Source organism: Asterias rubens, chromosome 22 (genome assembly GCF_902459465.1).
Source record: "Asterias rubens chromosome 22, eAstRub1.3, whole genome shotgun sequence".
Lineage (NCBI taxonomy): Eukaryota > Metazoa > Echinodermata > Asteroidea > Forcipulatida > Asteriidae > Asterias > Asterias rubens.
The window spans coordinates 180,257-324,435 of NC_047083.1; the positions used below are offsets into that span (position 1 = coordinate 180,257).

Consider the following 144,179-nt stretch of genomic DNA (forward strand, 5'->3'; position numbering starts at 1 on the left):
CACTGTACAACCTATCACAGGCTACACAAGGCATAGGGTAAAGGTCAACATATAAAAGTCAAATGTTTCTGAAACATCATCTATTTCAGCAGCAACTTGTTTTAAAAAGACTAAAGAATACTGGTATTTCTTGAGCCCAAAAGCCTTAAATCTACCAGCATGTTGAGGTTGAATCAGTCAATGTACAAATATTGAAGACAAGTCAAATGACCAAGACATGATAGGAGCAACTTGCCCAATTAAGAATATTGCCCAGATGAGAACATTCTTCTCAACTATGAGAAAATTAAGTACAATTTGAAACTTTCAGGGTGGAAGAATATAACTAAAAGAGGTTGGATGTAACACTATATGTGAATACAGTATCTATTTGGAGAAAAGTATTGATTCCTAATCAAGAAAGCCTTCTTCTAGGATGCATTGATGTTGCAGCCTTGTGAGGTGTTGAGGGTGGGGCAACAGGTAGTTGGGCTAGGGTGGGGAGCGAGGTAGTTCTTAAGGAGTGCCAACTGTCCTACGTTGAAGTGTGATCCACATCTATTTTGTCCCCCTACTTTACTTCTCCCAAGCTCCACTCCAGAATAACCCCATCCCTGTCAAACCATTCGCCCAATGACATAGAAAAAAAACAATACGTAAGATTTCCTGCAGTGATCATCACAATGAACTCAATCGATATCAGATCGATCGTAGGCGCAGTGGAAGATAAGACACATGGAGTTTTTTTGACCTTTGAAAGTCAGATAAGATGCGTCTTATTTGCTGGAAGTCACAGTCATCACAATCATACAAGTCAAGATTTAAAAAAAATACTTTAAAAATGGTACTCTGTCATCTAGAGATGGGTTTTTGTTTTCTTTTTTACAAATAAAGACAAATAAATGCAGTGGAAGACTTCTTTATATGCACATTTTGAAAATACAGTAAACTAGTTACTATGTATAAACGGAGAAAAAAAAAAAAAAGGCTATAAATAACATGAGGGTCGCACATAGTAACAATGAGCTGTATATATTTGCATTTCTTTTTAAATGTCATCAGTTAACACACTACATTATTCTAATACACTGATAAATATTCATAAGTCATGAATATGTAAAAATGCTAATATATTCTACAATTAATAACTAAACCTGTACACACCTATTAATAAACCAACATATAAAAGGACAACCCACTCTTACAGGGGGTATATGAATATTCATTTATAAATAGTGACTTTCAGTAAGTTATTCAATGCCCAAAAATAGCATTCTTTGAAATTGTGACCATGGCAACAAGATTTAAAAAAGAGAGAGAAAAATCTACATAAAAGACTGGAAGGAACGATTGGATTCTTCCTCCTCCAGGTTTGGGGCGGGGGGGGGGGGGGAGGGGGTCTACGGCAAGCTTTGAATTGAATCAATTATCTACTAAGCTACTGTAGAGTCTGGCGTGTAACAATGTGAAGTACAGCACACTCCTGTAAAAACAATCAAAACAAAAAAAGATTCATTATTTTATCATACAGTTTAATATTTTGTGCATTTATCAGAATTCATCAAATAATACAACAATTTTTTTTTTATAGATTGTATGGTATTTCCCATCAAAATTCAAATACATGGTATGGTTTTATGTACTTTTTGAAAATGCTGCACAGTGGAAAACAAAGTTCATGTGTTTTCATACGATGAACAAAAAAATTGAATTGAATTGAACGATGATGAGAAGAAACAATGCAGTAACAAGTAAATAATCTCATTGTTGCAATTTGGTTTAAAACTTTTGTTGTTATTGATTGTTTTCATACTGTCAATGTTTTCTTTATAAACAAAATCCTGCTCATAATACAACTGGACTTTCATTGGATTTCCCCGAGGTTCTTTCTGCCACTTTATCATTTTAAGATATTGTTCTTACCTGTTTACGTTCTAACTGCACACAAATTGAGAAATCAGTCTTAATTAGTGACTTCATGTTTCTTCAAACTCTCACGGAAATCAGATTTATGCTGGAGATAAAACAAGAAAAGTACGAGACCATATGTAAGATTACACTCCTATTATATTTGCGGATGTATAAATAAATTCTTGAATGAAAGATCTCATGCGACCTGATAATAATGTCAACTTATAATATAGCACATAAAAGTCCACATAAAAGATGATCAAGGCACTTCACACACACAAAAAAAACAAGACCAAAAACATCTTATCTAAGTAATTATTAAAGTAATCTAATAAATTCTTAAACAACAGCTAACAATGTTTAAATCATTAAAAAGTATAAAGTATATTGCAAACCAAAAAGGGGGGGGGGGGGGGAGAAGAAAGAAAGTTGCATTGTAATTTTTACAGAGAAAAATTGAACTGGATAAAGTTGTTTTTCAAACCTGGTCAGTTTTGTCTTCTGATTTCTTCTCTACTTTCTTCAATGTTGGCTTCACACTGAAAATAAACATACAAATCAAGAGTCAGGAATCATCTTACTCAGAACTTCAGACAATCTGATCTGATTGGCTGCATATTGCACCCCAGCACCTTGTAAACCATCACTTGGTGCTATTCGAATAAATCTGTCTCATACTTCAAAGAGACGCACCAAATATTTCAGTACAGACAGAATAGTTTGAGATAAAACTACTGAGAAGAATTGCTACTTACAATCTACCCTTTATTTCCATTGCTCTTCTGTTCAGCTCGTCAATCTACAAAAATCATCACATCAAAAAAACACAACTGTTACACAAATGTAATATGAATACAAAATTCCTCAAAGCACTTGACAGCAAAATGAAAAGCATTAAGAAACAAAAACATAGAGTAACGAAGAACCAATCACTTTCAAATGTCTTACATCCAAATCTTTATCTCGGACTTCAACTTCTAGATCATATTTATCACTTTCAGCTAGTACGAGTTGCTCATGAAGTCTTTCACAGAGTGCTTTAAGATCTCGTTGACTCATGGAGTCTACATCGACCATCTTAACATTATCATTAATGAATTGAGATTTCTCAGCAGCAGTCTCTGTCTTTTCCTTCTGAAGGTCTTGACCAGCTTTCTTCATCATCATGGCCTAAAGACAGAGAAAACAAGTTTTTAATTTTAAAGTTATACACTGGGAAGAATTGGTTTGATCCACCCACCTACTTCACGTTTTGATTATTAAATATTGAATGGTGTTTTAATGTAATCTATACACGGAACAACAAAATATTGCTTCAAATATACCAGATATTTTAGATCAAAGGTTTTCAACATCAGTAGTTTTCTGTGACTTTTCCTTTTAATCAGAGTAGAAATTGATGATCTTGGCGTCTTTTCACACTTACCTTGATATTCATCTTACGACCTGATTTCATTTTGCCCATAAGTGACATTTTCTTCCCCTCAGCGGGTGGAGCCGCCGTTTCTCCATTCTCAGCGGGTGCAGCTGGTTTCTTCTTACGCTACAATCAACAATAAAGTTATATTTATTTCATTTCTCTGACAGATTAAAAGTACAATATAGCACATTGGTAAAAGCATTAAAAGATACACTAGGCCTAATGAAATAATAATAATCAGCTTTTATACAGCACCATTAACCCCCAAAAGGGTCCTGTGGTGCTTTACATAGGTTACAAATATTAAGCAAGTTAAGAAAATAATGAACAATTTAAGAAAAACAGATAAGAATGCATAAGAAAATTACAACTGACCAAAGACAATTTTTTTACAAATTTAAGTAACAACAATACTGGACAATTTAAGATAAACTGAGAACAATTCAAATACAGAGGAATGAAAGAGAACCAGCTTGAGCTTGAAGGATTGCCTAAAAGAAAAAAAATCATGTCTAGAGGCTCTCCTCTCAAGTTAACTTGAACTTCCTTGGATCATTCTACAGGAAATGCCATCTGTAAACCATCAAATTCACATACAATTCAATTCAATAAATTTATTATTAACATCACATTAAAATCTTATGATAAAAAAAACCAAGAAATATTTGTAAAATAGAAAAAAATAACTATAAAAATATAAACGGGACAAAATACACAGTGACAGAAATATTTACAATTATACAATTATCTAAAAAATAACAAAAATTCTTATACAGTGCATGTTTGTACATAAAATACAGACTAAATGTCAATTCAAGTCAATTTTATATATTTTATCACAAGTTAAAAATGATCCAGAATGAACAACTTTTCACAGCAATTTAAGTAACTAAGATGGCAACCTTTGGGGTCTTCTTTCCTCACTAGAAATAAACTTTAAAAACGACTCCAGCTACGATTAAATAATCTTACCTCTTCTTCCTCTCGTTTCTTTTTGCGATCAGCGTCGGCTTTTGCCTCAGCTTCCTTCCTTTTCCGTTCCTGAATAATAATAAAAATAAAAATAAACATAATAGTAAAGTATTTATAGAGAGCCCCACCCCAATCCAACACTAGTGGACACCATGGTGACACCATGTTAGAAATCTCTTTTATGAGTAGTGGTTGCTCCGAGATCTCATAATATGACTTGTGAATAGAGAAAAGTAAATGTCTTACTTCACCAACGAGAGACAATTGTGGTAAGAAAATGTTAGGACTAAGTAAGGTTTGTGGTGTTACCATGTTAGAAGAATCTTTTATGAGTAGTGGTTGCTCTGAGAGGAGACGGTTTCTGCTTGATGTTTTCAATTAGTTTGCTCTGACCCTCTCCTGGAGAGCACACTGACCAAAACATGGAGCAGTACAAACCGGCTCTTCTTAGAGCCATAATTACTCACAAAAGAAATTCTACATGGTGTCACCTGAACCTGAACTAGCTGAACCTGAACCTGAACTGCAAACCTTACTCACAAAGTATGATCTTATTTAAAGGCAATTTATGCCTGTCCATAAGGGTACAAGTAACATTCCTTAAGAACAAGGGACTGCCCCGTTTTTTCCAGCGTGCCTATCCTGAAGTCTTAATCGCTCCTACCTCATCTTGCTTGCGTTTCTTCTCCTCAGCTAGTCTCTGTCTTTCTTCTTCTTCTTCTTGTCTACGTCGTTCCTCTTCTTGAGCTGCTTCTTCTTGCTGTTGTTGCTCCTAATCAATCACAATGTCATTAAGAGGAAGGTGTAAGTGGAAACATTTAGTGGCAATGAAAACTTATTTGTTAGAAGTCCAAAGCAGCTTTCAAAAGCATTTTGAGAAACATTTCACTTCGAAGTAATGTGGTTATACATGTGAGATCAGTTTTAATACCCCAATATTTGACTCTGGGAAGCGTTATACTGCAGTAATGCTTCATGTAAGATCAGTTTTAATACCCCAATATTTGACTCTGGGAAGCGTTATACTGCAGTAATGCTTCATGTAAGATCAGTTTTAATACCCCAATATTTGACTCTGGGAAGCGTTATACTGCAGTAATGCTTCATGTAAGATCAGTTTTAATACCCCAATATTTGACTCTGGGAAGCGTTATACTGCAGTAATGCTTCTTAGATTGGTATTCATTTTCTGACTAATTCTTCCTGCATGAAACACTGACCTCTTCTTGTCTTTGACGCTCTTGCTCCTCTTCCTGCCTCCTTTGTTCTTCTTCTTCTTCTTGTGCTCTGGCTGCAGCTGCTTCTTCCTCCTGTTAACAATCAAGAATAATAATAGTAATAATGATACAGGCCTGGAATGACATGCAGGCCACAGAGGCAATGCCCTCTGTTCCCCCTGGTCTTGGCCTTGGTGCCCCTACAAAAGTTATTTTAATGCATTATTGGGTTTCTACCGGTGGTTTAAACAAACATAAAGACAACAAATTAAAATGATTAGGTTTGGGGGGAAGTTGACCTGTTTGGTTAATAAATGGAGGCATTAGTGGTTACCATGGATTGGGGGTAACTATGGATAGATGGTTGCTATGGAATGTTACAATAAATGGATTAAAACTATGGGTACATGGTTGCTATGGATAGGTTGTCATGATGGATAGATGGTTGCTAAGGAAGGTTACTATAAATGGATTTAACTATGTATACATGGTTGCTATGGATGTGTGGTAACTATGGATAGATGGTTGCTATGGATTGGTGGTAACTATGGATAGATGGTTACTATGGATTGGTGGTAACTATGGCTATGTGGTTGCTATGGGTAGGAAGGTACTACAAATATGTCATTGCTCTGGATGGGTGGTTGCTATGGGTACGGTGGAGATAACTATTTGAAGTTTCTTTGGATCACCTTGCGTCTCTCTTCATCTTCATTATTGTTCTCCTCTTCCTGTTCAATCTCGTCTCTAGATGGACTGTCAGCCTGTTGACAAGAGTATGACAATGACAATGACAATGACAACAACATAAATGACAAACCTGCAATCAGATGTATTCAAATGTCAAATGATGATGTAATGACAAAGAGAAAATGGTTATCAAAATGGAAAGATGACAATGTCAATGATATTGAAATAATGACAAAAATGACAATGACAGTGACAATTGTAACATTGTATTAGTGGTAAAACAAGGATAATGAAGTCAGCATGTAAGGTATTGCAGCTGCCAAACAAATGATAAAGCATTTACAACCCGTTTATAAGAAAAATGTGATCAAAGAATGAGATAAAATTAATTTTTGTGACTGTGACAAAGCTAATTTTCCAAGAACAACTTTTATTTTGTATAGAAATATTTTGCAGTGACACCGTGTTGATAACTCTCTTTCGAGTAGTGGTGGTTCTGAGAAATATCTGAGGGTTCAATGTTTCTGACAGTATACTCTCTCCGTCGTCAGGAGACCGATAGAGACAACACTCTTCATCGTCAGGTGATGACAGACGGAGAATGTTGAGCCCTCCGCTTCTTCTCAGAACCACCGTCACTCCAAAAAGATTTATTTACATGCTATCACTGAAACCATTTTTTTTTTCCTTCAGTGAAGTGGTCGTTGGGAGGGTGTACTCACTTCATCATTTTCTACAACTGGTTCTGGCTCTGGTTCTGGTTGACGTTCTGGTTCTGGAGCTGGTTCAGGAACTCCCTCCTCTTCTCGTTGTCTTCTTTCTCTTCTTTCTCTCCTCCGTCTCTCAGCGTCTGTCTCCTCAGTAGGACCATTTGTTTCTATTGTTTCCGATTCACCTGCGTCCAGTCTAATTTAAATAATTAATTGACGAGCCAAAATGTAAATGAGGATTTTAGAATTTCAAAGTTGTTAAGAAGTTTGACGAGTTTCAGTACAGGAAAAAAAAAACACTTTTTGAGATATGGAGGACACTATATGAGTACACTGTTTGGGCGTAAACAGACAAATTTACCCAAACCTAATAGTATAGTGTCCATTGTATCTCAAATTGGCTTATAGTATGAAAAGAGAAAATGGAATGAAGACCAATTCATTTCACAACTGTATATTGAATTTCATTATCACAAGAAACAAAAACATGCAAAAATTCAGTGTATATATATATAAATGGAAAGGGAAAGAGCATTCACTTGTAGTTCTGAACTGTTCTTTTGACCATCACTCAATCACATGCAATTATCCAAAGTAGTAGCACATAATAGACATGTGTATTTTGAGGAACGGAAGATAGAACAACGCCAACATTTCAAATACATATTTCAAATAACTTCAAAATTGCGTCCAGGATTTCCAGAATCCTATTCATCAGTTAAAAGTTCAATCACACAAAAATCATGCTTCAAAGTGTAAGTTTCACTCATGATTAAATCTTATTAATAAATCAAGAATACATGAAACTGCATGTTAAAATTAGAAACAGAAAGCACAATACACAAAGCACAAATATACATAACTTTGAGAACTTCCTGTAACTTGAGTAACACAACTCTTGGGTTACAACATCTGTAATTCAAATTATGTCATAGGTTGAATAGGACCAGAAATAATACTGAACAATAAAACAACAGCATTATTAACAAGGAAGTATTGCATACCTGGAATTCAATCTTTGAGAGGGCAAGGCAAATTTCAATTTGCAAAGGGTGAACTTTCACCGACAACTCTCACGAATTTATGAGGCACTTGTTGAATAATTATTGACAGGTTGTCGCTGGTCATGTTTTTAAAAACTATTTCCATGTTTGCAAGAGAAAACTATTGAAAATAGAAAGTTTGAGTATGGATTTGCATTGATAAAAAGTTATTGCCATACTAATTATAAGTTTTTTAAAGAGTTTTAGAAAATAAATTGTAAAATTTTAACTGGTGTTCAGAGGAAAGTCATTGTGAAAATTCGATTTTCTTCAAAGACAGGCTGTGTCTGAATTAATGGCTGTGGAAGTGGCTGTGGCTAGGTTGTTGAAAGCCAATTATTCATAGTTGTAGCCAACGGCTATAGCCACGGCTAAAGCCACTATAAAGCCACTTAATTCAGACATGGCAAACTATTTACATTTAATGGTTAAACAAAAAACCAAAAAGTGTTAAATACACGCACAATTCTCTTTTCCGTCTTCTGTTTTCTCGTCTCATTCTTAGCTCTTCCAGTTGCCGATCCACCTCCTCTGGATTTCCATTCTCCAATGCTGCTCTGAAGAAGTTAGAGACAAACAAGGAACCAATACAATCATGCAACACACAAGGTCTGATACTTCATTCTTCTAAGGACTTTCTCATGTCATGGCCGAGTGGTCTAGTTCACCAGACTCAAGCTCTGGTGTTGTCAGCAGCAGAGTGTGGGTTCGAACCTCGGTCATGACACTTGTACCCTTGAGCAAGGCACTTAACCACAATTACTTCTTAATGAGTTGGGAGGGTAGGAAATTACCTCCAATGCCTCCATGAAGTATCAGACATGCACACTGTTGTTAGCACAGCAATCATAATGCATCCAATTTATCAGAACATTATTTTTATAAATATTTAAGTATTCAAGTTGACAGCATATTCAAAACAACACAGTAATGTATGTGTACGTATATCGAATATGTGTCCAAGTTCATTACAAAGTATGAGACCACTGTCCTACAGTTATGTGGACCAGAATAAAACAAACTTTTCTTCTTTGGAACATTTTAAGAAGCAATAAAGCAGAGGGAATTTCCCTCAATATCACTTGGAGTCCAAGCCTCGCCTTATCCTCCTCCTCTCTCATCATTTTATCCAGTGAACCATTAGTTGGCACAACAGTCTCAAATAATAAGGAGGCTCAGCCACATCTTTTCATATGGGCCTACAAGGGACGATCCCTTCACACCAAAGCGGCCAACAAACATCAATCAAGGGTTAAAATGCAAAGCAAACAGTATTCAATATTAAGTCAACATGCCCAGTGACACACTCAAAATATTAATAACAAATCTGACAAAGAACGTTTTAATGACAAACGTAAACATTTGGATTGTGAGTAGACCAGGTCAAGTAAACGTCTCTCCAAACAAACACCGACTAGTTTATAATTAAGCATACTAACGCCCTTACTATAGATCTGTTTACACTACATGGCAAATTCCCATCCCTGGGGAACTCCTTGGGGATTTTAACCTCACTGTCACCCCATGTTCGTTTGAAGCCCATTACACATAACAGCAATTTAGCAGGGGTCCTTTGCTTTATTTTAGCATGGTTGCAGAGGTTTACTAATTGCACTTTGTGTGAAAGGACAATCAGTGATTGGACTGTCCAAGGTCCTCTGTGAAATCTTCTCAACCATTGCTTAATTTTGTCAGAGGTCCAACTAAAACAAATTGTACAAGGGGGAAATCCAATTTTTGGAAGGACCTTTTAAAATAACTTTTGGAATCATTGTATAATAAGTTGCTTATTTTTAGTTGTGTTGCACTTTGTGAACAATCACAACCAATTTAAAGTCATTAAAAGGTTTCCTACACACATGCTGAATGATTCTAATATTTAAATGAATTTATCATGGCTGTTCTATTTACTTCTCTGCCTCCCTCTTCCTTCTTCTCTCCTCTCGACGGCGAGCTCTTTCATCCATCTCCTCATCCATCTTGAATTTATAAGGAGGGAATAAGGCCTGGGAAATATGTAAACAAAAACAACAACAAAACAACAAAGGTTAGTATCTTTGAATCTTTAAAAAGTCTAGGTGCCCTTTTCCAAGTTCCAATACAAATGTTAAGGCCTGTAAAGGGGTAACAATTTAAAATTTAAAAAAGTTATATTTTGCTCAAGAGTTAAGCCCGGTTTACACTTCCGAATGCCAATGCGATGCGGATTTTGACGTCACAGCTCCATTTTTCGCTGTGAATATTTTGCAGGAGTTGAACACAGCTAAACTCTATTGCATTCTCATTCAGAGGAAGTATGAGCCAGGCTTAAGTTTAAAATTCAAAGGTTCTCTTTCAATGAAGTCAGACACACAATTTCAGAGTATGAATTGTCAGACTATGATCAGGCCACTCTGGGAATCCTTCTGCCATGGCTACATCATTCACTTGAGTGATCCAATCCACCCAGCATGTAATCATACCCAACCTCTACAGTGGGTTTATAGCTCCATAGTTCCACCATAAACCCATACAACCAACCAAGCCTGCAATGCAACCCTACAATGCCCAGCAGCAAGGCCAAATCCTTGCCCAATGAATAGGAAATGTTTATTGTTCACATGTTATGTTGTGATTCCCAATTCAGATCTAACACCATAGTACTACCAGTTTGATGGGTAGAAGGGGATTTTAAGTGACTTGTAGATTAAACGAAATGTAATGAGGAAGAAATTCATTCATTATACATTGGATGGAATGCAATCTCATTCTTCTTGGGACAAGGCCACCATCCCAAAAGAAAAACAGCCCTTCCAAACGGTTATCTGTTCAAGACAAACATTTTAAGGGGTCTCTTGTAGGGCTTTTTTATACATGTAAAAGATAACAAGCACCAATATCCCAGCGAGAGACATTTCTATCTCAAATAATAAAGTACAAAAGTCAAGCAAACGGCATTCAAACAAAACTATTCCTCCATAAGTCAAAGATGTAGGCCTTCTTATTTTCCTTTAAATTAAAGGCCAGAGTTTAATCGCATCTCCACTGCTGAGTGACTTCTGATATTTTAAAACAACTTAATGAGGCTTCAAGAATATCCCAATTTAAGTCAAGTAAAGAACGGAACAGCCTGCTAATGATTGGTAAATGTCAACAGTGGTACAAGTAACATTGTGGCACTGTGCTAATGCAACTATGTGTGTCTGCTGTCTCTTCTCAGACAGAGTTCAGGAACATAAAATATTAACTCAGTGAATTATTTGTTTATAAACCAGAACAAAATGTGCAGGCCTCAAAATAGCCGTAGACACTCACAGCAATTGCTGTGGTGCATTGCGCTTTTGCTGTGGTGCATTGCGCTTTTGCTGTGGTGCCCTTTGCAAAGTTCCAAATACAAATAATTTACATTTGCCTCATAGAAATGCCCCTTACCAGAGGAAAATTGCTGTGCCCCGTCAAGAGGGGATTTCAAGGCCTGAAAATGTCAGCATGTGCATCCATGGGGAGAACTTTGGTCCAGAAGTCTCTAAAAACAATTCCTCCTAAACAGACACTCAAAACATAACGGACAAAGCTTGACTGTTTTTCATAATACTTGGGGACAAGTTTCGGACCTGATTATGAAATTCTTATGGGCAAGGCACTCTTCCTTTTGTGTAGAGCACCTTTAAATCCCAGCAGAATAATTCAAGGTGCACCAAGCAAGGTAAGGACTACATTGCCTCGCTCCAGTCAGGCCTGTATTTAAAACCACATGGGAAGAAAGTCTTTGGTTCATCACTACTGAGTTGACAGCAAGAGATAAAAAAGACATCAATGAGTTGGCAAGGATATACAGGAAGCAATTAAAATACTTGAAATAGGAGGAGATAAATGAGAATACTTAATAGCAAAGACAGGACACTGTAAAGATACAAGTACAAGTGTTGTCAAGTTCTAAACTTTTAAATCTGGTTAAGTGGTAGGTAAAAATATTGGAGGGCTAAAACCATAGGTAAACTAATCCTTAGACAGATCAGCGGGGATTTAATGTAGTTTGGAATATCAAAAAGGGTGGTGCAATATTTCAAGTTACATCATTAAAAACACATTACATAGAGTCCTGAGAACACCACATTGAAACTCAGAGATGGACAATAATTTTTTTCTAAAACTGAGGCTTCGACTTTGGTTCCTCATCACAGGCTTCGTCAGTTAAACCTACTTTGAAATATGTGCTTGCGAAGTTGTGGTATGTAGCTTTAGATATGGTTGACAAACCCTAACCTACAACTGAACCATGGTTTCAATAAACCCTAGTAAGAGGACCGAACAAGACCTAGAAAAGACATGAGTAAATAAACATCAATTTTTGCAAATAGTACATGTACATGGTGAAAGGTCTTCCTTTCTGTATTGTGAGAGAGTTCAAGTTTGTAGAATGTCAACCATTCTAGAGTTTTGATTACATAATATACCCTCGAACTCTGTTATGATTCTAAAGAGTTGTGCTCCATAAATCAGTTATAGTTTACATAATCACTGACCCTCAACATTATATACAATGCTGATTGGGGTGTTTCTAGTTTATTGAGCTGGTCCCTTGACGTCCTTTAACCTTTTGTAGAGACATGACATACCTTACATACCAAGACTGCCAGTCAGTTCATAGCTAAGGAGGCAAATTGAATGGGGGTGCCCCAGTCACTCATGGTTGATACTTGTGTATATAAAACACTGTCTTGTATACAAAACCCAGGATGCAAGAATAAGTGTTTTACTGTGGTGTATACAAAGATCATTCCCACTGTTAAACCATGGAGGTAGAATTCCCATGGCTCCATGGTAAATCAGACTGAAAAATATATAAATGTCCATTGTTTGAGGCTGAAACAAATTTAGGGCTTAAATTTTTTTCAAGAAGGGCACAGCAATTTTCCTCTGTTATATGAGCACTGCTAACTTTGGAAAATTGAAAATTGTATTGAACCTTTGCAAAGGGCACCACAGCAAAAACATAGGGCACCACGGCAATTGCTGTGGGTGCCATGGGTTATTTTGAAGCCTGCAAATTCCACATACTTTTATTCAGATTCTCTCAAATCAATTGACATTACTCTCTTCCATAACACAATCTTATGAACTGACCACAGCTTTCTTCTTTTTAAGCCACAAGAGAAGATTATCAGAGATTTTGTGGCTTTGGTTGGGTTGAAACATCAGGCTACTATTAACTATTTTGTTGCATTTATAACATAGGTAATTTTTGTTGGTCAGCAGTTTCCAATATCTAATTCTATTTTCTCTTTAAGATTTAAAAGGTTAGGGAATGGAGAGATCTTGTTCAAGATCCAACATCTAACAGGATCTTTCAACTTGTAATTGTTACAAATATGAACAGTAAACTAACCAGAGATAGAAACAAAGTCAAGAAAGTGATATTTTATACTCAGAAAACCAAACTTGATCGGCCTTTTACAAAGAGTAGTTTGAACCAATTAAATGGTTCACTGCAACTGAGTAAACCAAGATTCTTTGTTGGATTTATTTTCATTATTGATACCTCAGGGGCGAGAGTCATTGCCGACAAAAAAAGTATGAAACTAGGATCCAAGTGTTTTGAGGTATGTTGAAATGTTCCACCTTTTGGTAATCCCTGGAGTTTATATTTTATAGAGTTTTTAAAAACAGTGTCCTTAGCACTAGAAAGTAGATCAAAGACTAGTACTTGTTTTTATGTGGATAAAAAGACAGTTGATTTTTTTCACCAGACCATTTTAATAAGTCTGAATTCAGATAAAAATCTAAAATATTCTAGTCGCAAAGATCGTAGGTCATAGAGGAAAATGGAGAGTTATGACCATCGCAATCGCAACTAGAAATATCCAATCCCTGTACATTTCTCTAAATCCTGAACTTCATGACCTTGTTACATTCGATTTATCATCCAGCCTGGATGACTCCAAGCGCCTCTTTACGGTTGGTGTAAACTTCAACATTTCCATCAAATATTAGACACACCCTGTCCGGTGTATTGAAAAGGGAATCGGGTTTCCACAATAGGTTTGAGGGTATGTTTCTAAGTGATCGGATAAAACTATGTCACAATTGACCTTAAGGTCAGAGATATAATTCATGGAGTTTCTCACTGTATCGTTCCACTCAGTGCAAACACAGCAATATGGTTCAAGTCAATAGACTGTTTTGTTATCATTTTGAAATTCAGACGAACAAACGCCAGAAGTTCACTGTCCAAAACTCCAAAAACTGTCCATTAACTGCTACATTTTGCAAACCACAAAACTGATTTTTCTCTTTTCATCATGATCTCACATTTTACTTTATAAAACAATGAAACATAATTTATAAAAACAAAAGACACGTTTGATTTTGCTCGAAATTTGGTTCAAATTTATGTCTAAGAATGGCAGGCCTCGAAATAACCCAAGTATACATTAAATAAATAGCACTCTACTCAGGTGAAAGTAAAGTATGGCTGACAAAAAGTCAGAAATTCAACAACAACAAATCAATAAAGAAAAATACCAAAAAGTTCATGGGTTAAATTTAATCCAAATCTAAAGCATAAAAACTCAGTCATTTTATGATACGGGTCAAGAAATTACAGGGTGCAATTTGGATAAAAATTTGATAACAGGTTCTGACGTGTGTGGGAACAGAACAGAAAAACTGTAAACAGGTAACTGCACTTACTGACTCCAAGCTAGTCCTACCCTTGATTGATCTGTGGGTTACTTATTGACAGGCAGTCATCATAGTGTGTTAGCTAGAGGGTGTCTGGGTGTCTTTTTCACACCCTGTTTTAAATTTTGACACCCTGTTTTATCTGTCATTCACATATGATGTAAATTGTAAGTGAACAATTTCGACACCTCAGTTTTTAAATGTCCAGCACATTTGGATCCTTTTCAGATCTAGAATTTCATCTTTAAAAGAGAAAGCCATTTTCATTTTTCAGAGCGCATTTCCATTGGAAAATCTTTAAGTCAAAGGGAAACTTTTGAAGAGGCACCAAGGTCAAGAACAGGGGCAACGGAGGCCATTGCCTCTGCTTAGGCCTGCCATGGGCCTGCATGTAATTCTAGGCCAGTGATCTAGCAAAAACGTAGTAGCAAGCTGTTACCAGTTTACTTTCTGATAACATAGTTATAAATACCCAAGACAGTTTAAATCCATTCTAATTGATTGCAAGGATATCACATTAGTGCCATGATGGAACGCATAGTATAGACATGGTTGGTAAAAACTATTCAAACACATGCTAGTCAGCTGGCACGCCAGCTTACGCGGGTGCTAATTTACAAGTAACACAATCAATACACAGTGGTAGTGCTTACTACTCAATGCATAATCTATGAAGAATGTGAGCCTATACCCTCAACTGTTGCTAGGGTCATAATGCAATTGACCCTCCACGAAACAGATTCCATCTATAAAACGGAGAGGATTTACAGATTTTCTTAATAAATTTTTCAACAAAAAGGGCATTTTTAAAAGAGTAGTGACTCGGTCTTAAAATCTTGCAGGGTGGCTGCGCACTAAAAGGACTTTCCCTTCGGCCCATTCCATATATCGAATGGCCACAACCCTACCTGTTTTAAAGTCTGTAAAAAGTCTGTCGCCCGCTCTTTCAATCCATTCAATCTCCTCATTTCTTGGACACCAAGGAAGGGGTTTAAACTTAAGCAGAATTTTGAGTAAGTTTTTACTTGAATTGAATGTCAAGCAAATCTCACATCAAAATGGCAGTTTACTAATACCAATTCCCTTTAGAGCGAAACCATGCTGAGAGGTTTTCACCATCAATACATTTTCCATGGAACTCTCTCAACCTTCGCCCCCACCTCAAGCAAACTGTCGAAAGTGCTTTGAAATCCATTTCTCTACAAAGACAAGACTGTATAGCCTTAGGCAGTGCATTGTAAGACATTCATGACACACAGTGTAAATTTGTACAACTTTACTGTAATGTTCAGTATTTACTCACTGCTACAGCCCTAAATGGTCAATCACGATTTCCGTATAGTTGATATAAAATACACGTATGGACTGGTAAAAAAGTTAACGAACTTGTGAAATGAGAAAGTAACTGGTTATTCTCCAGCAAGGTCAGTTACTTTTATTCACAGGCATCTAACTGCAGTCTGTCACAAAAAAAACAAGTGTCAGGAACAGCTGAACTTTAAAGCCATTGGACACTTTCGGTACAGAATTTTTTGTTTAAGTTCACAGATTTACAAATAACTTACAGGGTTTACAGAAGGTGATGGTGAAAGACGTCTCTTGAAATATTATTCCATGAAATGCTTTACTTTTTGAGAAAACATTAAAACAATTATCAATTCTTGATCTCGAGAATTACGGATTTATTTTAAACACATGTCATGACACGGCGAAACGCGCGGAAACAAGGATGGGTTTTCCAGTTATTTTCTCCCAACTCCGATGACCGATTGAGCAAAAATTTTCACAGGTCTGTTATTTTATATAGAAGTTGTGATACACAAAGTGTAGGCCTTGGACAATACTGTTTACCGAAAGTGTCCAATCGCTTTAATGAAATGGCACAGCTGAGAAACCCAAAACGATGAAATCAACTGAAAATTTGCTAGCCTGTATTTATTATTTTACAGTATTAAGGCCAACAAGCAAATACAGTCAACAGTTTACTATTCATATGAAGTGTCCTTGCACAAAAATCTCCCACAGTAAATCAGTTTTTTAAGTCACAAAGCATATCCAGTAAATTGTTCCCAACAAAAAGCACGATTCATTCCACTCTGCTGAGTAATTTTCCACTTCACTGATCACATTTTGGGAATTTCTTAGATAATAATATTGTCCATACACAACTCAAAGAGCAACAGTACAATGTGAGTTAAGGTTTAGTACTAAAATTTACAACCAGGAAACACTGAACAGAAGATTCTGGTTCATTCTCAGCGAGATAGGAGAGGATTTTTTTTTAAATTTACTTAAAAATATATCTACAACATATTTTGGTGGGACTTAACAAATCAGTCTATTTAGAATTACCAGAAATAATTTGACATTTGTTTCAATTTAATGTGACAACATTTTATATATTGCTACAGTGTTAGTGTACCCACATTTATATTTAAAAAATAGTAGGAAAACTGAATGGTCACGAGTGGCAAGATGACAATAATGAATTCTAGTACTTTGAGAATATTTGTTTACTTTTTAAACTAGGAAAGTTATCAATACTTCCGACATTCAATCCATTCAAAAAATAAGGAATTGCCGAGTTGATTCACGAGTTAAAAATATTGAACTTTCCGTTGAATTTGACTCATCATACAAACCCACAGGAAAGTTTAACTTGTAAATAAGTCCTATTATTATTCAATTTACCTCAATATTTTTCGAGCCCTTTTCTTTTCCAGACTGCTTTATTTTCCCAATAAATTCCAACTTTATAAGTAACCATTGTGTTTATTGTTTAGTTCAGAGAGTGCATGTGGTACAATGTACATTACATTATACACTTTCAACACAACCTTTTATGGCTAGCCTAAAAAGGCCACCCCTAGACAAGTGCCATTGACTCCAGGCAATGGAACATACCATTACACTCACAGGTAAGAACTATGGCAAGATAAAGAGGGTGAAGGTCATTTAGGAGTGAGCCTAGTTCTAAAAAAATTACCACAACATAGGATTCCTAGCTCTTCAAACATTGCAACTTAATCAATCTAAAAAGTAAATTTGTCTCGTGGTTTATTATTTGATAAATCTTAACATAATTTTTAACTTAAAGTTTGCGATTAATTTTTCTAGTGTCGAAAGTTCTTACGGTGATGGAAATTAAAGTTCATCACAACAAAGTTCACTGCAGGTATGACGAATGAACTTTCAGTTTCTATAAATTTAACCAAATTATAAATGCAAAAAAATTAATGTGGGAAAGGGCATTAAACCGCAAATCAACTATAAATTCATCTTTATCAGTTACAAAATTTAAAATAGCTTTTTAATGAAGTTCAATTTCAGCCACAACCAGTAGATAAGTTACTGGTAAACTCGTTTTAGAAATAAAAACTGTACACAACAGCAAAATAAAAGAACAGGTAATGGTTTTTTTATTTAACCCTCACAAACTATGGAGTTAGGCAAGGAATGAGGTAGTTGCGATAACGTATGTAACCCTCCTCCAGAGGAGGGTTACGGCGGCTGTCGGGAGGAGGGTTACGTTATCGCAACTAGGAATGAGGCTAGTGTATGGTCTCAATCCTCCAATATCATCTTGTCACTTCACACCAACTTGTATGAACCAAGGAGGTAGAACCTCCATATATGAACTAAGATGATTGGGATGCCTTGCCCAGTCCTTCATTTTCCTTCACTATGGAATCTGGCTACTGAAAAATTTGACGACGCTTAGCGCAATTTCATGCTAAGTATTCTATTTCTATGCTGGTGTGGTACTCGTTATAAAAAGTTTACTCTACCAATTCAACCAATTCAATGGATAGTATTACCTTTTACCTTTTCTTTTTCTGATTTGTGATAAAATGCCAGGGAAATTGTTTGATGAGGGAAGTAAAGTGTGAAATTCATAAATTTCCCGCATTATTACATAATCGTTTTCCACTCAGTCAGAACTCATCATGTACTTCACTACCAATAAACAAAATTAAACATAAGATTAAAAAACACCAAACCATAGTTTTAATTAATTGCTTATAAAATCCCAACTAATTCTGTGGAGCAATGAAGGGTATCAACCCCATACAAAATACTTTATGACAGTTCCTTACCCCCACACTTTATACAATCCAAAATAACCATCCCTATTGCAAAATGAAACGTTCACAAGTAACACAAACAGACCACACCACGAATACAAAAAAAGACAAATTACAACTCGACATGTTGCCTTAAAATGGCACCAAACGAGTTTCTAGAGCAGTATACCATGGGCATGATTGGTAGAACAAAACAAAGCTAATCTACTTTTGTTTTTCTACAATGGTGGTCCCTTCATGGCCTAATGAACAATTAATGGAATAAATTACTCGCGAGAAAATCATAATAAATCAATGTCATCAAACTTCCCAATCGAGTGTACAGTACTTTGACATCGTAAACTGGGTTCGTGTACGCAGTCTTGACTAAACTTCGAAGTTTTTAACAGTTTAATTTCACATTTAGCAGTCCTGACAGCTTCTAAGAATTCACCAATAACATCTGAAAGTTATGAACTAAACACTGATGGATTTTGAGGAAAAAAGCTTACCTGGGAATGATCGAAAATGGAGAATAAATCCCGTCCTAGTTTTTTGGCGATGTTCCCTTTTGACACCGCACACCGAAGACAGCGAGCTACAAATCACGTGACACAAGAACCAATCACTGAATGGTCAGCTGAAGCAGCAACTATTCTTGCTCTTACATCAAGTGGGTTTACACCCGTTGAATAAATCAAAGTTTGTCAACTCGAATCAAATTCTTGCGGTCAAAATTCACCCTTGTTACAAAAACAAATGTATTCTTCACTGTCGTTACACAGTAAAATCTTTAAAAATAGAACAAATTGATAATTAAAGGAAGAGACACTGGTTGACAGCAATTGAATATGCTGAATTAAAAGGAAAAAGGAAAAAGTTCATGACTTTTGTAGTCGAAGCAGACGACAGAAAACGATACGTTTTGGACACATAATGGAAGAGTCGATCGTTCATTCCTGGGGTCGACGTTCCTCAATAATTATGAACCATCCCTCTTTGGTAAAAACGGACTCAGCTTTAGCTCTTTGGTAAAACCATCATAAATTCGATGACTTTTAATTTAAACTATCCATGAAAAGAGTTGCCATGGGAATTATCAAAACATAAGAAAAAGTTAATTGTAAACATATTTGCCCATATTTGGAAATGTTGACTTAATTACGTAATGTTTGCAAGTCATCATTGTTGGCGATGTTAATCTTTGAAACGCTCTCAGTCCCTGATCTCCATGTAGATGGCCGGAGTTTATTTCTAGCGACACCAAAATAAACATCTGTTTACACTGTCCTTACTCTATGGTTTACACGATAGGCCTTTAGGGATTATCCAGTATTAATATCGTGTTAAGAATTTCAACAATTCTGTTCTTGTTTGCTGTTAAGTGATCGTTCCTTAGGAAAGATTTGTGGGTCTTAAAATATTTTCGATTTGTGGCGTTTTTATTTGACATTTTAAATGACATAGAAAACATTTCCCTCTGTACACAAAGTTTCAATTGATGGTAACTTCGACATTCCAAAATAATGTTGTAACCATACTTCTTTATCGAAAAAACACAATTTCGCCTCTGACTTTACTTTTGTCCTTATAAGGAAACTCCCAAATGGTGTTTAAGACGTGTGAGTAAACGAGGATATTTCACACACACAGAACCATTGAAAAAAGTCCCCCTATGACCGTGGAGGAAGGAATGACAGACCACAACAAAAGCAAAACAATGATACCATTGTTTAAATCTAGCTACAGCTGGGCTAGATCATAACGATGACGTAATTTTAAGAAGTCACCCTTGATTTCGATGATACTATTGTCGTGTCTGTTGTTGTTGTCGTTGTTGTGACAATAAGACGAAGATATCGAAATAATAAGAAGATGACTTATGAATAAAGGTCATTTCATTCACTGTCTTCATATCCCTTGAAGAAGATCCTGATACCATCTTGTAACCTTTTAAGACGGTCCCTTACACTGCCGTCTGGCCCACAAGCTCAACGTGAAATATAAATATCTTAAAGGAAAGGCATGTTATAAGGATTGAATCGCCTGCTTTACGGAATGCGAGGAATTCTACGATAAAGTAAGATAGGAAAACCCGGCTGTATATCTGTCGGCCTCAAGGGAATGGGGCTTAAGGAAATTGGCTTACTCCATGTAAATAAATAAGTAGATAACATAGTACATAAATGTTAACTAGTACAGAATGAAGTGACGAAATGCATGGGAATTAAAACATTTCTGGTCTGTTTTACCATGGTTTGACAAAAAGCAATTTCCAAAATTTCCTGAAGAGTAATTATGTTGGTTATCATAGAGCTGACAAAAGAGCGGGGGGGGGGGGGATTAAAATAAACACTGCCCTCTATCGGCATCAATACATCTTTCTCCCAATTAATAAAAACTCTATAATGACATAAGATAGTCAAAAATGTTCACAAGTTTTATCAGCATGTTGTATCAAAAACAGGTTTATTCAACTTAAGATTCAAAGCAGTGCGATAAGAAATGTGTTTTTGTTTGTTGCTGTTATTTGCAAACATTCTATGATGTGGTCATAACATACACTACATATGGACTTGGGGATCACAATACAAAGAACACTTCAGAACCATTTAAAAGATTATTGATCAACTAATAATAGTAGACTCACAATGTCTCTTACAAGACAAAAAAGAGAAGAAAAAATAATAAATTCAAAAGAATGTTCACAACTGTTCTCTACATTTTATTAAACGGGTCACACAATGTACAAAATGCAAGTCCGAGAATATAAAATAGCAAAAAATGTGGAATGAAAAATGTCTGCAAATGTCATCAAACATTAATGAAAATAAAACGGGGGCAGTACAAATAAAAATGCAGAAAGTTATTATCAACTTTCTAACACCCCAAACATTTTCCTTGGTTGATATCTAAAACAGTGAAATTGTCAGAATTAATCAAAACTCAGTAAAACAATTCCTTATTGACAACTTATAACAAAGCACTGCAATAACTGTAAATCATATTGGAAGAATAAACTATTAAAAGAAGATCCCTTGGGGTTTGCAACAGGCATGTCTGTTTCTTAAATGCCAAATCTTGTAATTAAAAAACCAGTCGAGTATAACAGACAATAAGAAATGAAACTCAACACTTGATTTAATAAACAGATGTTCGTCTAACCCTTAAAAATAATTGGTACAAGAGCTCCCTCTAGTGGTCAGATGTATCCAATAATGAATGGGAAGATGATATTGGTGTCTGGGGAAAGATCGCCTCTTAAAGGGCAAACCTCAAAAGAAAAAACCTCATTTTAAAGGGCAAATTTTCCAAAAAGAAAGACCTTATTTTAAAGGGCAAACTTTCTCAAAGAAAACAGTCTCTGGAATGCAATGTATAAAAATTGCCAGCCTGTGATATCAAATTTACAACCAAATAACTAACGAAGCATTTTAAGATGTCACAATTATTTCTTGAATACAGCAACTTTGTTGGTACTTGCAGTTCACATTTGAAATGTATTTCTTGTCATTGATCATCTCAAGATGATAGCATCACTCTGGGCATCTATCCTTATCATATTATACAGATCAATGTAACAACAAGGAGGCTAAGGTAAAAAATAGTCTGGAACCTTGTTTATGTACTGCAGTAAAATATTACATTCACACGTGTATAAACAGTATGGTTCTCCCTTAACAACAGTCCACTGGCCAAATGCCAGGTAACATAACAGAGGACAAGCCTAACTTTACTCCAAGTGGTCTGGCTGGCTAGTTCTGTGTTGAAAAGCATCCTATTTTATATGAAATATGGACAAGTGAAAACCTTGGGGACTATTGAAACGACTAGACAAACTCACTGGTCTGGCTGGCTAGTCACTGAAAACATTAAGGGCAAACCCTGTATGGAACTTGAAGATGTTGGTTGCCCAATAAAGATGTACTGTTAGAGTTTATTACAAGCAGGTCTCATGACGTTTCCATGTTGGTTGCCCAATAAAGGTGTACTGTTGGAGTTTATTACAAGCAGGTCTCATGACGTTTCCATCTCATCCTCTGTGAAAAAGAAAGAATAAAAATAAGAAACTGTCATCAGAACGTCCCCTTCACACTAGATGAATTTCATGGAAAATTCTCAGGAAAATTTGTATGGAACTTTCACACTTAATGTTCTTACCAAGGCAAAGTCCTAGAAATAACACTTTCTTTAGCAGGAAAATAGCACAGGGAATTAACACTGGACCACAAGCCCAAAGCCAGCAATTTTAGTGTCAGGCCAGTAACTTTTCACCGGACAAGTCCGGCAGTCTTGTGTTTTGTAATTGAGTATTAACCGATTTAGGTCTGTACTCAAAAACATTTGCCGTGCCTCGACACAGTTAAAAGTTTTGTAACTTAAGGCCAGTTTAGAAAATTTAAGCCGATGTGGCTTTAAATTAAAGACACTGTACACCTTTGGTAATTGTCAAAGACCAGTCTTCTCACTTGGTGTATCTCAACAACATATGCACAAAATAACAAACCTCTGAAAATTTGAGCTCAATTGGTCGTCGAAGTTGCCAAGTAAGTTTTTATGCTAACAATTATTCCCCAAGTGTCCAGTGCTTTCAAGCTATTACCAAGTCGCAAGACGGTTAAAGGACAAGACTTACCGTTTACTTCATTAAACATGAACTCTTGTTGATATTCCTTGAGGAATTGTGTCGATCTTGACTCATCCAGAAACAGGGAATAAACTTTCTTTATGTCATCAACGCCAACTTCTGTCCCCTGAAAATCAACAAATCAATCATAAAAATTACTCGTTAATTAAGCTTGAAGATAAAAATGTGATCCGCACAGAGAACCAAACCTTTCACTCATATAAGTTCTATGAGTAACAGTATATGTCAAATCAAGTCACCATGGGAGAGATTCATTGCTGAACCCCCCCCCCCCCCCTCAAAAACAAAGAGTCTAAAACTGGGATCCAGATCATAGGATGTACATTGTAATGTTGGAATCTGCAAGTCTTGATAACCCCTGGAGTTAAGGATTCCAAAGAGATCTTTGGGAACAGTATTCTCAGCACTAGAGAAGCAGTTCAAAGAGCATAACTTATTTTTTTCATAGCAAAACAATTCAATTCAATTCAATTCAATTGCTCTTTACTATACAGGGTATTTTAAATGCTCACGTACAGTAAAAAGATTTAGAAATTAAAAAAAATTAAAATCAGTTCTAGTGCTATTTTATTTCAGTTTAAATTATTTAATTGACCAAACCAACAGATATATAAAATTACAATTGTTTTTGTCAATGTACCTTTCTCTTTCTACAGACGAGGTTAGCGGCTGTAATGAGCTGAATGCTGTATCTTAGAGAGGTTTCCATGCCGATACGAGTCAAGACAGTAACAGCATCTTCAGACATCTCAACATCTTCTTCTTCACATCTAAGACAATAAACAATCATGAAAAATTAATCACCATTTATAATTTGATTTCAGACTAGGACTTAGTTTTAAGTATTTTTAAGTTCAGCAAGACTCACAAACAAGAACAAATAATACAATAGTTTAAAGAAGAACACAAAAATATAAAAACACTTTTCAAAGTACTGAGGAACCCCGGCTTGGCGGGCAGAAACATGTAGGAAACAGCCTACAGTGGGGGTGGTACACTAAAACAGTTAGAAGCAAAACAAAGAACCCTGTCAGGGAAAGCCAATAGTGACAGAGAGTCACTTTCAAAGCGGCTGACCATTCGGTTCTAGAACCACAAAAAAGACCAGACAAGTCCTCCCCTAATAGGGATAAGCATTACCCACCATCAAGCCAAGCAGGCAACTCAGAATAATAGAGCAATCTAGTAATTTCCTGACCTGATTGTAAGAATCTGCTTCATTTCCTTCTCCGAATAAGTAGACGTTGTGATGATAAGAAGACGATCAAGAAGGTCGATGGGTATGCCATGGGGACTCTTGTAATGAGTGCCTCGAATCCTAAAAATAATAATAATAGATCGATGTAAGAATGGATGGAATCATACTGGTCATTATGAGTAGTGACCAGTGGTCAGATGTCCAAGATGAATGACAAGTGGCAAGAAGGACAAACCGAATGTAATAATCAGTCAAGTGTGTAGTTTTAGCAGTTTAATATAAATAAAGTGGTAAGTGGTTGAATGGCAAGTGGTGCAGTGTCAGGACTAAAGAAATAACATATCCTAGAAAATAAAACTGGACTTGGAGTTAAGGTCTAAGAGTCTATGACATCATACCTTGTGATACCTCTGTTGGTTGCCATGATTACAACAGGAGCCATGTCATTCTCTAAGGCGCGGTTCAAGAACGAGAAACACTCAATGTCTAGCATGTGGACCTCATCAACAAATAGGACCTGCATACAAAACACAACCAATACAATTATTTGTAAGATCCCATCCAACATGAACAACTCATCCATAAATAAAAATCTCGGGATAACAAATATCCAAATTAATGGTGCTCTTTGTGAAAAATTTGAAACAAAAACTAGAACATAAAATACAAAATCAAGAAAGACAAGGTTCCTTAGGGTAAATGTTATCCCTGGTATAATAGTTTAATTTGAATGGAAATGGAGAATTATTGGTTTGAAGGAACCTGGGTGAGGGACGACTACTTACCCCTGGAACGATATCTGCTTTTCCTTCCTCTCTCCATTCAGCTACCTTTGCATTAATCTGTTCTCTTACTAAATGGAGAATTATTGGTTTGAAGGAACCTAGGTGAGGGACGACTACTTACCCCTGGAACGATATCTGCTTTTCCTTCCTCTCTCCATTCAGCTACCTTTGCATTAATCTGTTCTCTTACTAAATGGAGAATTATTGGTTTGAAGGAACCTGGGTGAGGGACGACTACTTACCCCTGGAACGATATCTGCTTTTCCTTCCTCTCTCCATTCAGCAACCTTTGCATTAATCTGTTCTCTTACTAAATGGAGAATTATTGGTTTGAAGGAACCTGGGTGAGGGACGACTACTTACCCCTGGAACGATATCTGCTTTTCCTTCCTCTCTCCATTCAGCAACCTTTGCATTAATCTGTTCTCTTACTAAATGGAGAATTATTGGTTTGAAGGAACCTGGGTGAGGGACGACTACTTACCCCTGGAACGATATCTGCTTTTCCTTCCTCTCTCCATTCAGCAACCTTTGCATTAATCTGTTCTCTTACTAAATGGAGAATTATTGGTTTGAAGGAACCTGGGTGAGGGACGACTACTTACCCCTGGAACGATATCTGCTTTTCCTTCCTCTCTCCATTCAGCAACCTTTGCATTAATCTGTTCTCTTACTAAATGGAGAATTATTGGTTTGAAGGAACCTGGGTGAGGGACGACTACTTACCCCTGGAACGATATCTGCTTTTCCTTCCTCTCTCCATTCAGCTACCTTTGCATTAATCTGTTCTCTTACTTCACTTTTAATCTCTCCAGTATCTCCTACAATCACAAAGTAGAAGAATATCAATCAATGGGTGCAGCATTAAGCAAGACAGGGTCCCATTTCATAGAGATGCTTAAAGGGATTGCACCTGTTCGGTAATTGGAACCCACTGCTGGTTTCAAACCTATATGGGTGATAGAGATTTTGAGATATTGCTGAAAATCTGGAGCGGTTATATCCACACATGACAAAATACAATCTGAGAAGCTCTCGTGTTCAAATTTTTGTGAAAAAAACATATCTTATTCTCAAAATGCATTAAGGCCGGTTAATAGTCGGTTGCGTGATGGTCGTGCAATGGTCAGGCGATAGAAATCTTGACGCGCGATCCAAAAAAGACACAGCTTTTAGGCCTCAGTGATGACTATAACCTGTGTCGCGCGTCAACATTTCCATCACGCGATGGACTGTAAACCAGCCTTTATACTTTCTAAGGTGCTGCACTTCTTACAAAGTACAAATTGATAAGTTATTGTAAAATGCGCTATATAGGAACTAGTAATTAGTATTATTAATGGAGACTAACCTGAGAATAAAGCGAGGAATCCTTGAGTCCGGCTATTAATGACGTCTATTTCATGAAGAGTGACCGTGTGAACGACTTCTTTCCTCTTCTGCAGCTCACCCTCAGGGCACTGGACAAACTTTGTCTGAAACAACAACAAATCAAAACACATCATGATACATCTTTACACTATATTTTCTGTTACGAATAACTGCATGCCTAAAGCCTAGTTCATACTTCAAGCGAATTACACAAAACAAAGAACAACAGGCTGTACTGGGCCCAATTTCATGGCTCTGCTTACCACCATTCTCTGCTTACCACCATTCTCTGCTTACCACCATTCTCTGCTTACTGTGCAAGCGCCATATTTCTGCGCTAGCTGTGTAAAGCAGCAATGCCTAGTAACGTGGAGTGCGCCACACACAAGCAAAACTTCCCTGCTAACCCGTGACATATTTTTGACGTAAGCCGGAATTCTTGATTCCATAAGCACATAATTTTTGCTTACAGTAAACAGAGCCACGAAATTCGGCCCTGATTGTCAGCATCACCAAAAGGAAAGAATGAACTGGACTTAAAGTGAGGCTTGAGGTAAAAGTAGTCTGGCTCCTTTTGTGTGTTATGTGCTATGGTTATTATAAGGAAATGGGAACCTACCTGTGGACCCATGGCATCATAGTCCCTGGCTCTTGTGAAGGATCGGCCAAGTTTAGTTATTTTCCCCGTAGCTTTATCAATGGTTATGATGTCACTGCAAAAAGAAAGACCAATAAAGTTAATCTCCATTTTGGATTAAATTCTGCATGTTATATTTTAAGTCGACTCTCATTAAATACAAGCTCGGAAGATAAAAGACGCCAATTTATACAAGGTTTATCACTGATTCCGAACTTTCCCATGTGTGTTTCTTTGTCTGAAAGAATCGGAAGATACAAGCACGGTCTATTCCGGTAAAACAAGAGTCAACTGTATTTATGTGAAGCTGATAACAAAGATGTATCAATGGCTCCTATTTGAATGAGAAGTTAGTGCAGGGTACCACCATAAAAACCCTTTCTCAGCAAACCCCAAAAGATTAAAGATTCAACGATTCAAAATATTTATTGTCATAATAAAAACATAAAAGTTGATTTCCTTTTGTACACAGAGAATAAAGACAATACGTACAAGTACAGAGGCGTATAAAACAATAGACACCAAAAACTTAAAAATCACAGTAATCTAAAATGGTGAGGGAATATTACACAAAACATCAAATACACATGTTTTCAAATTATTTTCAAATGCACAAGATTATGGAAGGGATTTTTTTCTTAGACTTGTCCTCTTACTTTCATCAAGGACAAAAACAACAACTCATTAAAAAAAAAATTATCTAGCAAACTAGTGAGACTTACCCAGCTTGCACTTTCTCTTTTGTCAAACTCTCAATCATTTTAGTTCCGAGGTCATAAACTGTCTCCATTTCAGTTGTCTTTAAGGTCAGTTTGCCCACTTTGGCACCCTGCAATACAACAAAAACATAAAGACTTCAAAGTCTGTCTTCAGTGTCTTTAAAGTCAGTTTGCCCACTTTGGCACCCTGCAATACAACAAAAACATAAAAATTGATTTTCATAACGCGAGGTTTGCTTTAGCACTATGTGCATGAATCTCTTTTAAGTAGTGTTGGTTCTGAGAAGAGCCGGTGGTTGACAACGCGATGTTTCAATCAGGATGTTCCGATCATCTTCAGGAGGATGCTGGACTCTGTTGCTGGATGTTGCTTTAGTACTGACTTGTAGAATGACCGGTAAATATGAACCATAATTGTGTTCAAACACAAGCTCAGGAGAATAAACTTCATTAAACCCATGCTATGAATATTATTAATCATGACATTCCCTTTTCCTCCTCATGTTTGTTGTGTTGTCATTCAGCCTTTGAGAAAGATTCTGCTCGAGTTAAAACCTCAGGCCATTAACTGCTTTTTTTTATTCACTTAGTTGTTCAGGTTATCTTACCTGTCCTGTTGCTGGTCTATCAATCTGAATCTCTACAACTTCACCTTCAATTATCTCTGTTTCTTCCCTAAAATAAAAAATAAGAGTACTTTAGCACTTGATCAGTATTTCAAAGCTTCCCAATATTTGGCACTGAGACAAAAATGATCACGATAACAACTACAGCTTAAAAACAAAGGTTGGACATTAAATGTTAACTATTAGAAAACTTCTAAATTTCTTTCGGTAATCCAATCTCATTGAGTAGGAAAATTTTTTAGATTTATAAAGAGTATTTTTTATATATTACAAAAAAGGCTGATACAATTCAAATTAACAACAACAAATAATGTCTGCTGAGATAAAAAATTACACTGGAATACAAGTAGTTCAATTATTTTATACAAAGGAAAAAAACCCACAAATAATCAAAAGACATGGCTACATTAAATCCTTACTTGATTCTGATTCCGATTGATCGTCTAAAAGCTTGCGTCAAAGCTTCTGTTTTACTCATTTCAAGAGAGAAGATCTCACTTCCAGCGATTGATGTAAATGGTGTGTCCTGACCGAGACTTTGGGCCATACCTTTAAAAATAAAATAAAGTTTTCAAAATGAAATTAGAATTTGTATAAAGTCATACTTAGTACACAGTTCTTCACAGAGCAAAAAAGGATTGCCATTTCATACTGCTTACAAAACAACATTGTTTTTGACATTCATATAGACCCAAATAGGAACATTTGCTATGTGGTGAAAAAAGGTCAACAAATTTGACAAATTTGAACCTAGAGTTTGTAGTAACCCTTTCGTATTTATAAGACAGTCTAGAGGATTAATGGTTACGATTATCATAACAACAGATAACCATATTTGAAACTATATGTTTACAAAAGTTTATATTCATCTTACCCATGGCAAGAGCAGTTTTTCCTGTTCCCGGCTGACCAGCGATTAAAATGGCTCTCCCAGCTATCTTTCCTTCCTGACGAATAAAACAAAATTTACACAAGGTACAAAGTGAATGGGTGACAATTTGAAAAGCCTGGCTGCCTGGGTCATACTGTTTTCATCACAGCGAATGTTTCACAAGAGTTGAGAACAGCTCAACTGATACAAATTATTTGTTGCGAATTTGTGACGCATTTGCAAGTATGAACCGGGCTTTAAAACCATTTTTATTTTATAATCATTCTCTTCTTTGGGGTGCAGCTTCGGGGGTGGGGGCCTGATTGGTTTACCTTAATCATTTCTAAGATGACCCCAGCTGCTCTTCGTGCCTCGGTCTGTCCTACCATCCCCTGAGACACTTTCCTTGCATCCAACGCATCGTCCAACCCAAGCCCTCGTATGTGAGAATGAGCTCCGATTCGCTCCATACGAGTCACCTCACGGACTTCTGCAACCTTCTGAGCTGTTGACTGTGAATGTGATAGAAAAAAGCAAACTTCCTTACAAAGTTACGGTAATGAGTAACAACATCATCAAAGATTAATTAAAACCAGATCAATTTCCATATCAAAATGCAAATTTTTTATTCAGTATAACTAAATTAAATTACAAGTCCCTAGGCCTAGATTCCTAGAATCTAGGAAGTCCAAGTTAATCTTATTTTTAACTTAGAAAGTTTATCTATCTATTTTAATTTTATTTAATTTAATTTTTATTTTGTAAATAAATAAGTTATGAAGGAATCAAAAAGTGGTCAGTGGTGTCAGTGGTGGTGACAGTGACAGTCTTGCTGAACAGTCTGAAGTGAAAGTTGAAACTTGAAAGGATACGGACACAGTGACATTGCCATTGGATTCCAATTCCATGACATTTTCCCACATCCCCCAATAGGGATAACTTTCCGTATGGCGCCACCACTTTTTCACTCATTTTTACAAAAAGGGATATATCAATCAGGTAAATAAGTTCCTATATTATTTTATATCGAATGAAAAAGTGGTGGCGCCATACGGAAACTTTTCCAGTTGGATAACATTCCGTATGGCGCCACCACTTTTTCACTAATTTTTACAAAAAAGGATATCTCATTCTCATTATTGAGGTAAGTTAGATACTATATTATTTCATATCGAATAAAAAAGTGGTGGCGCTATACGGAAACTTTTCCTAAAAGTTAGATTGGTTTATTTTAGTACTTGTTGTGTGTACGTAGGTCGAGTTGGGCTTCAATCAATTTGTGCACACAAAGTTTCAACTTATCAGATTATGCTTCCTTGACAACGTCCGTGTCACGAATAAATCGACATTTGTTACAATAAAATCTGAGTGAATCCACAAGATTTACGGAGTACCTGAAAGCCACCTTCCATAAGATGACTAATATTTAACATTTAATATCAAAACAATCAATAATATGGAGAAAATGAACAAGACTTTTTATAAAAATTATCAACAACCGCCAACTTACCGCCGCCATTTTGCACGTGTGATGATTTCATCTAGTGATTTTCAATCACAAGGGGGCGCTATAACAACAATTTATCGGCAGATTTCTGAACAGGGGGGGGGGGGGGGGCGGGGGCTAGTATAAGAAGTGTGGAGGGGGAGGTGAATGACCTTTGAGCGTTGGTATTGCTTGCTGTTATTTGTTTTGCGATTAGCACTTTAAGCTACTTAAAACAAATTAAATCATTCTCACAATCTAATCTCTCTTTTCTTGTCAAAAGATAACTGTTGGCGGATTAATAAAATTGCCTAAATATCTCAGCAATCTTGTGGTTCATTGATCAATGTGCTTTTCCCTGCACTTTGTACTCTAACCATGGAGCTCTATGACCCTAGCGAGACCGATGTTAAAAGAGAGCCATGAACAGCTCAACAAGGTGGGCTATTCGTATCCCTGCTTAGAGGATAAAAACTTGTCAACAAAAGTGTTCATAATAAGAAAGAGTTTGAACGTTTGGTTTAATGTTTATAAGAACGATCGCATCATCCTTATTTTACTGAAACGAACTTTTATACTCAGAAATTGTGGGATAGTGAACCCCACAATATTTAGGAGTAAATAAAAGTTAAAATTTACTACAAGGAAACCTTCCTATGACAAAAATTGTGTGGAATCTCAATAATCACTCTGTACATCTTTTTCTCAGGTAAAAGAATGTGCAGCGTATAATATTCTGCTTTTAAAACAGCTTTACGAAAATATTGGGCTCCAGTGCCCATTATTTTCAAAAAGCTTGTAAGCACGCAAAAACTTGCTCAGCACAATAAACGTTTTTTTGGTGAAAATGGATTACCAACCAGAATAACACCCAGTTACAATTGCTGCCACTGGTATCATTGTAATGTTCTTGCTTAGCCAAGAAAATAATATTATTGCTAAGGTCCTGAGAGTTCGAAGTTTGTGGTCCGAGTATAGGGCGCCCTCTATCCAAATCCTATGGCGACATTGTTGACATTTTATGCGGAAGTCCTATTGATTATACACGTGTGGTATATGCGGCGCGGTGTGGCGCTCTCTACCGTTATAAAAATAATCATCTAGCAAACTGGCCACTATTAACCACAGCTGATCGCAGGCTGATAAATGTTGAAGGTCAGCTAAATGAATTCAACACATTGTAAAAAACCTTCACTCTATGCACTACATCTCACCACAGCAGCAAAATGTCCACGAAATTAATTTTATATTCCGCGATCACGCTGTGTTTCAACGCCCAGGTTCTACGCCGTTATCTACGGGACGAACTTCTGCTAACGTTTCCCTACGTTCTCGTACTTATTCTTCCTACGGTAACCCAACCATTTTGTCAGTACTTTCTGGGTGGATTTTGCGGTGTTTTTGTGTTTGCTATTGCAGTGTACACTTTGTATGAGAATCTTCCACAGCAATATGTCAACGTTAAAGATAAAGTCGTCTTGATGACCGGTATGTACAATTCTTTTGTAACTTGTTGAAATGATTATTTATCCGATTTATAAATTAATAAAAAAGATTGCATTTATAATTATTATTATGTTTTATTTATTGAATCTTAGTTAATTGAGGAAGTGATTAAACAAAAAATGCTATTAACTGATAAAGATTCTAAGAAAGTATAAAACAACCAAGAGTTTGTATTTTGTAATTTGATTGTCAGTGTAGTAGACTTTTTAGTGTATTATTAACGTTAATTCTTTCGTAAAATTTGAAAGGGTTGGGCTTATTTATAATAAAAAAACATAGTCTGATTTATTCATGTCAATTGTTGTGTTCGGCTCGGTACGATTTGGGTGTAAAATCAGGAAGTAGTGGATTTTGTTTAAAAAAAGCAACTCAATTCTCAAATGTTTTAGCTAAAAATGTTGTGTTCTTGAATGTTGACAGGAATTATCATGAGACAATTTTAATATCCACATCAAAATTTAGATTAATATTTTCAATGCTCCCAAGTTTGAAGAAAGTTTCTGCAAAACAACCTAAATCTAAATCTGATTTACAACATTGACAAATGAATCATTTCCACTGTAAAAAAATGTCATTATAGCAATGCGGAAAGATTTCCGTACCAAACTGTCCATGCCATAACTTTTTCACCAATTTTTACTGAAAGGACTCATTTGGGTAAATTTATATTTCAATCATAAACGAATGAAAACAAACGTTTTGCAGGATGCAGACAACTTTCCGTTACCCCTTCTACAGTTCTGAGCGACAATGGAAAATTTTTTAAATGATCTGGGGTTGATAAAAAACCTTGACTAAAGCAGGATTTTAACCTGCTGCGACTTTCGGATCTAGTGCTCTACCATGGAGGAAGAATCTACCAACTGCACTATCTATCTAGCCTGATGTTGGCAATCGCCTTGTGGGTGGGTGTCGGTCAGAAACCATCTTTTTTTCAACCCCAAATGTGCCATTTGCGTGTTAGATTTAATAATTGTCTGGTACAATGACGTGCTTGATCGCAAGTTACCATTTAAATAAAATAAAATTAAAATAAATAAATAAATTTGAATTCATCAGACTATAGAGGCAGTTGCTATGTCGCATGATAGGGGGCAAGCTTTTGCAATGAGTCTGCTTATGAGTAGCTATACAAAAGCTTGTCTGAACCATTTGACATAGCAACCGTCTCTATGGTCTGAGGAGTTCAAACTTAAGTGCTAACTTGTGACTAAGCGATTCATTGTACCAGGCATTATTCAAGTCTAACTCGCAAATGGCTTATTGCATAGAATTATTATAGAAGATGTTCGAAGCTGCTATCTTTTAATTTTATAGATTTTCTAAGCTTCTGATTGTTGATTCAATTGAATGTTGATTGTAAGAAACTGCTGGTACATGCAGATCTAGAAACTTTGCTGGTCATTGACCCTAGTCCATTGTGATAGAATTTCCTGGGGACAAAAGAAAAGATAATTCTATAGTTCAAGAATTAAAAGTTTCTTAAAGGATGAGCTACTGGGCACCAACATTGCCTGGGACGGTTGGCCTGAAGCCAGTAGTTTTAGTGTCGTGTCAGTAAACTTATGACTGGACAAGTCCAGTGGTCTTGTGTTTTTCAATTGAATAATGATTGATACATCTATAGGCCTATACCGACCGTGCTGATGTTCAAATATTGACTTTTGAGTCTGAAAAATACAATTTTATAAGTACTTTTAAATTAAAGACCAGTTTTTATGAAGTATTCCTCTCATTAGTGTGGTATGATTTTAATTTTTGAAAAAAATGGAAATTTGATATATTAATCAAGGCTTGTTAGCATCACCCGTTATTGAAATACACCACTATCCAGATGACTGATAGACAAGTTTATGTTTCCATGACCCCATTGCTAAGGTCATGATTAAATAGTAAACAGAAATATGATATGGTTCAGATGAATCGAGTGGCTAGAAATGGCAGCATGTACCACTCGCTGTTCCTTTGACTCCGTGTTGACCATCTACGATAGGAATTCCAGACAGCGAGATCATACTTTGACATCTAATTAATTCAGAAACAGATGGCCTCCATACACTAATGACAACTACGTCCAGTAAAGCAAATGCAGTGGATCAGGGCAAAATTTCACAGCGAAAAATATAGCGCAGCTTGGCAATGTTATGCTTCAAATACCAGACCAGCCGAATAACCATGCCACAGTACAATGTGAGAGTGTTATCCTGCTTAGCAGAATAACCATGCCACAGTACAATGTGAGAGTGTTATCCTGCTAAGCAGAACAGAAAAAAAAAATTAACCAATATTTTCTGTTTTTGAAAGCACAAAATTCATAGCGTTGCTTTAGCAACCTTAGCAATATGGCTTTCCAGCAAAAATATCATGATACAATAATTATTTGTAAATTAGATTCAAAGGTTAAAAAGCAAAATTAAACAAACATTCTGGAAATAAAAGCAAATTTGTTTTTAACATCATGCTTAGTAGAAGGGTTCAAGAGATAAAGTCTGCCAAATTAAAACAGGGAGATTGTTCCATATTTCTACACAAAATCATTTAAAGATACGCACATTTTTGCTAAGCAAAAGAATTGTTAAAAGCACTAGTTTGTGCTTTTTAGATGTCTTGCTTTCTCTGTTTATGGAGGTTCAGATCTCCATGTTCTTAAAGATGAAGAAGGGAAGAATGAATAATGCCTCATGTTCATTTGTTACCATTTATGGAGCCCAATCCTTTGAACCATTGAGAATAGACCACAGCCCCCCCCCATGCCTGTCATTAGATCTCCACATCCTTTGTTTGTTCCTTGTTTATGGCTGGTATTCATTGACCCCAGTTAACTTCTACCTGGTAGTGAACAATGGTAACCCACAGACTTATGCATTGCCTGGGGTCCTTCCATACAAACAGAAATATACAGAACTGTATAAATTCAGGGACCGTCTCAAATCATTTCCTGTGTCTTAAAAGTAGGTTGGGTTTTATAGCAAACCTTTATACCAAAATAGACCTTTTCGCAAATACCCATTGCACGAGCGCGATCATTTGAATAAGGTGCATGCTGGTCTAGCTAAAGCGTTCAAACTTGATCGCTAGCTAGACCAACATGCATGCTGGTCTAGCTAGCGTTAAAACTTGATCGCTAGCTAGACCAACATGCATGCTGGTCTAGCTAGCGTTAAAACTTGATTGCTAGCTAGACCAACATGCATGCTGGTCTAGCTAAAACGTTCAAACTTGATCGCTAGCTAGACCAACATGCATGCTGGTCTAGCTAGCGTTTAAACTTGATCGCTAGCTAGACCAACATGCATGCTGGTCTAGCTAGCGTTCAAACTTGATCGCTAGCTAGACCAACATGCATGCTGGTCTAGCTAGCGTTAAAACTTGATCGCTAGCTAGACCTATTTCTACCTCCATGGCTCTACCAACATGCACCTCATTCCACGCCTAACGCCTGCTGCGTACCGAGTATTTGCAATTATAAGGTCTATGGCTTGTGTGATAAATAAGCAGATAGCGCCCTCACCTGCATGAGGAAGAACAAGACACTGATAGTGTTTGATAACAATGATTATGGGTGGGTAACGAAAGCTTGCCTCTCACCATATTGTGGCCCTGGTTTGATTCCCAGCTAAGGCCTTGTTAGAAGAGTTGTGCATTGGTTCTCTCCCATGCCACAAGGGTTTTTTGTTTTTTATTTTTTATCCAGGTCCAGAAAAATCAGACACTTTTGATCTTTTGGTCAAGAATATTTACTATGCTTGAACTGGTCCCCAGAAATAAATGTCTCATGTGGCTTGAAGCTAACATGTGCTGCACGGCTGCACCTATGTGTAATGCTTGTTGTTTAAAGTGTATGGACCTCACATCTATAGGTTTGAAGCCATGGGGTTTATTAACACAGAAACGTCTGTGGAACTTTGGAGTGAGAGTTGGAGTAAGTTGATTCTGATTGAATTAAACATCATGCGATGATGGTTGCTGGATTCATTTCAGTCCATGTGTCAACCTCATGTGGTGAGAGCATCTCACATCTTGAAGGCCTCGACAAAAAATAAATTTGGGTTGAGGATTTGTTGGACAAAATACACTCGTTGAAAAGGTTTTCATTTTTCGTAGTGATCTAATAAAACTCACATTCTGTAAACTGATTGACAAATATGGTTGATGTACATGGGGGGTTAAGAGACGGGAATGGACAAGAAAATGTTTTGCCTTAGGACCTTGTCATTCCTGACAATTTTCTTTCAAGGAACTTAAAGGGAAGTTACGTTTGGTTATCACTCTTAATAATGGCAATACAAACTGTACAGCAGCTTTCAATCAAATAAAAGCATTTTGAAATTGAATGGTTCACTTTGAAATAATGTCATATAAGAAAATTCTTGTTGCTCCTCTTTTTTTGTTGCTCTTCTAAAAAAATTATTTTGTTCATGAAATATTTATTTACAGATAAATGGCTTCTGACTGACACTCCGGAACAAAGATGTAGGACAACCGCCAACATAGGGCTGGATAGCTCAGTTGGTAGAGTACCTGCACGTTAATCCAGAGATTGATGGTTCAAATCCCTCGCATGTCAAGTTTTCTTTGTTCAAACCCAAAACTAAATATATTGTATATTTATGATGCACAGGTTGTGACACAGGTCTGGGACATGCTACTGCTCTTTATCTGGACAGCCTTGGGGCTCATGTCTTCGCTTGTTGCTATGACAAAAATGGAACAGGAGAGCGAGACCTTGTTGCTAATAGTTCCAGTAGACTAACAACGATACAACTAGATGTTACAGATCAAGATCAGATTGATGAGGCATTGGATATGGTGAAGGATCTATTGAATGGAAGAGGTAAGAAGCGGCTTGAGGTGGAGACTATGGCCATGCTGGCGGCTTGAGTTGGAGACTATGACCATACTATGACCATACTTAAAATTAAGATGATCAGAGCAGACTGATCGAAAAACATTCAATTGTCAACCACAGTTTATTTTCAAAACCAACACTACTCAAAAGAGGATGATGCTACGCCCCCCCGCAAACCTCTCTAGACAGTGCATTGTGTCTTTTAATTATTTGTGGTTTTCTTTAATTATTTAAGAGTTGTGGGGTTTGGTGAACAACGCTGGAGTCTGTCTTTACGGAGAGGCAGAAATCACAACGGTGGATGCATTCAAACGAATGTGGGAGGTCAATTGTTTGGGTCATTTCCGAATGGTCAAAGCATTCCTCCCTCTGCTACGTATCTCCAAGGGTAGGATCGTCAATGTTACTAGCATGTGTGGTAAGTCTCAATGACAAAATGAATTATAAAACTATTTCAGCATCTCAGAGATAGATTAATTATCACAGTCAAGAAACGCTCAAAAGTGTCTTAATACCATCAGCTGAAATAGCTGTGTAGAGAATAGGAAGGCTTTACATCCCATCTGATGGACAAAGCAATGATGGTTCTATAAGTGTCTTGCTCAAGGGCACAAGTGTCAATACTGTGACTCAAATCCACATGAGGGATTCATTTCATGGCTAAAAATTTCATCTACAAAAGGTATCAAACCCCTTTAATATTTCAGGAGTATGGTTGAGGTGAAATCACAGTTCAGCCAAGACTCTTCACAGACTCCTTTACTAAAATCAATTCCTTACTATTGTCTTGCTAGATAAAGTAGCCACACCCAGTTTCCCAGCTTACTGCAGCTCCAAGTCGGCAGCTTTTGGCTTCTCTAACGTCTTAAGGATTGAGCTCCAGAAGTGGGGAATTAATGTCTCTATCATCGAACCGGGAGGCTTTAAAACTCGTAAGTTCTTGAAAAATGTTTTTCTCTCCATATGTTAGGGAACAAAATCATGTCCCTTAACCTTATACCAAAATATTGTAAATATTGCTGCTTAATTGTGCATTATTTTTTCGGAAAAACTTTCTAGAATCAAACTTGAAAGCTAATCTTTTTCGAAAAGTTTTAAGAAAAAACTGATAGAAGTTGTTACAAAGGTGCAAACACTTGTGAACAATTGCTGACTTTTATTTGGTTTAAATGAAAATAAGATGTTTATTTCTTGATTTATAGAAGCTGTAGTGGGTACTCAGCTCCTTACAGAGTACCAGCGGCTCCTTGGTTCCCTAACCCCGAAGGTAGCAGACGCTTATGGTAAGAGGTATTTTAGCACAGCGCTAGCCTCCATGTATAAGTCAGATGATATCCGACTGTTGGAAGACTTTTCACCGGTAAGCACTGCTGTTGAGCATGCTCTCTTTGCTAAAAGTCCACGCGCTCAATACTTATGCGGGGTACCAGCTGTGATTATGTCATGGATAGCCAATCATCTGCCAGCATTTTTTAATGATTTGATGGGGTCGTTGGTAACTGGGACATATATCCCGCAAAGCGCCCTCCCTACGGATGAAGAACGCGTAGCGACTGCTGAGAGAAAGAAACAAGAGCGAATTGCCAAGAATCAACGCGCTAACATGCCGGCAAAACAAGTTCACTTTAAGATGGATACTAGTGAACCTAGTAACCAAGGTAACCAGGATAGTACTAATAGTGTCAAGAATATCCCAGATTCAACCCAGAATGGAACATAAATTGATAATGATTTATTTTCTGTTAAATTTAAGATTATGCACAGAATAGAATTTTTAAATAAATGTAATGTGAATATTTTCTATGCATTTCATGTGATAGTACTAAGTTTAATTAGAAACAACAGTTATCTTAAACTTTCAAGCATTGCCGAGTTTAACATACGTTGCTTTTTTATTCCCCAGTTTTGTTGGGGGAGGGAGGAGTGGTTTAAGTGCTTGACGAAAATTAATTAAATATTTGACTTGAAAAAGAAATGTTTTTAAGAAGTAAAAAAATTAAAACAAGATCAAGGCAACAAATTAATATCTATTGTATACAGGATGAAGTATATTAATAATTAATGTAAGATAAAAGGTAAAGCAAGGGGAATATTTTCAAGGTAGGGTCATCATTCAGGTTTTCTTTAGCATTATGTTGATTTATTGGCAAGGTTATAGAAACGAAAATGCAATGAAAGTCACCTGTGAAAGTTTCAGTTGAATACAGGGCCTACTTGCGGGGGAAAAAAATGTCTGGGTATTTTCATCAAGAACATTGAATCCATCCACATATAGCAAGGTGACAGCCGGTACCAACTACATCTGTGGCAAATGAGGGCAGTATTCAAACTGAGATGCTATGGAAATTTCCAAAAATCACCTGCAGGCGATCTTTGGAGATTCAAATTTGTTGATTACCTTTGTTGAATTTTGATTCTGAACGTAGACGTGACTTCAGATGCTAAAATTTTGCCAAATGCTTTTACTACCATTTTCAATTTTACAACAAGTAAGATTTCAGATATAAATCATGCAAATTATCTTTGAGGTATTACCGAAGTATGACCTTACCTCTAACATCTTCTTGACTATATTTATTAGAAGGATTTTCTCAGCCTTAAAGGCATCACAAATTAAAATATTTGTGCCCTTCTTTTGGACCCATTTAATTCTACGCATATTCATTTTATGTTGATTAAAATCAACCTTTTAAAGCCATTAAATTTATCAAAGTAAATAATTTTTTTTAAACTTTGATTTTAAACCTTTTTATCAATGCAGTACTTAAAAGATGAGTGTTTTAATATAATAATAAATAATAATAATAATAGGCATTTGTAATGACTAATGAGCCAAATCAATCTAAAGATGTTGTGACAAGGTGCAGAGAAGCAGGGTAATAAAAAGGTTATAAGAAAATGCAAGAAAATGTTAAATTACAAAATGAAAATCTCCCCCAAATTTTAAACCAGAAATGACTTTTCAGAATCAACACCTCGTCTTTCATGCCCATTTTATGAGTAAAAATAATGGTTTCAAATTTTCATCTTGTGAACATTCAATTTCTGAGCTTATTTCATTTCTTTCTGTGCCTTAAATTATCCATAATCTTTCCAATCTTCTCTGATGAAATTCAACACAAGCTAATTGCACCCTACAAATTTGTGAAACCATTAAAAAAAGATGAGCACTTTGAAGAACTTAAACATGTAAAATTAAAAGTTTTTAAATAAAAAGAGGTTGCTAATTTTTAGTTACTTCTTATTCTTCACACCATGAAATGTTTCAAACCACTGAAAAGTTAATTTTATGCAATTATTTAAATGTACTGATTACTGCGTACTTAAATTTCCGAGAAGACAATTTGCAAATGGAAAAATCCTCTTTATGTTTTATTTTGACACGGCAATAATTTATAGTAGTTGCAAAAATATTGAAGTTAATTTAGTTTATAAAAAAAAGTTACGAGTTCTCCTTCGAGCCGGATTCGAACCAGCGACCTATGGATGTCAGGCATTTAACTTCTACAGTCCACCGCTCTACCAACTGAGCTATCGAAGGGCCGCTGAGATTGCGGGCTTACGTAGACCCAAGATAACTAAGCGATAAATCCTTTAGATATGACTCATCCATTGCGCCCGCGAATTATTGTGAAACCACAGACCAATGAACTCACAACGTCCGGTGTGGTCAGAGTGACTAGCGCCCTCTTGGGGTTGAATTTTGCCATTACATTATTTTTGTACAAATGTACTCCACAAAACGTTGTTACGATCATACAACAGATGTTTTCGGCTTAAAACCTACCTAACCAATTATGTAGCACATTTTAATAGTTTTTAATGAAGGATTGTAATTTAAAGTACTTATTTACGGGAAAATGGCATGGGGTAAAAAAACTGCAAACTTAATTATTTATTTATGTTGTTTTAATTAGTTTTTACATACTTTTCGAGAAGGTTGTTCCAAATCCAAAGACAATTTTTTTTAAAGCATTTTACATGGGTATAAGTACCTGGTCTTCCTATAACAATGGTATTTTGGAAAACAAAAAGTGATATTTAGAGCAAAGGTTACAGTGCTGTGAACACCATCCAGCTTTTCTTTGAAAGTACAATAAGTCTTTAAGGATAAATTTAATGGATTGTTTTATTCATGCCAGTTTATTTATATCGTCTTCCTCATCATCAGTACATTTCATATGTAAAATTACATGTATATATATCTTTTTAAAAAACTTGCATGTTATTTTAACTGAATGAAATTCAATATATTGGCACTCCGTACTATAATGAATATCTAAGCCCTATTTCATAAAGCTGTTTAGTAGAAAATACTTCTTAAAAAATGTCTTTGCTTTACAAACAATCAGTGGGGCACCAGTTGCAGCCACGTAAACTTGCCTAGAAATTTGCCTGGTAACCTGTTTTTACTAAGCAACTTTCAATGTGCTTAGCAGGGTTTGTGTTTAAAGGCTTTATGAAATTGACCCCTCATGTATGTCAGACAAACATTTTTTAAAGTAAAATAAGAACATTCTAAAATATTAATGTTTGATAAGGTAATTGTATATCCAATGAAATAATAATATAGCAGGGTTTTATTCTTATATCTCGCTTGATGTTCATAAACAATATAACTCACAGTTTATTTTCAACGTTCAGTTTTATGTTTTGTATTGCAAAGGCAGCCTTGGTCACATATTAATTGTAGTCTTCTTCCCCCCCCCCCAAAAAAAAAAACAAAATAATAATTACATTAGTTCCCAAATTATTTTATTGCGAGCACAGGGTATTTGATATAAGGGTCACAAACCACCTTGGTTAATTTCTAACCTATACTTTGAACTGATATATTTATCATTAAACTAGGAAAAGAAAATGATCTTAAATAATGAGGAAATTTCAGTTGTATAAGACAATCAATTTCAATATAGTGAAACAACGAAAAATTGCATCAATCAATTTACAAATCTTTGAAGGGTTTCAGTTTTGATGCCACTGAAATGAATAAGATTAGAAGTGGTTTTCTGTTTTAATCCTGCGTGATATTCTTCCTTCTTTCGTCGGAATTCCAGGGATTTTTTTTGCACTTGGATACATCAGAAAAACTGAGATAGTTTAATAGCATGAAAAGGCTGTTTTAAAAAGCCTACACCATGTGTACATCTAGGTCGGCCCTAGGTCAATAAAATATTTCACCTACGAATTAATTTCATACCTGCTTAATCAACAATTGGAAATTGGGGGCTGAAGATTATATTTATTTATTGGATTTATTAAAGGATAATTTGTTTAAGGATGAAATTAGACAGGATTGGGAGATTGAGGTAAATATTTATTAGTAATCATGGTGCTGGGTTTATTGTAGATGGTAACGATGGGATTAATTAATTAATGCGAATTGATTAAAGGGAAAGGTGTAATGAAAATAAAAAACTGTGGAAACTGCTTGGAATAAAATGACGAATAAATTTCCATGAGCAGAAAAAATAAAATCCTTATCTCGTTGTGTATTTTTTTTGTATTTGATGCTGAACAACGATCTGTGGCAGAGACAGAAAAGTTAATTTATTTTCTATTACAGCTGATCCAATTTTCTTGAGATTTATTTTTTTTGAGACTCTAATCGCAAAGCGAGTAGAAATGATACGCTTAATTTATTTTCTTTTCCAATTCCGGCCCAACGGGATTGAAAAATAAATTAGAAATTTACAACAAGTCGGAGAAAGTGAGTCTAGTGGAAGCTAACATTTTCTCCCCATCTCAATTTAGTAAAAACACGCACTAAAAAAGGAGGCAAAGAGTTCCTTTAAAAATGACGACAAATAAAACACATCATATGTTTTAATATAGTTCCAATTTTATTTGATGTATTGTCATATTTTGCTTTGCCTACTTCTACATTCCTAAATCATTATCGTCGAGTAATCAACCCAACTTCAGCGAACGAACATAAAGGGACTCCATTCCTACAGTAGTTTTATTAAGAATATCTTACAAGTATACAATATGAAATTATCTTTTTTGTAGAGAAAAAAACTCTGATAAATGTATAAGTAAATTTAATCTAGTTTGTTCACTGATTCTACATCTATTCATAACAAAACATGCCCTGAGAGACACTTTCTCAATTTAGTGTGCTTTCAATTTACGGTTTAAAAACTGTACATTTTTTTACTCTTTTTGCAAAGTGGAAGAAACTGGGCAGTGCAAAGAAAGAATAAACCCTGGTTTTATTAACAGTTTATTTAAACTGATTTGTTCTTTAAACTGGTTAAATTCTGCATACTGTGTTAACCATTTTGAGATAACTGGTTATATTCATAGAGTTATATATAAGAACCAGACGATGTACCAATGATGTCTTGGCACAAACGCGACGGGACCGCAAGGAGACACGCGCGTCATTTTGTGAGATAAACGTTGTACGCCCGTTGAAAATGAAGTAGGCCTACACGTCGGTGATAAATACACTCAATGCGATGTTGTTTGCTCAACTTACAAAATGGCCGCATGCTCGCATGCTGGGCCGCGTAATTAAGCCACTGTGCCCTCTAGTTCTTATATGTAACTCCATGGTTATACTGTACATTAAACCAGTTTAAGTAAACCAAACTGATTGGTTAAAATTATAACCTGGGTTTAGTGACAATGACTGATTCAATTGAGGTAGTAAATTTGTCAGATCACACTTAAGACTAAAGGCAATCACAGTTTGCATAAATTAATATTCATTAACATCAGACAAATGTGATGGAAATCACAATTTGCATAAATTAATATTAATTAACAACCATACAAATGTGATGCACTGAGCAACCCAAAGTTGTGACATCATGAGTAAGCTAATTAGATAAATGTATTATCCACTGATGACACCAAATCTGCATATATCAATATTCATATCATTTTAACAACTTGACCAATCAACAGCACTCACCCACACATTTATTGATTTGCATATTCAGAGACAGTGGCTGGTTTACAGGACTTCTTGCAGAACATTTTTAAACATCAACTTTTACCAAATTTGCATATTTTCTTTTCCACACTCACATAAAAACAAAAGGCTGGACCAAGCCACTAGAATCTATTTTTAACTCGTCTTCATTTTCAAGACATATGTTAAACAACTTGGCCTGATTAACGCTTCCAGACATCATTAAAACAGGATGCAAAGTTCACAATAGTAACCCCCCCTTCCCCATTAACCTTATAATGGGAACGCCAAACTCTCTACTTTACATTTATTTTACATACACACCAAAAAAGAAGAAAAAACAAATAACAGATATGCACAAAATTACAAAAAGATATTTTGTACACAAATCGTACCACTTAAGGTATCTCATTAATATTCAACAAGTCACTATTGACCTCTGACCTCAAAGAGCATTATGGGTAATCGGCTTCCTAACCCCTGAGACTTACAGCAAGCATTTACCAAATAGATTGCTATAAAATATTATGTGGAAACCAATACCCAGCATGCATTGCTCTCTGTTTAACGAGGCTATATCAAAGTTTTTTTTTCTTCTTTTTTTCTCCTTATTTTTTTTTTAATGACATTTTTATGACATTTTAATTAAAGCAGTTTGTTACTTCAATATTTACAAAGGTACCTTTCCTTACACAACCAACAACATCATGCTATTTAAACAGTAAATTTAACTCGTTCATTATTTCTTTGTTATCATTTTGAGTATGTCCATTACCCTCAAAGGTGTATGACTTCATCAGCATATCACCCTATCAGCATATCACCCTCGCAGATAGGGAAATCATTCCTTAGAATTGCTGAAACAAAGTACCGTTCTTTTGAACAAAAATAAACGAATCTCAAATATCTAAGAAAACAACAAACACTATTGTTTGAACAATTCACCTTTATCCTAAACACACCATCTACTTCCTAAACAAATCATAATTTTTATTACGTCATGAAAGAAAAATCATTATCAAACCAAGACATTTTTCAATGGTTTCCTATCAACTATAATAAACATTGTTGTAATGTAACCATGGCAATATATAGTTGACACAAAAAACAATTTGGCAGAGTTGTATGTTAAAAAATATCTCAAAAAGTTTATAGGAAAGGGATGTTTATAAGGGACTTAAAAAGAAGATCATCAAGACTAAAATCCCTTTCCCAGTGTTAATTAAAAACTATTTGTTTTTGCAGGCAACTTCACATTTTTTGTGACTTACAGATTTTGTTCAAACATGATATTTTGGAACTACAGATAGATTATTTTTGTTTTAACGCAAACAAGAATTAGGTAAAACAAATATTTGGAGGTTTAATAACCTGGTGGGATATTAAAATCTGTTTTGGCAAGATGGTTTTAAAAATGTCAGTCTAGAACTAAATCATTAATCAGTAAACAAATCTATTGATACAATAGAGCGACTGTTTCCTTCAGAATGGGTGACACATTTAAGGAGAACTTTGATTGGCTAAAAGAAAGTGATTTCATCTCAACAAGCCTGTCATGTCTTTCTTTACAAAACAGTTACCTTCAGGGATTTTGATTGGTTAAGGGATCTTTGATTATTCCATTTTAAAAAGGGGTGGTTTAATTTGGCAAAACAACATTAATTGTACAAATAGTATTATTGAAAACATTTCATGAAAATAAGTTGGCAATTGCAAATTGAACAAATTTTCCAGTGAAATAAGGCACATTTAAAGTACTGATAAACCAACATAAACAAGGAGGATTCTCAAACATCGAGTGGTTTGTGGAGAAGCCATTTATAAATAACTCACCCTAAATAGCAATCCACTGGTTTAACAACTCAATGTTTTGATCAGTAAGCTCTGATCAGCTTCAGGAGAAAAATGATCTTCTTTTCCTAAAGACGATCACGACTTAAAATCAAAACGTCAAGTTGTTGAACCACTGGTTGTTTTCAGAAGTACAAGTCATGGTATTTCCACAAACATCACTAGATTGTATTCCAACCACGCAAACATTCAAATACTACTTAAGATTCTTAACAGTTTCCATGGTAATATTTTGATGATTGATATGAAGTAATGAAATATATAAGAAAAATTACTTGATTTACTCTTACTTCAACTGTTAGAAGTTTGAATGATGAGTTCATAATAATAATAATGCATATGAGTTGTTAGGTTTCATGAAATTGAAAAAACAAAGAAGAAAAGATAGGTTTATATTCATATTGCAGGTGTGACAGAAACAGGGTTACCAACGCTTTCAGAAGGGGACCAGTGACATTAAAGCATTTACTACATGCCTCACTCCAAGGTTTTTTTCTTCTTAGATTTTAAATGCATAGTTCCCAGGCTTTCCTGTACAGATCAAGATGACCAAATGATTTAAATGAAAAGCACCAGCTCATTTTACACTCCAGCCTTATTGTCATTGTCTAAAAACACATTATCTGATAAAATATTGTTGGTAACCTGTTTGTCAACCTTTGTCAAAATTTAGTAAATTGTAAAATTGGTTTGTGAGCAAAAAAGAAATTAAAAATAAAAATAAAAATTTGACTGAATAACAAATTCTTTGAAAAAACTAATTTGATTGGTTGGTCAGTGATTCATGTGTTACTTTCAACCAATCAACTGAACTGTTATTGTTGATCAAACCCTGAGATGAATGACTTCACTGTTAAAATAATGCATGAATATTGCATTAATTAACTAATGCCAATTGTAATTGGTCAAAAGGCCAGCCACTTAATAATACAGTCATTCTCAATAGCTGAGGCTTAATGTATGCATTTCCCTGATTGATTGTAAAGCATCTTGTGACAAAGAGGGGTGTGGCTATAGAGGTAGAAGAAATAATTTGCAGAAAGTTGTGTTTTATAAAAAAAACTAAGAGAGAAATTTGACTGCAATTGTAATGCCGTGCATTATGAGGTAGCAATGCTTGTTTTATACAAATAAAAAAAATTAGCGTTAGAAAAAGATTCAAACTCAAGAAAAAGTTTGAAAAATATTGGCTTGTTTCTACAGATGAAACCATCTGTAAAATTTCACCGTTATTTTACGTCACAATTGTTATGTATTTCATTTTACATAAGGACAAACGCCAACGGTTTCTGATCTTAGTAACTAACGTTCAATATGAAAGACAAATGGGAGACTGTTAGACAGTGCTTTTTCACAGTATTGCGTGCTTGTAGGTCTGCGCACGCCCAATTGCTTTTTCACAGTATTGCGTGCTTGTAGGTCTGCGCACGCCCAATTGCTTTTTCACAGTATTGCGTACTTGTAGGTCTGCGCACGCCCAATTGCTTTTTCACAGTATTGCGTGCTTGTAGGTCTGCGCACACCCAATACTGAGCACGCTCAGAGCAGCAACAAAGGATCGCTATGTCTGCTGCCGCCAGCGTCTCAAAAGTCTTCTATTGACGTAACAAATTTTGAGAAAAAAGAAAAGAAAAAAATATACATGAATATTGAAAATTCATTATTTTGTTTTGTTAGGTTCTTGTTGTTCCTAACATTTCTGATATTTATTGGACCATAATTTGAAACTACATTTTTGAAATTATAATTTTTAAGATCAGAAACTGTTGTCTGCCTCCTGGCCCGTTTGAACTTTCTCTACTTTGAAACAGAAAAGTTGATCTTTCACCACAATCATATTGAAATATTCTCACAATATTATTTGAAGTGACCCTCTCGTGAATTGACCTCCTTAGAAACACAATCTTAATGCATTATATGGCTTATTTCTATGGCAACCATAATATAAAACTGACTGATTGTTTATTAAACCTACAGACAGAGAAACCCCCTTACTATTATGCAAGGTAACTGCATTCTACTTTCCCCTATTTCAGCATACTGGTAAAAGCGCCTGACGAAGCAACATTCCACTTAGTCAGACCGAGTTAACATACTACACAAGAAAGCAAGCTTGCTTTATTTAAGAATTCATCTCCTTTAACCATTCAAAAAGGTCCTTCAAGAACCATAAGTAACCCCTACCAAAAACATCCACGCCCCGTCAAGAAAAACCAAACCAAACGTATCTACAACATAATATAAAACCCAATCATTATTTCACTCTTATATTGTAGAAGCTTGCCAAACTTAAGAAATATTTGTTTGTAATGTTTTGCAAATAAGTCACAAAATGGGTGAGTCTTTCATGACCAAAGTAGAGGATAATAAACAGAAATGAAAAAGAAAAGAACCGAAAGTAAAACAAATGCACACCATATTATTTTAAAATGCATAGAGTTTTACGAGTTACATTAGTATTGAAATCTTCATGGGTAACTTAAGACAATAGTTGAAAATTAAGTTTGGAATGAAATGCGTTGAGAAGAACTCACGAGATGGGGAAAGTATTCTGGAATGATTATTAAAGACGATTTAACAAAGTGTTGCAAGAGGATCACACTGTCGGAAAAGCATGGTTTATCAGTAAATACCCTACAAACTTTTAAGTGATGTTTTGGGAAAATCAACAAACTATCAAATCAAACCTCAAAAAACTCATAATTTGAACCACTTTGAAATATTCTGGACACTAATCTTTCCTTAAAAAAAAATACTCCAAATTTTGTAAGAAATTGTTTCCCTTTCAGCCCAAGTGATCCTCCAAACCTAAAGGTTTTAAAAATCAAACTACATTTTTGGACTGATGAATATTAAATATTCCTTGATTTTAACGAACTGGGCAAAAGATTTTATGTTTGGCACAGAAAACATGGCACATATCAACAAAAGTATGGGTGTTCTGGCAAATTATGACACTCAATTTCAATAGTAGCTTTTTAAGCTTGTAAAGAAAGACATGAAAAACTCTCAAAAACTAAAATGTGAATAAACTAAACACTTTTGACAACATTAAACCTTTGCTATTTCAGACATAATTTTGTTTTCGATGAAAAAAAAAATGAATTCTGTTTTTCATAATTTTCATTTAAGATAAAAATTATTTGTGTGTGTGGCATGATATGAATAAACATATCTTTAAATTTATTTTAAGTCAAGGAATTATTATCCTTCAAACAAAATCTTTCAAAAACCTCTTTGAAAAACAACGCTAAAAAACTAAAATGTTTTTGATAACAAATGAGTATTCTTGATGTTGTTGTCATAATAAAAGGTGCTGCTCTTTAATTTCATTTAATTTCAAAAGCCTTAGCCTAAAATATTTCAAGCAAAAAAAAAATAAACCTTAGTTTGTACTAGGTGTCCTATCAACTTATCGAACAGGAGTAGAAAAATAATCATGCAAATCTGAGACAATATTTCAGAAAACTTATAGAGGTTCGGGGTGAAAGAAAACAATTTACAAAGATTTGAAATGAAGAAAAAATAAAAACCCAAAACAAAACAAAAGAAAAGATGAAATGCTCTCTACAGCTACTAAAAAAGCTTGCAAGCTGAGTGCGATTAAAATGCAATTGAATGTATTTTTCATTAATGCCCATTTCTACTTTGAATAATCATCTGCAATAAGATAAGATGTTGTGATGAAATCTGTGAATTATTTCATCTTGTGGTGGATCCAATCTCTGTTAGAGACGTACCCAAGGTGCAAAATCAAAAGAGGCATCAAGTCATAAACCAACTGGTCCCCTCTCATTCTTCTTTCAACTTGTGATATGTCAAACTGTATGTAGTTTAAGGTGATCGTGGAGAACCATGATTTATTTGTTTCAAGTAATTGCATTTTGACACGTACATACTTAGCACCCTACAAACGTTCAAAAGTTGTTGGTGTGCGCATTGGCAGCGTTGATTTTTAGTGTTACCCTTCCAGGTGTCAGTGACGAGAGGTATTGGTGTGGCTCGGTTCGGTGCCTATGGTAAGGAGGCCGAGTACAGACCCCATCACAGCCGTCACAGTTAACCAAAATACTGACTTGAAACACCTAGAAATACTTCACAAATTCCATGAAAATATCAGTCAAATCAAAATGAAAATCTGTTGAATTATTGTCTACTCCAGATCTTTTCCCGGACATAAATTTACTTGTAAAAAATAAAATGTGTTTTTCAGAAGCTCTGGTGCCTAATGACTTCTAATGTTCTACTAAGTGTAGTAGTCTAGGAATCAGACCATGATAGCTGCTATATTATACACAGAACACCTCAGGTGACAACAACGCTATTTTCTACATAAAAAGCTACATACAAGTTTATATTTTACTATAACAATGTGCAATTCTTAGTCTCTAATCTCTCAATTATTTTCACACAATAAACATCAATTATTAATCTGATCCATAAAGAATAAAATCCCTGCCGTAATTTGTATATTTTTGTTTAATCCGTGCACAAAAATCTCCAAGTGCGGACGGATAACATTGCGAAAATAATCACAATGGTCGAAGCCGGAATTCAGTTGGCGCTAACAAGTCAACACACTCTATGTTTACACTTTTACCGCTTCTTGCAAATCTTTCCCAGCAGAGAGCAAAGTTATACCATTTATTCTGATTGGCTGAAAAATGTTACTTAACACACTCACAACCAATCACACAGCCTGGCTATTATAAGTTTGTGAGACACACAGACCTACTACATCGATTCAACACTTTATTGTTATTGATTTTTTTATCGAGTTCAATTACGTAACCTCCAAGACAACTGACAAATCACAACAAGTTTAAACAACATTGTCCAATCACAGCTCTTGTTACAAGATTACACACTATTCCCCACCAATCAGATACAGTGTTACTTAGATTTTAAAAGCCAGATTTATTATAATTGACTCTGCTCCCTCAATCCAATGACATTAACTTTGCAAAAATACTGATCCTACTCCTGCCACCTTCCAATCCCACCTCTGCAACATTTTACTGCATACTTATATCCATCATCTCAGCATAGAGGGCGGGTAGACTGGAACACAGATCAGGCCAACGTTGCACGCATCCCATAACATAGTCACGATGCATAGCTCCAATACGCCTCAAGACGTGAACCTTGTTCACCAGAGTGCTGATGAAGGGCGGGTTGCTAGGAGGGTGGTTCCCTTCCACCTGGATACGAAGTGCTTCAAACAGCTGGTCTTGTAACTCTGCAACAAGGGTCGGGTTGGCCAGACCTGGTATATCTGTCAAAGACATTTCAAAAAGAAGAAATTAAAACTTGAAAGTCTTAGCGTTTGACCCTGCCGGCTTGGGAAATATGCTTAAGTTTTAAGGAGGGTAACAAGTTAAAAACTCTTACTGCAGAAAGAGCGTAGATTAAAAAATTCTTTATCATGTTTTAGAGAAAACTAAACTTAAAGTTAAAACCCAAAACAGAAACTAACCTCTTGCAGTCAAAAGAGAAGAAGCAAACAACGAAACTTCAGTCTCTAAAAGAAACAACTGATTTAACTCATGAGCAAACGTAGACATCATCCCAAACAGATCTCTAGATAGTAACTGACAAAGTTGTTGCCATAGCACCGAGCCTCCCGATGGACTGGTTAGTGGAGTTGCCTGGGCACCCATACCATGCAAAGCTCCGTTCGTTGGACTCATAGCCATAACGAGTGGTGAGACTCGTATAACCCACAACTCAAAGAAACTAGCTTTGAGAAGTAGAAGCTGGTCATCTTGAGATAGATTACGGAATCCAGGAATAGCTTTGGCAAATTCTACTTGTCCGCTGACTGCCTGGTCGAGAAGCTCAGCGAGCTGGAGCCACGTCCGTCGGCCGATCAGATCCATCCCATCATTGTTGCTTGAAGAAAGCTGGCAGTTATCCTGAAAGATGAGATGAGAGGTAAGAAAGTAAGAAAGAGAAACAACTTCATACCCTAACAAATGTAAAGAGCATTGATAAGGTGTTTGTAAAATACACTCTGTAAGAACTAGTAAAGTATAGATATTATTTAGTAAGAAAGTGAAATAATTTCATATCCTAACAAAAGTTACAGACAAAGAAATGAGCAAATGCCAACAGATGTTAAAATTAAAACACAGATCTATATTATGAAAGAAAAGTGGCAGTTAATCTGAATGATTAGATGAAGAGGCAAAGTAAGTAAGAAAGTTCATACCAAATGCTTCCTAAGAAATGTAAAGGGTATTGATACGGTTACTCTAAAAATGATCTCTATAAGAAGAAGATATAGTCATTAAGTAAGAAAAATAAATAAATAAAATTCCTAACAAATGACGTTACACACATAGTCAGAAATGAGCAAATGTCTAAAGCTATTACAGTTCAAAGACAGATCTGGGCTCTCCCCAGGATTTGTCAAAACTGTGGGGCAGTCAAGACACAAATTGTTGACGTTTGGCCTTTAGCACGTATCGACCCACAATGGGAAGAACCCAATGTGTTGAAATGAAATGAATTGAAAAGAACAAAACCCCAGATTCCATTTCAATAACCATGTAATATAAAACAGACAGTTACAAAATAAAGACATTATATATCTTACTAAATAGAACATTGTTACAAGGAAATAAAGTCATTGTGTCAAAGCCAATTAGATCAGCTTGACAATATTTCCTGTTTGGATATATATCAATGAAGCCTAACATCATCAATAAAAAAACAATCAGAACAAGGAAGGAACTGGTTCAGAACAATTCATATTTCATAAACAATCACAATTAAAAATCAATCAACAACAAATAAAAGTGGATTGTCAATAACATTATCAGAAATATCCCAAAAATGTAATTTGTGGTTGAAAAATGAAACATTTGCTAGAGCAGGACTTGAACCTCTGGACTAACATGCACATTGGTTAATAACTTTCTTCAAGGTGCCAGTCAGTCAGAAGCCATTCAACCTATAACGACTGTTTAACCCAAGTTTACGATACAACCTGGAAAGCAGCATAATAAAAACTATGCCGTCAAATTCCAAGGAGATTTGGAAGGAAATAATTTGACAAATTTCAATAGCAAACAACACAACATGAAATGCAATGTGATAAAAAGATATAAAGATAATATAAAATGAAAACATAAGAAAGGTAATAATGTTGAAATCAAAGCTGATAAAGAACATTATAGGAAAATATAAGAGAATAGTTCAAATAAGAATGTGAATACAATCAAAGAAATGCAAATCTCAATTTAAAAATCGTACAAATAACACACAAAATTATCTCAGATCTTTAAAAACATAGCAATAATACTTTTCATCGACAATAACAACAATGATGTGGGGTTGAAGAAGTAAAATTTACTAGAGTGGGATTTGAAAAGGATTAACATACTGGCGCTCCCCCAAGTAAGCTATCTAGCCAACTTAGGGCTAGCTCAGTTGGTAGAGTGTGAGTATGATAAGCCAGAGTTCATGTTCAAATCCCGCTCAAGTCGGGTTGTCTGTGTTCAACCCTAAATTATTTAAAGTAAAGCCAGTCAGTTTCCCTTTTGGTTTATTTGATTCAATTCTAAAAGAAAATCTGACTTTGTTGCAAAGACATGCAACTTTCCGATTGCAAAATTAAGAGGAAAAGGTCAATCACACTTAACTTCTGCCTAATGTTTTAAAGTTTTTTATGGCACTGTTTTGAACAGAGAGGAAATCAGCTGATCAGCTGTAAAGTTGCATGCCTGCTTCTTAGACCCCCCCCCACTCCTTCTCTTCTTTAAGAAACTGTTTTCTTACCTGAGTGAAAGTGAAATCTCTGAGGTAAGGTGTGTTGTTCTGTGTGTACATACATGTCATACGGAATGCGTAAGACACTGTACTAACTAAATCATACATCTCGGCTTGTTTGAGTCTTAACGAATCTCCACTAGGCGGAATCGTTGATAGATCATAAGTCTGTCCGTTGATCGGTGGTTGAGGCAAATGTGGAATGTCGTCGCCGTCGCTGGCTCCGTACTCGGAGTCTGTACTCTTCTTCCGATTGGATGTGGCACCGGAACCTTTGACCTTTGTCCTCTGTGGGACTCGACCATATCGAACAGCTAGGGGAAATATGAAGAAAACAAATCTTTACGATTGTGCAACAAAAATTGGACTGGTATGACAAAGCAAATGAATTTTGCTTTAAAAAAATATTGAGTATCCATGAAGTTTGGATATCAGCCAATTATGGTCAATGTTTATTGGCAGAAGTAAGTAGAATTAAGATGGTCAGATAAGCTTCGTGTAATAAATGATGATCGTATTTGAAACACACAGGGTGTATGTGAAACACAAATGATACATATGAAACATAACTATGCTTACTATATGAATAATTGTTCCCTGCCCAGTTTCTTAAAGCTGCTTACTGCTAAGCAAAATTTGGTGCTTAAGTGCATTTCATAAATGGTCAAGCAGATTTGCCATCACTGACATCATTCATCTGCCTATAACAGAACCACTGGTAAGCCAGCAACCTCACGCGAGAGCAGTGATCTCGCGAGGGCAGTCTTTAATCGCTAAGAGCTAGCTACTGAGTGTATTACGCTATCACGACATTAATGGCTTGACCACAAGTCTAGTGGCAAGTAAGCATGTCTCTTGACTTTGTGTTAATGAAATAGAAACTGTGCTAAGGGTCACTCCATAAGCACAAAACATCTGCTGACAAGCTTTATGAAATTGGCCAGTTGATTACGGGACGGGACAAAAATAGTTCAACACCACAAAAAAATGAAGGACAAAAACAACCAAAAAAACAGGGAGAAAATAAAAGGGCTTACTCTTACAGTTACCTTCTCTTGACATTCCGACAGCCAGACATTTCTTGAAGCGGCAATGTTGACAGCGATTTCTATTCATTCTCCCAATTGTACAATGCCCGTTGCCATGGCGACATGTGTATTCTTTGTCACGCTTGCTGCTCCTTCTAAAAAAGCCCTGAAATTAAGATAGAAATTATACAGTTAAGTAAAAAGGTTTGCTGTGACTACACGTAAGAAATATCTTTTGTGAGTAGTGGTGGCTCTGAATGAGAAGAGCTGATTTTTTTGCTTGACGTTTCAATCAGTGTGCTCCGACCATGCTCCGACTGTCCTCTGAAATAAAGTTTTTCAAAATAACCCACAATTTACATTTGATATCTTAAACTAATCCTAAGACTTAAAAAGTACCATAAAGAGGGTTCTCCACAGGATTTTTCAGAGCTGTGGGGGCATTCTGGAACATAATTTGTGGGTGTTTGGCTGCAGCAGGCTAAATTCCAACATGGTCTTCAGAATGTTTTCTTTAGAACGTTTTCTTCAGAATGTTTTTGTCTAATATTATTGGCGGCTACAGCTATGGCTGCTGCTAAGGTTGCTGCTAAAGACATTCTATACTTCAACGCACAATGACACGTAAATATAGCCGCAGCCGAAGCTGTATAGCTGTCTTTTCGGACCTGCCCTTAGACTTACCTTACACCCTTCACAAGCTAACACACCATAATGAAAACCTGATGATTTATCGCCACATACTAAACAGCATGAGTTTTGAGGTACTGGTGGTTGCATCGGCGAGGGGGATTGTTGTGTTGACATTGGTTTCTGTAGTACGTCACTACTTGTTGCCAGAGCAGTTATTGTACCATTCTGGTGCTCGCTACCTGTACAAGAAAACAACAAGAAAAGAAAGAAAAACATCTTTAATATCTAGAAGTTTGATTATGAAGACATTAAAAACTAAAAATATGTGTTGTGGCCAGGTGGATAAGACCAGACTCAACCTCTGATGTTTCTGTTCAGCAGAGAGTGGGTTCGAGTCCTGGTCATGACACTTATTCCAAGACACTCATGCATCATTGCGACATCCTTCGGATGGGACATAAAACTGATGATCCAGTGTGTTGTGTAATGCCTTTAAAAGAACACAGTGCACTTATCAAAAAGAGAAGAGGGCAGTGTATGTGGTTTGATTGGCTTCATATTGGCCACAGCACTGTGTTAACCGTTACATGATACTATGTGATTGTAAAGAAAAAGGTCTAACACTTTTTTTTTTATTTTTTTATATTTATATTTATCCTTGGTGTTAGAATTGTAGTGGTTTACAGACTTTTCACATCACACATTTCTGAATTGATGATTTACTTATTGTATCGGTCACCAGTCACCGATATTACACCAGTGACAGATTTGCTTCTGAAGAAAATGTCATTTGATTTCTAAAAATGTAACCCTGGCAACAGTCTCTAGTCTTCTTTCAAACCGTTCCCATGGTTATCCCAGCATTTATTAACGCTAAATATACCATCATTAATCATGCATTTATGCGGACTAAATGAGCATGCTTCATTGCTTCGAATAAATGACTATAAGACCTTGAATATAATGAATAATTAATCTGACTGGAATTAGCCAGTGTGATTAGACGATCAATTAATGAGAAAAGAACTCTTCATGACAATACAATCTTTCCGTAAAGCATCGAGCCTTCAAACTTGATACTATTTTGAAAGCTTCTTAAATTATTTACAACATAAAGTACTGAATAATTCAGATTTCATTTTCATAACAAGAACAAAACTACCTCCATACGAAGCAACAATTGACATTTCCTTTTAAACTTTATTTTTTGTCTTAGATCACATTTTACAAAAATTGCACAGCAAAGCTGTGAAAATTTCACTTTTTTGCATAATCTATCAACTTAAACTAGTTCATGTTTTAAGTTAACTCTGAATGGTTGAAACTTCTGTCTTGGCCCTTTCATGAATATTCATCAAAAATAAAATGAATGGCTGAACCTTGTCCCTTAAATCACAAATTATAAAATAAACAAAAAACAAAAAACAAAAACGGTCTCACTGCAGGTCTGAAATAAAACAAAGGCCATGGAGGCATTCCTTGCCCTACTCTTTGCCTTGGTGCCCTTAAAAACATCCAATTCGGAAATTGAAAATGACCTTGCCCTCCCAAAAAAACCTTGGCAAATAAAAACGCGAGGTACAGTCGGGAACAAACCTGGTTTGAATAGACTACAGACAGTGATACATCAATCATTATACATCCTATCATTTATACACGTCTTTAATTCTATATCTATTCACCCTGTCTGACCTAGTTTCACCACAGTTTGTGCAATAAACGATGACTTGTATAAAATATATCCCAAGGGTACCGGTCAACTCCACAGGGTACCAGGCACATTAGACGACTATTTCAACGGCCCACGCTTAGCAATTAAAACTGCACTAAGGTTATCCAGTGATTTCCAGACTGACTTTCCTTCTGTCACATCAAGTTTCCTGACATCAATTCAAACAAGAAACAGAGTTGGGATGACGGTCCCTCATTCTCATACCCAATCAACCTCTATCCCAAATAATAATCAGTGGCTTGACATTTCGATCCCAGCAGAGTCTTTCTCGAAGGTTAAATGACATCACAGCAATTAGAACCAGTTGTTAAGACAAATCCCCATCCTCATTCCCAATCAACCTCTATCCCAAAGAATCATCACTTCAGACACAAATCCCTTCTGAGGTAACCTTACTGTGTGCATTTTTCCAGAAGACATGTTACAAGATCAAAGAAGAATCTAAGGGACCAGTTAAGGTCAAGTCACACTACACAATAATATAACGATGCAAAGAGAACGCATTTTATTGGTTGAATTGCTCCACGCAGAATACACTCACGTTCAATCAACCAATCGAGGGCATGCATAATTGTTTGCATTCTCGTTTTCGTTATCATTATCGAGGCCTGTGTAACCGGGTCTTTACTCTATAAATCTATCCTTCTGCTGATCACACATCCTGTGCACAAAGTCAAGACGAGATCACACACCACTGAATATGAAATTGCAATACGCATCAAGGTAAATATTTAGGATCCATCAAGGGATACACTACTCCACATATTGCAAAAATCTGGACTTCACAAGAAAAAAAAAAATAATGAAAACAAAGAAATTTCCACAGTTACATCATAGTGACATCGCGGCTTTGCACTTAAGCAGTTTAAATCCCACTAGTCTAAGGTATTTCATGGCTTCTACGCAATTAAATAATTATTCCTGTTATGCTAATGCTAGGAAAGATTTGCTTTTTAAATGAAAATGCAGCGATCCGCAACAAGTCAACTAGAAAAGAGTACCAGTGCGTGCCATGTACATAGCCATGTTAAGCTCTAGCTCCCACTCACTATTGCTACCCCCCGTCCCATTCAACCCATCTTGCTACCCCCAGTCACCCATCCTAAGAAATAATCAACAGGCATTTTGTCAATAAAAAAGTTATACAAAGTTATAAAGAAAGAATAAAGAAATGAAAATGCAGTGAACTGCAAAGTTTTTCAACAGAAAAAAAGAGTACCAGTCTGTGACATATGGTAGCCATGTCACGGACTAGCTACCCAATACTGATTCTACCCTAATACATTCACTAACCTCCTACAAAATATTATAAAGTAAAGAAAATTATATGTATAAACAATAAAATAAACATCATAAACAAGTAAATAAATAAAATAAAATAGACTTCAATAAAACATATAGGCTACTATACAAAATATATAAAGAATGAACACACAAATATTTAACTGAATAAATCAATAAAACAATTTTTATATAAATGTTCTTTTTTTAAACAACACTATGGGTAATGTTGTTTTATATAGAATAAAATAATTATCAAAAATATATCACCACAAATTTTATGTAAATTTCATAAATTCAATTTGACTGTGCAACATCAAAATCAGCACTACAATCACAGATGATACAACAAAGTAACTTTAGACATCAAACTAGAGCGAAGACTGCTTTATTATAACGATAAAATCAAGGTTTTAGGCAGGATTTTGTGAAAAGGTGTACACATTTGCTGGAAACTTAAAAAACTGGGTGTCCGAATACAGTTACTGGTACATATGTAAATGACAGATAAAACATGGTGTCCAAAAGACAACCAGACACCCCTATGGCTAACACTACACAATGATTAGCAAAAACAAGTTGAAGATAAAAACACTTCATGAAATGATAATAAAAACTTACCACAACTCTGTGAACTACACGTAAGAACCATGATACAACGGAATTTAACAGCTCAATTTATGGTCAACGCCTTCTTTACAAACCCACCAGACAAAAATGCCGGGCGACAATAGCAGACCAAAAGTGAGAGAGCTACAAGAACGAAGACACACCCACATCTACGACACACCATTCAAACCACATACTGGGTGTACATGTTCAGTCCCTGCCAAGTGCAAACAAAAACATGCAAATTGCAGCTCGACCTACTTCCAGTAGATCTTTTGAGTTCTAACAGAATCTGGTCCTAACTGTTGGTCACTGAACTGCTTTGACAAATATGCCTCAACAATGAAGTTGTAGAATCGAACGAAGGGCATCGTAGGGTCAAGGCTCATTGGGTATGATTAGAAAAAGGGATTACCTTGGAAAAGTGTGAAAAGTTAAACCAAGGGATCAAGGTAACTAGGGATGTCTGAGTCATGAAGTGTTTCTGACAAAGGGGAAGGATTAAAGGATTAATTACGCCTGGAGTATTGGGAATAAGTCACTGTGAGTAATACAACCAATCAACGCAGCCCAATCTTATTTTTGAACAATTAAATGAAGGACTGTTAAAATCCAATTCTTTTAATGCACACAATGTAAACATCTCTCCAAGTGAAGTGGACTCTTAAAATAACTCTTTTCAATGATTCAATCTTTTGAATGACATTTTTTTGAACAATACAAGTAGGACTTTCAGTAAACAATTCTTTCAAGTTTGCTTGAAAAATAAAAATCTTTTACACTAAAGGTGTTGTTTTGTTTACATTATCTCTGCTTCCCTGCACCTTAAACATCTCTTATGATTAATTTGATAAATTACAAATGCCTATTATTTATTTTTATTTATCAAAATAGCCAGTTTGTTATTCTCAATGTTTTGTTTAACTAACAAAATTTAATGATAAACGAAACGTAATAAAATAAATAAATAAATAAATAAATAAATAAATAAATAAATACAAATAAATCAATCAATAATAAACAAATAACTCAATAACTATAATCGAATAAGTAAATAAAATATATAATCAGGCTATAGTTCTGAATCTTATATTTTGCTACAAGAAGTTTGTCAGACTTCTCTTTCTTTTCAACCTGCTCCAATCGTCTCCAAGATTACCACAAGGAATTATACCAATCATGTCTCTGGCTGGTCAGACAAATCCCTCTGTCTTGGATTTAGACTAAGAGACCAATGAAGCCATCAAAATAAGGGTCAAGTACTTTCACAACCTTACTTATATCCAGGATTTCCCTCAAATTTAAAGTCTTAGAAAACTCCATCTTCTAAATTGATGTTTCCCAGCATGATGTCTTTGTTTATTAGGATTTCTGGCTGCCCAAGAAGCTACAAACAGAGACAATTTGGAGTCTCAGAAGGGTTGTCCGCAGAGCAGAGACTTTAAGTCTGTCCAATCTAGGAGTAGATACTAGATTCAGGCGCTGTTTACTGCAATCTTTTAAGACATTCTTCCATAAAATGATAATAATAGTAATGTTACACAATTTGTAGCTGTTTGTTATGAACATCGGAATTGTTATTATTACTATTATTTTTCGGGATTAAAAACACATACAAAAACACATTCACAGAGAGTTGGAAATAAAGAATAAAAAAAGGTAGAGGCATATGCCGAAATTAAGAAAAGTATCAAAAAACAAAACGTGTACAAGGAGGCCTTCAGTACCAATAGGAATCTTATGAATGAGTGTCTTCTTAAGAATCTTATGAATGAGTGTCTTCTTAAGAATCAAAGTATTCTTGTGACAATTTCTCTTCATTTATGTTCACAATACATGATGATTTGAAATTTACTCCAATACTTAAAGGGGCACCATGGCCTCCGTGGCCTCCGTGGCCTCCGTGGCCCGCGTGTACATGTTATTCCAGGTCCGCTATTGGTTACGACCAAAAACGCACCCCTGGCCTTAACTAAAACATGAAACTTTGAAAGGTGTTTGTATGCTTCGTTTCTGAAAGGGCAAGGGCACCAATGCATTTTCTCCTTGGTAAAAGGCACGCCTACTGGAGCATTTTAAGGTCACTGAGACAATGAGCAGGGGGCATGGAGGCAATCGTTAAGAATCTTGCCTGGCTCCTTTTAGGGAGAAGATGGTTCTGAGAAGAACGAAGATGAGATGATCTGGACCATCAAGACTCAGTTTGATCACAATTCTTCTCAGAATCAACGTTTTCTTCAAAAGAGATTTCCTTCACATGGTTGATCCTCGTGAAGCTTTTAGCTACTCCTCTTCCTTCAAAGACATCTTCTAAGCAAGACATCTTTAGGTGAGAACAAATTACTCTTCTAGACTTTCTCAATGCAAATTTCCATCAAGTACTATCGGAGATTGCATCAAGAAACATGTTGTCCTTCTCCGAAGCTTTTACCAGTAATTTGTTTCAAATTGTGAAATCCATCCACATGTAAAATTGTCCAGTGCATCGTGACTACATCATTCACTAGTAACCTAATGGAAAGTCTCCTAGCTTCAAGTAAGTTTGACTGGTACTCTACCTTCGTTTGTTTACCAAGTGTTTTTTATCTTCGTAGAGTAGTTTATTTAAAAGCCTTTCGATGATGTTGGCCCGAGAAACTAAGTACATCATTGAAGGAACATTTTGAGTAAGAAAATAACATATGCCACGATTAAAAGAAAAATAAACAAATACAAATAAAAACAAAGATTCTCAACAAACCAAACAACCCCAACTTCTATGAAGTGAAATAGTCAACATTTCTTTAAAAAATGTATTGCATAATTTATAAATAATTTTGTTTACGACTCTGTTGCTTTTCAATCATAAATTTTGACATGATATTTGATTCTTTGCAAGGTGGAAGTATCTAAGAGAGGTTTGCGGTTACACCATGTGAGTATCTCTTTTGAGTAGTGTTGGTGTTGAAAAACACTAAGCCTAAAAAAATCCCACTCCTACAGTTTTTTTTGTGTACAAAACTGTTTTAATTGTAGGTGATCCCTCCACTGCACTTAGCGACCCAACCTCAACATCATGTTTGCAAACATCGATGATAGTTTGGTCTTAGTAAACATCAAGTTGAAAATTAATGATGAATACATGATAACTGGCTGTTATACAGAATGACGATGGTACGATAAGACCATGCGACCAATAACGACCACGTTGGCAAAATACAATGGAGTAGCACCAGGCCTTGAACTTTGCTCTTAAAGGACGGAGCAATTTTACATTGGTAAGGGGCACTTCGATGAGGAAAATATAAATGTGTATTTGAACATTCCAAAGGGCACTACAACAAAAGCACAGGCCACCGCGGCAATTGCTGTGGATGCTGTGGGTTATTGCAAGGCCTGATGAGCACAATATACTAAAGGAAATGTATACCTTTGGTTTTTACAACAGTTTAATTTTTGTAATCCTATTTAATAAATTGTTGAATATATACTAAAACTAACATGTTTGAAAATTTCATTTCAAAAGATGGTAGCGTTTTTGAGATGTTGTCGAAAATCTCAAGTGGTTATAAATGTCCAGGACATACGTATAATCTGCAATGGGAATACACAAACTGAGAAACATTTTGTGCAAGAAATGTTCTCAGATTAAATTTTTGTAAATCCCTTTCTCTAAAACCACATCCCTTAAAAGGGATTGTTTCTCAAAATGTTATAAAAACATCAACAGCTGCAGTGCTTCTTACAAAGTTAGTTTTATGGTCATTAATTTTTGGAGTAAGTAAGAAAGATATACCCTTTAAATCAAATGAGTCTCACCGTTGTACCACAATAATGTATTTGTTTGTTGAAAATCAGTCATCCAAATGAACAAAACAGCCAAACAATGTTGTAATGCCACTGCTTTGAAAAGAAATGCACTCAAATTCCAGGACATTGCTTTTTCATTTCAGTTGTGATGAAACATTCTTAAACTATTTGGTGCTTTCAATTCATGTTTTAAAAAATTCAACTAATGAGGCATTATTATTAAGACATTACCCTACAACAGGTTGTTATATTTTGTTGAACCAGGGAAGGACACCAATGATGAACTGCTATTTAAAACTGTCTGATATTAACTAGAAAATGTCTCCAGGTAGTTTCTTCGTGGAGAACAGTAATTTAATTTCCCTCCTTAACTGTTACTTTGACATTTTCTTATTAATTAGATATCCACAAAGGAAGGTTCCCTTTTATATCATGTTCACACTGTCACACCCATAGAAAGTAAACAATAGGAGCTAAATCTATTGTCTAACTGTGTTCTACAATATTACACAGTTTCAATGAAGGAGGAAACTACCACAAACTGCCAAAAAGAAAAGAATTAATCAACTTGCAAATTAATCAATAACTATAATGAGGTGATAGTGAGGCACAAAGAAATTTCCTTTGACAAAAACTTAGTGTTATACTCGTGTTTTTGTTTACGCCTTGAATATCACTTGATCAACATTGAACCTACACGACCTATTTACCGCAAACTACGCCTAACTAACTTTTCCTGAAAATTTACCGCTTCATTTTTCATCTTGAGTAATGAGGCTTGCGTCTCCACACACCACTTAACAATGCTGCGAGAGGACAACAGAATCTATATGCCAATTACCATGGCAACCACCTGTGTATAATGAAAGAAACGGTTGTGCCATTTTTGCTTAATTGAACAAGAGCAACAGTCCAGTGTGGTTGCTTGTTATAATTGTCTAACGTACCATGTACAAACCCACTAGGGATGATGCTTATTCGTATCTGATGCATTATGGGAAATTTCCCCATGGTCATCATCGCAAAATTACTTTTTATAAACCTACATCAGAAGCCAAGGCGCTTTACAACCACAAGAACTAAGTCTTTTAATATTCAGGTATAACAGTGTCACAGTTATTCCAAATAAAATGCCTGAAACTATCAAGCATGATGTTAGAATCATGGAAAATAAGTGGAAGCATCAGTGATTGAAAAGAAGGGCTAAACCTACCACAACATAGGCTTTGATAGATATATCTGGCTGTTTAATCACAATATTTCAGAATTTTCCAAGGGCAACAAAATTAGAAATCCGACTTTAGTTGGAAGAATATCCAGCCTGTATAATCTAAATTTTAGGAGGATGAAAGGGCGGCTTGAATTAACCCCGTGAATTCAACCCTTTAAGGACCTTCGGGGAGAGGTATCCTCAGCACAATAACAAGAGAAGTAGATCAACAAACAAGAACGTAAATATATTAGAAGATAAAAACAGCTCTTCATTCACCAAAGCAGCTCCAAGAAAAATTCAAATCAGATTAAAGTCTGGAAGTTATCAAGCCTGAATATTTAAGGAAGAAACTGAAGACAGAAGGCTTGATGTATGCCGTTGCCAGTAAATTAATTTTAGTTCTGATATTTCGGTAACCAAATCAAGAATTTGAGAGTTTTTAAAAACTAGAACAAGAAGTATCGACAGCATAAGCTGAACCACAAGATAGCATAACTCTATTACTAAGTGTACAATAAGACCCCTAGCAACCACAACAATACAGAGCAAGGAACTCTAATTGAGCCATTCAACCTGTCAACGATTGATGCGTAGCCATGGTAACCATTTGCATGATTCAATCTCCGTCTTCACCTCATATTGATTTGTTTTCTGGCTAAGAAATTGAATATGTTGTTTTCATCTTCTGTTCTTAAGCTGAAGAGAGTCTCAGAAAACGAAGTTAATTTGATTACCGAGAGAAATCAATGACAGGAAAGTGTGACAAAAATAATGCGGTTATAAGATCGTGGTTATAAGGAACGTTGTTATAAGAAGCGTTAATATGGGAACGTGGTTATAGGAATGTTAGTGATGGAGGACACTCACATCAGGGATGAAGGGTGCTAAATGATTGAGAAGGGGGTGAGAAGATTTTGACGATGAAGAATGAGTAGAGGTGAGGAATGGGTGATGGTCAGCAGTGCTAGTTGGTCAAGGAGAGGGTAGTGGTCAGTGGGGAATTGGTCCTTGGTTGAGGAAGAGTGGCTGGTCAGTGGCTGAATTTATTTATGTATTTACAGTATCTATTTATTTATGTATTTCGATAACACATTTGACAGCGTTAGCACCAATAACAGGATGATGATGGAATTAGAAAAAAAGCTGAGTTTTTGATGTGGGAGGCAAACCCCAATGGGGGAAACCCACGCAATCAGGTAGGGACTGAAAACCCAATCCACACGCAAGGCTCTCGATTGAGGTGGGATTCCGAACCGAGGTCCACAGAGGTCAAAGGTAGGGAAAGAAACCACTAATCCAACATGATCCTGAATTGGGGGGGGGGGGGCTTCAGATCAAAACACATTCAGTCTAAATATTCTACTTTGCAAAAGTACTGGACAAAACATTTTCCGTGGATACAAAGCATCTTCAAATCAATCACTCACAGGCCTGGCATCACAGAGACAGAGACCATGACCTCCACTCAGTGCCTCCACTGCACCTTGGTGCCCCTTCAAAAGTTTCCCATTGACTCTAAGAGTTTCCAACTGAAGTGCCCTTTGCACAATGAAAATAGCCTTGCCTTTTCAAAGATGACATTCTGAAATTCACTTTTCTATATTCCTCAAAGACAACTCGTTCATCGATACCTGCAAAAATTCTTTTTTATTTAATTGTTTTTGGAATACCAGCAGAATTACAATTCTTCATCAATATTTACTATTTGTAAAAACCTCTTCATGTGGGTGAGATTTAAATTAGGAGATTTAAATTTGGATCCACCTTTAATATTTTCAGAATTTATAAACAAATTCGATTGATTTTGTTCGGTGCTCTTTGTGCCATGACTTTTTTATTAGTATTTTTTATATATTTTCATAGTTTGAGCGACAATTATGCTCCAAATGATCACCTAATGGGTCAACCTTGTTAAATGTGGTTTAAATAAAATAAAATATGATCATAAAACCCATGTACTACAATGACGTCTTTCCGGGTGAGTAAAACGGGGAGAAAAAACCTGAAATAATCGGAAATCCCTCTTAGACCCTCAGGCCACTTGATGATAACGGTTGGTGTGAATAAACTCTAGGTCCTACTCAACGAGGGTGTCTAGGTCCTACTCGACGAGGGTGAGTAATATAAAACGTATCACTGCTGCTGAGGTATTGAAGCAGCTATTGAAGTACACTGGTTGTTTCTTCAGTGTTTAAACATGGTTTTAAACCAACGGTTTTAAACCAACGACAACAAGAGTAGAGATAGATGAGATATAAGACTAGGTCTGATTGTGCACTTTACATTTATGGAATGTCAACCCATGATGTCATTCTATTTCCTTTCAGCAGGGTTTCCAGACAGTTAAAAACCACTATTAAAGCCCAGTATACTCACTTGGTGTATGTCAATATGTGCATAAAATAACCCTTGCTGTATGAAACAACAAACATGCAAAAAATCAAGCTCAATTGGTCACCGTCATCGAAATTGCAAGAGAATAATGAAAGAAAACACACCCTTGTTGCACAATGAGTGTGCTTTCAAATGCATTATAAAATGATTCAGGACTGAAGTCTTTCTCAGATTCAAATATTCCGTTGAGAAATAACCTCTTTCTCAAAAACTAAATGCCTTCCGAGGGAGTTGTTTCTCACAGTATTTTTCCACAGCTCTCTGTTGTTCGTTACCAAGTAAGCTTTTATGCAAGTATTTGAGTAATTACCAAACGTGTCCAGTGCCTTTTAATACCACCGTTTATGGGCAGGTGTTATCATTGTGTACATGGCCTTACTAAACAAAATCACCATTAAATCATATTATATTAATCTAATATTTTTTAGAATTGAGCGAGTTTCCTTATACTGTCCATCTATTGACCAGTGGCTAAAGCTTTTGGCTGTAATTATCCATAGCCTTGATTGTCTACTGAGTCCATCACTCACTGGACACTAAGGCCAAGTAAAAATAAATACCAGTTGATTGTCCAGGGTTTTAAAAAAAGCAGAGGATGAGAGCCTTTTTATTTGCTATTTTTTATTTATTTCAAAGGTGGCCGCCAAGCATAACCAAACAGGCCACCAATTTTTTCAGTTTAAAGTCACCACTTACTTTATATAGTTCTTGAAAGATTAGTAAGTTTAACAATAAATTCACAGAAATTTTGTCTTTTTGAAAAAGAAAATAAAGTGAAAAAAAAAGTAGCAGCCTCCAAAAAGGATGAGGGAGGGTGCGATCAACTGGATTTATTTTTTAACTTGGCCTAAACCAATTGTGTCTGCTCCATTATTTCATTCCAACCTTACCCATTGACATCAAAAATTCAGTTTTTAATCAACAATGAGAGGAGACCTTGATAAGTCTGATAGATCCGATATTAAGTCTATTCATACCCAACCTATAAGAATGAAACAAGGTGTAGTTTGTTTATCAGACAATATTCATGATTGAGCATCAGTACTAGCATCCAAGGTTGTAAAATTATAAAGCTTTACTTTAACGGCAATTTTTGATGAACACAATATTTTAAAAGCATGATCAAATTTTAATGTTGTCTGCAGAAGGATTTGAAAGCTTGTATGGTGGGAGTATAATTAGGTGAGACTTGCGGTAGCACAATGTGTAATTCTCTTTTAAGTATTGTTGGTTCTGAGAAGACCTGGTGGTTAAGAACCAACACTATTCAAAAAGGGAGTTTTTTTCACTTGGTGCTACCACAAACCCTCACCTGCGTTGTCTTAAGTTTCCAATTAAGCCATTATCTCAAAAAATACACAAAAACTCAGACATTTTTCCCCACAGTTTTATAGACTGTACAACTACAAGACTCATATTCCAACATTTTGGGAAACTTTACAACCAATTATAAGATTCATCATGCTGAAATGACGATTCTTTCTACACTTGGCGTGATGTACTATAGAAGAGAATGACTCCAAGGACAAAGGAAGATTTGTAAAAAAAAATTAAGAAACTTTCCAACCTTGAGTTTGTACATAGAATCAATATCACTTTAAGATGTCACGTTTTAATGCATACTCTTGGAACAAAAATCTTCTGCAGAGTTTACGTCACTACTTACACTTTCTGAAAATAGTTCTATGACTTTTTATCAACAAAAATTCCTTTTCAACCACTAAATAAGTGATGGTGGCTTTGGAAGTGTATTTAGAATGAGCCTATACTGCATTCTTCTCTCGTAAAACTTTAATTTCTTTACGAAGGGTATTGTCATTAAAATCTTTGACTCAAAAAATTATCATGAAGTGTTTTTTGTTTTTTTTGCGAAGACTTTTTGCCAAAGAATCAACATCCTATAATCTTCTGAATACATAAAGATCAACAGGGTTGAATTTGTTGGCACTACATGTACTTTACGCAGAGTTATGCTTTTACGGTGTCCTTTAAAACATGTGATTCAACGAGCTATAAGTGCAGAAGTCCACGGAAAGTAGAGTCATAAAATTAGGCCTCATACAATTAAATTTTTAAGTAGTGTCAATCATTCTTTTTCATCGTGAAACTTAAGCCCGGTGCATACTTCCTGCGAATGCAAAGCGAATTATGACATCACAGCTCTGCCTTCGCAGCGAATGTTTCACAGGAGTGGAGCACAAGTCAACCGATGCGAATTATGCGATGCTAATTTGTGACGTCAAAATTCCTATCGCATTCGCATTCGCAGAAAGTATAACCAAGCTTGACTTAGATTTCTTGGCATGTACTGACTCCATTGATTTCTTATAGCTAAGCTAATCCACCATTCTCACTCAGTTCTCAATCTAATTATCATATAATTTGATAAACTCAAGAATTAGTAGGTAGAGAAGACAACGGAACCTGATGACTACTCCATGAGAGTATTCAAAAGGAATTGGATAAACAATCAGGACAATTCAAAAGAAGTAATCGATCAATGACTCTATTGCCCCAAGTCTTGGTACTTTCAATCTTGGGACTTGGTGCTTTGAAAAAAAAAGAAAAAAAAAAGAAAACAAGAAAGAAATTTCAGTCAAGGAATGTTCTGGTGTGGAACAAAGTAAAGTATAAGTTACCCGCAATGATTTGCATAGTTTGAAGTTTTCCACTAAATAGACACACAAAAGATATGATCAAGAACAACTCCACAGATGACCAGTAAACAATGTTGATACAACCATGAAAAAATAAGGTTAAAGCTGGCCCAAGTCATCAACATTTAAATAATCAACGTCATTTACAACAGGTGTGTGCCAATCAACTAGTGGCATGGTTGGTATTTATCAATCATCTTCATTTACAATCAACCATTAAAAGCTTCTTCTCAAACTATCCGCTTTGCTATTCCTTCAAGCCACAATCAATAACAATGTTTTGGATTGGTCTATATTTAAGTAAGTACACAAATCACAGCAGGGTTTTTATTGATCCAATCAAAGCTATTGTTATATCAGGACAATAGGAAGGTCAGTTTATAACAATGTTGTTGATTGGCCCACTTAGAACATAATAGTGCACTTTAGAGGATTCATTGATCCAATCAGAAACTGAGTGGCACAATCAATGACTGCCACCATTTAAGAGAAGGTTTAGTAAATAAACCAACATCTCAAGTAAAAAGGTAGTCAGTTGTTGAAATGTTTGAAGAAGTACTTCTTGAGGAACCCCCCCCCCTCACCCTCAAGTACTTATCCAAATATTTATTGAGTGTAAAACTGATTTTAATAACACCCCCTTCCTAAACACAGTTTAATCAGCATGAGTGCTTTCCCTGGATTTCTTAAGATGATTCTGTTCCCCTGTTAGTTCTACTGTAGGGTTAATGGCATGTCTTGACCGAGCGGTTAAGAGCACCAGACTCAAACTCTGGTGTTAATGTTCAGCAGAGTGTGGGTCCCAGTCGCTTGTGTCCTGGGCCCAATTTCATAGCGCTGCTAAGCACACAAATTTGCTTAGCATGAAATTTCTTCCTTGATAAAAACAGGATTACCAAAAATGTTTCCATTTGTTGCATATTTCTTGTTACTGGTATTCAGCTGTTGTTTGCTTATCCTGAAAATCACCTGGAAATTTGGTTGGTAATCCTGTTATTATCAAGGAAGAAATTTCATGCTAAGCAAATTGTTGGGCTTAGCAGCTCTATGAAATTGGGCCCTGCGCTTATGATCACAATGCAAGCGCAGAATTTCTGTGCTAGCTTAGACTGCCTAGTAACGTGGAAAATAAGCTTAACGTAAACGCAGCATTCCCTTCTTCCTCAAGCAAGATTCTTTGCGAACGGTAAGCAGAGCCATGAAATTTGCCCCTAACGAAGACAGTACATTGGTTATCAATCCCCAGTCAGTAAACATTTGACTTTAACTGTAAAAAAACCCTCTGCAAACAACTCCTGTATTTGCCATAAAAACACTCAAACTTAGAATTAGATATTTACAGTAGAGGATTAAGCTCCCGTAACCCACCATTCATCTTTATATTGGGATAATCCAGATCTTGTTAGGGACCTAAATGATGATTGATGGCAAACATATTTAGAATCTAATTGTGAAAGATTAAGTGAGCTGAATAAATATTTGGATGGATAGAGATTAGGTTCATATGGAAGGTAGAGCTACTGTAGGGTGCAGTTTGCTGTATAGTAGTAAAGATGAATTCATTGCCAGCAGATTTCAACTTATTTCTTTAAAATGGACCATTATACCATTGGTTTGTGGAAACGTTTGATTCTTTTTATATAATGTAGATACAATAAAACTAACCTGTGAAAATTTCATTTCAAAAGGTGATAGTGTTTTTGAGGCTGGAAATCGCTAGCGGTTATGTCCACGCCGGATGAATAATCCATAATTGGAAAACACAACCTGAGAAATATTTAAATTTAGGGGATGTCTTTTTCCATAACATTACTACGAAGTAAAATGATTCTCAAAATGCTTTATACTACCAAAAGCTGCCCTGTATTTCTACCCATGGAGGTAAAAATATAATCTATTTCTACCTCCGTGTTCTGACATAGTAAGTTTTAATTATTATTAAATTTAAAAGGTGATTATTATTATTTTGTATTTTGTTAAATTGTTATATTCAGCACCCAAACAGCGCAAGCGCCAATGAATAAAAATATTAAAACATTATAAAACAGCAAATTGTATCTCAAACGTAAACCTTCCCTTCACTAAGAAAAAACTCTCAAAACGTAATTATCGCTTTGTGGCTTAACGTCTCTATTGAAGAAAAAAAGGGACATTCTTTCAGCGTATGTCATATAGAAAGAAAATCAATGCTGGCATACTGGATGATTTTATGACGCACTTGCACAATTCACGAGTTGACCTAATTCCGGTACCCTCTATAGCTTTCCCCGTATCCTCACCCTAACATCAGGCTTTCCCCGTACCCTCACCATCATCGGACTTAAACACAACTACTACATTATCAAAACAATTGTGACTACTCAATCATATCAAATTGACAGTTAACAACTTGGGAAAGTGTCAAACAAGATATTACCCACTGAATCATAAGACATTCCCATACTGAGATGTTGAGCCATTATACAAATGCAACCATCAAAAGGCCTTACGGGTTTGTTGCTATGGTAACCAAGAATGTCCATTAAGTGATGATATTTTATTAATGTCTATATGAGACGTACATGAAAGTAGTGCGATGCTTTCCCTCTGAGTTCTAGTTGTTCCAATTTAAGAACCGACTCTTAACCAAGATGCTATCAAGATGTTTTTGGATAAAGAGAATTTGTTATTGTTATTTTACTAAGTTACAAAATGTGTATTTTATAGTTGTGTATTTAATAAGCCCTATAGATGCATCATAAAGATTGAACCTGCTATGTGTTTAAATAGTGGTTGAATTAAAAATTACCCCCTTTCAACGCTAAAAATAATGATATTTAATTTAAAAACAGAAAGGTAGGCCTATACATGTTGAAATATTGAGCCTTTGAGACAGACTCTGCTAGGTTCCAAACATCAGGCCATTAACTAGTTTTTTTTAATGATACAATGGGTCCTTTTGGTGTGTAAAGCAGTTGTAAAACAGCTATTTCTATTTTCTCATGTTAAATAATAATAAAACAATCACCGATAACACAGGCAAGACTATACTAAATGTTTGTTATAAATCATAATAATATTTCCATCTTTTGGAAAAGAAAACCTAAGCCTAAAGGCAGAAAAACAAACTCATACTCCGACGAGAAAATCTGACACTGAGGCACACCTCAAGGCATTTGGTTAATACTTGGAAACAAAACACTAGACATTAAGTAGAAACTAAGATGATACCCTGTGGTCATTCTTTGTTTCTTCAATAAACATTCATCATTTACCAACCCCCCCCCCCCCCCTCCCCCAGGAAAAAAGTCCTTCTAAATAAAAGAAATTGGTTAACACAAGTAACCCGAAGGATGATTTTTCAGAGGGAAAACAAACATCGGTGCAACAACCAAATGATAATCTTCATCCCGATGCAAAATTAACATTAATCACTTTGCTATATAATGGTGTAAAATTGGCATATTAAGCAAAATCAGATGCATACTATAAGAATTTTATTAAAGGTGAGATATAATCTCTTTCTCAAAAACTACATTACTTTCTCACAATGTTTTATACTACCAACAGCTCTACATTGCTCGGTACCAAGGAAGTTTTAATGCTATCAATTATTTTGAGTAATTACCAATAGTGTCCAAGCGTCCTACATAAAATTCTAACGATACAAAACTCACTCCTGGTCTAGTCTAGTGCCATCTACTGTCCATGTACACCCAGTCGCTCACAGCTAAATAATAACGTATGTACAAGCTATTTTTAATAAGTTGATGATAGTGTCAGTCAGTCAACTCCGTTCATCCCGTAAAATTAAATTCTGACTCAAATTGGTTTCTGCTGGGCTGGATGAGCGCATGGTTTGATAGGCATTTTGTTCAAGTGTAGATAATTGCTTTTACAATAGGAAACAGTAACGTTGGCAGTCAACCAAGATGTAGGGAGGGGGAAAGGGGAAATAGGGGGGTGGGGGCAGTGATCCAGGTGTGGGGAGGGGCAGTGAGGCGAGTTGTGAAATGGGGCAAGGATCCAAGTGGGAAGGGGGTCGTTAGATTACAGAGTATTGTAATCCTTCAATATGTTCGACTGAGGAATATAAAACACTTTGATTAATTTTTCAGGCCTGAATGCTTTGTTTTTGAAAGGGCAAGGGCACCAAGGCATTTTCATTGGTAAAGGACACCCTATAAGGAAATTGTAAATTTCTACTGTAAGCATACTAAAGGCACCGATCATTATGGGAATTTATAACTTACATGTATTCCGATTTCATCATTAGAAAAAGACTGACAGGCTGTTTTTCTAAATTTAAAGTACTCACAAATCGAAAATCTCAAATTGAAAAATTCTGATTTTACTTCTTATGCTTGAGGTACAATAGTTGTTTTTAATTTCTCAAATATCAGAGCTTGGGATTAGATGCAGATTCGGGTGTAATTTTCTCCTTTTGTCCCTCCAGGCATTTGTACAGTAGAGTATATTCTCTCATCACTTCCTACGTATCTAAAGCTAACCTAAAACTACTCCCTTAGGCATTTTGATATATTTTTTTATAAAATGCTTTTCAAAGCAGAGACGTTAGAAGTTGGTGATAGTCGAAGTCTGATGACAGAAAAATCGAGACCTAAAACTTATCCTGAACAATACATTTATCTCTGAAACGCTGATCAGAACAAACCGGTTCTTCTCAGAGTGACCACTACTCCCAAAGACATTTTACATGGTGTCACTGCAAACCTTACTTACATCGGTAATGTGTTTTAAAAAGAGACAGGATTTGCTAGTTCTGAAAGCTAAACAAAGACAGGAAGACAATAGCCTTAAAGGTGATGTTTCATTGTTTGGTTCTATAATCAACGTGCTGATTTATGGGCCAAATTATTATTAAGAAAGATACTATGAAATTAAAGCGCAGGCCTGATACTTCAAAGAGGCGACAAAAGCGATTCCTCTGTGCCCCCTAGTCATTGCCTTGGTGCCCTTTAAATGCTCCAGTAGAAATTTACAATATGGGTTCATTTACGAAGGAGAAAATGCCCTTAATAGTGTCCCTGCCCTTTCAAAAATAAAAAACCAAGCAAACAGGAATGAATCATTTTTGTGCCGCTGTGTTTTTATCAAGTACAGAGTGACATAGCTTCCCCTTTAATATGACGGAAGATTGGTATCCTGCTGCATTGCTGTACTAACTACCCAGGGAGATGGTTGGTAGGAAGCTGGGTTACCGGTTGTTCATTGTGGTTTCTCCAGCGGAATGGTAACTCACTATGAGATTGATTCAGCCAATGCCAAGTGGGACCCTCTCAAGTAATTGGCTTCACCCATTATTCATGGAGGGGTGTTTAGGAATGTGACGGAGGTTCAAGTTATGGAGATAGGAGTAAATTGGGTTTTGGCAATAATGCATTGACTGACAGGGTGTCCTGAAGCATCTTTAAAAGAGGGGTAAACTTGATCAAAAACGGAAATTGAGCTAAGGGTAATAAGATTTCTAAATACAACTCGAGTCAATTAAGATGCTTACTGGTTTTAAAGAAGTACTTTAACAAATTTCTTTCATTCCCAGCCAATTCAAAATGTGTTGACTAGGTTTTGACATTTTTTTCATCATAAATCTGTTCAACCGAAAATACTAACAACTTTTAACAACTGACTTTTCTATTAAAAAAATGAGTGGGGCACCATTCGCAACAATGTATACTTTATGGTATTTGGCTGGTAAACAGTAAAGCAAGATTTATCCCTGCTTAGCAAGTTTATATGCTTACATCATTCATGAAATTGGGCCCCACAGAACACTCACACCATGGAGGTAGTTCTAACACCACGCCTAAACAATGTCTAATTTTTTAGACAAATTGACAGATTTCTTTCTTGCAGTCCCTTCAAGTAAAGTAAATAGGTTTATTTTCTCGGAAACGCTTTCTACAAATATTCAGGACAAATACTCCTAATGGGGGTGGGGGGGGGGGGCAAGGGGTATCTTGTTCAACTGCTCATCCTACTCATTCCAGGAATGCTGTTAATCTGTGAGATTTGACTGAACAGGAAGCCTGAAGATCTTAAATCAATCATCAAATCAATCATCAAATCAATTCACTGATGTCGGATCAAATAAATCAACTCTCTAGAGGTTTCTTCAAAACTTGATTGATAAATTGATGCGTTCCAGAACCCTGCTAATGGCCGGTAAAAAGCCCCAAGAGCGTCAAATTAAATTCTGTATGAAATTTATCAATTAAAATTCAGCATTTTACAGAAACTAAAAGACCCAAGCTGAAAAGCCATGTCCTTAAAGAAAACAATAATTAAGTCTTGATCTACATGATGTTTGTAACTCACTACAAACCTAAACTATACGCTCCGAGTCCGAGTTATGCTACTTTACAGCGTATCCAAACTTCCCATGGCTTTCTAGCACCGCCAGCACAACATCAAATATTACATAAAATATATATATGGTTTGAAAGATTTATATATGGTTTGAAACAAATTGTAGCTTGTTAAACTTGAAAGATTCTAGAAGTCAAGAAATGTCACTATGATGGACATTTCAAAGATTTTGAATGACAATCAATAACATGGAAAACAACTTGAGGGGGATTCACCTTTTTTTAAAAGTCTGGTTCCTTTTATATCATGAGAATTACAACTGCCATTGTCATTAGTATATGTAGGGTACCAGACACAGGTCTTTTTTCATCTACTACATATAAGTGAACTTTAAGACCTCAGTGAATGACTAACAGCATCCATAAGAAGACTGAGGAGAAATATGTGAAATGTCTTTCAGCACCTTGCATTTGGCTTCAAGATTGACGGACCCCGTTTGCTTCAAAAAATGGCCCAGGACTTGAAATTGATTATGCCATAACATTTAAATTAGACTGGCAAACATGCTCTTTGAATATTAAAAACTGATTAGATTAGCAAACTAGTCCTTTGAGCTTTACGTTGAGTCACTCGCCACCTTGCAGTTTGTTCTAGAGATTGAGAGCTTCATTAAAGCAATTACAAGACAGGCAAGCTAGTCCTTCAAAACAGACAGACTAAATATGAAACATAACCAATTACTGTCAGATAAAATTTATGAGTCAACCAAAACAAACACGTAAACACTGTATCAAAGGACACATTAGATCCCTGACATTGACTAAAATAAAATCTTTAAAGATGAGTGTAAATCCACGAATATTTTACTGTGTGTTCAGAATTTTGAACCAGAGAAACCCGCAACCTTAGGATAAAACAGTGTCAAAAGGGTAGCAGTTTGTTCCCTCAGGAGCCACACATAAATCCAATCTTATTTCCAATAAACGACGACGCACAACGGTACCATGCACTACCGATCAATAAGAACAAACATGTGCGGACACTGACCAGCAAACATGGCCGCCGTACCATACCGCATACCGGTCAAGCAAGGCAACCCTTCCAGCAACGTAGCTAGCTCCACGCTATTTTGGGACTAATACAAATTGCTAGCTTCCACACACGCTGCCTTTAACCACAGCAGTTCATAATAAATATAGGCTTACTCAGCCAAATTATGCACGGACATAGAATTGGTCGACGGTTGACCACCTTATGAAGGTTGCTGCGTCGTCAGACCACAATATACTAAAATGGAATAGGTTTTACCTACAATACTTTAGTTGATTACTTCGTTGGTTATTGAAATGGAATTAGAAACATGTGGAAAGGAGCATCTGAAATATTCATGGGGGAGGGGGGAATATGAGAATTAAGATGACCAACTAAAAAACACTTTCAGTTTGGTAATATATTAGATAAAAACCTTTTAGAATCCCATTCAATATAAAAGAGAAGATAATTTTTAACTACATTAAATATTTCAGGGGTTTTAGTTGACTAATTACATTCAGTTCTTTAGAAAAATGCTTAAAAAACACTTGATTTTCTTAAAAGCATTTACTTAGCCTAACTATTCATTTTTTGTTTCTCTTTTCTTATTTTTATTAAACAAAAACATTCACATTTTCAAAATGAAATGTCATAATAATGTCTGTGTGGGAAAAAAAAAAAACCAAAACACTCCTCCTGAATAAAAAAAAAAAATTAAACAGTTGAATATTTATTAAATTTTGAAATTCTTCTGTTTGAAACTAATGATTTACTTTCTAATCATGATGATCCTTTCTTCCTAACAAATAACTTTCAACGGTAATTCAAACTCAAAAGACTTGAATACTAGAATTTTTAATTTAGTTTCCTATTCACAAAAAGAAACCGTAATAATAGCACTGGTAGCACTACATTGTACAAATAGTTACATGCTGTATTTGATGTGTTTATAAACACTCATATCAACAATGCAAAGACTGCCTTGACCATCCAACAAAATAAAACCAGAGACATGAATAATTCAGGATAAACAAAGGGTGAAGGTCAGATGACTGAGGACAATGTACCATGACGTCAACATCTAAGGTCATCTCAGGACATGGAACATTCCTCTAGAGAAAAGAACATCCCTGGCAAGCAATATTCAGGTCAACCATGTTCAAGCGCTTATGAATAATTCAACAGGATGTATGCATTATTCATGAAGAGGTTGAAGGTCAGGCTGTGTACTTTGAAAGCTCAAAATTAGACACTTGAGGTCATAGATAGAAGTTAATGGAGGACAAATGTTATGAGCATCAAAGGATAAAAGGCATTTACTAAAGCATTGAATTATGACATCAGATCATAAAGATGAATAGAGTGAGGTCAACTCGATCAATGATGAGCACGTTTCTAAAATCATATCAAAGATTTATTAAATGCAAGGAAACTTTGGGTAATTGTCAAAGACCAGTACCCTTACTTTGTGTATCCCAACATATGCATCAAATAACAAACCTGTGAAAATTACGGCTTAATTGGTCATCCAAGTTGCATGAAAATAATAAAAGAAAAAACACCCTTGTTGCGTTGAATTGTGTGCTTTCAGATGAAAAGGCTTCATGCCTGAAGCCTTTCCCATACCATAATTTCAGTCGAAAATTTAACTTCAACTAAATTTCTTTAAAGGTTGTAATTTCTAACAGTGTTATAGCTTTCCAGTGGTCTACTCTTTACCACGTAATGGTCATAAATTTTTGGAGAAATTACCAGAAGTACCAAATGTTATGGTATTTTACCATTCTGGTTAACACAATTTTACAAGCTAAAATAATTTTCATCTTACTGACTGAGACAAAAATGTTTTTTTTGTGACTTGTTTTACTCACTTCTCAAAAAAAAAACCCAGCACTTCAGGAACTCAGCAAGTAACATTTTAAGGGACGATTTCTACCATCATTATCTTCAAACCATGTTAAAACTAAGCAAGTTATAAAATATGTGGCCATTAGGCCTATGTTTAGTGTTACAAAAAGTACTCAAATCGCTTAAGAGGCTGGGTTTTGCAGGCTCATTTAAGATTTTAATCTCTGGGGTTTTGGTTCATGACAAAGTAATGTTCTGGAATTACTCTTATTTGTATAAACAGTCAAAAGGTTTTTTAACAAAGGTCCCTTGTGATTTCATGTCAAGCATATGTTAAAAAATACATTGTGAATGGCTTCCTTAGTGTGGTTTCCTTGTGAACAAAACACTTCTTCATACAAAGACTAATCCTATTTGGATTGAGGTGGGACATAATTGTACCTGCTTGTCACTCTCTCTGCATAGTGCATTCTGGAACCATCTGGAACCAAAGAGTTATTTGTTTGAATAAACTACTGGGTCTCCCAATAAACTATCCAAGTCCACATCAACTTGACTATGAACACAACATAGAGTTGCCCAAGTCTGCACTTGTTTACTGCACAAGGACTTAATCAAACATTGAGACCTAGACAAATTTGATAAAAACACCAAAATATAAGTCAGATTTTTCTAATCTATTCAAGTCCACATTCAACTTGACTACGTACACAACAACATAGAGTTGTCCAAATCCACACTTGTTTAGTACACAGACTTATATTAAAGTCCAAGATTGAGATGAGACAATTTTAAAATAAAAACAAGACCTAAATATAAGTTGAATTTGGGATCGTTGTTAGTGTAAGGTTGGGATTCAAGACACTATTGCTATCACTATTAGAAGCATGTATTGTTACGCCAGAAAAATTGACAAAACCTATTTTCTATTCCATAGCGCAAAATTCTACCTGCAATAATAATAAAATCAGGCCTAATCATAACAGATTTTGGAAGAGTTGAATATTTGTATAACCAACAATTCAAGCCTTAACACCCAGTAAGAAAAAAGGGCACCAGTATAATTGAGACACACATCTAAAGTAAACTACAAATCAATTTAAAGCCTTGAAGGTTTTTTTGAATATGAGTTGGCAATCTTGATGTTGGTTCAAGGTGAGGTTATACATCAAGTAAGTGTATGAGCTATATTGCTCACATTAACAGCAGGGGGTGCTCCCCACATCAAAATCTGGTGTAAATTACTATGTACATTAAAACACAAAGGGGGTATGACCACAAGCTTGGTTTTTAGAGATTACTAGCCCTACAAAGTATTGGCCCACAAATACTCTTCATCTGACACAGATGGTTTATATTTTTGGGTGAACTTTTTAAAAGCTCTTTTTGTACTTAAAGACAGTGGACACTATTGGTAATTGTCAAAGACCAGTCTTCTCATTTGGTGTATGTCAACATATGCATGAAATAACAAACCTGTGAAAATTTGAGCTCAATTGGTCGTTGAAGTTGCGAGATAATAATGAAAGAAAAAACACCCTTGTCACACGAAGTTGTGTGCGTTTAGATGGTTGATTTCGAGACCTCAAGTTCTAAACTTGAGGTCTCGAAATCAAACTACTCCACTTCAAAGGGAGCCGTTTCTCACAATGTTTTATACTACCAACCTCTCCCCATTACTCGTTACCTAATAAGGTTTTATGCTAATAATTATTTTGAGTAATTACCAATAGTGTCCACTGCCTTTAAGCTGCATTGTTTTGTTTTTACACTATTATGGTGTTCATGCACCTTTTTGTCAATAAGGCTTTGATTTCTATTTTGCTAACTTTTTACTGGTGTACTTTTCTGTGTAAATAGTCAAAGCTTCAATGAAACTTTTACAAATTAAGATATAAGTGTAAATAAGGTCATTCCAATGATGAACAACTTGATTCCGGTGCGCTACTTGCCAAACTTAGAACAATGATTTACTTACATAAAAAAAATTGATCTTAAAGATCTTTTGATACCACATAATCTGGGATGAAACTGACTAGAATTTGATAGTGAATGGGTTCAATTATTACGAGCATCCGGATCTAATGACCGCTACACACAGGTATCTTGAGTCATCTCCTGCATGTCTTATACGTTAACTCTCAACCCCCCCCCCCCTCCCTCCCCGAAGTCATACACACTCTCTACCACCTCCCAACCAAAGTCTTCAAACATAGTCCCACATACCATGCAGGAAAATACTTTTAAAGCACCTTGAGCGTCACTGAATGAGGGATATGCGCCCTATATAAGAAGCCAGTATTAATATTATAAATGCTACACACTTTCTACCCCCCCCCCCCCACATCAACGTCTTCAAACGTTTACAGGAAAATACTGTGTTTTAAAGCACCTTGAGCGTCACTAAGTGAGGGGTAACTTTCCATGGTAAAATATTTTGACTAAGCATTTTTTTGCACACTGACTGCTACTACTAATTAGTGAGAAAGTGATGAGTTTTGAGTAGCAACTGAGACATACATGAACTTTACTGCTGAGCATTTTTCTATGCTTTTCCGAAGGGAAATCAGTCATAAATATTTAAAAAAAAATATATATAAAAAAAGGAAGGGAAAAAAAAAGGAAGAAAAAAGAAAAAGGAAAAAAAAAACTTTATTTCTAAATAGACTGGTATCATAAACCAAGTGTTCTTTCACGATAAACTGATTAAAACATTTTTGAACGGTGTGTAGCCTATCTTTGTTCAGGGCAACAAATACCAGTATATTTGTTTACACTAACCATGGAGGTAATGCACTAACAATGGTGTGTTTATGTAGCCTGTTTTTTTAGTCCTTGGGTCAAATCGAGTCATCATGTTAAACATTTTAAAAATCAAGGCAAAAACACCAAAAAGGACAAATTTTAAATGAATTCATTTTATATATTATGATTGACTGAAGTTTGGTTTGGGCATGAATCTTTCAATCGATTTACATCAAGAATTTCATTGTTTAATCCCCATAACTGCATACAGAATACAAATATTTCTACTAAATTTTAGGCAAGCAATTAAGAAGAACAAAAATTGTTTTTGACGTAAAGACGCTGAATTTACTAAACACAAACACATTTTGTCCTTACTTTCGTATGCATTAACATTTGAGCCCTCTGATACCACTCTTGATAAAAATAGGTTTATCATTGATCAAAAAGCAAAAAAATGTAAAATAAATTTAATAATAATTACGACAAGAGACTAAGCGCATAATGCAACACATAAAACAACATGACATGATAAACAAAGCAATAATTACATTAAAAAAGCTTCAAACAATCGAGTCTTTAAAAGTCCTTTCCTTGAAAGTAAGGAGATAATCAGCTAGGAAAATGTGAAAGAGTCGTTCCATAATTATGCAATAATAATTATCAACGGCACTAACCCCCTCAAACATATCAGGGCTGTATGCTTCGTTTTTCAAAGGGCAAGTGCACCAAGGCATTTTCTCTTTGGCAAAGGGCACCCTATGAGGAAATTGTAAATTTCTACCAGAGCATTTCACGGGCACCAAGGCAATGACAAGGGGCAACGGAGGCAATCGCCTCTGTTGCCTCCGTGAAGTATCAGGCCTGACATATCTTATATCTGAATAATATTCAAAACCACAACTTCCTAGATTTTAGAACATGTAGAAAGGCCAACATTACGACAACATTAATTAAATTGCAGAAATTCATTCTTCACCTGTACACACAAATTCCCTGAAACATTAAAAAGTTAGGGGAAAATCTACCTATTAAAAGTTAATTTCAATGCGTAAATTTTATAAAAATTCCACTTAAAACACACCTTGTGGAAAGACGACATTTACACTTATTAAAATGTTGGGTAATAATTCCAAAAGGAGGCCAAACGAGTTGGGAAAAAATCATCAAAAATGACCCATATTTGGTTTGACCGATTTGTTATTATAATTAGGGTGACACATTCTGGTGAAAAGGCAAGTTCTATGGCACGACTGGTCACCGCATGGACGGTCGAATCTTTGCGGTTTGACCGTACTGACCACCCCATTGAATAAACCACATGAAAAAAACATAAAATTAGCAGTAATTTTCCACAAAACCAAGCATGGTTCTTACCTGACACCGCTAACGCCATGTTAAACATTCAAAACGTGTTCACACAGTCTTCACTCGAGTAGAATTTCGACAGTTTTTCTCTCCTTTTTCCCCGGCTACTACAGTCCTCCGGAGAAAAACTTTGCAATGTTGGTCACCTCGTCAAACAAATCATTCGCTAGCTGAACCTTTCAACTCCTTTTGGCCGTGGCCGGAGTGGCTTTAGTTCAAGGACGATGGACAGGGTGGGATGGGCAGTGCTGCACTGCTTGACCACAGCGTGTGTGCAATACGCACAACACGGCAGAATTGCCACTATCGCCCTCTGCCACACGCTCAGCCTTCAGCTGAAAATGCTGAATTTCCCGAGGCGATTTCAAGTCCAAAATGAGAGCTGTCTGCAGATTTCCTTCCTCCTAAGTGACCACCGGTAGTTCAACTCTCAGGTCCAATGGTTTTCAAGGGATGGCATAATCATGGCAGCCGATGCATAGGAGAATTTCGCAATGATATGTAGGCTTTCAAATGTAGTTTAGAGCGTTGTCACAAATGAACATGGGACATGCATTTACTTACATAGCGCCTCCTGCGCTCTGTACATACTGTACACACGCACCGCAATCGAAGTTCATGTACAATTCACACGTTATCAAATTCGTAAAACTTCACAATTTTAAAGGGGATCCCACAATTGTCAAATTTTATTTTGATATATCCATTGGCAAATAAACCACCTTTAGGATAAGAATTATACACTGTTTGTTTTTATGAAAGCAATTGGTCATCTCGTTTCTTCTCACGTGGTCATTCTGAAAGGAAAGTAGACAGCGAAAACGTGTTCTTGTTTCTAAACACACCCCCACAATTATTGGAATCGTCTGAGATATAAACTTTAACCTACAACCTGTCAAGGGTTGTTACCTCCATGTTCACTCCATCGACCACAATTAATTTTAACAAATCTAAACAATTTCCCCCAACAAAAGTATACTTTTGAATATAAACTCAATCAAATGTCTCGTGCTGGAATTATCAAAGATTTGGAAAACATTAAAATTATGAAAGAGGATTTTTTATACCTTTTTCAGATTGGTTGTGCTTTTAATTTTCTAAAATAAATAATAAGCAAACTCCACTTTGTTATAGGGGTAGCAAATTTATAATTGATTGACAATTATATTAAAAATCGTACGTTCGTGAGAAAATCTACCTTTGAGCGACATATTTAATTAATATTGACATAAATTTTACAAAATTTAGTCCAACATTTTTCAAAAATGTGATTATAAGAACATTTAGTACAAAAGGTTGTTTTACCCTCATTTTTGTGGTTTTAAAACCCCCTACAACTATAATAAAATGTGACCATTTTGTCAAGGTTGTTGTGCTCAATGCGTGTTGTGCGTGTGTCGTGTGTGTGTGGACAAACAACACAGCTCTCCCGCACCAAGGACAAACTTGCCGTGAGTTGATCAACAAAACTAGCTTGAATTTTCGGTAAGTACCGTCAATTAGTTCATATATTTATACCCATGTATAGCTAGAGAAATTCTTATTTTCCTCATGTAACCCAAACGGATGTGTGTCACACATAGTGAACAATATTTGGCGTGATTATATTGCAAATTGTAATTAAAATATCGCGATTTTTGTGAATTTCATACCTTCACGTCCAATGTCATAGACAAAAATAATATTACAAACGAATTTGACTACTCGTGTCGTGAATGTTTGGTGGGGTGGGGAGTCGGTCTAAAATGTCAGTTCACCGGGTCGAATTGGGGATGGTGGGATAGTCACTAAACTTAGATGTTTGTATTTGTTAATTATTAACGATCTATATAGATGCAGTCTCGTGTTTATTGTCTGGACATTTATGGAATTATGTTGAGAAATAAATCATAATTGTTTTAATCCTGCCTTCACTACCTTCGCGTATGTGATTTCAGAGCAACCAACAAGCATGTTTGCACCATATTCTCTCACAAATAGATCCGAAATTCTGTTCGTTTATGATGATGATTTACCACATTATGTCTTATGATTATTTTAATTATTTAAATACCATGTTGTCATAATTGTTTGTGCAATTTGTACTATTCACATTCTGTCATGAATATTGTTAAACTTTCTTGAGAATGTTAGAAGAATGTTCTAAGACAGAGTGACATTAAATGAAGTTTCTTCAAAATAAAGAAAGTTACCGATGAGAAGCTACCTATCAAAATCTCCCTGACCAATCAAATGATCTGAAAAGTTTTAACCAATAAATGCCGCCCTATCAAAATTGTAGGGTCCTGAGACTCCTATCCTAGAGTACTAATGATAAACTTAAGTTTCCACACACTACTTTGTTGTTATTTTCCTGTTATTTTCCTCTCTTTTTAAAAAAATTGCCAGAAAATACAAACATCTTCAAATGTTTTTTTATTCAATATATCCCTTAAGCATCTTTGAATTAAAAAAAGATAGAGGAACAAAATTGTCTTAATTTGGACAAACAATTTACAGCTGAATGTGAAACAGTCAATTGTCAAATTTTTCAAATCTTATCTGCTAGTTGTTTGGTATGGTGGTGTGGCACAATCTGGTGTCAATAGTTTATTTTCAAGCTCTGAAGAATTTAAGTACTGAGTGAGAGATATGACCATGAGTTTACAATCTGCACTTGTTTATTTTTTGGACCACTTCTGTGTATTTTGATCTGTTAAAATACTAAGAAATCTGGTGAAGTATTTGTCACAAATGTTGTTGCATTTATTTGGTATGTCACATCTGTTTGGCCAATACAAGGTATTACCCACCCCAATCATTAAACTTCCGGAGAAAAAACATATACCTGGGAAAAATAAACTGACATCCAAGTCTTGAGAGAGTTTTCTACGAATGTCAAAGAGACTTGGCTTGAAATTGAGCAGTGTAATTTATGTAGTCTTTTCCGTTGAATTTGAACTTATTGCTAATTTATGAAACAATAGGGCCTATAAAATACAATAATATAAGAAATTCAAACTCAGTAGGTTATCATCATATACAAGTGATACTCTTCTCTTATTCCGGGGAAATCTGATTCAGAAATTATGTGATGTTTTCTCCTTTCCACTACAGTGTGTTGTCTGAAATTATTCACTTTTATTTAAACATTATTGTAACACACTTTAAGACTCTGTGGTTCATAGTGTAAAATTCCAGCCCTGTATTTTACTGCCAGTGTTTTCTGACAAACGTTGTGGCAGATGTGAGAACAGTTTTAGGCAATTCTGGTTTATAATTAATTTATGCAATATCTTGCAGAAGGAAATGGTGGGGAAAAACACGATGGGAAAATCTTAATCACCTCCCAGTTATTACACTCCAAGAGGGCGCTCTTTATAATTGGTGACCTTTCTTTATTTCACTGTCATGATGGTTTTGAATTACGACTTTAAAAAAACCTTTTCGAACAATGAACAAGAAACTTGCTCAATAATGAAAAAGTGGTGTAAGGGTCAAAAACAAATTATATTCTTTATCCCTGATGCAAAAAAAAAAAAAAAAAATGTACTTTTTATTAAAAATTCAAACACGTTTTTAGTTTGGGTTTTTTTGGGGGGGAGGAGGGAAATTGCGGTTTCCCTGGTCTTGGCCTTTGTGCTCTTCAATAGTTTTCCATAGACTTTAAGATTTTCCAATGGAAGTGTCATTCTCAGAGGCCTAATTTTCTTATTTTATTTTTAGTAGAAAAAAACACATTTAAAGGTTGTCAATGCAATGAATAGGGGCTGGGAGATTGTAACTATCATGAGGTACATGTATTAGGTCAGAACATACTGTTATTGAAGATGGTACACAAAAAACTTTAACTATAAGCCAAAACATTTCCTGAAACACTTGCCATTTGTGTAGCGTTGCTTTTAGGAAACGCATTGTTGATTCTAGCTACATCAGAATAAACAAAAACAACTACAATCACCTATTATGATAGTTTCGCTCTAGACAGCGAAATGACTTTGGTCTGTCGTTCTTAATATGCCTTCTTTTGTGAAATTCACAGGAAATAAGAATTTCCCGTCGTCAACCCTGAGATTGGTAGAGCTGTCTGACAGTGGTACATCAAGTCGCAACTACACCTATGGGAAAGAATGACAACTGTTGCTTAACAAACTGTCATCGTTGTGTCATCGTTAGTTCAACTCGGACATCGGGCGGTCGGCGGGTATAAACTGAGTCAAAACAAACCGGATATAAAAAGATGTGTTAACTCGAAGCAGGTGTTGTTGTACACTGAGACTGTTAGCACAAGACAGATCATCGGTTATGATTTCTTAATGACAAGGTGTCTGGAGTAATTAGAATGTTTCCACATTGATGTAACGATTATTGACAGAGATTAAGGGGTTCAGCTACTCATAGTAGAGACTCAAAAATCCTCTCAACCAAAATATCTTTTTCAGAGACGAGAGACAAAGTAATCATACTTTCACCATACTGTCATATTGGTTACAAGCATTTCATTCAGTCACTATTTAAAGATTAATGAAATGTTTTTCATTTGTATACAAATAAATCCAAATCTAAAATCTTAAAGAAAGAGCATAATTTGATTCTCAGTGATAATTTGTTATATAATCGATCCAAATCAAAGTTCGTATTTAATTGTTAACTGACATGAAAGCTGGATGTAGTTGAAAGCCAAAAAGTCAAATAACTTCAGTACTTTAGTTCCAAAGATTTGTTTTTACTACAATTAAAAGTACTTCATTAAAAGTAAATTAAGTCTTTTTTTCTACATAACAAATCAAAACTCTTTGGTATACCTTGATTTCTAAGCCGTTTTTTCTACTTTACAAATCAAAACTCTTTGGTATACCTTGATTTCTAAGCCGTTTTTTCTACTTTACAAGTCAGAACTCTTTGGTATTTTGTGATTTCTAATCTGTTTTGCTTTCACCTGTCACATTTGGATTTAATTAATAGTACTAAACGGAAGCCCACCACCCCGAAGCCTTCCATCCCGCCCTGTGAACTTCCACCATTTAAAAACACTCTCTCACCACCATAACACAGTACTTCCTACTGGTCACTGCACACCTCTCTCGTCTCATTCTGACCAATAAGAATGCTTGTTACTAAGCAAGTAGGATATCCAGGAAGCGCGATTTCCAAGCCCTAAGGTGTCCAGACCCAATGAGGTGAAGTGATTCAAAGGAGCAGACGCAGCCCTTAAGACACCAGAACTTAATTTGATTCAGCTCATCTCGGTATGTCATGTGAGAGACTAATCTACCTTTGAAAGCTTTTACCTAACGACGAGTTCACCATGGAGACACCTCCGACTGCATTTGTATTCCCAGAGAATCCGAGAGATGTCTTGTGTGCTGAATCCGACCCTAACGCATCATCGTTTAAAATAGAGGACAACGAAGACCCAACTGGAAGTCAAGGTGAGACACTTTAAGATTAAGTCATAGGAGATAATCCTCCAGAATCCAAGCCCTTGTTTTATTTTAGAGTTTGCCGTATTCGATGATGTTAAGTCAATAATTTGAGCAGACCATCATGAATGGCAAACCTTACCCTATAGTTTGGCGTTTTATACACTTTTAAAGATCTGTATACTTGTACTTTCCTCAAGCCATGATATTGGTTTTGGTAAATTTTGTACTCCCCCCTGTAAACACAAGACTGAGGTTTTAGAATGTCTCTGTTTGAGAGTTTAAGAGACAGCTTTCCAATGCTATAAACAAAAATTGTATAACATGTAAAAAACTTAATTTAAAAATTAAGTTGTTCAAAATTTTAACAAAGCTGTGATTTCATGATAACTGATGACCTTATTATGATGTCATTGTATTCCTATTGAGGTACATGTATCATTGCTCTCACAGGTTCAAACTACTAATTATGCCATAAATGTTTCTGATAAGAAAAATGAGCAATCAAATGTCATCAGATAATAAATAATTTGAACATTTCTAGTGTGCTATGTCTGTCAGTGATAACACTCCTGGCCAAAAAACAAGAACTCTGCTATAAACAAAGACAACCAAAGTTCGAAAACTACGGTTAGATATAAGATTAGATTTTAAATAGATAGGCCTATAAACTTTGCTCTGATAACTGAAGAAATAGCTTCATTTATTAAGGACACTTTGCTACGTTGAGATCACTGGCATTTAAGAGCTATTTTCTACAGATTATTTCTTAATTTCAACTTTAAAGGTGCAGTGAAACGGTTTCAAATGCTTTTCAAAGACCAACTCGACCGATCCAAGGCGGCGTGTTCCTTTAAAGATAGGCAGTAAACTATTTTTCAAATTCACTGGATCTGTTTATTTCAAGAACAGATTTCTGATTGAGCTTCTGCTACTAGGAAACAAATGAGTGGAGGTTGGGGTTGGGGGGGGATAGAACAAAGGTGCACATGGGTACCTTGTGACTTAACATGGGACCATCTGATGGGACCTTCTGGGTCGCAGTCACTTCTTGTGACTTGACATGGGACCATATGGTTGCAGTCGCACATTGTGGCTTGACCTGGGACCATCCATGTCGAGATGGTCCCAACAAGTCACTCATGTATCATGTGCAACTTGGAGCAAGTACGAGTGTGCACCAAGGCTTTAAAACTAAAGATTGACTATTTTGACTCAAACCCAGGCTGGTTGACCATTGATCGACTACTGTGGTGGACCATTTGATACTAGCCTTGAGCCCATGGTTTATTCACTGGTCCCAAACAAAAGCCTGTTCCATTCTAACACGAAGTCGATGGTTTGACTAGGCTTCTAAACGAGTAGTTCGAGTGAGTGAGTCACTGCGCATGTACGTTGCCGGTCAGTAGTCGACTACGCGGTAAATGTGCGCACTCGAACTAAGCTCTTGTTAGTGTGTTACTAAGGTTACAGTTAAAGACTAAGAATATTATTTTCTATTGAATTATCATTTAATATTATTCAATCATAAATAGGGCTATTTGAAAATGCAGCTTGGGTTTGGTTTGCACTTTGGATTCGGGGTGATAACAGTATTTCTTTTGTCAGTACGAACCATTCCAAGAAATAATGTATTATAGTGACGCATGGTCACTGGTAGTAGTAGCTATGATTTTTGATACTTCAAAGCTCGTTTCAGATCATTTTTGTTTTTGACCTTCGGTGGTGATGTGCAGCAATACAAACCGAAGAATTTGAAGGTAGGAAAAATGTTCTCAATGGATGGGTTAATAACAGAATGGTTAATATTGAGAACATTTATTGTAGTAAACTTGAGCACAAAAATAGTTATTGGCCTGACGTTTAAAGGTGAGAGACTTTCTCAAAGGCCAAAAGAAAATTTGTAGATACACCCAACTCTTTTAGAAGTTCTAAGTATTAGCTCTAAAAAACCTGGTGTAATCTCAATGTTTCAAACAGTCATCCCTGGGAGAAACAAGTGGAAAACAGTTGTCTGCTGGCCAAATGTAAGTTAAAACACTTTAAGACCAGTCAAAATATGGACCAGTGGAAAAATTGTGTTTTTTAGTGAAACTACTTTTTTTTTAATGATACTTGTAAATGGGGTATATTCGCTGTTTGGTATCAAAAAACATTGTAAGTAAAAAAAAAAAAAAAAAAAATATGCCAAGTTGTCCAACTGGAACAAGATCTCAGTTTTTAAGTATAATTATTCAATCCCCAAGTATTGCCATAATGAATGTATAATTCAACTTTAGCAATGGCAGAAGAAGCGCGATCAGCAGGATCAAATATAACAGAAATGTAAAGTTAATGTTGGATATCAAGTAAATAAATAAAAATAAAATACATGTAATTAAAACAAGGTGTCTCTCTCTCAGTGTAAGGTTATTGAAAAAGTTAAGCACAGGCCTGTATGCTTCGTTTTTGAAAGGGCAAGGGCACCAAGGCATTTTCTCCTTGGTAAAAGGCACCCTATGAGGAAATTGTTAATTTCTACTGGAGCATTTCAAGAGCACCAAGGCATGATCAGGGGACGTGGAGGCAATCGCCTCCGTTGTCTCCATGAAGTATCAGTTTCTACTGGAGCATTTCAAGGGCACCAAGGCATGATCAGGGGACGTGGAGGCAATCGCCTCCGTTGTCTCCATGAAGTATCAGTTTCTACTGGAGCATTTCAAGGGCACCAAGGCATGATCAGGGGACGTGGAGGCAATCTCCTCCGTTGCCTCCATGAAGTATCAGTTTCTACTGGAGCATTTCAAGGGCACCAAGGCATGATCAGGGGACGTGGAGGCAATCACCTCCATTGCCTCTGTGGCCCAGTGTAAGCAATCAGCTGATGAATTTACCTGTTGTGAAAAGTGTTAGAATTTCCGTCGTGTATAAATAAAAGTACAATATCAAAGTGTGAATAGAGACCCTAGGCACCACTGAAATATTTTCAATACAATTAACTCCAGAACGTGTGATTTACAACGATTATTTATTATGAATTCAATTCAATACACCCCTCATACTTGTCACCATAAATTCAGTCAATTTGAGTTAAAGTTGAAAACAAAATTGTGAAGCTGCTGCACTGAAGTAGGATTTGCCAGCATTTAAGCCTTCTAACGGCATGAATGACCTCAGCATTACAAAACTGAACAAGGAGTCAGCCGAGTGGAATAAAAAGCTTCAAAAGGAAACTGAATGGAGGGAAAAAATTACATAAAAAAGGGAAATAATTAAAAAGAAATATATAGAATCCACCTCTGCTCCAGATTTTTACAGGCTGATGATTCCTTTGTGAGACTTTAGCTCGTCAGTCATAGCTTTCTAAAATTGACGAAAAACATCACATTGTCAGGAAATGTAAAGCCATCGAATTGCTTGATTCATATCAAAGGGCACTGTAAGGTTAACAAAAGTTCAGTGCTTTTTGCAAATAGAACAGGAATAACCATCAGTTACAGGAAAAATAACTCTGTCTCTTTGCCTTTGGCGTCCAGAAAGTTTACCCCAGGGGTGTCTTTCTGTCTGAATGATTCACTTCATGAAAATCCTGGTCCCATGTCAAAATACTTCCCCACATCATTCAGCCAACCCTTATTTCTCACTCATCCTATTCCTATCTCTTCATAACATCAGCAAATGTAAAAAATTCTCCCATGTCTTCATTCCACAGCTGTCCATAGCTCACCCCACTTCTCATCCCATTTCCCCCACCCCTTTACTAACTCTACCATCACCCCTAATCATCTTAGTACCTCTCCACATGACATCAACCAGGTGAATGCCCTACCCATCCCCCACTTTACCCCCCCACCCCCACTCACCCCTCCATCACCTCTAATCATCTCAGTACATGTCCTCTCATCTCCCCCCCCCCCACTTACCCCTCCATCACAACTAATGATCTTAGTACCTGTCCTCTCTTACCTGACATCAGCCAGTTGAAGGCCCCTCCCATCCTCCGCTTTACCCCTCTACCCCCTTCGCCCCTCACCCCCCCCCCCCTCCCACTCCCCACTAACCCCTCCATCACCCCTAATCATCTTACCTCACTCTACTTAACATCATTCATAGGTTAACTCCTTAGGGATGTCCCAATTTCTTGTCCAAACATAATCTTAACAATGACATCCTGTATTAGCAGACACTTCACACCTTTTCTTGTAAACATTTGCCCTATCTGTCAGACTGTGGTACCAATCATAAACAAGGCGTCGCCACAACTTTCAGAAAAGCGGACATTACAATTTGTTATCACAATGTGCTAAATGCTACCCTCCTAAAGGTATTTATCAAACATTTCAGTAAAGGAGCTTACAACACCTGTTATTTAACTATTAATTAATATAAATAACAAACTCCTACATCTCGCCCACTAGATCAGAAAGAGGTTTTCTTGGCAAACCCCCTAGTCTAATTACACAAAGGTAGCCAAGTATTATGAATTGTACAATTGAAACTATTTCTATTCTAAGGTGAAAAATATAATTATTTATGGCTCAGAAAAAAGTAAGACAATCTAAACTAATTTTTTTTGTATATCAAGTAATAAACCATGAGGGAAACTGACTGGGTCAATTTTTGCACCTATAGCCAGGGATCACACCCAAGTTTACGATACAAGCTAAACCCGCGTTATCAGAGGGATCACCATAAGGGGATGCAACTTTTTTATTTACCAACATTGTGGAATTTATGGGGGCTATAGGTATCAGTGATGGATCAAGTGTGAATGTAAGGGCAGTACAGGCGTGAATTCCATCTAAGGAGAGCAAGGCCGTTTTCAGTTTGCAAAGAGCACTTCCATTGGAAAATGTTTAAGTCTATGGGGAACTTCTGAAGGGGCACCAAGGCCAAGACCAGGGGCAACGGAGGCAATGGCCTCCACGACCTCTGTGTAGTTCCATACCTGGGAGAAGTTTGTGAATGGGTTGGTCTTAAACTCTATTGGAAACTTAGGGGCACCAAGGCCAAGACCAGGGGCAACAGAGGCATGGCCTTCGTGTAATTACAGGCCCTGGAAAAGATTGTGAATGGGTTTTGGGAAAGGAGAGCTACATTGCATCATAAAAAAGAAACGTAGGAATTGTAATCCTCTCTGTCAGTCAATTGAAGTAGCGGAAACTGTACAGCCAGAATCCTCCATGTAACGGGAAATAAGAATTCTTTAAGACAACATTAAGAAGGATGTATCGTTCTACACTTATTAAAACAAGCAGAAGTTTGCTTCAACACGTCTTACATCCTGTCTTGAAGACATATCCACCTTAACACCGTTATGGGTTTCTATCCGAAACAAGGGAGGGATCCCGAGTAATATTTGTTTAAATTACTAGAGGTGTTGGGTTGATATTCCCCTTGGCCGGCCGCAGCTAGATCGGACATCCTCTATTGAAGGATGGAGGTTAGGAATGACGATGCAGATAGACTCTAAACTGTTTTGTCTGGGGTTACTGTCTTCCTTCCCTTTGGGTTTGCGGAAAACTAAAAGAGAAGGTTGACATTTTGTAATCTCTCTTGAAGTTATTTGCAATAAAAACCTTTGCTTAGAAGCCTATAGCAGCGTTTGATAGTATAAAGCATTTTTGTGAAACATTTCACTTCTAAGTAATATGGTTATGTAAAAAGATCTCACAACAAATAAATCTCAAATTTTCACAGGTTTGATTTTTCGAGTACACAAAACATGAACACTGTCTGTGACTATTTTCTCGGCTTCACCAATCCTGTTTATTAATACTTCAATTTTTCAAATCAAATCAAATGCTTTTTTTTATTTTATGTCCCTGATCCCAGCACTCAGGCCAACTTTACCTTTTATAAAGCATATTGTATGGCAGGATATTTGGTCCAGTTTACAATGTTTGTTTTGTCTGGGAGGTGGTGGGGAGGCTAAAGTTTGCCAAGTTTGAGTTTCAAGGCTAAAGAATTTCAACCAGCATCAAGTTTCCTTCTTGCAGACCATTTGTATAAGTGGCATTTTTTAAAGCCTTTAGACTAAATTCCCAAAGGTGACCGCCTTGTGTTTGTCAAAAAATTCAACAGCACAACATTCCGCGATAAAAGAGTTTTGGGGATAAAAAGTTATTTCAGTTGCTTTTATGCACAATCCATATATTCATGTTTTGGCCAATAATATTAGAGGTAGGGTTACTTAGTGTATATCTTTGGTACTTACACTTAAAATGAAGGACCATCAAAACTAACTTGTAATGCAGCTGTATATAATTTAGAGAAACAATTTCTTTCTAAGAAAAAATAATGTGGTTTCAGGGAAAGGGATTTTAAAAAAATGTCAATCTAAGAAACATTTCATGCATGAAACACGAACTCAGATTGTTTATTTCCAGTTAGTCTTCCTGCATGGACATAACCGCTCTCGATTGTTGGCGATATCTCAAAAATGCTACCACCTTTAAAGATGTCAAACAATTGAACGGTTCCAAAAAACAAATGTGTTCTTTGCCTTAAAGCTTTTAAAACCTCTCCCTGATTATTGTAACTCCTAAGATTTATTTGAAGAAGTTGTTGCCGATATATAAATAAGCTACCACCTTTTAACAATTGAACAGTTAAAAAAAAAAACGTTACGCTATTAAAACCCTTCCAAGGTGTGCTAATTATTGTAATTCCTTATATTTATTTGAAGAAGTTGACCAAGAAGCTTGAGGGTCTGTGAAATATCGCTATTAGTCACCCACAAGAAGGAAGATATCTTTAATGACTGATACATAAAACATGTGTATACTGTATTTATTCCTGTCAATTACCCCCTGAATTGGATCTTTGAGTTGGGTAGCTGTGGTCTATTTCTTATCTCCTTGGCTAGAGACAGAGTGAGTTACTTGGTCATCGGCCTCTCTTCATGGGCAATTAATTCAATATCTAAGATAGATGTGTGCAGTGCATGACAAATTTGGTTATTTAACCTATATAGCCCCTGTGTGAGGGAACAATGACCTGGTATAAAGCTGACGCTGTGATCAAATAATAAGCAATATGGTCAAATATAGTTCACTTATTACAATAAATATGGACGGATTAAATGTATCGAGGAAAAATAGTCTTTCAATGGGGGAAATTTACTACAAATTACACAATCAAGTTCCCTTTGAAATTTAAAAAAATAACATTTATCTACTAGAAATAAAATTTGTGAAATTGATGAGATTACAAAAACATAGCATGGGAAAATAAACAGCGTATGTTCGGGGGAAACAAACACATGTTAACTAATAATCAGGAATAATTTTAATGTAGTGTACGTGTAATCAGCTCGTCTATCATTTATCATGGAATAAGTACAGCATTGGTGAAAATAATCTCACAATATTCAACGTAAAACACGAGTAACATGTTGAGAATAGATTATGATGATGATATTTAATACATTAACCAAAATACACTTATGGTAAACTGTTTCTGATAATAATTTGTTTGGTGTTATCAAAATGAAATTAAAAACTGACAATAGTGTCTTGTTTGGTTTCAGATAAGTCTGATCAACTGGAAAAAACGATAAAAGAAAACTCCAAACAGATGCTGCTCATTTTTCTTAAAACTGCAGTAATTTAATAAAACTCTGGTACTGAAACACAAAATTTATTATCAGAAATAAAAATGTGTCAGCCTTGGATGCTCTCTCTATAGTTATATTAATTTCATTTTTAAAATATAATTCTTAGGTTTGATTAATGTGATTAGGAAACTTTTTATTGAACATTTTAACAATTTTATTTAAGTGACTCAAAGGGCTTTATGTTTTTATAATTTCCATTTCCTTTTGACAATAGTGTTTTGCAGCAGATGTAGTGTAGTTTTTAAAATAAGAAGAAAATTAAAAAGGTTTCAATTAGATTAAAGCATACCCTCTTCTTGAAGTACAATAAACATCTTTAGAAATCTCACTCCATTCTTTGTGATGTTTGACGGAATAGCTAGAGGAAAATTCACCCACTTCGATGATCTTACACTTCTTGCGCAAATATGTCTGTTATTACGCATATCCCGACAGAATCACAAATGTTATTCTAAGTTATTGACATTACGTTATTAAATCATTTTTGCCCGCACATTATTTGTGCAATTGATTTTCGTTCCGCTGATTATTTCTCGAGATGTATTTAATCAGGAAGATCTTGGTTCAACCTTTACCGTCTACCACTGCCTCGGGCACCACGACCCAGAAAACAAAAAACTGCAAATTATTCTCAGGCCACGTCTAAATAAAAACTGTTTCCTTTTCATATGTAATCGTTACATTTATTCATTTATTGTTATTTGGATGGTTGATGAACAACTTATATTGAGAGGCACAAACAACAAAGTTTGTTGTGTTTGTTGTGATGGAAGCATTGTTCTTTGTTTTCCCCCAAGTGCCATGTATAAAGCTGTTGCAAAAGTACTTTGCAAATTCTTCATCGAAGCAAAAAATAGCAGTGAACCAGTCACAAGCAAATTTGCTTGTGACTGGTTCAGACCTTGTATTTATACAAGGTCTTTCATCTGCTAACCTATTTCTCACGGCCATTTTTATTCTATTGTCATTGTGAAATCAGTGGTTAGCTTGGTAGGATTCGAACCCGACCTTGTTTTTTTTTTTTAGGTGCTAGCTTGTTTCAATTGAAAGCTCTATTTCTCATTTATTTGACGAGCAAATAAACCCACTTTCGAGCAGACAGAAGACAGGAAGTTCTAGTTTGAGCATGAAGTGTCACATAAAACATCTGAGTTTACCGATGCACTTGTTCTGATCCGTAGACTTTACAAACACGCTTTCAACACTTGAAAGCATCGATAGGAAACAACAAGAATCTAACTCTATAGAACAGGTGTAACTAGCTGTCTGAACTAAATGTACTCTGCATTTGTTGGTCGTATTGTCATGGTATCTGCACCCTGCTCTTTTGGTTTCAGGAAGGAATCAAGTTGTTCTCCTGGTGAGCACAGCTTGGTGCAGGGGAGGAAGAAATAGAAGATTAAATGGATTACTGAACTTTCTTTTTTGTTGTTAGATTTATTTTGTTGTTGATGTAATTTTTCCCCTAAAGATAGGATTTGATATTCCTCTTAAACTAGTCTAGATTGTAGGATGGAGGGAAACTTGCACCAGACAAGGAGTCTCAAAGAGATGATGCATGAGGGGATGTTGGAGGTAGGAATTGATATTCCTCTTAACACAATCTAGATTGTAGGATGGAGGGAAACATGCACCAGACAAGGAGTCCCAAAGAGATGGTGCATGGGGGGGGGGGGGGTGGTGTTGGAGTAAGGAATTGATATTCCTCTTAACACAGTCTAGATTGTATGATGGAGGGCAACATGCATCAGGGAGTTCACCGTATCTTATTTACATCTCTCCTTTTTCAACTTGAACAGAATCTATTTATGGAACCAAATAAGGTCATAAGATATTACACCCATACGTAACACATTCTATCTAAGTGTGATTGATTTCTCAAAAACCTTTACAAAACATGAAAGAAAGATTATGTACATAAATCAATATGCGCCTTAACATCACAAGACAACTGGATTCTCACCGTCATCACTTATTACTGTTTTCGCAAATAAATAGATTCAACTGTGTATTGTTTATTCTTTTGATGTAGGCTACTCCTCATCAATTCCTGTTTTCATGTCTGTTTTTTAGGTTTTTCTAACCCCACTTGGTAATTTTTTACTACTTGTAAATCTGTTTGTAAATATCACATTCAATTTGGCCCAGGGGCCACGAAATGGGATGTAAATAAAATGATATGAACATTTTGTTCACTGATTCTCTGTTGATTTTCTGCCAATGTTCTGACGAACGCAACACATGTGTCTTAAGGAACAACAGTCTCACAGTCTAAGAAACCTCATTGACTTCAACTTAGTTTGACCTCACAGTAAGTTCAGACGAAGCATACCGTACATTCCTGTGGCTTCATACCAGGCCCTAGTTTCTTCATTCAAAGAACACTCTAACCTAAATACATAAAAATGAGTCCAAAATAATGGCTTATTTGTCTGAGGACTTCTGACAACTGCAAAGGAAATTGACTGTTTCTTTATCTGATAGACTCCTAATCTAGGTTGGGGACATCAAAGTCATTTGTCAATGTCAAAGATTCTTCCGTGTTACTCTATTTTTAACACTTTGTCTTTTAATCATTTCCCTTCACTGATAATAGACCCCCTACAAAAAGTAACTTCTAAACTATGGTTCCTGTAAACAACTTTTACAAAAGAGCAGCAATTTTGTTTTGGACATTTATATTTCAAGCTTTAAAGGCAGTGGACACTATTGGTAATTACTCAAAATAATTATTAGCATAAAACCTTTCTTGGTGACGAGTAATGGGGAGAGGTTGATGGTATTAAAACATTGTGAGAAACGGCTCCCTCTGAAGTGCCATAGTTTTCGAGAAAGAAGTAAATTTCAGATTTAGAATTTGAGGTCTCGAAATCAACCATCTAAACGGGCGGAGAAACCAGTACTTCCTCCTTTAGTCTACAATCAACGTCTAATCAACCCTCTCTTCAACTAACATATAAGAGAATGACAGTGTTTTCTGTTGTGGATGTAGATATTTTCTCAGTCCAAAACAAACCATCACTCTAAGATCGTCAATCCATCTCGACAGTTCTTTAATAAGCTGAAACGGAACGCTTGAGGCGTTTTTTGTTTCATCATCTTACCTTTGTTGTTTTTTTATTATAAAAGGTGATCATCTGTTTTCATTTATTGGATCACGTTATTTAAGCTTAAAATTGCCGAAAGCAGTCAAGAAAGAACGTCACAGAGCTTAGAACCGTGGGATAACTAATACTGATTGTGAAATATACTCTGTTTAGGAAAAAACAACAACACAAGTCTATGAAATTTCTGCGGTGCTTTTTTGTGGCTGTAATGAATAAAGATTTCAGTCTTTGGCCAGTGATAGACAAATGGCCAATTCAATCTACCAATTCAAATGACCACAAACACACCCCAGGAAGCGACATTTGAAAGGATTTTTTGTAAATTTCTAAAAACAGAAAAAGACCTTAGAATTTCCATTGATAAATTCAGAATGTGAAACACTATTATTTCAATACAATGTACATGTACCTGCTGTCTCTAAATAATGTGGTCCATATGTGGTTGAGTGAATGTCAAAAATGAGTTATTAGAAGGAACTTGTTATGAAGTTATTCAAAACAAAAATCCGGAGAGGAGGGGAATATAGAAAGGCCCCCCCAAAAAAATACAATAAATTAAATTCTCTTGTTGTCGAAGTCACAATGAGGCTGAAAACATGAATAGCCTGGTCCCTGTTTTAAAGATTGAGATTCTGTATTCGAACCCTGTTGTATCAAACAGGGTGTGTGACCAAGATGTCAGCCGATTGATAATAGGTGTATAGTATTCATTTAGTGCTTACGAAGACTCGTCATAAAGCCACTACAGTTACTCAACTCAGTATAATGAAATAATAAATTCATTTGCCTGAGGCAGTTAAAATGAAGCTGTAGAGGACTACACAATGCTTGAATGGTAGAAGGTTGAGCATGGCTAACCATTGCATACTACCATATTATTATTAAAATGTACACCAAGGCTGTGTAATACTACAGAGACTACTTATCAATTTCTGAAACTGTGATATCAACATTTTTTATAATAAAAGAAAATGCAAAAAATAGTTAATGCATGGCCTGACATTTTGCTCTAATCAGAGTATTCCAATTGCGGATTATACTTCCTGTGTGGATATAATATCTCTAACACTCTACCACCTTTTCAACTTAAATGTTACAGGGTAGTTTGATTGTATATAATATCAATATTTTTATAGGATTAAAATAATTGAACAGTTTCGAAAACTAAAGGTAAACTTTGCCTTTAAATTTATTGGATAAAACTTATGTTATGTCACAGGTTTTCAAGGACTAATTTTGTTGTGTCTGTTTTTTTCTTTGTTTTGTTTTGTTTGTTGTTGGTTTTTACTGCGCCTTGAACACCCAGCAGGGTGGATACGTGCGCATTACAAGTCTTATATTATTATCATTATTATTATAACATAAATCCTTTTGGAGAAAGAAATATCCATATTTAATGGAGTTTTCCCGATTGCTAATTCTACACAGAAATAAAAACATCCTAGTGGGTATTAGGTTACAAATATTAATCCGGAAAACCAACCTGTAATTGTTCCATGTTGACATATTATTAGGAATAAATATATTTCTATTGATATGAGTCATGAGCATAAATCCTTACAGATTATTTCTCTTCAAATATATTTGTAATTTCACTACCCTTTAATCATAACATAAAAAAAAAAAAAAAATAACCAACAGATTCAACATTTTGTATTTTAAGGAATTTAATATTTTAAAGCCCTCGCCCCCAGTTTTGGAAGACTGTCTCCAAAATATTGAGTGTGAATTTCTTATTAAATGTTTGTCCTTCAAATTGTAACTCTTTAACAACTCTCTGCTATTGACTTTTGTCTTTTTATCTTGCTTTGTTTTGTATTCAGTGCTTTGAGGCAGTTTTCCCGGCAATACTGCGCTTTATAAGTTTCTTTATAATTGTTTAACATCTATTAAATTGTTGCAGTACCCCGCTCCTAAAACATAGGATTCAAACTGCTCCTAGCTACCGAGTAATCTCGTTGGTCAATAGTTGGTAAGACTTAGAGTTGCAAAGGTCCTGGGTTCGATTCCCACCCTGGAGCCTGTGATTTTTTCCACAGAACTTGGGTAAGTATCGGTGTATATGGGTAACACCAAAACAGTATTTATTATTATTGATTTGAGGTGTCATTTTTGTTGTTGTCACAGATGATGGACTGACAGCCATGGAAGGAATGGAAAACAGCGGACGCTCAGGTCCGGACAATGATCTGTGTCTACCTTGTAAAGTGTGTGGAGATAAATCATCAGGATTTCATTATGGCGTCATGGCTTGTGAAGGTTGCAAGGTAGGAATGGTGGGGGGAGGATCGGGGAGGGGGTGGAGGAGGAATGGGTGCTATAGGAGAGGAGTGGAGGGGAAGAGGTTTCAGGGGTAGATGTGCTGCTGGGTTTAGGTTCTAGAAAGATAACTCATCGGGATTCCATTATGGCGTCATGGCTTGTGAAGGTTGCAAGGTAGGAATGGTGGGGGGAGGATCGGGGAGGGGGTGGAGGAGGAATGGGTGCTATAGGAGAGGAGTGGAGGGGAAGAGGTTTCAGGGGTAGATGTGCTGCTGGGTTTAGGTTCTAGAAAGATAACTCATCGGGATTCCATTATGGCGTCATGGCTTGTGAAGGTTGCAAGGTAGGAATGGTGGGGGGCGGTTATAATGTTCTTGTTATTAAGAGGTATTTTGGCCAATGCCAGCGATCTTGTTATAACGAGTGTCAACCATTATTACGTGCATACAGCATCATCACCACATAGTACATGCCCTAGCCATCAACTACATACATGACATACATCAACCATGTCACAAGCCTCACTGAGTGTTCAACACAACGGCCATTCACCTCAATATTCCCGTTCAATATGTCATGCCTCTAGAATGAGCCTCATGTTTCTTTAAGATCCTTGCATCATCCATCGAGCTATGGATCATCTTAAACGCCTCAGGACTAAGACTTTACAATATAAGCCGGCACAAACCCATGAATATAAATTGTAGTTATTGATTTTAAAGCAAGGATACTTTGCCACCTAAGAAATGTTGTCAAATATATACGCACTCCTTTTGGTTTTACAAACAAAGAGGTTTATTTCATCTTTAGTAAGGAAGAACAGTAATTTTTCTTTTCAGTAAGAACAGCATTTTCTTTGGGGGGGTGAGGGAAGGGTTCATTTTTTCTCATATAAACATAAAAGCTAGACAAAAAAAGTACAACAATTATGAAGCCTTCACTTGAAATTATGGAAGAATAATTTAATTTTTTAGGCCCCTATTTCGTAATTTTCCACCAAAGGAATCCACTTTAGTTTTTCTCATACAAACAAGAGTCAAACTCTGTACTTTTCTCACAAAAGAAATAAGCAATTCCCAGTCCTTGAACTTTTCTCTTGAAAGACACCTAGTAATTTTCCTCTGGTAAGGGGCACTTCTATGGGAAAACTGTAAGCTGACTATTTTTGAACCTTACGGATGGCACCAGCAGCAAAAGCACAGGGCACCAGCAGCAAAAGCACAGGGCACCACAGCAAGAGCACCGGGCACCACAGCAAGAGCACAGGGCACCACAGCAATTGATGTGGGTGTTGTTGGCTCGAGGCCTACCACACCAAACCGTAGACACATCAGCATAAAAATCTCATGAAAAAAAAAAAAAAAAAAATCCTGATAAACTTGAAAGTCAAACCTTGCCACTGGGCTTAATAAACATTTTTTAACTCCAACAATTGTTATCTTAATATCTGGTTTTCAAACACGTAGTTGATGTTGAGAGCTCATTCATTTCTCGATAGATCCCCTCAGGGTATTTATATACAGAGGAGGAAAAAACACGATTCATTTCAACCAAGTGTACTTTTTAAAGGGAACTTGATCAAGAATTTATATTTGATTTATGACTGAATATATCATGTATCTATAGATGGCTGTAAACACGGAGGTGAAAATATTAAACAGTCCAATTAAAAAACATATTGACAATTTTTATATATATAAGATTATGGGGTAAATTTCATGTAAGAGCGCTTTTCCCATTACAAAGTTTTAAGGCATACTATGTATGGATGTGAATTTTATGTAAGAGCGCTTTTCCCATTACAAAGTTTTAAGGCATACTATGTATGGATGTGAATTTTATGTCCCTATCTTGGCCTCTTTTTTTACACTTTCGTCCTGTTTTCACGGCAAAACAGCCAGTATAACTTTGTTGGAGTTTTGCCATTGAAGGACCGACTGTGCTAGCTACATGTATAGGCTCCATGCTCACAAAACAATTGCACTCTATTTTAGAAGGGAAATTGGTCACCAGTAAAGAGAAAAAAAAAAAGTTCTTTGAACTTATTTTCTAATCACACAATATTTTATGGTTTAACACACCATAGAGCAAGGACCAGTGTGAAATTACACACAGATTTTTATATCCACCTCTCAGATTTCATAGTTTTAAAACAACATTTCCCTGAAAAACAGCCCTCAACAAAACTGCCTATAATCATGAATAACTAGACCATAGACATTCCTAGCCTAGTAAATTATGAATAATAGTTTGCTTGTAGTTCATGGTAAACCAGAGGTTGTTATAATACCACAAAGCCTGGGGCAAGTTTATTATGCAAGCCCCACCAACTACTTGTTAAAAAAAAACTACAAAGTGACTGAAACAGGTGCATCTCATCTACGTGCTAAAAACCCAATCAGTGTTTCTCTGTTCAGAATGTACCTCTTCAGTCAACATGGTTAGCCTTGAACTTTTCAACCTGGTGCATTGTGGGTAATTGTCTTGAATGGGTACTAGCGAGGGCGAAGGGTAGGGTCTATAAATCTTGGCTACAATGAGGTCAAGACAAACATCATCATCATTCAAGGTTTATGGTTGAGGGTTATGAGTTTGGTATAAAAACAAAATCTGTATGAAAACAAAAACTCTTCAATAGTAATGAATTCCTGAGACAAGGGCCTGATTTAATAAACATATTAAGCAGAAAACACTGCTTAGCAAATCTATTTGCCAGGCCAAAAAATGGGTGGGGCACCATGTCACAACAAAGTAAACTTTATAAACTTTTTGCCCGGGTGCCCAGTTTCTATAAGGAATGTTTTTCTGTGCTTAGCAAGTTGTTATGCTTACAGGCTTTATGAAATTGGACCAAACTTGGTTAGCAAAGAAAAGACCTTGCTTAGCAGAATCAGGTTGCAACCATCATTCCATAAAGTTTCCCTTATTGCGAATGGTGCCCCTAATATTTTTTGCTTAGCAAAAAATAATTGCTTGCAGTTTTTGTTTGCTTAAATTGGGCACTGGTTGATAATTGAATTAGTTTCCCTTCATGAATCTTAGCTTCTTAAAGGAACAGTACAGAAGAAAACCCTAAGATCACAGATTTACATAATACTTACACAGTCTAAGGCCCAGTAAAAAAAGAAACATGTTTAGCGTCCCCGCCTGCTACCTTTTTAGAGGCCGCCTCCTTTTTTATTTATTTTTTTATTTTATTTTTTTATGCACATTTTTTTTATTTTTTTTTTATTTTTATGAAAAAGGTTATTTTAAATGATCTCAGCTAAAACAATTTGAATGTCTTGTCTGAATGTCTTGACCAAAATGTTTCATAAATTAATTTATGTATTGTGTGTTTGAGCATTAGAAAAAAACAATGGATATTTGACATTTTAAAAAGAATGGCACCATCTTGAAATATAAAATAAAAAGCCTCTCCCTCCTTATTTTGAGAAACCCGGACGCTAAACATGTTTCTCTTTACTCGGCCTAATGATGATGATAGTAGAAAATATCCCTTGAAATATTTCTGTCTGAAATGTCATGTTTGATGAGAAATAAATAAAACTAATTTCCCACTTGGAGTTCAATGCTCAGTAAGCGTTTTATTTCATTTTCTTTAAATCGATGTCATACAAAATGTGCAATCGGTTTTTCATTATTTTCTTGTGACCGAGATGGCCGATCAATCTCAAACTTCTACAGGTTTGTCAGTTTGTGTATGGTGGTTTACGTAAAGTACTTACTCCTTATATTCCCTTAAGACCTCCCAAGGGGCCTTATGACTTCAAGACATAAGATGTTCATTATCCACAGAAAAAAGGAAGTAACAATGGATCAAGAACTGGGTTTTTGTAGGGCGTTTACCAAAGTCACATCTTCAAATTATTAGAGAAACATGTTTTCAATTCTCAAGTGAATAATATTTTGAGGGATCGTTTGTCTGAAGATGAGTAGAGCACATTGTCCAGAAATAGTTTGGACACTTTATCTCAACCCACAGGTTCTTCTCAGGCTCTTAACCCCGGTTTTTCTCAGAACCAACACATCTTCAAAAAATATGTTTAAAGGCACTGCAGCCAATTTCATGAATCTCTAGGATTAATCCTATTAGGCAAGTGACTCGTCCTAACTTAGGATGGTTTCAATGCGTAAAGATTTAAATGTTTACTTCTGTTTACTGTTGTAGGATTGCTTCATCAAAATAGTGTAAAGAAAAATAAATTTTTCTGTTAAAATATCCTTTTTTATATAAAGTCTTCCAAAGTTAATGATCTCCTTTTCTTTTGTTTCTATCAGGGATTCTTCCGCCGCAGCATCCAGAAGAAAATTGATTACAAATGTCACTTTTCAGGGAATTGTGCAATTGAGAGAATCAATCGAAACCGATGCCAACATTGTCGCTTCAAAAAATGTCTAGCCGTTGGAATGTCCAAAGAATGTAAGTTAGATAAGTAGGTCTTGGACTTTTTATAGGGTTTGGGTACTTTTTGTGTGACACAATTTAACACAAGCATCCACAGATTTACATGAAACTTTACATGGTTTACAGAAAATGATGGTAAAAAGCTTTCCTTAAAATATTACTTGCTGAGGTGCTGTAGTTTTTGAGAAATTAGTTCATTATTTTAGCAAGTGTAATCTCTCCTGAAAACATTGCTGTGTGATTTTCACCTTCAAATAAATGTTTACGACTTATCAAACTGAAACTTCTACAGGTACATTATTTCACACACATCTTCACTCACAGTGAGTAGAGATTTTAAATGGTTTATGGTTAGACTGCAGGACTTGCAATGACAAGGTTTTGGGTTCGAATCCTACCAAGCTAACCGCTGATTTCACCGCTGAAGTTACTGAAATGCCTTAAACTCATGACTGTCATCACAGTTAGGGAAAAGGAAAAAACATTCAGGAAATCCATTGTCAACTGGAATGAAATGGAACATGCTACACAATGACCACAGACAATGTTATCTGTATCTCAACCCCCCCCCCCAAAAAAAAAAAAACAACAACAAAAAAACACATCAGGTGTAGATAATGTTTTGGAAATATTGTCAAGTACGCTACAGAGTTTGACCTGTGATTCAACTCAGCGTAATAAGCAGATTGTCAAGTACCTACAGAGTTCGACCTGTGATTCAACTCAGCAGCCCATCTGTTTTTATCATAATTCACTGCTGATTTGAGGAGTTAGTTTGTCAATAAAGTAACTTCATGAGACTGTGAAATTTGAGGTTATTTTTTTTCCAATAAATTCAAGAGCCTTATATTGGATTTGAAAGACGAACCTTCTAATTCATGCTGTCCAACAATTCTGATGAACTTACTTAAAGATTTATGTGGGACCAAAGTCAGTTAGCTGCTAAGCACAGACAGCTGCTAAGTAAGCACAGACAATTTCAGTTAACTTCTAAGCACAGACAATTTCAAAAGCTACAGCTAAGCACAGACAATTTCAGTACGCTGCTAAGTAAGCACATACAATTTCAAAAGCTACAGCTAAGCACAGACAATTTCAGTAATCTGTTAAGTAAGCACAGACAATCAAGGAGAATCAAATTTTCCTTAAACTGAGTGTAATACAACCTCATGGAAAGATCCAACATCTTAAAATATGACTTTTCTTTTCTTACATAGCCGTGAGGATTGGTCGCTACTCCAAGCGTGTTAAACAAAACAACATGGATGAGATTAAGAGATTATCCAGTCGCCCTGAGACTGCGGCCGAGAGGGAGGCAAGGGAACGACATGAGATGGAGATATATACACTGTCTCAAGCTGTGTCTCAGGCTCATAATATGACTTGTGAATACACCAAGAGTAAAGTAGACGTCTTACTTCAACAACGAGAGACAATTATGGTAAGAAAATAGTAGGATTAAGTATGGTTTGCAGTGTTACCATGTAAGAAATCTCTTTTATGAGTAGTGGTTGCTCTAAGATCTCATAACATGACTTGTGAATACACCAAGAGTAAAGTATATAGACATCTTACTACAACATAAGTTGTACACGTCATCTTAAGATGACAGTTTTTACACATAGCATCGACAGTCACTAGTCATCTTGTAATCCTTCCTTGTGTCTAAAGATTTAAAATAAAACAAATAAATAATTAACAAATCTTGACATTTTGTCTTTTAGATGCGTCTCCATGCAGGAGAAGACTTGAGTATTCCTTCGAGCGTTGATTTCAGTAAATGGAAGCCAGAGGAGAGGTCTAATAGTAAAGCCTTTACATGGAGGATCTTTAGTGAAGCTATTATGCCCTGTATTCAGAGAGTGGTAGAGTTTGCTAAATGCTTACCCGGATTTCTTACATTACAACAGGTTGGTACAACTTTCCAATTAAAAGACCTCGTTTTGGTGAATAAATAATAATAATAATTTGGGGGGCTAATCGTCCTTACTCGCAGCTAAGAGCTGAATTGCGAAGGACGTGGCTACAACGTGTTCGAGAAGCAGGCATGCAAGGGCGCCTTTGGCTGCCAGCCATATCAACCCACTATGACCTTGGAGCACAGCCAGAGATCGAATATGTTTGATTTTTCACTTTCTAATTGTCAAAGACCAGTCTTCTCACTTGGTGTAGCTCCACATTATGCATAAAATAACAAACCTGTGAACATTTGGACTAAAATGGAATAATACTAGAAAAAATGATTAATGATGAAATTTCACAAAAATTAATTTGTGTTCTTTCAGATGCTTTAGGGTTCAGAACTGAAGTCTTTTAATATTTGAGTGAGAATTACTCCTTGTGTCACTTCAGAGGGAGCCGTCTCACAATGTTTTATACTACAAACTCTCCATTGCTTGTTACCAACTAAGTTTTATGTTAACAGTTATATTGAGTAATTACCAAGTGTCCAGAGTCTTTAATTGAACAACATAATGACATTTTCTTGTTAACCTCTTTTCCAGGAGGACCAAATGACATTACTAAAGCAAGGTTTCTTTGAGGTATGGATGATCTACTTGTCTCCGGTTATGTTGACTGATTTAAGACTAATTATTCTAAGAGAAGATTGTGTTTTCACTCGTGAGTTTCTGGGTAAGATGGAGACGCCTGATCTTTGGAGACATATCTTTGAGTTTAGCACTGGACTTCATCAGCTTGGCTTAACGGACATGGAGTTGGGGCTGTTTGCTTCTATTACTATCATGAGTGGGGGTAAGTAGCACCTAAGACTAGGCGCAAACAGTAGGAAGGGTTCAATAAAATAATAAAAGTAATATAGTGGCTTCTTATATAGCACACATATCCATCACTCAGTGACATCCAAGACGATTCAAAATTTACTATTTGCCTGCAAGGTATTGCTACGTTTTTGAATTCTGAGCTCAAATTCATTTCATAGGTGCTGTGGCGCAATATGCTACCAATCACACTAGGAATCGCCTGGGCTGACCCCCTCTCTTTTAGGGTTCTCTTACGTGCATTACACAACACACAGGACCAGCGGCTTTACGCCCTATTCGAAGGACGAAGCAATAATAGTTAGGTGTCTTGCTTAAGGATACCAGTGTCTCGACCAGGACTCAAAACCACACTCTGCTGAACAGAAACACTAGAGCTTGAGTCCGGTGTTCTGATCCACTCAGCCAAGACACCCATTTTAAAACTCATTAAAGTACCACAAGTCCATTGCAAGATCAAAGAGGAAAATGGTTATCCCCCACCTTGGAGGACGAGAAACCTGGCGGTCTCAGAAAATTAGTATAGATCTTTTCCTTTGTTGAAATGTCACTATAATTGTTTCTTCATCAGCTACACTATTCCCCCAACCATTCACAATCTCATCCTCTTATCTTTCAGATCGCGGAGAGATCAAAGATTCAAAACGTGTCGAGGACCTCCAAGAAAAGTTCCTTGAATGTCTCCGTCGGGAGATAAGTCGTCGTGAAGTCAAAGACAATCATCTCTTTGCAAAGGTCTTAATGAAGATGCCACTCCTTCGATCAACGTCTACTCTACAGATGGAGACAATGTTGAGATTCAGGATGGAGTTTCCAAACGTTGCGATTCCTAAACTGTTTGTGGAGTTGAATAATGTCAGTAGTGACGATGATTTCATGCCGATGATGACAGAGGTTCTTGGACTTAATGGAAACATGTAAGTGAAACAACATGTCCCTAAAAATCAACCAATCTTTCCACCGGTTCTTTTCAAAACTAGCACTACAAAAGAGATTTTCACACGGTGCTTCTACAAACATCACCTAATCACCTGTAACAGAATTGCAAACTCTCCCCGTTTCTGTAGAAAGTTTCTTGAAAATCAACCATTTTATCCTGGACGAAATCTCCCTGATTGCACGATACAAATGTTAAAAGCCATGGTCTAGGCCTTGCTGTCACTCAGGGCAGTTTTTAGTCAAATTAGAAGCAACCAAGTGTAGCGCCAGCACATTTATCCAGAGATCATTGGTTCATAATCCCGCTCAAGTCAATTTTCCTTTGTTCACCCTCAAATCCTTTTTATTCCTCAGGAGAAAAAGACCTCATGACATTGCAGAGAACCTTCCATTGTCAAAGATCACCAAAGAAGGAGGTCTCTTCCAGCCTCCTAAAGCCGTGTTTGGCGTCCCGACCCAACGCTCTCCATCTGCCGTCTCACAAGACGATGTCAATATGGTCATGTCATTAATGACTGCTACAACTTAAATAGCAAATGCTGTTTACTGCTGAATGGATTGTAAGACATGAAATAGTTACAGACTGATGGAAGATTACTTCGCAAAAAATAGTCAATGGCCTGACGTTGAAACACTAGTGCTCAAAGTCTTTTTTTCAAAGGCTTAAAGATTTTTTTTTTACTGAAATGCAACAAAGTTCTAAACAAGTTGCCTGGTGCAAGAACATGTAACTGAAATGTGTGCCACTTTCTGAAAAAACAGGAAACATTTTATGGTTTTCTAAAATAATACTTTTCTGGCTTTTTAAAGGCATTTTAACTGGTAAACCCACACGCCACTTTCTCGAAAAGGGGAAGATTTTTTGGTAAATTAAAAATAATTTTCCTGCTTTGTAAAAGCATTAACTGTTAAAACCTACAACAAGCGTGTTGTGTACTACTTGGTTTGTATCAACTTTATTCTCTTCAGAATGTGTCTGTTTCTTAAAAATTAATCTTGACTTCCAGTTCCACAAAAGGCATTTATGTGGAATGGATACTTGGCTGTGATTGGTCAATGCATATGGGCATGGGGTTCATTGAATCCCTTTTTTATTTCTGCTGTAAGCAGCGTAAAGATATATCTGCTAAGCAGCGTAAAGACCTTGCACGTCTTGCGTATAGTGGAACATTTTTAGGACTACTTTGGTCCCACAAATATTGCTTTAAAACGCATGAAGAAAACAAACTTGCGCACTTTACCGAGTCTCATGTCCACAATACATGTGCGACTTGCACACTGGGAATAAACAGTGGATTTGAGTAATTTGTCAACTGCCAAATTTTATAAAAAAGCTGTAAGCACAGGACTTGCTTAGCACAGACACAATAATACTAAGCAGAGACTAAAAGAATGCTAAGCACAAACAGGTTTAGCAAAGAAATTTGCTAATCAAATTGGGCTAGATACAAAATATCAGTTGATTCAATTTCTGCTCTAGTCAATGTTTTATTGCTCAACCCCAAATTATATTAAGAAAAACTATTAAAAAAAAACGCAACAGGGTATAGTAGCCAAAGCAAATAATTTGATGATCCAATTTTTGTGAAAATAAAAATTATAAAAAGCATCTATTTTTCTGTACATGCTTTCCAAATGCATTTTGTTGAACAGAACTGTTTTGATTAAATGTAAAACACAAGTTTATATTTTTGTGACCCGTTAAACAGAAGATTCAAAGCCCCCCCCCCCCTCAAAGATTCTCAATGAAGTCAGAGTATGAAATCCCATAAATAAAATGTTTTGAAATATTTTGGATTCAATAATGAAGAAACTTGGATGGGGGAATTCTTCTGCTATATTTAAATTTTGTTGAAGATACAAAGGAGTTGTAGAGAAAATAAATGTTTTCAAAATTGATTAAAAGGTAGTTTACAAGATCAATGTTTAATTTAAATCTGAAAGCTTACTGATAACAAAGTTTATACCACCACCATTTTTTCCCTGAAATATTCCCTCTGAAATGAAGTCATATTCAATAAAATTGTTTCTGAAATCTTTAAAAATATAAAAACACAACGGCTGATTTCAGTTGTTTCATCCAGAATTAAGGACAGTGTGTTTACACTATTTTCTCCCGACTTGCACATTGGATTAAGCCCAATTATTAACAGGTTTGTTGATCACATAAAACATGAACACTGTCTGCGACTATCATTAATTACTATGATAACTATTTTTATGGGTTATTTAGGGCATGGAGGAAGGATAATAAGGGACAAATTTAGTCTCCAAATGAAGTTAATTGAAATATTTTTGTTCCAATTTGTTTTTTTTATTGATTTATTCATTTATAACTTACCTCGCTTTTAATATTCAAACTGTATGATTATATATTCATTGTATGTAAATTTATTCATAATTTTGCAACTAGACTAATACATAATGAGGTGCATATATTATAACTTATGTTTCAATATGAATATGATAACAAATAATGCATAGGTATGGGTAGAACTTGGTTGTATTTTTCATGGACAAATGTTTGTAAAAAATAATGTATAAAATTGTGGCACTTTTCGTCAATCAAAAAAAATGTTTTGAGTCAAACATGGTCAAACCAACAAAGAATAAACAAATTGATGAAGATAAGTTTGACTCAAGGCTGTTTAAGACCAGTAATCCCACCGATGTTATTTATAAAGATTATTATTAAACCGTCTCAAAAACCTAAAAATATATATTGTAGAATCATTTTATAAAACATGGTTTGTGGGCGCGTATTAGTTTATTACCCATATCTGCCTCGCCTCCCATAGAACACAAATGCTGTTAGCAGCTAATCAACCATTTGCAAGTTAGATTTGAATATTGTCTGAATACAATCCTCAGACTATAGAGACAGTTGCTATGTCACATCGAGCAAGCTTTTGCGTACTTGCGTCAGAGACTATGAATACCTATACACAATTCTGAATGAAGCTATGTCACATCAAGCAAGCTTTTGCGTACTTGCGTAAGAGACTATGAACACCTATACACAATTCTGAATGAATGTGTATGGTAAAATAATGGTACCAGGGTTTGCTTATATCTGGTATGCAAAGGCTTGCCCCGAACCATTTGATTGTGCTGTAGTCTGAGGAATTCACACACTTTCGGTACAGAAAAAAAAAAAAAAGTTCACACATTTACAAATAATTTACCGGGTTTACAGAAGGTAATGGTGAAAGACTTCTCTTGAAATATTATTCCATGAAATGCTTTACTTTTTGAGAAAACATTAAAACAATATCATTTCTCGTATGCGAGAATTATGGATTTATTTTAAACACATGTCATGACACGGCGAAACGTGCGGAAAAAAGAGTGGGTTTTCCCGTTATTTTCTCCCGACTGACTCCGATGACCGATTGAGCCTAAACTTTCACAGGTTTATTATTTTATATATAAGTTGTGATACACAAAGCATTGGACTTGGACAATACTGTTTACCGAAAGTGTATAATGGCTTTAAGTTGTGGCTTAGCAAGTCGTTGTACCAGACATTATTAAAATCTCACTCACAAATGTCTTATTATGGGAAAACCTGTACATGAACAAGAAGTTTGTTGAATTGCAGACGGCAATAAATATACGTTATGAACAGTTATTGTAATGCAAGAATAAGCGCTAATTGAGCATAGGTAGGAATGTTCAGTGATTATGTACTGTGTGACAGTCTGGTGGATATGGGAAATTAAGATTTTATTTTATCTGGATATTAGAATTTCTGTGTAGGTTTTATTTTTTATCTTCTTGTGATGGGGGACAAGAATTTTCCAAGAATTTTAAATTAGCAATTTTTGTTTGTTTTCTTATTTACAAACTGTAGAACTGTAATATATTTACTGTAGAAATCAACTCAAGCAACTAAACAACTCAAAGATTAACGGCATTTTCTTATTAAATTCCAATTTTGTAGGAATATGAGCTCTGGTGTCAACGACTTGTTTTGTTTTGTTCACGCTGTTAATATAACAAATAAAGTCAACTAGTCTGAATACAGAGTTTAGGTCAAATCCAAAAAATATCCTGATAAAATATAGTCAGATTCAGTTAAAAAAAAACAATCAACAGGCACAAAAGAAAACTAAAACGTTAAGTCCATCAAACCAAGCTTTAAAGGCACTCAAGAAGCTAACACTAAGAGTGAGGTTTATATATAGCATACAACAAATATAATCTGGCACTACTTACCATTTTGTGACTGGTGGTTGTTTACTGCTAGTAGTTACAGCGCCCTCTCTTGACGTGAACAGCTTTAATAACCTGAATCCAATGGAACCAAAGTACATTTTATTTAATTGTTGAAGTGCTTAAAGTCGACTCACTGTCGAGTTCCAACACTCAGTTCTAAATCCTTGATTCTCCCCCATGTCTGGGCACAAATTCATAGAGCTGCTTATACCCAAAACGTTGCTAAGCACAACAAAATTATGCTTACCAGAATAAGGTCTAGCGTGACTGGTATTGATTGTTTTAGCTAGGCAGAAAATTGCAGAGTGCAATCGACTGCTTTTAAAAGCATTGATGGGCACTGGTCTGAGGTGTTTTACAAACTTGTAGAGATCTTGGGTCATACAGTGTAGATTTTAAGCAAAATAACTTGGTATGAAATAGTAACTTGTTAATGAACTTACTCTGATCATGGAGGGAGGTAGAATTGGTGCCAGCATACAGTGCATCCCCCATGCACATGATGTTGTCTGGCCACACCCCAACATGGAGGTAGAATTGGTGCCGGCATACAGTGCATCCCCCATGCACATGATGTTGTCTGGCCGCACCCCAACATGGAGGTAGAATTGGTGCCAGCATACAGGGCATCCCCCCATGCACATGATGTTGTCTGGCCGCACCTCAACATGGAGGTAGAATTGGTGCCAGCATACAGTGCATCCCCCCATGCACATGATGTTGTCTGGCCGCACCTCAACATGGAGGTAGAATTGGTGCCAGCATACAGTGCATCCCCCCCCATGCACATGATGTTGTCTGGCCGCACCTCAACATGGAGGTAGAATTGGTGCCAGCATACAGTGCATCCCCCCATGCACATGATGTTGTCTGGCCGCACCCCAACTTGGAGGTAGAATTGGTGCCAGCATACAGTGCATCCCCCCATGCACATGATGTTGTCTGGCCACACCCCAACATGGAGGTAGAATTGGTGCCAGCATACAGTGCATCCCCCCATGCACATGATGTTGTCTGGCCGCACCCCAACATGGAGGTAGAATTGGTGCCGGCATACAGTGCATCCCCCATGCACATGATGTTGTCTGGCCGCACCTCAACATGGAGGTAGAATTGGTGCCAGGATACAGTGCAGCTCTCATCACCCCCTGGACATAGAGCCTTCATCCCTCCAGCACATGATGTTGTCACACCCCAATAGCCAACTCACACCATGGAGGTATTCTACCTCCATGCTCACACTAGCCTAGCTTCCTCTACATAAAACTGTGCAACCATTTCTGTGGGTCCTTTCTCCCTATGGTACAACTAAGTACTCAAGGAACGTTATTGAGTAAAAGAGACTTTGTTAATGACTTGACCATGCTACAAGTGAATGATGCAACTAAACAAAGGCAGCTAGAGTGGGTTGTTGTTGTCAACCTACAGGTGATGATTCAATGGATACTTGATTTAAAAGAATTCCAGTTCAAAAGGAAAATTATGTTTCCATCTCCAGAAGTCACTGACCTGGACTAGTCCATATCATCAGGGGAAGCTGGACCATGCTACAAGTGAATGATGTAACTAAACAAAGGCAGCTAGAATGGGTGGGTGTTGCCAAAAGAGTGTAATCCAACAGGTGCTGATTCAATGTGTGCCGGGGGGGGGGGGGGGGGGGCAGGGCCAAAATAATCTTCTCTTGTGGGGCTGGGGAAAGTCTTTTCAGGATATCGAACCATCCATTTGTGCATTTTTCAGGGGGGGGGGGGTGGGTATTCTTACGCCACACATTACTGACCTGAAAGAGTGAATAATGTGTTTGTGAGTTGAATTCAGAAATTGTACTTTGCAGAATTAAAAAATCTTTAAGCCTTTGAGAAAGACTATTTTATTTATTTATTTTTTTTTGGGGGGGGGGGCGGTTCTCAGTTTTGTCAAACAAAATCTGAATACCACAGGTTCTTTTTTAGATGTACAACTCACACAAACTTCACTCCAGAAAGCATAAATAAAACCATTGTAAAATTACGAAAATTTGTTGGAGAGCTTGGGATTTTATTCTCACATGATCATGCCTAGAGGTACTGCATCTTTTACTGGGCAATATATACAGCCGAGTGTGTTTGAAGGCAGGGGATACTTTTGGTGGTTGTCAAAGACCAGTATTCTCACTTGGGGTTTCCCAACGCATGCTTTAAATAACAAACATGTGAATATTGGCTCAATTGGTCATAGAACTTGCAAGAAAAAACACCCTCGCTGCATAGAATTGCATGCAGATGCCCGAGACAGGGTCTTTCTGAGTTTCAACTTTTTGTGAAACATTACCTTTTTCTATAAAACTACATTTTCAAAGAGGGTTGTTTCTAACAATGTTTTATAATGTACAAAGTAAACAGCTCCAGTCTCTAGTGCTGTTTACCAAGTCAATGTTCCTGGTCATAAACTTTTTGAGAAATGACCAAAAGTACACCGTACCCTCCCTTTTAAAATGATAATTAAAACAAGCTAGTCTATTAAATTTAAATTACAATATTAACAGAATAACAATAATTGTCTAGCTGAACTTGTATTCTTATATTTCACTCCATAAAAATCGTTTTTTAAAATCAAAATTCGGAATAAGTCATTAACTAAAAAAAGGCAAATACATGCAGTATTTACAGATTTACAAAATATATACAAGTGGTAACTATAAGCAGTGACCCATTAAAAAATAGGACAATTTGATTTTGTCTTAGTAAACTTGAATCCACGCTTATGATTTATTGAACGATGGCAACAACTCTGTGATATTAACTCTTACAGCACACTGCTTCAGGTATGGGTCTAATTTCCAGTCAGAAGCCATTATTCAACCTGTAACTGCCATGTAGCCAAGGATCACACCCTAGTTTACGATACAACATGAGAAGCCTCAGCAGAGGAATCACCTTAAGGGATGTGAAGTTTACGATACAACATGGGACGCATCAGCAGAGGAATCACCTTAAGGGATGTGAAGTTTACGATACAACATGGGACGCATCAGCAGAGGGATCACCTTAAGGGATGTGAAGTTTACGATACAACATGAGAAGCCTCAGCAGAGGAATCACCTTAAGGGATGTGAAGTTTACGATACAACATGGGACGCATCAGCAGAGGGATCACCTGAAAGGGATGTGACGTTTTACTTCAGATATCAAATAATAAACCACAAGGAAAACTGACTGAAACTTGTTGATACAATTTACAAAAGTAAAAAGAAGAAAGCAAACAGAAAGGTACGAACGTATCTTCTGTACTAGGGGCTTGACTCCTCTCACTTCACTTTCTTTTGGGCTGTCCCAATATTACATTGGTTGACCTGCAAATAGAAATCAATCAAAACAAATTATTACTAGAGGAAAATAAAGTTTGTTTCAATCTGATGAACTCTAGTTGAAAGGTTGTTTATGTATTACTGGATAGCTTTGTGTCAGTTTAATCGTGCTTATATCAGTCATTGGTTCTACTATTATAAAAAACAATTGTATTTAATTAACATTGCCTCCTGCGAATGTACTACACTTAACTGAATATTTAAAGGCCACTTTAAATCGTCACGTCAGTGAAAAACATTGTATAGCAAATTGTCAACAACTTCAAATCTAGGCCTAGAAGTGATGTGGAAAACAAAGTGTCACATAGACTCTATGAAACCAGAACTGATTAAATTAATATAAATTCAATTCAATTCAATTTAAATGTCGCATTACAAAATATGAAAATGTTCCCCAGCAATGAGCATACATCTTAAAATAAAAACACAAAGAGATATATTTGTTTAAAAAATTTGAAAAAGTTAAAATAATATAAAAAGAGAACAGGACAAGAGTTTCTTTTATAACCATCAAAAATTACAAAGATGACAAACAACAAATAAAAACCATCGAACGTAAGTAGTAATAGAGCACCAGAACAACATTCATGATTGGATGCCTGCTTACCAAGTAAAAAAAAAGGTGGAAAAAAACAAGGAATTGTTTTTTTAATTTAGAGTTGAATATAGAACTAACCTTAGTGGCAAAGCGGAGTGAACACAAAGACTCTTGGAGAGAATCTTCATTTGGCGACACATTCACGAACATCAGGCTGTAAGAAATAAATTCATCGGGGGTGAACATTTACAAAAGTCCATCCACTTACTATGTGCTCAGCAAATTTGAGACAAATATTTATCCCACTGGCAAAAAGAAACAATAATATTCAAATTATTTTACATTTAAATGCCTTTTTTTTTTTTTAATTAACACTCTTTTAATCATTATATGAACAAGATTTTAGCCAGGATGAGGAAAAAAAGTTTCAAAAAAGTTCAGTTACAATACAATCACAGTCCAAATTGTGAACAGGATGTCCAAAAGACACTCTGACACCCCCCTCTGGCTAACGCTTTGATTGTGAAGATGAAATTGTATGATGATTTATACTTACGTCTTAGAATTTCCTCCTAGTGAGTTTTGCAACAAATAGCTAAGCTTGCTATTCCTAAAGGGGACATGGGAGTCTTTATTGGCGAGGGCCATGATCACATTCCCAAGGTTGCTCAGCGACTTGTTGATATTCTTTGTCTCTCGTAGACGGTCACCGGTTGATCCGGATTGTGAGAGACGCTCACTACCGGCCAGGTCGACCAGGTTAAGGGTTCCTTTAGATCAAAGAGAGGGAGGAAGAAAGAAGAATATGATTAAAGACTTGTTGATATTCTTTGTCTCTCGTAGATGGTCACCGGTTGATCCGGATTGTGAGAGACGCTCACTATCACTACCAGCGAGATCAACAGGGTTCAGGGTTCCTTTAGATTCAAAAATGGAGAAGGATATGATTAAAGATCTTATTGAGTTATTTAGAAACTCTTGAGTAGAAAAAGAGGAAGGCAGAAGATGCATTTGTTTAATACAACAAAACGGCAGGAACAATAATAACAACAATACAGAATTTTAGGATAGTTCAAAGTTCAGAGCATCTTACATAAAAGATAAACTCTGTGCTTTAAAGAAGTATAATAACAAAGTACAGAGAAACAAATTTTAGGACCGATGCAAAACAACAACATGAAAATATGTCTTATATATAAAAAGTAACAAACCACAATGAAAACAGACCAGGAATCACAATCCCTCTCTGAGATAAAGAATCACATACCTTGGCAAGTCTCATCCGTTAAGTCGTTCCTACCAGTGAGCTTCAGACGGAAGACGCTGTGACTCCTTGAGGAACGCTCATTGCAGTTTGTCGCCCCCACAGCTCTATTATGAGACGCTTTTGCCAGTAGACTATGTACCTGTGATTGTGACGTCACCCTGACTGTAGTAGAGTTTGTGACTTCGACGTCAGTCCCTTTGGAAGTGGCCATCTTGATCTCACACTTCTTTTTGTCATCACCAGCTCCTAAGAGATCTCGCACCGTCTCGTTGTAGATCTCCAAGAAACTGGCGTCCATGGTGTACTGTGAAATCATGCAAAATCAAAATAATAATAATAATCATAATAGTGAACATTCATAAGGTGCCATGTTTGTCAGACTTGACACTCCTGGTGCGACTGAGAGCAAAGCCAGAATTGCAGGAACAAAACAAATGACTACTAAGTTATAAATTACGGAAGATAAAGACCAACAAATTTGGCAGTGGCTACTGACTACGCCACAGCACCTTGTAAACCATATAAAGGTGCTACACATTAAATATGTTTAATATTGCATGAGTGCTAAAAGGTTCAAGACTTTAAGAATCAACCTTGAGTTGTCAACCACCGGTTCTTTCCAGAACACCAGTTTTTTTCAGAACCACAATTACTAAAAATGCACTGACAAACCTACCCTATACTCCCACCATGCAAAGTTTCAAACTCTACTTTAAGAAACTAACCTTCCAGCCCTTCTTCTCCAGTTCTTGGACAGATTGGAAGATCTGCCCAACAGCTCTTGGGATCATCCCAACAGTGTCGTCATCAGGGTTGTCTGGTCCTTCCATGGTAAAGGTCTTGCCACTGCCGGTCTGACCGTACGCAAAGACGCACACGTTATATCCATCTAGGGCACTCTGAAGAAAACAAAACGTCAAGACCAAACCGGCTCTTCTCCGAGCCAACACTCACACCAAAGAGATTTACACATGCTTGTACCCGCAAGTACTATTTATGTATAGTTTCTTCCTAAAAAGTTTAATGTTTCCAGTCCCAGGCCTGTTTGCTATGTATTTGAAAGCGCATGGCACCAAGGCAATTTCTCCTTGGTAAAGGGCGCCCTATGAGGAAATTTCTACGGGAGCATTTTAAGGGCACTAATAAGGGCATGGCCAGGGGGCAGGGAGGCAATCGCTTTTGTGGCCTCCACGAAGTATCAGGCCTGCAGTCCATAAACTGACAATTGGTGTGCTGTGGTTTGTTAGCTATGCTTGTTGGTAAGTTATAACAACTAGGTAAAAGGAGGAGTTTGTCGGAACTCAAGATTACAAAAAGACGCTTTACCTGGACAAGTTGAGAGATTTCATCAAAAACTTCTTGTTGACTCGTGGATGGCTCAAAAATCCTGTCAAAGGAAAATTCAAATTTCTTCCCGGATGATGATCGTCCTGCACAGCTCTGTTGAAGCGATAACAAAATAAATAAATAAATAAATAAATAAACAAACAAATACAAGAACTGATCAGTGGATGGTGGTGTCTCACGAGTGACGAGGTGTTACGAGCGGAAGGCGAAATGGTGCCCTCATGTGATGAGACAGGGAGGCCTACCCAGCGCAGTTATAGACGGTCTGCCTACAGATACAGTTTGAGGTCGCCCTAAGCTGCGCTAGATAGACAATGTCACAAAGTGGAGTAGAAAGGCCGGTTTATAGTCGGTCGCACGATGGAAATGTTGACACGCGACACAGTTTATAGTCATCGCTGAGGCCTTAAAACTGTGTCTTTTTTTGATAACTCAGCCTGAAGAGCGTGAAAGAACTGATCAGCGCAGCGATTGAAAGAGACCAGGTGATGGCAGCGACTCCAGGGGTGCAAGGGACACAATTCTATGCCGAATGATGATGAAACAAGTACATAGTCATTGAATGTTGTACCCTAGCAAAGTCTTTCTCTTCACCTTTGCGTTGAACCAAAGTAGAAACTGAATAAAAATTACAAGCAGTCACTATAAGTGCTACACTGGAAAACGAAATGTCTTGCATGATAGAAATAAAATAGTTTTACCTCATTGAGATTGTTGTCAGCTAGTGAGATCATTTTATTCTCTGTGCCGTCAAACTGGATGTGGCTGATTTCAGCTCCGTCAGAGAGCTCTTTCCCAAGAAGAGGACGAACCCGACAAAACACACGAATGTTGCCCTGATAAGAAAATAAAATCATACTTATTTAAAAGAGAAAAGGATAAAAACTTATAACATTTCTCCTGCATTAGGTAAAATGCTGGCAAGAATAACACAACTAAGTTGCATGCTGCGTCAGATAGTGTAACAATAACAGAGCTGCCAACATTTGCATTTTGCAATTAGTGAGATTAACAAGCTTAAGACTCTGCTACAATACCTTTAACTCTTGAATAGTGTTGTGCAGTTTACGTCTTGACGTCTCGTGGTCCCTGATTGTGCTTTCATGTGTAGCTATTGTAACCTTTTGGTCTGCAACCAAAGCATTCAGTCCAGTTATCTCACCCTTCAGAGATTCACACTCCTTCATCGAGTTTTCTAAATGAAGCTGAAAAGACAAATTTTGGATATAAGTATGCAGGCCTGTATGCTTCGTTTTTGATCAAGGACAAGGGCGCCATATAAAAGCACTTTCTCCTTGGTAAACCGGGCGGGCACTCTATGAGGAAAATTGTAAAATTCTACCAGAGCATTTTAAGGGCACAATGGCATTGACCAGGGGGCATTGAGGCAATTGCCTCCATTGCCTCCGTGAAGTATCAGGCCGGTTGACAGAAACCTAAACAAACTTTTCAACTGTACCTTGGTTGCAGACAGTTCAGCGTTAACACCAGCTTGAGCAGCAGTTAGTTGAGCAATAGACGATTTAAGCCCGGCACATTCTTGTCTTGATGCGCTTAAGTCACCCCTTGTATCAACCAACTGTCGATCCAGCTGATCCTTAGTGTATATGAGGTCATCTCTTTCTCGCTGGAAGCGACGTGTTGAAGTCAGCAGTTCCTCTTCGTAGTCTCTGTCATAATAATAACAGTATTTTTCTTAAAACTTTCTTTTGTTTATTATTTGTTAGCATCCTAAGGGGTTTGGCACACGAGGCAACTTTTACAGGCTACTTGGAGGCAACCAACTGCAGTGAATGCAACAGGACCCACGCTGGTAGCACATGGGTCATTTTTCAAACATAGTCTTTTGATCAGTATGCTCTGATCATCTTCAAGAGTTGTCAACCACTGGTACTTTATAGAACCAACACTACTCAAAAGAAATTTACACATGATGTTACCGCAAACCTCACATTATTATAAACTCCCACCAATCAAAGTTTCCAATTCTACTAACCTGATTTTCTTCTCCAATTGTTCCACAGTGGCGTTAGCTTCTACCAGACTACCTTCCTTCCTCTTCAACTCCTCCTTCATCTGACCGTTCATCACCTCCAACGTCTGATTATCTCCACTCTTACTGGTCACTTCTTGAATGAGTTGATTATTGGCCGCTGTACGACTTTCAAGTTGGCTCTCAATATCCGCAAGACGACCTTTCAGATCCCAGACGGGACGTTTGGTTTTCTTGGCAGCTAGGATAAATAAAAAAACAAAAAGACAATTTACTTCACCATAATAAGCCATTTTGAGATTTGGCGGACACAATACTACAACACTACAAGGTTAGGGCAAATTTGTCTGTGTACACCCAAACCAAAAAGTACACTCCTATCACGTGTGCCATACCTCAAAAAGGCCTCTGAATTGAAGTTAAAAATCAGAAGTCCATTCGATCCACTAAGATAAAGTAGTAGTCCAGGCTAACTAGTCACGGCAGATATCAGGGGCGCTGGGTGTGGTTACAGAATTCCTTAGAAAAATACTAAAAAACATTTGTCAACTTTATTTACTTACCATCGTTTGATTTATTGTTGACAGTGTTTGGCCTTGCCTGTGCTGTTCTTGCACCATTTCTCACTGGTGGATTCACAACTGTTTTAAAAGAAAAACCTTTTAACTTGATATAAATTCTTAACAGGTTTCACATTTACAAAAAGTAGATATATATATATATGCATTTTGTATTGTTTATAAATGATAAAACCATCAAAAAACATAACACAGCATTTTTGGCTCTCTCAAAGACAAAATTCCATGGCCTGTGCCCAATCTTATAAAGCTGCTTAAACACAAAAAGTAGCTAAGCGCAACAAAATGATGCTTACCAAAAACTACCATGTAACATTGTGAATGGTATCCCGCTCATTTTTGCTTAGCAGACAGGTGTTAGGCAATATTTTCCGCCTAAGCGGCTCTATTGGGCCATTGCTGTTAATGAAAAGGTGAACATAGAGCTAGCTCCAAGAACCTTAACTTGCAAGCACTACTTACCATTTCTTGTATTGCTAGGTTTAGATGTGGTAGTAGGTTTAGCCTTTACTACTGGTCTTACATTTCTCGGTGGAGGGTTTCGAGCAGTGACAGCTTTATGCAAAAAAAAAACAAAGATGCATTTGCAACTTTAGCATATTTTGCTGAGAAAAGTCAGAAAGATTTTGGAAACTTTTTGCAATTATGTACAAGCAAATTGAATGCAATAGTAGCAAGGAATGGGAGACTTTCTGGGACGATAGAGGGCAGCAGACTTACCGGGTAAATCCATTGTTCTCAGAATTATGCGCATGTTCAGAACTACGTAAACAATGGAAATTTACCCGGTATGTCTGCTGCCGCCTAGCGTTGGAAAGTCTCCTATTGGGGATGCATTATGCAATCATTATAATATTGTGAGTAGAGGCTGAGACTTCTGTACGATAACTTTGTCTGTGTGGGGCTGTATCATTCCAGCCCGTCCTTGACCATATTGTGAGTAGAGGCTGAGATTTCTGTACGATAACTTTGTCTGTGTGGGGCTGTATCATTCCAGCCCGTCCTTGACCATATTGTGAGTAGAGGCTGAGACTTCTGTACGATAACTTTGTCTGTGTGGGGCTGTATCATTCCAGCCCGTCCTTGACCATATTGTGAGTAGAGGCTGAGATTTCTGTACGATAACTTTGTCTGTGTGGGGCTGTATCATTCCAGCCCGTCCTTGACCATATTGTGAGTAGAGGCTGAGACTTCTGTACGATAACTTTGTCTGTGTGGGGCTGTATCATTCCAGCCCGTCCTTGACCATATTGTGAGTAGAGGCTGAGACTTGTGTACGATAACTTTGTCTGTGTGGGGCTGTATCATTCCAGCCCGTCCTTGACCATATTGTGAGTAGAGGCTGAGATTTCTGTACGATAACTTTGTCTGTGTGGGGCTGTATCATTCCAGCCCGTCCTTGACCATATTGTGAGTAGAGGCTGAGATTTCTGTACGATAACTTTGTCTGTGTGGGGCTGTATCATTCCAGCCCGTCCTTGACCATATTGTGAGTAGAGGCTGAGATTTCTGTACGATAACTTTGTCTGTGTGGGGCTGTATCATTCCAGCCCGTCCTTGACCATATTGTGAGTAGAGGCTGAGACTTCTGTACGATAACTTTGTCTGTGTGGGGCTGTATCATTCCAGCCCGTCCTTGACCATATTGTGAGTAGAGGCTGAGATTTCTGTACGATAACTTTGTCTGTGGGGGGCTGTATCATTCCAGCCCGTCCTTGACCATATTGTGAGTAGAGGCTGAGACTTCTGTACGATAACTTTGTCTGTGTGGGGCTGTATCATTCCAGCCCGTCCTTGACCATGTTCTTTGATGATCCCTACCCTCTCAATCAACTCTTCTCTGTGTGGGGCTGTATCATCATGATCAAAGCAGAGTTGTTACCAGTCCTTGAATCAGCCCATGGCACCCACAGCAATTACCATGGTGACCTACCGAGCCTTGGTGCCTCAAGCTTTTACTGTGGGCACTAATTACCATGGTGACCTACCAAGCCTTTATACTGTGGTGCCTCAAGCTTTTACTGTGGGCACTAATTACCATGGTGACCTACCGAGCCTTTATACTGTGGTGCCTCGAGCTTTTACTGTGGGCACTAATTACCATGGTGACCTACCGAGCCTTTATACTGTGGTGCCTCCAGCTTTTACTGTGGGCACTAATTACCATGGTGACCTACCGAGCCTTTATACTGTGGTGCCTCGAGCTATTACTGTGGGCACTAATTACCATGGTGACCTACCGAGCCTTTATACTGTGGTGCCTCCAGCTTTTACTGTGGGCACTAATTACCATGGTGACCTACCGAGCCTTTATACTGTGGTGCCTCGAGCTATTACTGTGGGCACTAATTACCATGGTGACCTACCGAGCCTTTATACTGTGGTGCCTCCAGCTTTTACTGTGGGCACTAATTACCATGGTGACCTACCGAGCCTTTATACTGTGGTGCCTCGAGCTATTACTGTGGGCACTTTGCAAAGTTCCAAATACAAATTCACATTTGCCTCAAAAGAGTGCCCCCTACCAGTGGAACATTGCTGTGCCCCTTCAAGAACGAAGCTAAAGGCCTGTGAATCAGTCATTAGGAATTATGAACTCTCACCCAGTCGCTACAGGAACAAGAGCCCTCCCTCCATATCTATCCAGAGAGCTCATGTGCCTGCAGTAACTGAGTGATTGTTCATAATTCCAGTCGCAAGACTGCTTGGTCCTACGACACAGCCCCCTTAAGGTCGTTAATGTTTTATCTTGGGGTGGCAACATTTCAATGGGTAACAAGAAGAAGAAAGAGGGCTGTTATAGGATAATTTGAAAAAGTAAGCCTCATCGTTAAAGGTTAGCTGAAAATTGCTGTGCACAGTAAACAGGGAAAAAAAATCAAAAACAGAAACAAATACTGTTTTAGTAATCACCACCTTGTACCGTTCACAGGGCTTTGGTTATAAAAAATAAATTAATTGGATAATGGAAGTTTTGCAAATTCAAAATATTGTATTAAAATGTCTTACTTGACTTTGTTGGTTTAGCAACTGGCTTGGAGGTCACTCCTAAGCGGTTGACCTTTGACACTCCATTTGTGACCTTTGACCGTAGAGGATTCAGGGTGTGGCTGGTTGAAGTATCTGGACATCGCTTCTTAGCTTGAGGTGCACCGGAATTCTCAACATTCTGTCATAAACAATTGAAGCAACAAATTATGCCTAGACAAATTTTGAGCTAGTGATTTTTAGTTCATAACTTCTTGTGAAACTCAAACTCTCCCTAAAACATATCTACTTTTCTCCCTCTACCCAGCCTTGACATTGTCCTTTGTGTTCCCACCCTCTTGTGATTAAACCAGCCTCTTTACCTCCACCCCCTTTGTTCTCCTGTTAATTGTTTACCCACTTGTTTTTATTCTGAGTGCTTTCCAATCTCTCTCTCTCTATTCATGTATTTCCACTTCACTGCTTATATAACACTTAGTTGTTACCTGTTCATGTTTGTTGTGTTGCCTTGAAAGACTATGCTAGGGTCGAAACGTCAGGCTATTTCTTTTGCATTTTTAAAATTTTGTCAGATACACGGAAAGGTGAAATGCTTACATCATCTATGATTAGAGGGCGTTTTGTCTGTGGCAGACGCAGCTTTGACGGCATTGGTAGTTTACTCATTGTCTTCACTGTGGTTACAGGGGCGTTGACGTCTTTGGAACCAAGTACCGCTCGCTAGAATAGTAAACAACAAAATATGAAATGTCAAAGTCAAACACGTCATAGACAGAGAAGAAATGTCATCAAAAAGTACAAACTGATTGACAAGGACTAGGACTCTGAGTAGGCCTGGGGTTGATTTCACAAAGCAATAAAATACATCAAATTGTTAGTATTACCAAAGTGATTTAAAGCCATTGGACCCTTTCGATATCGAGAATTACGGATTTACTTTAAACACATGTCATGACATGGCGAAACGGGCAGATACGAGGGTGGGTTTTCCCGTTATTTTCTCCCGACTCCGATGACAAATTGAGCCTAAATTTTTACAGGTTTGTTATTTTATATAGAAGTTTCATGGCAAAACGGGCAGATACGAGGGTGGGTTTTCCCGTTATTTTCTCCCGACTCCGATGACAAATTGAGCCTAAATTTTTACAGGTTTGTTATTTTATATAGAAGTTGTGATACACCAAGTGTGGGCAGTACTGTTAACCGAAAGGGTCCAATGGCTTTAAGTGACATCATACTTAAGCAACTACAATTGATTTGTAGTTACGATCAATCTTAGCTCTCTGTGAAATTTTCCCCTGATACTTCATAGTAGGGGCAAGGCAGGTTTTCCTCAGTAAAGGGCATCTTTATGAGAAAACAATAAAAATTTTTACAGGAACATATAAAAAAAGTGACACCAATCAACATTGCCACTGTTGCCCTATTCTTGTTGAAGTATCAGACTAAAAAAAAATACTCATTTGAGTATGAAAATAAAACATTTTTCTCCGAAAGACAAAAGATAAAGAAATAGGCCCTTAAACATAATTTCACATACAGGCCTAATTATAATATTAATATTAATAATTTGTCCACTTCAAAAGTTAAAATTGGATGTTTAATGACTCGGCACTTACTGTTGTCATGTTGAGTTAAATTCCTTGAATTATCTCCAATTGTTCTGAAATGAAAGATTTCAACAAAAACATCATAAAATCATTTTTTTTTTTACATCACCTTATTATTGAGCATTTTCAATGGCATTGGAATGGTTGGTAGTTGTGATAACGTAACCCTCCTGCCGTCGGCAGGAGGGTTACGTTATCGCAACTATTTCAATGACAATGATGGATATGTGCGCCTTGTACAATATTACTAATACTAGGCCCCTATTATGTTATTTTCAAATATTATTACTATTTGTATTTAAACTTTCAGTCATCAGTAAAATTTTTCTTTGCAACATCATCCAAGTTGCGGTAACGTAAACCCTCCTCCCGACGGCGGTCGGGAGGAGGGTTACGTTATCGCAACTTCATCATCCATCATGAGAATTCTATTTCAAGAAAAAATCTAACTAGGCAATTTTGATAAACATTGAATTGTTGAACAATTGCCTACCATGCCTACACAGTCACCAGTCACACTTCACTAGTTGCGATAGTCGTAACCCTCCTGACAACGGCGTATAACGTAACCCTCCTGCCGACGGCGTTAGCCGGAGGCTCCGCCGTCGGCAGAAGGGTTACGTTATCGCAACTTACAGTCACACAGCAAAAAAATAAAAATAAAATAGTCTCACTTCATTATCAATATCATAATCATAATTATTATAAGTCAAGGCAAGGCAAACCCTAGCCCAGGTTGGACTCCTCTACTCCTAGTCTTTTCGTATGTTGTTTTCGTGTGGGCTGGTCAAATCGTTTAGTTTACTTTGAAACTTTGTAACAATACATTTGCATTCTAGTTCTCTGATTCTTAATCTACTATCTAATACTATTCTAAATCTATCTAAGTTTTAAAAACATCGGTTTTCACCAGGATGTATCACATAATAGTCCAACAGAATATGAAACTCATACTTACAAAGCAAAAACCTTAAGATTATGGTTATCTCTGGATATGGAGCGATTTTGAGCAGACGACTTTTACGACCTTGGCAGTATTTCTCAGGCTTTTTAAAAATGCCTCCTGCTGACAATGAAGCCTTCTGATTGGTCAGCGTAAAGGCTCGCTCAATAAATCTACATAGCGCCCCCTGTTGTTTGAAATAGCACCATTCGATATTCGTTGTTTACATACACACCGTGGATGACTGTTTGTTTACAACTTACAAGGAATTCCTACCTCCATGCAGAAGGGAAAGGGTGAGTTTTAATACTTTCTACCTCCATAAAATACGTGATCAATATTCATTTTGTCGACATAAAGCATGACATGGGGCTGGGCCTATACACGGATGTGCAAATACACGTCGGAACATCCTCCATTCTTCCTAGTCACTGTGCAAGCAAAATAAAGCAGCTCGGAGGTCAGTTTATAGGTTTTATTAAGTAGGGCCTAATTGTTGTTGATTGTTTATTCGGTTGGTTCTTGGTTGGGGGAGAGGGGGGGGAGCATGGGAACTCGACGAAGTGTTCTTGAGTGTGCTGTGTGGTAGAGAGAGGGGGGGGGGGTGCTGAAGTTTCTGGGGTTTAAACATCTGTTTTTATTTTGTTTACTGTTTTGGTTTGTTTTTGAAACAATAAAAAACGTTTAAAATGGGCTGTATTTACAGTGTTACTGTTAATTACTTGTAAAGTATAACTTTTCTGTGACTTGATGAAGTTATGTGCGCGCGCAAGTCTTTTATTATATTATTATTATTGATTTTTTCATTCAGAGTGAAAGTAAACACACACAGAACAATGGAAGACAACGTTGATAAGTTACTTCCCATCAAAAGACAATGGATCAACGCTGACCAATCAGCATCCAGTTCTGAACAAAGCTTTGTTATCGTCTCCTACAACATCCTGGCTGACTGTCATGTGACCTCTGAGACGTACCCCTACTTGCTTAATGGTTATCGTACTATGGACGAAAGGCACCCTCAACTTATGATGGAGTTAAATCACCATGGAGATGCTGACATCATATGCCTTCAGGAGGTACATTATATGATCTAGTTTATGATAATCGTTACCCTTCATCCTTCCAATAAAATGGTCACACATCCTCTGTGTGACCGTCAGAATGGTTAGGGGTTACAAATATTGCAACTAGGTTTGATCGCAAAAATGAAATACATAAATAAAATTTAAACAATAACACTCAAAATAATTTCATTTGTAGTAAATATCAGTTATAATGATTTTCTCGGAAATTCTCAATCTAAAAACTTAAATTGCATTCAATAATTAATATTTGTAATAAGTTTTCTTCTTTTGAAGGTAAATGGTCGATATTTTCAAGAGACACTACATCCAGCATTGACCCAACTCGGTTATGAAGGAATTCATTGCAACAAAGCTCATGGTATCGACGAAGGCTCCGCTACTTTCTACAAAAAGAGTCGCTTTGAACTTGATGCTCATAGAGTGGTTTATTTCAAAGACCAAGTTCATGAGGTAGGTTCAAAGTCAACGTACTTTCTCTTACAGACAACCATTCGCCAGAGTTGACTGCTACCTCTATAGACTTTTAACACGGTGTAGTCATCTTGATATTACTCCATTCCAACTCATTGTAACCAAACTGAGGCTGGATGAAATAACAGTCTGGTGCCATGTTTGCGCAATGAATATTAGCATACATTACCGTTTTTGGAAACAGGGAACATGACCAAGATGAGGACAGCGTAATAAAGGTCTATAGCGCTTTCCAAAGAGCTGTTTGTATTTGGAACTTGGAACATGCTACCAGTGGCTACAGTCACTGCAAATCATGCTACCAGTGGCTACAGTCACTGCAAATCATGCTACCAGTGGCTACAGTCACTGCAAATCATGCTACCAGTGGCTACAGTCACTGCAAATCATGCTACCAGTGGCTACAGTCACTGCAAATCATGCTACCAGTGGCTACAGTCACTGCAAATCATGCTACCAGTGGCTACAGTCACTGCAAATCATGCTACCAGTGGCTACAGTCACTGCAAATCTGCAAGGGTTCCAGAGAGAAGCACTGCCAGCTTTTAAAGAGGAATTGTGCTTCCAATCTCTCTCAGTCTCAGAAGCAATTGTCTTTGCTTAGCAAATAAATGGGTGGGGAACCAGTCACAACAATGTAAACTTTATGGACTTTTGGCTGGTTACCATTTTCTGCTAAGCAATATTTTCTGTGCTTATCAAGTTTTTGTTCTTACATGCTTTATGAAATTAGACCCTGATTATTTTCTTACTTATTATTTCAGAACTTATCAAGAATGCCACGCCCACTTCCGAGTAGCCAATCAGAAGCCATCACAGAGAGGACTCTTAAAGAAACAGTTACAATGTTCCTTCGTCTTAGATGTAAAGAAACTGGTCGTTCCATCTCAGTAGGGAACATCCATCCTTACTGGAGGAATGACGTCGTGATGGATGTTATAACATTACAGGTTGGTAGGTCAAAGGTCATAATTATTTGGTTTTATCCTTAAGCCCGGTTTAAACTTTCTGCGAATGCGAATGCAGTATGAATTTTGATGTTTTCGCAGCAAAGGTTTTGCAGTAGTTGAGCACATTTCAACTGATGTGAATTATTCTGTGAATTTGTGATGTCAAAATTTGTATCGCATTTGCAGGATGAATGAACTGGGCTTGACACGGATGTGTGTTTAAACATGGAGGAAGCCCCCCCCCCCCTCCATGGTTTAAGCACTGTATACTCGGTCTTTTCCCAAGTTCTTTGAAAATAACCTCAGGCATATCACTGGGGTGGGATTCGAACCCCCGGCATTTGCAGTTATAGTGCAGTGTTTTACCAACTAGACAACCAAGATGGCCCGATGGCTAGAGGCAGTTCGAATCCTTTGTTTTAGCAGCGGGTTCTGCAAAGATTTAATAGATGTTCAATTTGCATCAGGGGTAAATTGATATTTGGTTACCCTGACACCAGGGTGAAAATCAGCTAATTGATCTAATTGGACTCTCGCTTAAAGAAAGTAAATCACTGAAAAATCGTTTTATGTTGCTTTTAGATTGCTTATGCCATCAACACCCTCGTTGACATAGCTGGCGATACGAACAGCGCCCTCATTCTATGCGGAGATTTCAACACGGAACCAACCATGCCTGCCTACCAACTTTTACAAGATGGCCGACTTAATGAAGGGAGCGTCAAAACTTTAACCCAATTTAGGATCACATCGAAAAGCGAGCCAGTTGAGGTAAGAAAATAAAAGTGTATTTTTTAAATTTTCTATTTGGAAAGAGGTTCTGCTTTACAAAGAGCGCTTGCTGAAGTCTCAAATATCAATTCCACTTTGTTTGTCTCTATTTTACTGTCCCCTTACAGCATTGTTCTTGATATAAAGAGGTCATTTGGCCAGTCCAAGCGACCTTATTCACACGAGTCAACTGTAAATGTTCCTGTGCTAAGTAACTTCTATTTCCAAAATCTATTTCTTTGATTCATTCCTCTACTTCTAGGATTTCACCCTTGTTGATGTCATGTCAGGGAGTTACCGACATCCAATAGCTAATTTCCAGAGTGCCTACAAACAAGTTTTGGTGAGTTTTGGCTGAAATTGCTAGTTCTCAGCACCTCAGCTGCTTTTCTTTTAGTTAATGCTTCAATGCAATGTGTTTTACCAGAGCTGTAATTCACTGATTCTGTCAATCTTTTCATGTTCTGATGAAAACAAATTGAGAGTAGCCCTGACTATCTGTTTTAATACCACTTTTGATTTAATATCATGAAATGATGTCTTATTTGTTGGTTAATCTGACATCCCTTGTTTATAAAAGTAAATTTTTTAAGTAAAATTTTGTTCTGCTTTATTTTCTAGGGAAATGAAGTTCCTTTTTCACAATTTCATGACACCGTTGGGTTAGCCTGGAAGGAAAAGCATCAACCAGGATTTCAGAGCGAGACGAGTTCCAATCAACCAAAAGGACCCAAAATAAAAGCGCTAGATTACATCTGGTTTAGTTCTCAAACACTGGACTGTGAGGGCGCTCTTCGGATGGTTGATAAAGATGTTATTGATAGTCTGTACGCTTGCCCTAATAAAGTATTCCCATCAGATCACCATTTAATGAAGGCTAGGTTCCGATTCAAGGTTTGAAATATAAATCAAACGGGATACTGTTATAATATAAACGATATCTTATAAATAAAAAAAGATCTGTATTAAAAATGACTAACTGGATAGAGTTGGTCAAAACAATATAACCTTTATGGTTTTCGAGTGACGTCAGAGGTCACATCGTCTATAAACCTACACTGTTCAAATTATGATGATTCTTCACTTTATTGTTATATAGGATTTGAGGCATTGCATGGCGAGGTATCAATATATATTAAAGTAGTAGTCCCAGCCTATTTCAATACCATCTGCCAAGGTAATAGTTAATAAGCAGGACAGTTCTTTTCAGAACTGAGAAGTCTCCCGAACACCTGAACAATCTACTCCGTGGTAGTAGAATTAAGCCAGACAGTTCTCGAAGCAAGTAGATTAAACATGGTGTTTCCGCAAACCAATATACATTTATTGTTATGACATAAAAAAAAACCATATCTTTATTGTGTAATAAAATAAAAGCCATTATTGTTTTTAACTAAAACCATTGCAGTTTGTCCTATTTGTGCTTGAATCATTTTCGGAAAAAATTAACTATTAGACATAGTTGGTGTGATAACCATTTTTCAGTGCTTAGCAACTTTAGGACTTGCAGTCTTTTTTAAAGTGGGGTCTTTTGAAAAAGAAAGTGGAATAGCGCCACCTCGTGGTCCTTTCAGTCCAACAACTGTGTTGATGCCTCGGCCCGCCCTCTACTTAGCTCGTCCCCAGCGCCCGGCCCCAGACTGGGGATGGGGCCGAGCCTTCCATTCCACGAATTAAATCCACTCAATATTTGTTTTATATAACTGACATTATAGATCCTTGTCATTTGATGTATTTTGAAAGTATAACATCATAAAAATCTGTTTGTTTGACAACCAAAAATCATATAGCGCCGCGTAGCGCCAACAATGCACAATTAATTGAATAGCAATCGGATCGCAACTTTTTGTATAGGTAGTACTGTGCTGTGAGCAATTTCACGTGAATGTCACGTGAAGTAAGTTCCGCCAATCAAATGACAAGGATCTGTATGGCAGTTAATAATGGATTAATGCTAATGCATAGTCGACACAGTTTCGAGTCGAGCCAAGAAAAGTCAGGTCCATTTCAGTTACAAAAATAAATAGGTGAAGTCCAAAAATAGGTTTGAGATAACCCCACATTTAAAGGTGCACTTTTACCATCTCTAAGGTAACGATACCTTTTTAAGTTTCGGCTTATTAACTCTTCAAAGATGGCAGCAGTTCGACAAAATTATCACGATGAAAGTGAGGCCGGAGTCAACAAGCAAATCAACCTGGAGTTGTATGCATCCTACACCTATTTGTCTATGGTACGAAAATAAAATTAATTTCTTGTTTCTGTTTTGTCTGTTGAAGTTATTTCGTGTATGTATTCATCCCTGGGATTGGATTGTGCATGAGGTCAAAGGTTAGGGGGTACCAGTCCTAACAAAGTCCCAACGCTTTTTTTGAGTCCAATCCTGGTTGACCTTATTTTTATCTACTTCTTTCTTATTAACTATTCTAGAAACTATATCAATCGGTTTCTTTTTTCTGTACAACAAATATATGGGATAACTTTCCGTATGGCGCCACCACTTTTTCACTCATTTTTACAAAAAGGGATATATCAATCAGGTAAATTAGATACTATATTATTTTATTTCGAATGAAAAAGTGGTGGCGCCATACGGAAACTTTTCCAATATATGTTTTGTTTAAATTTATTTAGTACATCGTGGACAATCGATGATCATGATGATCCTTAATGCTTTTGCTACTACTCTAGAACATGGACATGGAGGTTTGTTCCGCTATTGTGTCCCCGGAGCGATAGCAGAATTCAGAGCGAAGCTCACTAAACTAGAACTTCTTTTTTAGAAATAGAATTCCCCTTTTAAAGATGGCCGAGATAAGAGCACCAAAATTAGCTCTTTCTCTGGTGTATCTGATCAGCAGAGTGTGGGTTCGAGTCCTGGTCAAGACCCTAGTACACAATTATCGCAAGTAGAAATAGTTCGCCACGGTCTGTCCTGTCTGGCAGTGTGTTTATTTTGGGCTGCACAAAAAGGAAGAAGAAGTAAAATGGTGTCTAACCCATGTTTCATGTTTTTTTTCTCCTAATAATAATAATGCGTAGGCCTTCCACTTTGACCAGTCATCAGTCGCACATCCCGGCGCCCATAAATACTTCAAGAAAGCGTCCGATAAAGAGCGACACCACGCCATGTTGCTGATGAAGTTCCAGAACCAACGAGGTGGAACTATCGTCCTTCAGAATGTCAAGAAGCCAGAGAATGATTCTTGGGGTTCTCTGAAGGACGCTGTCCAGGCAGCTCTAGAGCTGGAGAAGCATGTCAACCAATCTCTTCTGGACCTACATGCACTCGCTAACAAACATGGCGACACTCAGGTATCTTAACTCACCATCTTCAAACGTCATAGGCTACTGCCCATCGACGCAACAACCAATTCTCCTGAGCCTGGGTTGTGTGGCTGGTGCAGTAGTGATTTGCATCACTGTAGGGTCACCACAGTTAGTTTAGCCCTGCTGAGGCTGCAGAGATCCAGCAGAGTTTGGTCTTTCCGCGACAGTGTCCAAGTAGGTTCCATCAAGCACTGCTTCTGCAAGACCACCCATGGCGTACTGCATGGCCAAGCCAAGTGGCTTTTTGTTCCATGATTGTGTTGGCAGAGAGATGCTATCTGTTGACAATCAGTGCTTTGACTGAGGGTTTCATTTGTGACAAAGTCTGACCAAATCTCAATCTGTCTAACTCCTGAAAATTTTTATGAAATGAAGTGAAGAAGATGCCAATCTAGAAGGGATCACAAATTCATCGTTTATTCAGATTTCTAAACCAATCTACAAAGATGCTAAACCATGATTGTTTATATTATCTGTGACAGTCAATTCTTTACAAACACAAAAAATGTTTGTCAAATAAACCCTACCCCCTTCAGCTTGGCCATTCACAGTTTCACACCCTTGTGCTGACACAGTAACTCAGTAAGGTTTCATTTTCGGAACATAGGGTTTTCGGGACATCCATCTAGGATTGTCAGAAAATAGGTTTGTCGGAAAAATAGGATTGTTGAAACATACCAGCCATTATCCTTATAACTCATTTATTAACTTTCTTCGTTTTTTTCTTTTAGATGTCAGACTTCATTGAAGATAATTTCTTGGATGAGCGAGTTCAAGCAATCAAGGAGTTGGGTGACTACTTAACTCAGCTTAATCGAGTCGGAACAGGTCTTGGTGAATTTATATTTGACCATGAGACGCTAGCCTAGGCACATCAAGAAATACGTAATTAGCCTAATTGAAGTATGGTGAACATTATAAAGGCCGATCATATTCGCTGCGACTTCGGCACACACCCGGCAATTCAATTTATGATCACGCACTGCACTTCCAGAATATGCACTGCAGACTTTGAGAAACACGTCCGCGCGCTCGTATGCAGTGAAAATGCAGCGAGAGTACACTGGTTTGGGTATATACAGACAAATTTACCCAAACCAAACAGTGCCCGATATAGTAGACCCTGAGTGTCCATCATACCTCATGTCAATTACTTTCAGTTGTTGTTTGCACTGTTTGTATATTTGTGATTTAGTTTATTTATATGTGTTTATTGTTTCGGTCAAACAATTTCTTTGTAGCAACGTTTGCTTTGTAGCTTTAACCCTAACCAATTGCATGTACCTTGGACCTTTGTATCCAACATCAAACGACGAACGGTTGTCTCCACCTCTGGGCCAAATTTCATAAAGCCTGTATCACAACAATATATGGCATTGACCCATTATCTTCATGCTCATAGAAAGGTTGTGGCTGTACATCTATGAACTCTAACCCGCTCACTCTGCTCGGTGTGCACGCATTGACCATCACATAAAAAAAAGGTTACTGTTAGTTACTGGTATTGTGATGTGACAGCCTGCACATGCGCAGGCAGTAACTGGGTGCGAGTCATAATTCCGTGTACAGCCATTGACGACAGTCACCCTTTAAAATTGTGGAAATAACACAACATTAGACTGTTTGAACTTCTCAGGTAGTAGATTTGTTAAAAGAAATACTGAAATAAGATTCATCAATTGTAAAAATCTTCCTTTTGTGTTAAGTTTGATCAAACTTCAATTCATTACAAAGCAGATTGATACAGTGTTCAGCATATAAGCTAAAATGCTGCTCCAAGTACTTGTAAGCACATTAGTCTTTTACATGAACTGAGGCAAAATGCCATTAAGCCAATGTAGACAGTCAACCTTCATTCAATTTACTAATAATGTCTTGATAAATTGTATTCAATATTTTTTCAAAGTTCTTTCATAACTTCTGTATAATTCCACCCAAATTAGTACAAATTTAATATTGTATTATGTAGACATCTCAGGATATTTTAATGGATTCTGTCACTGCAGTAACTTTGTACAAAATAACTTGATAAATAGTTTTAAAATGGTGCTCAGAAACAACCTTTGAGGGCATTTCCCTCTTGCCTAGGTCTTGGACCATAAGCTGCAATCCTCAACAGAGGGTGGGTTATAAACCGCCTTTTACCAAAGAAAATGCCTTTAAATCTAATAGACCAAATTATTTACCAGAGTCACATGATTTTGCGTAATAATAATAGCAGGTTTTGATATAGCACTTATATCGGTCAAACAGTGACGCTCATGGTGCTATAACATTCAGTATTTTTCCTGCAAGGTATGGTGTGGCTATGTGTTTGGAAGTATGAGACCAATTTCTTTACATAGCTCAATATAATGGTTTACAATGATTGGGGCTCAACTACATTCATTATACAACAGCAAGTGTGATACGAGTGTCATGACCATGACCCAAACCCACTCTCTGCTGATCAGAAACACCAGAGCTTGAGTCTGGTACTCTATCCGCTCGGCCATGACACGCCATATATGGGTAAACGATTCAAGCAAACCAAACAAGTGACGCACAGCAGTGTGTGCATGGAAAAGCATTTATGCATGGCTGGTTCCCACCACCAGCAGAAGCAGCTTGTTGATGTACACCGGGTGTGGCTGCTTGGATAGTTTAATAATAACATCATAATAACCTGCATTTATATAGTGCTTAAAGCCATTGGACCCTTTCGGTAAACAGTATTGTCCAAGACCCACACTTCGTGTATCACAACTTATATATAAAATAACAAACCTGTGAAAATTTAGGCTCAATCGGTCATCGGAGTCGGGAGAAAACCCACTCCAGTTTTCGCGCGTTTCGCCATGTCATGTTTAAAATAAATCCGTAATTCTCGCTATCGAGAATTGATATTGTTTTACTGTTTCCTCAAAAAGTAAAGCATTTCATGGAATAATATTTCAAGACAAGTCTTTCACCACTACCTTCTGTAAACTCTGTAAGTTATTTGTAAATCTGTGAACTTTTATTTTTTTTTCTGTACCGAAAGGGTCCAATGGCTTTAATACTGGGTTTCTAAGCGCTGAAACAAAAAAGTAACTAAATACACTCAATAAAGACCAAGACGTGTCACTAAGGTTGATTACGCAAAACATGAACATTGCTAGTCATGTATGACACTTTAAAGAATTGCATCATTCCAAATGGTAAAGTCTATAGGGGAAGTAATACAAAGTGAGGTTTAGTTTATCAACAGGTATAATGTTGATTGTTTGTTTTATAGATAAACAATGTTTACTGTTTCTTTAAGGATATTGGGCATTCAGGTTTCAAAGTCCAAAGAAGTTAATACAAAGTTATATTACTTAGTTTTAGTATCGTTACTTATATATATTGTTTTTATGTTTTGTAGGTACACAGTGACTACTGTATAGTGTGTATTTTGATTTGATACAAAGAAGTAAACAATCATACTCATTGTTTGTTTGATTTTTTTGTTTTAAGATAAACAATTATTTGTGTAGGTGTGTGTGTTGGACCACTACCTTAATTGATCATTGGTGGATTCGGTTGGTAACCATTAGGGTAGTTTACAAGAATTGATATTTTGTTTAAGGACAAAAATGTCATTAAATTATATTAGACTTATTTTCATATCTCTAGTTTACCTCACTAAATATGATAGTTTGTCATTTTTGTATATCCAGGCAACACTTTTAAACATTCCATTTAAAGAAAGAAACATTAGTTTGTTATTGGGCAAGTTGATGGTTGTTCATTTATTTTAAGCTGTGATGCAACTCAATAATTACCTTGCTACTGAAATAAGCCCAATATGCAATTTTTGTTGTAACTATATTTGTAAAATTGTATTCACATAAGCCTTATTTAAGTCCAGCCAGCAGTACAATTTATAAAAATATATACCGGACATCCACTTTGCTGAACAGCACAAGGGAACAAATAAAATGATTGAAACTAAAGAACTGTGTTATTATGTCATTTAATTTAATGCTGAAAAGGGCCAATATGCAATCGTGTTGACTTTGTTTGTAAAATTGTAAACATGTATATATTCACAAAGAAATCCTATTTTAGTCCAGCCAGCAATACAATTTAAAACCATAAATAACTGGACATCCACTTCGCTGAACAGCAAAAGTAAAATAAAATAAAAATTATTGAAACTTTAGAACTATGTTATATGTCACTAATTTTAACTTGACCCCCTCCACAAAATTCTCTCACAATCCGCCCCAAAATCATCAGCGTGTCACGTGATATATACGTTAGAATGTCACCTGATGATTAGGCTATGGTCACGTGGCAACCTTCACCTTTAGCTTTGTACACACCGGACGACGGACCATACCACATACCAGCGAAAAACAACACTGAGTCCTATCTCCCACTATGATTGCAAATAGGCTTTGTCATGATTGTGCTTCGTTTTTTAAAGGGCAAGGAATTTTTATCCTTGGTAAAAAAATGGAGAAACGAAGATGAATGAAAAATAGATCGGTGGTTTTAAATCTGAAATGAATTTCTGCCCGAGTACTGTAATAATAGACAATTTATTTCTCCATGAATAGACTGACAACGGAGGATCATGTCGGGAATCAAGAGAGCGGTTTATTACGACACTCAGGTCACAGGTCACGAAACTAAGGTGCTCCATATGTGACAAGTACATGTCGTCTCATCATATTTGGATACCACATGATTTCGATTGTTAAGATTAAAAAATGATACCCCGAGTGAAGTTGTGCCAAGGTATCGTGAACATCTTAATTTTAAAGCTATATCTAGAGAAAATAGAGGCACAGGGAGAAACAAGTAACACAACATCAACAATATCCCGTTTATGAAATAAAATAAAACATAAATCACCTCATCTAACTGATTTTCACAACAGATTTCTAAAACGTAAAAACAAACAAAACACTTTATCTCACAACGAATGCACAAAAATACAATCAGAAAATGGGATCTTGAATTCTACCTCCTTGACAAGATCGACCAATATTGTTTGAGAGATTGCCAAAAAGATTGTTATGGGCCACCATCAAAAAAATTAAAATGCAACCATTAGCAACTAAATAGGGTCAAATCCAGGTACGCTAAAGAGGAAATTAAGTGCCACACAGTAATGTTTTCACCCAAAAATTGAATAAAGCTTCTTCAGAATTCAGCAGACATAAACGAGAAGTATTTCTCGGGGGGGGGGGGGGGGGGGGGGGGGGCATCTGAAAGTGGATAAAAACTTTCCAGCAAAGTGTTCTGTAATGGCTGCGAAACTCTTCCGGTTATCTTTCTTTGAGTACCGAATGGAGTTCTTTTTACATAATTAACAGTATTTTCCACGTTTGATTCGGCCTGGCACATCAACATTTTTGCTTTTTCTTTAAATTTCTCATACTGATTTATAGTCAGGTACTTATGAAAGGGAAATTTAACGCCTTTTTGATATCTTCTGCCGAGGGTTTTCGCGTGATTACCAAAATTATTCCAGAAACATTTTCAAAGATAACTCAACTTTGGGGACTGGAAGTTTCTAGATAGAACATGTTTTATAGGATTTTTATTTGTGTTTTGACAATGGGACGTGTGTGCGCGTGACTGTGTGGGCAGGGGGTCAATGTATTTTTGCCGAGTCATTAACAAGGTCCCAAAATAGCCCTGATGTCATAATTTTTTTATCACGTGAACCAATGATATCGCAGTTTCTGAACTGAATAGAGGCTTTTACATTACTGGGAAAACAGCAATAAATTCATTTAAAATACTAAAGAAAACATTAAATTTCATTTAAAATTCACATTGTGAAACAAATTAGTTTTCATTTACACTAAAGAGTATTTATTAAATGACCAATTTGATCGCATTTTATGAAGTAATCCCAAAAGTAAGCAAAACAATTTGGGTAAGTACAATTGAAGTAACAGCCAGTATCCTTCCATATTTCTATAAAAGCGCATTGCGCAGTAACTAAACTATCATATTATTCATTCGGAATTGTTTGTGCGTTCGCAGTGTCGGAACCAAGCAAATCTGTTTGCAAAAACCTCTAGAATTTCTAGATTTTATTTCAACTTTATATAACAAGAAACCAAATCAAGTGACAAGATGGCAACCATTCGTCAAAACTACCTTGAGGCCAGCGAGGCTGGAGTCAACAAGCAGATCAACCTGGAGTTGTACGCGTCTTACACGTACTTGTCTATGGTAAGTGTATTTTCCCCGTTTTTCTTTTCAGACCTCATTCAATTTACGTAAATTTCTCTCTTTTTAGAGTTTATTTCTGAAGTAAATTATTAATAATTGTAAATCTATAGGGTCTATGCTTGATTTTGGTGTTTATTTTGATGTGAGTTCTAACGGTTACACTGAATTGGATCGTGTGAAAATTTCATGCTGAACGAAAAAGCGATGAAATGAAACTGAAGCCCAAACGGCAGCCATTGTGAACTCCCGCCCTTGTCACGTGACGGATCTCGTGATGTTTGCCAGATTAAATGCTTTGTTATCTTACAATGCGCGGCTAGGTTGGCATAAAGGAAGTGTACGTCATATGTTTGTCCAGTGTTGGGTCAGATTTCGATTGTCGAAGTGGGATCCGGTTTGTCTGGAAACTTAATTATTATTTTTGCGGAGTTGTACCACCGAACTGGATGAGCAGGATGAGGGCTGGTAAAAAAGAAGGGAAAAAAGAGGGATTTTTATTTTAACTTATGGAAAAGTGAATAATGAAACTTTTGAAAGTATTTTGGCCCAAAGAATCCTTTGGCACAGAACTGCAATGATAACAAATGCATTTTATTACTTAATTGAATGGTAAATCAGCTTTTGGCTTTGGAGTTTAGGCCCAAGAAATGACAAAAGTGAATTAGACTTTTGTTATTGCATTTATGATTAATTGTTACAAAACCCAGGTTTGTTGGTATGTGTATTTTGTATTTTAATATCTGTGAACAAAACAATTAATTTATGATTTTTAATGTTATCCATTATATCTTTTTTATTTAAAACAGGCATTCTACTTTGACAATACCACCGTTGCTCTACCCGGCGCCCACAAGTACTTCAAGAAGGCGTCCGATGAGGAGCGAGAGCACGCCATGTTGCTGATGAAGTTCCAGAACCAACGAGGTGGAACTATCGTCCTTCAGGATGTCAAGAAGCCAGAGAATGATTCGTGGGGTTCTCTGAAGGACGCGGTCCAGGCAGCTCTAGCTCTGGAGAAGCATGTCAACCAGTCTCTTCTGGACCTTCACAAGTTGGCTGACAGCCAAGGCGATGCTCAGGTATGTAATAAATAAATGAAGGGTGGAGCATGAAGCAGAACTTAAACCCTTTTTTGTTTAATTAATCGAGTTAATCAATTGGTCAGTCTTAAGATTTCTAAAGAATCTAACAATCCTGTATTCCATGAAGTTTGAGAATCTGATCGTTTAATGTCGGAACTCAATAGCAGTGCAACCAGCATGCCTTGAATTACATGCAGGCCATGGCCTTGGTGCCCTTTCAGAAGTTTCCCATAACTTAAAGATTTTGATGGAAGTGCCCTTTGTAAAATGCAAACGACTTTGCCCTCTCATCAAAAATAAAATTCCAGGCCTGAACTAAAAGGCCTCGAGAGAATCGACAGCAATTGCCATTGTTTCCCTGTAATTTTGCTGTGCAATGTTCTGATACAAATTCACATATTCCTCGCAGCAGTGCCCCTTTACAAAGAAAACTCGCTGTGCCCCTTCCAACAGTTAAATCCAAGGCCTGCTCTTGGGTGTGGTATGGTTGAGCTTTCTCATTTCTTAACGTTCTTTTCCACTTTGTTTTCTTGTAGATGTGTGACTGGATCGAGAGTCACTTCCTGACGGAGCAAGTAGAGGCCATCAAGGAGTTGGGCGATCACATCACCCAGCTTACTCGCGTCGGTCCTGGTCTCGGGGAGTACACCTACGACAAGGAGAACTTGGGCGAAGACTAGACGAATTAAACTCATCAGGCCGACAGGATGACCGGGTAGTCTTCAATCCTCTAAATAAACCAACCATGTGTGGATCAACTCATATGTGTTGTGGATGATTAGTGGATTGTGATCCATCAGCAGACTACCTGGTTTGAATTGTCAGTCCGATATTACAGACAGAGGCATAGTTTTAATAACCACCCAAAGAATAAATATCAAACTCAATATTTTGTTTGTATTAGTGTCGATCCCAAAACCTTTGTTTCTACTTGAACAATTGTCATCGTCATTGATATATATTTATCCGTTTTACATAATGCATAATTGGAACAAGGAAGGAATGCAACCCTGGAGTTGCGTCTTGAAACAAGGCAAGGCCATATTCTTTTTTTTTGACAATTTCTCAACATTTCAAGCGCTATGGCCTCCATGTGGGATCATCTCTCCACTTTGCATTCCTAAACAAAATGTTTTTCAAATTTTGCTTAAAATGGTTAAAATTCAGCAAGTATGCTTAAGTCCCGATTTAAAACCTTCTAAGTCGAATGACTGTCAAGACTCAAGGAAATATACAACTTCATAGTTTGAAATAAAAACCGCTGCTTTAAGATCTTATTTGCCTCTCGTCACTTGATATGTATAACTTTTTAAAAAGAACTCCTGCAACATCCATTTATTAAACTGCCACAAAAGAAACATTGTGCTAATAGTTTGGTCATCATCATCAAGCATCAAGCCAGTAACTTCATGAGCTGAATATTTGAATTGGTAAAAAAAAAAAAAAATGTGAAAAATGTTAAGAAAAACGATCTGTTACAAAATAAGGAGCATCTTAATGCCTTCAATATCATTCAAGGAGTAAAAAAATAAATGAAAAAAAAAATGTAAATGCTTTGACTCTTGTCTTGTTATTATTACATGTGTATAAAATTTGTTCATTACCTGAAATTACTGAGCCGTTGGTCAGGGTGACGGATGGGTAAAATTTATCAAAATTTAACCTGCGGAGTCCCGAGTACATGTGCATAGTATGTGAAAATAATAAAAACATGCATTTATATAGCGCTTAATATGAGGTTTCTAAGCGCTAACAGGAAGTGTAAGATAACAAAAATTACAATTAAAAGTGGGGTGAAATAGAAACTGAATAGACTAGATGGTCAGATGGATTTACATAAGTGTGATTTTAGAGCGGTTTTAAATGAGTCCAGTGTAGATGAGGCTCGGATAAGTTATTTGTGCGCAGCCATCTGTCTCAAATAAATTAAAGCCTTCCCATTTGGCTCAATTTCATAAATCTCTTTAATAGAAAATCCATTGACAAATTTGTTTGCTAAGCAAAAATCGAGTGTGGTACCAATTGCAACAATGTGAACTTTTTGGGTTGGTATACTTTTCTGTGCTTGGCAAGTTTTTATGCTTACAGGCTTCATGAAATTTGGGTCTGTGTAAATTGGCCATTTGACTGCAAATGTATCATGGGACATGTGTTCAAGTTATTTGGTATGTTGAATATCAAACCATGGAGGAATCCTCCATGATCAAACTGATAGGCGATACAATGTACCATTGTACATGTTCAGTGTACAAACAAAATGAGTGGCTATAGAGCACAACAAAAATATACATGATCATTATGTATGCTGCCCTCTAGTGTTTCAATGTAGCCATTGTCTCTGAGTTTCCAAGATAACCATTAGTAGTGAAGTGATTGTACAAAATTTATAGACCATGCCTGGAATTAGGGGATACGGA

General features: G+C 36.6%; 9 protein-coding genes and 1 non-coding gene across 16 annotated transcripts; 5 read left to right on the forward strand and 5 right to left on the reverse strand.

Annotated features, from left to right (window-relative positions):
- Nucleotides 1-940: 940 nt before the first annotated feature.
- LOC117305069 (troponin I-like) lies at nucleotides 941-19,272 on the reverse strand. Of its 3 annotated transcripts, XM_033789785.1 has the most exons (14): nucleotides 19,182-19,272; nucleotides 9,854-9,948; nucleotides 8,407-8,499; nucleotides 6,912-7,095; nucleotides 6,192-6,263; nucleotides 5,503-5,592; nucleotides 4,947-5,054; nucleotides 4,283-4,351; nucleotides 3,317-3,433; nucleotides 2,839-3,060; nucleotides 2,646-2,689; nucleotides 2,375-2,429; nucleotides 1,903-1,993; nucleotides 941-1,462 (listed from the first exon to the last, which is right to left on the reverse strand). In XM_033789785.1, exons 2-13 carry the CDS (start codon nucleotides 9,919-9,921, stop codon nucleotides 1,943-1,945), a joined length of 1,173 nt encoding a protein of 390 aa, XP_033645676.1. In that variant the 5' UTR covers nucleotides 9,922-9,948; nucleotides 19,182-19,272; the 3' UTR covers nucleotides 941-1,462; nucleotides 1,903-1,942. The 3 variants fall into 3 exon arrangements, with proteins under 3 accessions (XP_033645676.1, XP_033645678.1, XP_033645677.1); XM_033789787.1 differs by lacking the exon at nucleotides 8,407-8,499; XM_033789786.1 differs by lacking the exon at nucleotides 6,192-6,263.
- A 1,849-nt stretch (nucleotides 19,273-21,121) lies between these two features.
- Nucleotides 21,122-31,051, reverse strand: LOC117305005 (ruvB-like 2). Its single transcript, XM_033789684.1, has 14 exons — nucleotides 31,035-31,051; nucleotides 29,857-30,036; nucleotides 29,528-29,600; nucleotides 29,073-29,202; nucleotides 28,636-28,702; nucleotides 28,031-28,137; nucleotides 27,291-27,384; nucleotides 26,652-26,775; nucleotides 26,027-26,121; nucleotides 24,914-25,032; nucleotides 24,516-24,635; nucleotides 23,958-24,087; nucleotides 23,306-23,423; nucleotides 21,122-22,709 (listed from the first exon to the last, which is right to left on the reverse strand). Exons 1-14 carry the CDS (start codon nucleotides 31,041-31,043, stop codon nucleotides 22,687-22,689), a joined length of 1,389 nt encoding a protein of 462 aa, XP_033645575.1. The 5' UTR covers nucleotides 31,044-31,051; the 3' UTR covers nucleotides 21,122-22,686.
- A 1,041-nt stretch (nucleotides 31,052-32,092) lies between these two features.
- On the forward strand, nucleotides 32,093-42,442 carry LOC117305006 (D-beta-hydroxybutyrate dehydrogenase, mitochondrial-like). Its single transcript, XM_033789685.1, has 5 exons — nucleotides 32,093-32,498; nucleotides 37,138-37,350; nucleotides 37,601-37,783; nucleotides 38,160-38,297; nucleotides 38,568-42,442. Exons 1-5 carry the CDS (start codon nucleotides 32,237-32,239, stop codon nucleotides 39,083-39,085), a joined length of 1,314 nt encoding a protein of 437 aa, XP_033645576.1. The 5' UTR covers nucleotides 32,093-32,236; the 3' UTR covers nucleotides 39,086-42,442.
- On the reverse strand, nucleotides 40,818-40,906 carry Trnay-gua. Its single transcript is given in 2 exon segments — nucleotides 40,818-40,853; nucleotides 40,870-40,906. It is a non-coding gene; the product is annotated as a tRNA-Tyr (tRNA).
- A 745-nt stretch (nucleotides 42,443-43,187) lies between the features above and the next one.
- Nucleotides 43,188-59,271, reverse strand: LOC117305135 (ecdysone-induced protein 78C-like). Of its 3 annotated transcripts, none has more exons than XM_033789911.1 (6): nucleotides 59,207-59,271; nucleotides 55,624-55,811; nucleotides 54,961-55,105; nucleotides 53,921-54,225; nucleotides 51,615-52,053; nucleotides 43,188-51,413 (listed from the first exon to the last, which is right to left on the reverse strand). In XM_033789911.1, the coding sequence occupies exons 1-6, from the start codon at nucleotides 59,235-59,237 to the stop codon at nucleotides 51,154-51,156; spliced, it is 1,368 nt and encodes a 455-aa protein (XP_033645802.1). In that variant the 5' UTR covers nucleotides 59,238-59,271; the 3' UTR covers nucleotides 43,188-51,153. The 3 variants fall into 3 exon arrangements, with proteins under 3 accessions (XP_033645802.1, XP_033645801.1, XP_033645799.1); XM_033789910.1 differs by having other exon boundaries at nucleotides 54,955-55,105; XM_033789908.1 differs by having other exon boundaries at nucleotides 54,949-55,105.
- Nucleotides 59,272-82,990: 23,719 nt separating this feature from the next.
- On the forward strand, nucleotides 82,991-112,135 carry LOC117305134 (nuclear receptor subfamily 1 group D member 1-like). 2 transcript variants are annotated; one of them, XM_033789906.1, is made up of 10 exons: nucleotides 82,991-83,050; nucleotides 83,916-84,034; nucleotides 86,571-87,960; nucleotides 100,783-100,922; nucleotides 105,199-105,340; nucleotides 106,543-106,766; nucleotides 107,050-107,235; nucleotides 107,830-108,079; nucleotides 108,725-109,022; nucleotides 109,399-112,135. In XM_033789906.1, exons 3-10 carry the CDS (start codon nucleotides 87,837-87,839, stop codon nucleotides 109,571-109,573), a joined length of 1,539 nt encoding a protein of 512 aa, XP_033645797.1. In that variant the 5' UTR covers nucleotides 82,991-83,050; nucleotides 83,916-84,034; nucleotides 86,571-87,836; the 3' UTR covers nucleotides 109,574-112,135. The 2 variants fall into 2 exon arrangements, with proteins under 2 accessions (XP_033645797.1, XP_033645798.1); XM_033789907.1 differs by lacking the exons at nucleotides 82,991-83,050; nucleotides 83,916-84,034; nucleotides 86,571-87,960; nucleotides 100,783-100,922 and adding an exon at nucleotides 101,234-101,260.
- A 3,149-nt stretch (nucleotides 112,136-115,284) lies between these two features.
- On the reverse strand, nucleotides 115,285-127,971 carry LOC117305471 (carboxy-terminal kinesin 2-like). Of its 2 annotated transcripts, XM_033790339.1 has the most exons (16): nucleotides 127,888-127,971; nucleotides 126,939-126,982; nucleotides 125,917-126,039; nucleotides 125,341-125,500; nucleotides 122,794-122,886; nucleotides 122,317-122,394; nucleotides 121,757-121,994; nucleotides 121,220-121,430; nucleotides 120,798-120,965; nucleotides 120,462-120,596; nucleotides 119,740-119,853; nucleotides 119,139-119,312; nucleotides 118,414-118,717; nucleotides 117,703-117,916; nucleotides 117,285-117,360; nucleotides 115,285-116,593 (listed from the first exon to the last, which is right to left on the reverse strand). In XM_033790339.1, exons 2-16 carry the CDS (start codon nucleotides 126,945-126,947, stop codon nucleotides 116,549-116,551), a joined length of 2,142 nt encoding a protein of 713 aa, XP_033646230.1. In that variant the 5' UTR covers nucleotides 126,948-126,982; nucleotides 127,888-127,971; the 3' UTR covers nucleotides 115,285-116,548. The 2 variants fall into 2 exon arrangements, with proteins under 2 accessions (XP_033646230.1, XP_033646231.1); XM_033790340.1 differs by lacking the exon at nucleotides 122,794-122,886.
- A 117-nt stretch (nucleotides 127,972-128,088) lies between these two features.
- LOC117305182 (glucose-repressible alcohol dehydrogenase transcriptional effector-like) lies at nucleotides 128,089-132,317 on the forward strand. The gene is made up of 7 exons (XM_033789989.1): nucleotides 128,089-128,168; nucleotides 128,684-128,951; nucleotides 129,234-129,410; nucleotides 130,196-130,381; nucleotides 130,964-131,152; nucleotides 131,415-131,495; nucleotides 131,774-132,317. The coding sequence occupies exons 1-7, from the start codon at nucleotides 128,113-128,115 to the stop codon at nucleotides 132,050-132,052; spliced, it is 1,236 nt and encodes a 411-aa protein (XP_033645880.1). The 5' UTR covers nucleotides 128,089-128,112; the 3' UTR covers nucleotides 132,053-132,317.
- Nucleotides 132,318-133,094: 777 nt separating this feature from the next.
- LOC117305154 (soma ferritin-like) lies at nucleotides 133,095-137,235 on the forward strand. Its single transcript, XM_033789945.1, has 3 exons — nucleotides 133,095-133,385; nucleotides 134,195-134,467; nucleotides 135,214-137,235. The coding sequence occupies exons 1-3, from the start codon at nucleotides 133,287-133,289 to the stop codon at nucleotides 135,349-135,351; spliced, it is 510 nt and encodes a 169-aa protein (XP_033645836.1). The 5' UTR covers nucleotides 133,095-133,286; the 3' UTR covers nucleotides 135,352-137,235.
- Nucleotides 137,236-140,441: 3,206 nt separating this feature from the next.
- LOC117305119 (soma ferritin-like) lies at nucleotides 140,442-143,307 on the forward strand. Its single transcript, XM_033789876.1, has 3 exons — nucleotides 140,442-140,680; nucleotides 141,487-141,759; nucleotides 142,299-143,307. The coding sequence occupies exons 1-3, from the start codon at nucleotides 140,582-140,584 to the stop codon at nucleotides 142,440-142,442; spliced, it is 516 nt and encodes a 171-aa protein (XP_033645767.1). The 5' UTR covers nucleotides 140,442-140,581; the 3' UTR covers nucleotides 142,443-143,307.
- Nucleotides 143,308-144,179: the final 872 nt, after the last annotated feature.

Coding starts and splice junctions, on each gene's coding strand:
- LOC117305006 (XM_033789685.1), top strand. CDS start 32,237: ATGTCCACGAAATTAATTTTATATTCCGCGATCACGCTGTGTTTCAAC. Junction 32,499..37,137: donor TAAAGTCGTCTTGATGACCG/GTATGTACAATT, acceptor TATGATGCACAG/GTTGTGACACAGGTCTGGGA. Junction 38,298..38,567: donor ACCGGGAGGCTTTAAAACTC/GTAAGTTCTTGA, acceptor CTTGATTTATAG/AAGCTGTAGTGGGTACTCAG.
- LOC117305182 (XM_033789989.1), top strand. CDS start 128,113: ATGACTGTTTGTTTACAACTTACAAGGAATTCCTACCTCCATGCAGAA. Junction 130,382..130,963: donor TGGATGTTATAACATTACAG/GTTGGTAGGTCA, acceptor TGTTGCTTTTAG/ATTGCTTATGCCATCAACAC. Junction 131,153..131,414: donor CGAAAAGCGAGCCAGTTGAG/GTAAGAAAATAA, acceptor CTCTACTTCTAG/GATTTCACCCTTGTTGATGT.
- LOC117305134 (XM_033789906.1), top strand. CDS start 87,837: ATGGAGACACCTCCGACTGCATTTGTATTCCCAGAGAATCCGAGAGAT. Junction 100,923..105,198: donor TGGCTTGTGAAGGTTGCAAG/GTAGGAATGGTG, acceptor TGTTTCTATCAG/GGATTCTTCCGCCGCAGCAT. Junction 106,767..107,049: donor AACAACGAGAGACAATTATG/GTAAGAAAATAG, acceptor TTTGTCTTTTAG/ATGCGTCTCCATGCAGGAGA.
- LOC117305154 (XM_033789945.1), top strand. CDS start 133,287: ATGGCAGCAGTTCGACAAAATTATCACGATGAAAGTGAGGCCGGAGTC. Junction 133,386..134,194: donor CCTACACCTATTTGTCTATG/GTACGAAAATAA, acceptor AATAATGCGTAG/GCCTTCCACTTTGACCAGTC. Junction 134,468..135,213: donor ACAAACATGGCGACACTCAG/GTATCTTAACTC, acceptor TTTTTCTTTTAG/ATGTCAGACTTCATTGAAGA.
- LOC117305471 (XM_033790339.1), bottom strand. Junction 120,597..120,797: donor ACACTATTCAAGAGTTAAAG/GTATTGTAGCAG, acceptor TTTTCTTATCAG/GGCAACATTCGTGTGTTTTG. Junction 116,594..117,284: donor CACTCCGCTTTGCCACTAAG/GTTAGTTCTATA, acceptor TTCTATTTGCAG/GTCAACCAATGTAATATTGG.
- LOC117305005 (XM_033789684.1), bottom strand. Junction 29,601..29,856: donor TCATCTTAGAAATGATTAAG/GTAAACCAATCA, acceptor TTTATTCGTCAG/GAAGGAAAGATAGCTGGGAG. Junction 27,385..28,030: donor AAAGAGAAAGTGCAAGCTGG/GTAAGTCTCACT, acceptor TTCTTTTTGCAG/TGACATCATAACCATTGATA.
- LOC117305135 (XM_033789908.1), bottom strand. CDS start 59,237: ATGGTTCTTACGTGTAGTTCACAGAGTTGTG. Junction 55,106..55,623: donor TAGCTTGTGAAGGGTGTAAG/GTAAGTCTAAGG, acceptor TCTTAATTTCAG/GGCTTTTTTAGAAGGAGCAG. Junction 52,054..53,920: donor GAGATTTCACTTTCACTCAG/GTAAGAAAACAG, acceptor CTCATCTTTCAG/GATAACTGCCAGCTTTCTTC.
- LOC117305069 (XM_033789785.1), bottom strand. CDS start 9,921: ATGGATGAGGAGATGGATGAAAGAGCTCGCCGTCGAGAGGAGAGAAGA. Junction 4,352..4,946: donor AGAAACGCAAGCAAGATGAG/GTAGGAGCGATT, acceptor ATTATTATTCAG/GAACGGAAAAGGAAGGAAGC. Junction 3,434..4,282: donor AGAAACGAGAGGAAGAAGAG/GTAAGATTATTT, acceptor TGTTGATTGTAG/CGTAAGAAGAAACCAGCTGC.
- LOC117305119 (XM_033789876.1), top strand. CDS start 140,582: ATGGCAACCATTCGTCAAAACTACCTTGAGGCCAGCGAGGCTGGAGTC. Junction 140,681..141,486: donor CTTACACGTACTTGTCTATG/GTAAGTGTATTT, acceptor TATTTAAAACAG/GCATTCTACTTTGACAATAC. Junction 141,760..142,298: donor ACAGCCAAGGCGATGCTCAG/GTATGTAATAAA, acceptor GTTTTCTTGTAG/ATGTGTGACTGGATCGAGAG.